The 144,179-nt window shown below is 40.8% G+C and overlaps 1 protein-coding gene across 3 annotated transcripts; it reads left to right on the plus strand.

Annotated features, from left to right (window-relative positions):
• The first annotated feature begins 24,607 nt into the window (after nt 1-24,607).
• Nucleotides 24,608-65,895, plus strand: tsc22d3 (TSC22 domain family, member 3). 3 transcript variants are annotated; one of them, XM_074648705.1, is made up of 3 exons: nt 24,608-25,356; nt 63,674-63,725; nt 64,228-65,895. In XM_074648705.1, exons 1-3 carry the CDS (start codon nt 25,028-25,030, stop codon nt 64,492-64,494), a joined length of 648 nt encoding a protein of 215 aa, XP_074504806.1. In that variant the 5' UTR covers nt 24,608-25,027; the 3' UTR covers nt 64,495-65,895. The 3 variants fall into 3 exon arrangements, with proteins under 3 accessions (XP_074504806.1, XP_074504807.1, XP_074504808.1); XM_074648706.1 differs by lacking the exon at nt 24,608-25,356 and adding an exon at nt 56,625-57,014; XM_074648707.1 differs by lacking the exon at nt 24,608-25,356 and adding an exon at nt 62,327-62,850.
• Nucleotides 65,896-144,179: the final 78,284 nt, after the last annotated feature.

Consider the following 144,179-nt stretch of genomic DNA (forward strand, 5'->3'; position numbering starts at 1 on the left):
GGTAACGAGCCTGCTAAGACAGAGAAGAAGATAGAGGGCAAGTAAACATGAACAATGCAGGATTTAATATATTCAAAGAATCAGCTTTGCTTTGTTTTTATGAGGGAGGAAATGCTTTTTGGTGAGAAACATTGAATGTAAACATTACTTTTGGCTGCCCATTGGTTTGTGGACTGCTGTTTTGAAGCCGTGAGTTTGACATTTCGGCCATCGCCATCTTGGTTTTTTGCAACCGGAAGTGACACAAGAGGGAGGAGCTAAGCACAACCGAATGCTGACTAAGACATTTTCAGGTGACCAAAATGTTAATATTAACTTTTATGAACTGAAAACACTTTGTGAAAAGGTTAAAATTGTAAGACCGGACACGGTCGCCGTGGTAGAGACCTGTCAATCACAAGGTAGCCACGCCCTAAAGCATACCCTGCTTTATGGTCTATTTGACTCTAAATGGGACCATCATTTACTAAATGAACATCATACTGTATTGAAGAAGACTTGAAACTAGCGATTGAGACCATAAACTCATGTTTACAATGTTTACTGAGGTAATAAATCAAGTGAGAAGTAGGCTCATTTTCTCATAGACTTCTATACAATTAGACTTCTTTTTGCAACCAGAGGAGTCGCCCCCTGCTGGCTGAAAGAATGCAAGTTTAAGGCACTTCGGCATTGGCTTCACTTTTCAGACCCGGAGGTTTCCCGCTGCTTTAGTGCCTTGCCCAAGGAAACTTGTAAGGTCTCTCAGGCTATCAATTCCAGTTTTTTTGTTTTGAGACGTCTTGACCTTATTCCAGAGGAGTTTTACAAGATGAATTGCAAAATGTTGACAAAGAGAAGTTCTCAGCAAGCAGAAATATTGATGTGTTTGTGAATCTGGATCTTCGTATCCTCATAGTTTCCTCACAGTGGAAAGAAAAACAGAAAGTCCTCCAATTAAAACAGGAACCCTCACCAACACTGAACCCTTGGAGGTCGATAAGGAGTATTTAAGAGTGTGTCCAGATAAGTGGCAAATTGCGTTATCTCTTACAAAGCTTCCTTAATCTACAGGGAGATTAGCCCAAAACATAGTGTTAATCATTACAGGGCTTATGAATAGTTAATTGGAGAGGGACAACGGAGGCTGGGGAAAAGTAATAATTAATGAGGCTGGTTGCAGATGGGACAGTATGGGATACTTAATTAAATTGTGGGATTTTTTTGAGTGAATGACCCATTTTTGAAGTTGTTTGGAGGATGGGTAAGTTTAAAGTAAATTCAAAGAAATCAAAGTTACACAGAATTCATAATAAAAATAATAAAGATGTCCATGATGTTATACATGCAGTATATTGTAAGCCTAATGACTAAAATCTATCAAAAATATTGTATCATTTGATCTTCAACACTGACAAAGTGTTTTTTTTCAATGTGTAAAATAAATTTGTCTCAATTGATCTTTTTATAAACTTTTAAAAAAAAAATTCTTCTAATCTTGAAAACATGTTTTTATTTAAAATGCGGATAGTTGTTAGCTTACAGTTTCAAAAAAAGTCCCGGCATTGAAACAAAGAGACAGAAAAATCTTCTAATCAGTGCTCGGCTGTATGCCTGCAGGCCAAAGCAACAACATCATACACAGAGAAGGCTTCCAAGGACTGCATTATACTATATATTATATATTATGTAAATATCTCAGTGGCTCAATCTATTCTCTCCAACTGTGCCTGTCAGCATTTGAAGTTTTAAAGACATCCCTTTGTTAAGCAGCTTTGAGGATTTTGCTGTGTTTGTTGTCTGTCTGGGGTTTCTGAGGATCAGTGTTGATGGAAGAAGCTGCCGGCTGCTGTCTTTCACTCTCACTGTCCAGTCGGTTCGCTCAGACACTGAGCCAGCCGCAAATATAACACTGCAAGCACACCGGCTCATAAATGCCTGAGCAGGTAGACGTCTGTTTGCACAGCAGAGACTGTTTTTATCAGTGAAACTCTGCAGGTAAGAGCTAAAGAAACAGAAAAAAGTTGAACAGGAGTCATCCATAACTTGCTGATGAAATCTGTGTGTAATCCATTAAATACACTGTTCGCAGCTTGACACAGTGTTCTTTTCACTTTACAAAGCTTTTTGAAATGTTATAGAAATATAAATGTCTGACACTGCACTCTGATCGGGTTTTCAAACCTTGCCTGTCCTTCAAAACAACACTTTCTTTGTTCACTATATAACAACATCAACAAAAGGTTTAGGTTCAGACAAGTACTATGCTTATACAATACACTTGGTAACTGTGCTTAGAAAAAGTGCTGTAAAGGCCCATGGCCATTGGAAAAAAAAAGACTTGTGATTGAAGTCCTTAAGAGTATTTTATGGTTAAAGATGGTCTAAGAGCTGCAGAGCTGAAGTTTGTATCTGCACTTGGCATCTGTACTGTTTTAATTAAAGAATTTAAAAAAAAAAAGGATTGTATAGTCTATGTTATATTTATTGTACATTTATTGTGAAAAGTCAGTCAGGTGGACATATTTTTGACCAGGCTCTACTCTTGCATACTATGCACTACTCTACATACTCAACATGTGTACTATCGTTCAACATTAGTAGTAGTATGTATCTTTTCGGACGCACTGAGCTGTAATTTACGTCATCACTTCCTGAGAGCCTTCTTGCCGTTTGGAGACGTGAAACCATGGTAATCCGTACCAACCTCATGTGACCAAAACAACAGTTCGTGAGAATCAAAGTCTGAATTCATTTAAAATATATATTACAAATAGCAAAGTGAAATCTTATACTTACAGTTAAATTGGAGCGTTTTTGATGTTTCAGAACTGTTCGTCAACATCCGTTATGAACGTTGTCATTACAACCGCATTGCATTGTGGGATATGTATGCCGCCGTCGTGTCCAGTGTTGTATACTGTAATATTTCACCGGAAATAGTATGCAGTTGGCTTACTATTGATTTCATACTAAGGTTTCGGACATACTAAAAAAATCTCACATACATTTTAATGAACTATATAGCATGTTAGTATGGAACTTCGGATGCAACCTTTGTTTAGAAGAGATTTTTCTTTTTCATTTTAGTGACTCCCTCATCTTAAAGGGGAAAACGGCCCAAATTAAGAATTCCAGTATGTTATTTCCATGGTCTAGAAAAGTTCAATCAATATGTGTGAACCTGAGCTACCCTCTCTCAAAGCCAGAAGCCAGAGAAGTATCAAACTGGTGATGTCACAGGGTATAGTCTATAGGTAAGTCTGGAGCTGCTTCATAGACAATGAATGGGAGGCTGATTTTAAGGACCCACAAAATGTTTGCTATCTTTTTTATACCCAAATGAGATTTATTTTATTGTAGTGTTCTCAGAAAATGAACCCATATACTAAGAACATTCCCCTGGGTGCTCTCAGTGTCATCTAGAACATCTCTCCCATTCATTGTCTATAGAGCAGTTCCACACTTTATACCCTATGACATCACAAGTTTGAGTTTTAGCACTCTGGTTTTTGGATTTAAGAGAGAGTTGTTCATGTTAACTAATATTGTTTTGAATTTAAAAAATGGTCGTAGTTCCCCTTTAAATGGTCTCCATGTGCCAGCGAGGTACAGACGTTGCGTTTAAAATCATTTTTGTAGTTGTTGCAGATTAGGGTGTCACTGCCTTATCGCCTGCGTTACCGGAGGGAATTCTCCATCACAAAGCTAGAAGAACAGCAAAGTTAGAGAAGTGGATTGTTTGGTAACAGACTGCGATCGGATGAGCCCGGGGGTTCGTCAACTGGCAGAAGGTTATCTTGCATTCTGTAGACGTCTACTACTATTCCGCTGCATACTGATACATAGCCGATAAGACACAGACAGGAATTTTGATGTGTCTGACAATTTAGAGAGATATGAAGCGAGGTAGATAAAGGTAGTGCTGTAAAACGGAGAACACCTTGGCATAGTTAGCATAGCTCAGGGAAAAAAACAAACATTTGCTAACTCAATATTGAAGGACGAAGATGGGAAAAAAAACAAGAATAAGAAGTGATGGAGTGCATGTGAGCGTGGGTGTGGATGGAACAAGCTGGTGAAAGAGATCAACCCACGATGAGCTTGTGCTTCTGGGAAGATTTATTTCTCTGAACTTGAAAGGAAACACAGAAAACTGTGAAATAATGAACTTAATTGATGTTCTTTTTATTCAATAGCAATGGACGGAAAGAGGGCATGAGCATGTGATAGCAGTTCAGCTTAATGGCAAGGCTTGAAGTCAAATCAGTCACAAGTTTGAAGCATTTGTCCTTGATTAATAGATTTGAAAGCTTTTCACAGTTTGAGTGCTTTAAAAAAAAAAAACAACGTTTTAGCCGCAGCAGTGGATTTTTCAATGTAACCTTGTGAAGATGATGAATGTATTTCAGGGCATATAAGGGTACATGTGCTGATTTATTGTAATTGCATTTTCTTCTTTTCATGTTACAATTAAAAGAGAAGGGTGTTTTTTGCACATTTTGGTTAGAATTGATGTAAGTATTTGATTAAGATTGTTAAGTCTCTGCAAGAGTACGTTCAAATGTCCTTCATGTAATGTCCTACCCTTACCAAATACAAGCTTATTCAAGTGTGCTATTAGTATACTTATTTTAAACTTAAAATAAGAGAGTATACTTTCAGTTTACTTTGTATGTACTTATCAGATATATAGTTAACTATACTTAGCTTATACGAACAAGTACACAAAGATTCTATGTATACTTGGCTTATACTGACAAGTATATATAAAAGTCTACTCTACTTAAAAGTATACCTTATAAACTAAAAAGTGGGCCAATTTAGTACCAAGAAGTATTGATGTAGTACACTTACAAGTATACTAATAATACATTGATATTAGTATAGTTATTACATAAAGTACTCTTGGGGGAAATATACTTGAACTTTCCTTAAAACAGCAGTGGGTAGAACGTGTCCCTCCAATGTCCTCCAATGTCCTGCGGTGCTCCTAATGGCATCTGCAAGATTTCGCAGACCGGATGAAAACAACCAATCAGAGCTGATCTGGAGTCTGCCGTTCAGCTGCCATCTATGAGAGCTGGCTATCAATCATTCGCAAACTCCGACCAAATGGTCAAACTAAGCAGCGCTGATCAAATATGAATCAATATTCTGTTACTGTAATGCCTATTTCTCTCCTCAAATGTTTTCAGAAACATCCTGTAGTGTGCAGTTTAGCTGTAACATGAGAAAGTTTGTGACCCGGCAGCCATGTTGAGATCTCTTGAAGAAATACCAAGCACCGCCCACCAGCCGAAGCACAGCCAATAGGAACGCTCTCTCTCTGAAATGACCTGTGATTGGTCAAAGTCTCCCGTCACTGGCTAGATTTTTTAAAGCCTGAAAACAGAGCCATGAGGAGGTGCAGAAGTCGAGTTATCTCTCAGAACACTTGCATTACAATATGCTGAAAGGTTATTATGGAATTTTTGCCCAATGATGCCAAAAATATACTACTGCCACTTTAAGAATACGTCATAAAATAAACTTGAAGTATACTACTTTTCGTAAGGGTATCCTATCTTCCGCTACACTGTAAACACTCACATGTTTTCCCTGCAGCAGTAAAGTTGTAGGTTATGGTTTTATTTCAGCATTGCAGGGAGACAAATCTCTCTGTTTTGAGCTCTAAAGTAAGCAGTGGGTGTTTTGTTTACATCAGCTGGATGTAGCAGTAGGTGTAGGCTATCGCGGTCCCGTTTAATTCTCAAGTTGATTAAATGTCCCAGTCCACCGGTGCCTGACGGCTGCCTCGTACTGGCAGGATAAAACTTTCCCCAGCTGCAGAGGCCTGAGGGGTGGTCTCGTGTCACAGCCGAGTTGAACAGAATATCCAAGCATCTGCTCCTGCCTGCCCAGGAAGCATCGCCAGATTAGGAAACCTTGAGGGGTCTGTGATTATCTCGAGGCCCTGTCTACGACAAGAGTCCTGGTTGGCAGCGGCCCACAAGGCAGTGTCGCCATTCCTGAAATTGAATTGGGAAGGATTTAATGGGTTTAAAGGCTTTGGCTCTCAGTGTGATGGAATCAGGTAGGGGTGAACACGCCAGGAAGTTGTGACAGGCGGAAGGCTCGGCGGTGGAGCACAAAATGAGAGAGACGGAGCGAATGAATTGAACACAGTTAAGACCTACTGATGGGAAGAAGGTGATATTCCTGATTAAATAGAAATCATGTTAGGTTTGTGTCTCCGCAGCTTTAATCCTGTAAACAATAATTATATTCGCAAACCAAATAAATTGATAATAAGACATCTGCCATGTTGACAGGGCATGCTGTTACACAGCAGAGAGAAGAGCCTGAATCTATTCCTGCTGTTTCCATTATTAACTGACTATGAGACTCCAAACACACTCTGTCAACGTGCGTACGGAATTCAACATTTAATGCTGAATTTCAACATGAAGGCCACTTAACATTAAAACAGATATTTTGTACAATAAAACTGCATAGTGTTTTCTCCTGTGAGAAATTTATTCAACATGAATAATTTCAACCACTGAAGAAAAAAATGTTTTGCTATTTTGCCACATTTCTGACTCAGTGATGAGTGATTGCTATTTTGTGAAATGATGATGGTGCATGTGTAAAAAACAACAACTCAAAGGTCCGTTATTAATAAATATTCTTTTGTTTTTTTATATCATTCTGAAGCTTCCCAGTGGTTCCTTATGTATTCCAATCCAAACATTCATATTTTGGTCAAAGTATGTATGTTTTAGCATTAAAATGCTATTTTTCCAAGCCCTCTTAAAATCTAGTTTCCTAGTGACCTGACATAGTCTTCCACATGATGACGCTGCTACATGTACAGTATGTATACATCCTTATGGTTAGTGTATTACCTACAGCATGCTCCTAGTTTGGAGCATGGAAGTTAAGCAATATAGTGCTGTGGACGCCACGTTAGTTCGGATCCGAAAGTTGCACAATAACATAAATAAACGAACCGATCGATGCAGCGGTAGACCAGCAACTCCCATGTTCTGCGAGGTAAAATTAACTGTTTTTGTGAATGGAGTCTGGTGGCTTTGAAGACGGCGATATAACCGCTTCAGCTTTCCCATCAGAAAGGGCTGTCTGATGTCGAGGTAAAGCGGTGAAAATATTCTAAATATAGCGTACACTTAAACTGATATAGATTTTGTTTTATTTTAGGTGGCTAACATAATTTTTTCTACTTCTCTCGTCCACAGCAGTTAAAGCAGTTTCCGAAGGGGAACTGAAGCCGTGATATCGCTGTCTTCAAAGCCACTAGATTATATTCACAGAAGCAGTAATTTTACCTCACAGAATGCGTATACATAAAACCCCTCTTCAAAAAATCCAAGCTAACCCTTTCACTTATTTCCAAATTTAGCAGAGCTAACTTTGACTCAGCTAGTGCTAGCTTTCACAATATTCATGACCTTATTGATTAGCTTACTTTGCTACTTACTTACTTTTGCTAATGGCTGAGTGGGCGTTTCCATTTCGAAAATATGGAAAAGAACGCAGATGGACTCGCCCTTTAAGGGAAAGTATTGCCTTCAAATTAAGGGGAAAAGGAATCTCAGCCTCAGAACTATAATGCATCAGTTGTGATGGAAAGATCAGCAGTAAAAAGCAAAGAAAAGTCATAGCTAGTCACTTCAAATTGTGTTCATTTTAGTTGGCCTTTTCTTACAACCTGATCTGAAAAGAAAAGCATGTGTGGCAGTATGTGCAGCATGATACATGACCAACCTTGACATCTGCTGTGTGTGTCTCTTTGATTTTGCTCAAACAAACCCAGTCTCCTCTCCGAAAAACACGATACATGTCTGAAAAAAAGCAAAAAATATAGTACAGCTTATGATTTAGTGCAAAAAAATGTCAGGGTCTCTGTGTGCATGGCAGCTCTGCGGGCGTTGTATATTAGTGTGGTCAATGTGTGTCATCTGTGCTTTTGTGCATCGTGCTATCAAGAGTGCGGGGAGCGGGGAGCTGAAATGGAAGCGACAAAATGTACTCAATTGGGCTACACACTTGTTTCCAGCAAGCTTATAGGATATCGATACATCCAGATAGTGCTGCTAGAGATAAGGGGCTTGTGAAAAGAAGCTACGTTGACTGAAACAGTCAGTGCTGCAGCAGGATGTCGAAGCTCGGTGCTGGAAAAAAGCCCTGTTTTCTAGTGGTTTTGTAGTGAGACGCCAGAGAAGCAGGTACAAAGTGACAGGACATTAACTTGAACTCCCTCACGTCTCACCTCCTCTGCTCTGGAATGTCCCACAACACCATTCCCACTTTGCGGACCCGTGGGCTCTTAATGAGGAGAGGAGACCGGCTCTCACTGCCCAAAACCTGAGGGTCACGACCACTCGTTGTCATGGTTCCCAAACAATCTCCCAAAGTGTCAGTCCTCCGGGAGGGACTGCCTGCTTTCAGCATGGCCGGGGACACGACTAGAAGACATGACTCAGAGAAAGAGAGGGAAGGGAGAGGAAAAAGAAGTAAATCTTCACGAGTAATAAGTATAAACTTCCTGTAACACATGAGCAAATAACAGAATCCACAATCCTGAAAGCAGATGTAAAGAAACTGTTTTAATGGCAGCATTTCATGGAAGAATGCCTTTATATTTTTTGAAAGATCGCCGGGCTTAAAAGGAACATTTCTGGAAAAGATGTTCAGCTTTTGTAGGTTTCTCATCGATTTAAATGAAGTGTGACTTCAATGAGAATTTCCTCCTGAGTGCCAGCGAGAAAATTCGTGGCGAGCTTCAGTTTGAATGTGTTGGGAAACGAGAGGGCTGCACACGAATGTTGTTTGCCACCACACCACCAGCAGCCCAACGGCGCACAGAAGAAGATCCCGCTGTGTTGTTGGACAGACATCAAAGGCGAAGGCCTCAAATAGTTTCTCTGTCACACTGGGTGACCCAGCAGCACTTCACTTCCTCCATATGCACACAAACAAGCCAATATCCATAAAACCCCACTCCAATACACGTAAACACCACACACTCTAATCGTGCACCACCTGAATTGACTAATATCATCCCGCTTTCTAAGAAGTGGCATTTCATTTGCTTCCGCAATCGACTAACCCAGCACCCAGGAACAGTTGGGAATTTCTCGCAGTTGTCTTGACTTCTGATCTCTAAGTCACCCTATCCCACCGGCACCATATGGCCCTTTCCAATGTGGCATCTGGGGAAATGCACACCAGCCTGTTTTGAGACTAAAGTTAGCGTGAAAGAAGTGGAGCCATACAGGGAGAAAGGTGAGAGGTGAGGATGTTTTCACTCCTTTAGAGTCTTGGCCTTTTGCGCTCTGCCTTTCAAAGGGTCTTTGGTTCCTCTAAGGTCACATTTTGACTCATAGCATATGGAAATCACAAAATATTCTAGATGACTTAAAGGTACAGTTTGTAACATTTTAGGGGATCGATAAATGTAATATAATATCTATAACTATGTTTTCATTAGTGAAACTAAGAATCGTTGGGTTTCCGTTAGCTTAGAATGAGTCCTTCATATCTACATAGGAAGCGGGTCCTCTTCACAGAGTCCGTCATGTTGCTCCCCCATGTTTCTACAGTAGCCCAGAATGGACAAACCAAACACTGGCTCTAGAGAGAGACTTTGCGCATTTTTACGTTACTTGAAGGCCACCGTAGTTCTCCGACACGCTTGTGAAACTGCAATAAGGTGAACCACAGAGTGCAAAACCGTGGTACCGCCAGCCGCTGTCTCACTTCCGTTGCTTCTAAAGTAGTGTTATTAAGGTAAGGATGGCCTCTGAGCAAGGCGAATGGAGTTAACATGGTTTTGCACTCGGTGGCTCACGTTACCGCAGTCTTGGAAAGGGAGGAGCGAGTGGAGGGGGACTCAGATGGTTGCAATCTGCAACCACACCACTAGATGCCGCCAAATCCTACACATTGTACCTTTAAAGGATAAAACACTAATAAGAAGGACGGGGTTGTTTTCAAACCGTCTGATGGGTGTTGGTCATTTTAGAAATAAAAATGTCAGTTGTCGACTCTTCTGAAAAACACACACACACACACACACACTACATAATGCATTCAGTGCATTTAAATTCAAACCCCATCCCAGAGAAGTGTATAATTTGTCTCTGACACCTATCAGGATGCATATCTTACTCCGATATGATGCATGACTGCGACTGAATCTTTAAGTCATCTCGCACTTGGACATTTTGATCACATGTTCTGATGAATAAAAGACATAAATCAAAGTGTGTTTGTTGCCCTTGAGACACTAAAACCAATAGCCACTACACAAACTAGATTACCCCAGAGAGCACGTTAAGACTGGTCTCTCCTATCACAATATGTCTTCTGCAAATTCACTTACTGAATTACAAATTGAAGTAAATTATCCGGGGCAGGATTTCATTAGAGAAGCCTCGAGGGAGACTGAAAAGAGACGGATACACACAGACTCATGTTCACTTGGTGTTTCATTACAAGAGTCTTCATTGAATTATTATAACTCTATCAAATATATATATAGCATAGACAGAGATGGATGACGCGTCTCCACTTCCTCCCACTGTATAGAAGTGAGGCCAAAATATCCCGGATACTGGAGCTGCCATCTTAAGAGTTTAACAGGATTTGGAGCCAGAGTCTGCGCAGTAGTGATCGGGCGGTGGAGCAGCGGTATCGAGGTCACCCGCCCGAACCAATCGCAAGCTAAGCATGCAAGCAGCTTGTCAGCGAGAGAGACTCACAGCTGTCAATCATGACGTATCACCCGCTTTTTATAGCATCAAATAAATAATTAAAACAAAACTTATCAGAAAAATGAACACTTGGACATACATCAGAGTGATAAGAAAATTATTTGACGTATACTTTGACTTTTTAGTTTGGCCCGTGTCCCATCCACTAACATGGAGGATTTATGACCTATACTGCAGCCAGCCACCAGGGGGCGATCCAGCTGTTTTGGCTTCACTTTTGCGGAGCCGTCATGTCGTCCATCTTTATATACAGTCAATGATATATACATATACAATATAAAAATTATATCTGTAATTACTCCTTTATCCTTTTTTGAATGTGAGATTGAACAAGATATTTTTACTCCAGGTGAACTGCCTGATGAGATCCCATTCAAACACACGCACAGGCACACGCACGCACACACACACACACACACACACACACACACACACACACACACACACACACACACACACACACACACACACACACACACACACACACACACACACACACACACACACAGAGTACTAAAGCTAATTACGATTGGTTTTGTTCTCCCGATACTGTTTAAAATGCAGGGAAATTACACAGAACATTGTCTCTATTAAAAACACCCGCAGGCAGGCTGCTTCTGTCTCGATGACCTGAGAATTCATTATAGAGACAACAAAGCACATGAGATAAATTTTAAAAATATGTATGAATAATAGTGTGACTGCGTAAGTGGATGGACTTCAGGCCACCTTCTGTTGCTTGGTCTAATGGTGTTTGTCCAAAAGACGATAAGGACCTCTGTGAGTGACAGAGCTAGGTAGCTGTAGAATTTTTGTTTTTTTTAAGTCCTGTCACGCAAGATACAACTCTGCTGCATAGTGCACAAGGTTTTGTTTTACATGTGGGCTTGTGGGATTTACTCAGGAGGCAAAATCTTTTTTGGAAACAACCTTACTTTAATTGCTCAAGTATTATTGTGTCAGAGAATGTGGCTGACAAGGCTGCTAACCCTGGATTAGTACTTCCACTGCGAGGGGGCTTAGTCATTGGCACCATGACTTAATTACTCTTAAATGTGGATGCGTCACCATCTTAATGACCTAAAAAGTAAAAGTGAACTTGGTTTCGACTGTGCTGCGGACACAGAATTGCTGGCGTGATTGCCCTCAACCTGCCACTGATGAGGACACACATCCTCTCTGACTGGCCAAACTAATGCTGAGTGCTACAACTGGCCTCAGGAGCAAACAGAAAGCATTCATCAGCAGCGCCAATCAGTCACTAAACCGCCAAGGCACGGCAGCTTTCAGGGGCCGGTTCACCCCGGACAGATTGTTTTTAAAATCTATTTTTACCCACATCTCACTCTTCACTCATGTACAGGAAACAAAAGACATTGCACAGTTGTAAATAAACATTGTTGAGGGCTAAGCTGTAATCAACCAAGATGAGGTGGACCCGTTGGAACGCTGACTATCCTGGCTAACATTATCGTCTTTAAGAGGTCGTAGCGGGTCAGTCTTAATGTTGATATCATATGAAATGAGAAAACCTAAAAAACCTAATCCATTGGTACTAAGGATGGCGTGCTAACTTGATTTTCAAACAGGTCCCTTGACCTCTGACCTCAAGATATCTGAATGAAAATGGGTTCTATGGGTACCCACGAGTCTCCCCTTTACAGATATGCCCACTTTATGATAATCACATGCAGTTTTGGGGGGGGGTGGGGGGGAACAGTGCAGTTTTTTGATTGCAGTATGAATATGTTATTGTTTTTGGCTTTCCTAAAAATGGTGTGTTTGATAATTTCTGCATACTTGGGTCCCTAAACAGTGTTGGAATTACATAAATTGGGTATCACTGTCAGGCTGAGACTCACGTGGATCCAATGAGCCTAATTGTATTCATGTGTGATGATGTTAGTCCCCATAGTAGCCATTTCATTGTAGTGAGACCGTTTTTCACTTCACTGTATACAATGACCTTTTGTGACCTCTAGGATAATCACAGCATCATGAATCTTTACAGCCACAAACTACAGACCTAGGGCATTCAGAGGATGGATGGCTTTCCTAGGTAGATTGACAATAAGGGGGTTTCTGAGCAGTTATTTTAGTCCTTGTACACTTTTACAATTTATTTTTTATTAATTAATTATTATGTATTTTTAATTTATGACTAGAACAACATGACACACAGTGCTGAGCAGCATCTCAAATTAATCTTCAGGTTCCAAGCTTTCAGATGATGTACACCACTTCTATATGTGGCATCAACTGTTGACCTGCTATCTCCCCCTAAAGACCTCCTATACCCCCATAAAAAAGACAAAAACTGGTTTATTGTGGGTCTCTTAGGTTAAAAGCCAAACAAGGCCAATCAATGCTAAATGCTGATCCACATGGAGGACAGTGGGCAGCAGAAGCCTCAATCAGGGAGAGTGCTCCAGTTTAAATGCACGCATATATAAACGGGTGGGAGTGGATTTTAATTCCCCAACTCATCATAGATATCGTCTTCTGTGAGTTTTTTGTGAACATACAAAACAGCACGTCTAATTTATGCTATTGTCACATGATCCAATTCATAGAGAAGAAACATAATATGAGTATATACATAATTTATGTCCACAACTGTGTTTCAGAGAATGCTTTGAATTTGAATGTTTTTTGTGCGTGTCTGTTTAAGGGCTGTATCTGGGGTGTGTGGATGCATCATGGGTAAGCAGCACACGCGAACAAACCTGACATGGTTTGGAGGTGAACTCTCTGAACTGTGCGAGATACTAGACACATTTCAAATGTGGCAGATCGTTTATTGCATGCTTTTAGCTGTGGCTGTTTAATTTATTTTGCTTCCATTATAGATAATCAATACTCTATTGATTGCTAATACCATTTTCGTGCTATGTTCCTGCACGCGGCAGCAGAGGCCCAGCTGGCCGATTATGTGCACACGTTGATATGACTGTGTTTAAACTGTTTTCGCATTAATCAACACCTCAGATTTTATTTTAAGAAACGCCTGAAGCCCTACGATCCTGCATGTTAATAAAACTTTTATAATTGGAATTACAGGCAGTTTCAAGGGACAGCTGTGCTTAAATCTAACTTTAAGAAGCTCCGCTGGCACTGAGTAATAAATTCAGTATCAGCAATACGATTTGTTAATTTCTTTCTTCCCACATATGTTGCAATGCTCAGAATATTTCCAAGCCCTTTTATGGTTTCCAAACAAAAATATTCATCTAAAGCTGAGACTGTTAGTGTTACAAAAACATCCTCTTTTTGTGTCAAGCACATAACCAATTACCATTACGTAGGCTGCAACCCAAATTCCTATTTAGTTGTAATGTTTCCCAGAAGATAACAAAACCGCAATGAAAAAATGCCTTCACTGAAAGATTGTTAGAAGCAATATCTAAATGCTGCTGCTTGAAATACATCGGCATGAATCTGTTTGAACTTCAAATAAGCTGGAGACAAACATAGAGGAGTGATCGAGCGTAGAAATCAAAGGAGCAGCACTTCAAACACTGGCTGCAGGGACAAGTGACTCATAAGTGGAAACACTTAAATATCTATGTTTTTTTTTGTTTCTTTTTCTGCCAGAATTGCGATCGGGTTCTGTATTCTTTTGGCTTCTCAAATATCATGTTTAAACATACTTTATTGAGGCTAGGGTCTGAATATCTAAAATACATTCCACATCTACATTATGGATTTGTGGAGATCATGGTTTATTCCGGTGGGCAACTATGGGGTCTGAAAAAGTGAAGCCAATGCGTAAGTGCCTTAAAGGTCCCATATTGTAAAAAGTGAGATTTGCACGTCTTTTACATTATAAAGCAGGTTTAAGTGCTTGATGAATACTGTTAAACTATCAAAACGCTCAATATTCAGAGAAATACACACAGCCCATATTCAGAAATTGTTCGTTTGAAACAAGCCGTTAGGATTTCTGTCCATTTGTGATGTCACAAATATACAATATTTAGATCATTACACGGTTTTAAACATAAACATTCTAAATGTGTCCCAGTCTATTTCCTGTTGCAGTGTATGTAAATAACAACAGCTGACAGGAGGTAAGCATGGACCCAAACTGTTGCCTAACAACGCAATTCCGTTGCAATTCCGTTGAAATGCACTAAAAACTGAGCATTTCAGACAGAGGGTAAATACAGATATATTCGGGCAGACAGTATGGGGAAAATAAAGTATTTTTTTTAACATTACAGCATGTAAACATGTGTTAGTAGAAACACAAAATACAAGTATGAACCTGAAGATGAGCATGATATAGGACCTTTAAACTTGCATTCTTTCTAATAGCCAGCAGGGGGCGACTCCTCTGGTTTCAAAAAGTCTGATTGTATAGAAGTCTATGAGAAAATGAGCCTACTTCTCACTTGATTTATTACCTCAGTAAACATTGTAAACATGAGTTTATGGTCTCAATCGCTAGTTTCAAGTCTTCTTCAATACAGCATGATGTTCATTTAGTAAATTATGGTCCCATTTAGAATCAAATAGACCATAATGTAGGGTATGCTTTAGGGCGTGGTTACCTTGTGATTGACAGGTCGCTACCGTGGCGTTGTCCGGTCTGGGAGTTGTCCTCGTTTTCGTCTGACAACTTTAACCCTTTCACAGTGTGTTCTCAGTTCTTGAAAGTTAATTGTAACATTTTGGTCGCCTAAAAATGTCTAAAAATGATTCAGCGTCCGGTTGTACTTAGCTTCACCTTCTCGTGTCACTACTGGTTGCAAAGAACCAAGATGGCGACGGCCAAAATGCCGAACTCAAGGCTTCAAAACGGCAGTCCACAAACCAATGGGTGACGTCACGGTGACTATACGTCCACTTCTTATGTACAGTCTATGGTTTTAGCATACTTTATTGATCCTGGGGTCTGAATATAACATACGTTCCACGTCTAAATTCTGAATTTATGGAGGTCATGGTTCATTCACAGCAATCAATCAGTTTCAATGACTCCCGCACATATTTAACCTGAGCTCAAATGTTCCTCCAGCATCTGTGACTGTCAGAAGAGCAGAAAGGCTTTTTCTAAATCTAAATGTGGAAAAGCGCCATCGAAGGATGTGTGCAGTTATATGGATGACGTTAATCCCTTTAGGTCTTAGTAGGGGGCAGAAGCAGATAAAGCTTAATAACGTCTTCTCAGGAAGTTCCTCTGAGTGACAGAATACTGTCCTAAATGTTTGGAGGTCTCACCGCTGAGAGCAAATGGGAGATATGTGATGAGTAAAGCCTGCGTTCTGATAGAAAGCAAGCTAAAACAAAGCCGAAGGCAAACAGTGGTAGGTACCGACACTGAGTCAATACAGGTTTTCTTAGCCAGGAAGACAGACTGAGACAGAATGGAGGATATGTTAAAGGAAAAAAAGGGAAAGGGTAGAATTAAGGTTGAATAACGAGAGATGGTACACGGGAGAGCCCTGGAGTGTGTGAGACCCGGCCTTGACAGTCAGAGGGAAGAGAGTTCAGACCTCGGTTTCCTGACAACGGTAATTACTTCCCTGGTTTAACTCGTGGCCTGAATCTCTTTCACAGCCAGCTAATGCTCACCACTCGGGCTCGCCGCTGTATGTTCCTGTGATGAGAGATTGCCTGTAAAGAGTTTGTGCTTTACTTTTCCACAATCCGAGCCTAACCAGCGGGGCACACTTCTTAAAGATGACTGGACAGCAAATTTAATCCTCAGAAGGGCAAGAGAAGTTTAGGATTATGCGCCATATCTCACCAGCCAATTGGAGGATTTGAGCCTGTCTGGCCCCGATGTCTTGGCCAATCACAGCCTGAGGCAGAGGATCAAATGCAGCAGCGAAGAAATGATGCACTGTGATACCCATGGTGTAAAGGAGGTTGCTCTATACTGATGAGCTTGAAGAATAAACTAATTTTGTATTTATGTTACTTGGGCGGCTTATTGTAAAGTACTTGTTTTATTGAAACACCCAGCAAACGATTTTGATGTCAATGTTTATACCACAGATTGTTCAACTGTAAACATTGTCAAAGCTGTTAATATGAATTTGAATCAAATATTTATACCATATTGAGGACATTTTGTGCTTGTTTGGATTCACTTCCTCAGCGTGACAGCGTCTGTCAAATCAATGCCGGGCACGAACGCATAATGGCTTTCATCTGTTAGGCTTGTTCTAACTTGTTAATGAAATTTAAATTAATTAAACAAATGACATATTTCAGAGTGCTATAGAAACCACAAAACATTTTCCTTTTCTTTCTTTTCTTTTTCTCATTTTGCAGTGCATCTATATCACCAACAATCCCGGTGCCTACAGTGCTGTAATTTGCATTGCCGTGCACCACAATAACCACAAGTTGTAAACAAAAATGCCAAGGTTGGTTGAGCATGATGGTAGCCACAAATTGTTTTTCTCCCATGACAATGGGACACGTAGTAGAAAAACTGGATACTTTCAAACTTATAGAAGCTGCAGCACCCCAAACAACCCCTATACACCAACACCCACAAACACAACAGCATGTATTATAACAATACATCACCCTAATGCTGTGTTCACACATGCAGATACAGATGACTCTGGCCTCTCATGAAGCTGTATCTGTGTATAGCGCATGTTATATTGAAGTATCTTCTGTTTGCTTACACTGCCTTCTAGTGGCAGCACATTGGTGTTACTCAAACAAAGCAAAAATCCACTGAACATGGATCATTGTCACATTATTATATCCTCCTGAATGCCATTACAGAAGCAGCTACAGAGGTTAAACTCTGCATATTTTCTTACAGTGTGCAATGTGCATGTACTGATATACCGTATAAGTACTGTCAGATATTGCATAGTCTTCTGTCTACTGTATGTTTTGTCCATTTATAGGCTAATGAATGATAGATAGATAGATAGATAGATAGATAGATAGATAGATAGATAGATAGATAGATAGATAGATAGTAACTTTATTGATCCCGAGGGAAATTTAAGTTTCCAGCATCACAGTAAAAAGGCAGTAAAAAAGTTAGCAGTGCAAAGTACAAAAAAATATACCAGATATAGAAATACAAGGAGATGAAGAAAACTGTTAAAACTGAATATAGTGCAGGGTAACAGCTGTGATACAGGACTATTAAAAACGTGAATATTGTGCAGAAGAGACTGTTAAAAATGAATAGAGTACAGGGTACCTCCAGTAGCTTAGTCTATGAAAGTGCACTGTGTGCATTATTAAGTCCCCGTTGGGCCTGTTGTTCGATTCAGGATTGAAGTCTAACAAACAAATCTTCATTAAAAAAAGCTTCATGCAGCTCCGTATCATCTCCAAACTCAGATCAATTCTCTGTACTTCTGACCTGGAGAAAGTCATCCTTCATATCCTCCCACCTTGATTTTTGCAACTCCTTATATTTTGGCATCGCCCAATCCTATTTATTTCAAAATGCAGCAACAAGAGTTTTGAGCACATTACTCCCATTCTTGCCTTCCTGCATAGCGGCCTGTTAGCTACAGAATTGATTTTAAAATCCTGATGTTTGTTTATATTAAATGGTTTCGCCCCCTCTTACATTACGGAACTCCTACCCCTATATCACACTGTCAGAGAACTGAGATTGTCTGACCAAAGACTTCTGTCTGTGCCAAGATCCAGGACTAAGTGTTGTGGGGACTGGGCCTACTCTATCACTGTTCACCATCTGATTCTCCCACACTATTGAGATCTTCAAGAGTCACTTAAAACACACTTCTACTCATTAGCTTTTAAAGGTGAAATATCTATTACCTCTACACGGCTCTCAACATGGCGACAGCTGAGAAGGCAGCTCGCAACTAACGGTGCTAACAGGGCTAACAGGGCAAACAAGTTTTACCTGAGGGGGATGTGACGGACATACAGTTTATGTATTTAAGTTTATGCACCAGGGTCAACAAAATAAACTTTTGCACATCTACTGCATTCCAAAATGTAATGTAATGTCTGAGCAACATGACCGACAGGACATGGACAGTGCTATCATTAATGTTGTTTCAATGGCTTGCCAAAGAGGGGCAGTATAAGATGTGAGATGTTAGAAACTTTGGCTGGAAGATTTGTGTACAATACAATCTTAATTACTCTACAGCTGAATTGATAAAAGAGATCCATCAGTTTATTTGTAATGACTGTGATAAGATAAGACTAATACAAACAAATCAAAGTTCATTTTTATTCATAGTTTGATGATACTCTGTTCTGTACACCTGTGACACAGGTGGACTTCTTCCTCACCTATTCTCCAGCAGAGTAAACTTATATGTATATATGTTGCAGTTGCAGAAAGTTCTTTCTTTAAAGTGCACATGTTTGTGAATATTGTCTGCATATCTGTATTGTGCATAGATAACTAACATATCTTAAATCCAACTAAAGAAGATATTTTCTTTGAATATTTGAACTTCTTATTTCTATTCTGCAGGACCGCCTTGGTTTGGCAGAGGAAAGTGAACGACCCAGTCCAGGATGTCGTCTGGGGCTCTTTAAGGTGAACTTTGTTGGAGAATTTAAGGCCGATGACCCAGTTAGCACTGGCATAAAGACATTCCCACCTGTTCCTATACTTACACAACACACAACTCCATCAACCTTTCTGTCAGTAACAGATAGATGTGATTGGTTCATACAGCCATGTTGAGGGATGGTATGACTAACAACAATGTGTGAGGATTACAATCCCCGTACTGCACATAGCAGTGTTATTATTCATGCTTTTATCTTTTCCCACCTGGATTACTGTAACTCCTTATTTTCTTCTTTAAGCAAGTCTGCAATTGCTCAACTTCATTGGTTCAGAACGTGGCAGCCGGGTTGACAAACACTAAACAAAGAGAGCATATTATCCCCATTTTGGCTTCATGTACGCTACAGAATTCAGTTTAAGATCCTACTGATCACTTTCAAAGCTCTCTGAGGCATGGCACTCTCTTATATCTCTGAATTTATAACCCAAGATTACTCAGATCTTCTGACCAATTGCTATATCCCACGGTCCAAGCTCTAAACAAAGGAGGACGGTGCTTTTACCATTTTAGTTCCAACACTATGGAATTGCCTCTCCCTCACTGTCAGGTCAACTGAGTCTATACCACCTTAAAAAAAAAAGCATACAAATAAAAATAAATTCAAACCCACTTATACTTATATAGGCTGGAGTTTTTATGAGTTTGCTGCTTGCATCTCCTTTTGGTTTTATTTGTCTTTTTCTTTTATTTCTTTTATTGTTGAGTATCTGTTTCTGTTTTATAAACTGTACATGTGTTTTCATACTGTGTACTATTATGTATTTTTATTATTGTTATATTTCATGTTATTTTTCTGCTTTTTTTGAAAAGTGCCATGTAAATAAAGTGTATTTACTTACTTATATTTGCTGATAGCATGCTGTTGACACCACCTTTGACCTGTCATATTATGTAAAGGAGTTGGATGAGTATGTCATAATAGGCCATACAAATTGCAGCTCTTTTTTATCTTGAAGTTGGCAGACTATACCGCTGTTTTCTTTGCAAATCTCAGTATTATCAGCCTTCATGACGTCCTAGGAGCTTACATTTGCATCACCTAAACTAGGACTATTTACGTGACCTGAAACATCCTTTCCCCTACACTGGTTAGAAATGAGAATATATTCTTGTCATCTGAAAGACAGCAGTTCTAATGCCTGGAAAGTGTTGCATAAAACAAAAGTCTGTACTAACGGCCATATTACTATTGCTTAAAGTGTTCTTACAGTTTTCACACATGTAGAAACACAAGCAGGAAAGCAAAGACTATAGAGAAATCCATCATATTCAGCTAACGTTATAGGGATGGACATCAGATTAGCGTTGACTCACTCACCCTGATATCAGACTTTATAACTAGCAGACTATAAAAACTCATTCCGATAAACAAGCCATCCTTAATTGCACTTCTCATAAGTTCCTGGGAAATGAACCAAATTTGTGTGAGTTCACCTGTGCTAACTCGGTGCCAAACAACACACTCAAGTTGTCCTTTTCAAACCACGCACTCTGGCAGAGCTGAATGAGCTTCCTGTAAGCACTTTAAGCGGAGGAAACAACATCCTAAAGTTTGGCAGGGTAGTGTAAAAGGTCACTACTAATACTTAAACTTACAGTAAATACATGAGCAGGTAATTTTCAGTTCAAATCCAGCTGACAGTGGGCTAAGGCGGGGTACACTAACTAACTCCAAAATGACTTACAGTATATGTGCTACATAAACCAAAAAGCCAAATATCCCTAATATGGATTATATGTTATGTTAAGATGGTTAAAGAAACCGACAATATTAATGTCAATAATAAATGTATAGGTGTATTTTTAAATATTTAAATACATTTTGACTGAAACAAAAGATTTAGAATTTTTCATTTATTTATTAATAGGATTCATTTTGGTGTTTAGAAATGTATCCCAAGGAGGCTGATAACAAACTCTCCCTATAGGCACTACTCCTGTCTTTATGTCCATGTTATTGGAAAAAAAATGCAATTATAGTGTTAAGAAATGAATATGACATTGTATACGCTGCAGCCATTCGTTATTATTATTATTTTTTTTGTTCAGAAATATCATTCAGTTGTATAAATAAATAAGTTTTATTACAGCATCAGCAACCCATGGCCCTTATCACTTGTTTGCCTGTAAACTGCACATGAGAGCAGAATGTACTCATGTGTCTCGTGGCCTCACTGAACTTATCAGTGTTATTTGGACAGATATTACGAATGTGCCACTGATAGCAGTGAGCTCCCACTATCCTAGTTTCACTGATCTAGTTTAGGCAGCTGTGGGAGTCTGTCTGTTAAAGGTAATGCTCCTCACATTAATAATTTATATAGACTGTCCACATCATTTAGCTCAGTGCAGTCTGTATTTCTGGAGACAAAAGAAAAAACACCTAAAACGAGAACCAAGATCAATATGTATTACAGCTGCCAGCAAGTTTGAATTTGAATCCATGGGATCTGCTCAAATCCATTTTTGTACATTTCACAATGAAAACGCATAAACACAGGGTGGAAATCATGCTCTATATGGATACATTTTGCACCTCTGGCCACATAGGTAGCTTTGGCCATCATTCCTATGTGTAATAATAAATCTCCACTCACAGATTTAATTGTAAAGAAAATGAAAAACGGCAACAATGCCATTATGAAAGCAACCCAGCAGTCAGTCGTGGTATATCAGGGAGAAAGTCTAATGTTAACATACTTATTTTGAAGAAAAAATAAAGGCAAACAATTCAATTATTTTCTGCATTGTCTCTTGTGGACACCTATTCAATTATTCAAATTCAACTTTGAGGTATACCACAGTTTTGCACTCACACAGTTTTTCTTGCTAGAGCTGAGCACTGACTGTTGGCTTCAATATCAAATAAGTGGTATAAATGTTTAAATTGGGAATTTATTTACAGCCTGTGTGATAAGTTGTCTCACTCTTGTGTTGCTTACTCCACTGGACTCTGTCCTATAATGTTGACGTGTCCTCAAATCTCAGCGTTTTATAATTTATAATATACAATATGCACATGCAATACAACCTGCAATACATACATACATACACATACACATACATTTTAGTAGAAAGTGTTTGCCTGATAATGCTCACAGACTGGGTTCCACCTGCCTTCTACATCAATGATTGTACCACCAGATTCCCAGTAGAGGGCAGCCTCTACCCGAACCAGCTCCATCCCTCCATCAACCAAACTGCAGCAGCCCCGCTGCCCGAGGACATCATTACACACTCAATAAAGCAATAGTCAGTCATTTTCTCTGCTTAATTGATCCCACCGCTACCCAACAATGCGTGGGGTGACATGGTTTTACTGCAGCAGAAACAGCAGCATGCCTCAGAGTAAGATGTGCTATTTGTAATTATCTTGTTGTTCTGTTCTTGCATGACCGGCCATCTGTAGACAGCATGCAGTACACTTGTTGGTCAGCGGCCGAGGTCAGCAGTGCTCAGCAGTGCATTCCTCCCGGAGCCGTCTGTAGGGCTGTAATGACATTGTCCTGGTATTTACCAGGGCTTGTGAAACACTCGTCTGGAGGACAAGAACACAGCACGCTCTTACCCAATCCAAAAACAGTTTGCGAACAGATATGGAAATTGACAGAATCATAAACAAACAGTGGAGGCCTGATAAGATAATGTTTATGTTTACTATGCAAGTTTAAAGCACACTGTCTCTTTCTCTCACGCTCACACACACGCACACACACACACACAAATGCACATGCACAATGACACAAATGACACTAATGTGTATTATATATTGCATATTTAATATGACAATAACTTTACTTATCTAAACTAGTGCTGTGAATATTTAATTGCGATTAATCACATGATTGTCCATAGTTAATCGTGATTAATCGCAAATTAATTGCACAATTTTTATCAGTTCAAAATGTGCCTTAAAGGGAGGTTTTCAAATATTTAATACTCTTATCAACATGGGAGTGGGAAAATATGCTGCTTTATGCAAATGTATGTATATATTTATTATTGTAAATAAATTAACAACACAAAACAATGACAAGTATTGTCCAGAAACCCTCACAGGTACTGCATTTAGCATAAAAAAACGCTTAAATCATAACATGGCAAACTCAAGCCCAACAGGCAACAACAGCTGTCAGTGTGTCAGTGTGCTGACTTGACTATGATTTGCCCCAAACTGCATGTGATTATCATAAAGTGGGCGTGTCTGTAAAGGGGAGACTCGTGGGTACCCATAGAACCCATTTTCATTCACATATCTTGAGGTCAAAGGTCAGGGGACCCCTTTGAAAACGGCCATGCCAGTTTTTCCTCGCCAATATTCTACGTAAGTTTGGAGCGTTATTTCGCCTCCTTCGCGTCAAACTAGTATTACATGGTTGGTACCAATGGATTTATTAGATTTTTGAGTTTCATATGATACCAGTATCTTCTTAATAGTGGCGTTACAACAAATTTGCCTTAACCTGTGCAAGGATGCAGGGGGCTGGAGCTCAACCTAGCTCACACTGGAAGAGAGGCGCGTACACCCAGGACAGGTCACCAGTCTCACACAGAGCTAACACAGACAAACATTCACATTCATATCAATTCCTACAATTTAGAGTTTCCAATTTAACTAACCAGAGCACCCGAAGGAAACCCAAGAACAGACTGGGAACATGCAAAGGCCCCATTTGCAGAAACAAACCTTGATGTAAGGTGGCAGTTCCAGCCAATGCAACCACCAAAAATCTCTTGTGACTCACAGTCGATTCCTGAGCAAAGGAATCTTGAACTATATTTAATAGCATAAATAAAAAGCCTTTGCTGAATCAGAATCCAGTTTATTCTGATTCTGATGCTACTATTGAATATAGATATATAGAGGCAGGCAAAATGGATAAAAGCACACAAGCTCACCACTAAATAATTTCCCTTAAAACGCCATTCTGGCAACTCCCATCACACATTTTCACAAATTAGCGAGACAGACATGTTATCGTGTCTTTGTGTGTGTTCCTGCAGCCTCCCTCGCTCAGCCACTCCTTGTGCTGTCAGCACGGCAGGGTGGAGCTATACAGAGGAACTGCACATGTTTCAAGCATGCTCTGAAGCTTCACTCCCTCTCTGTCTGTTTCCCTTCCCCTCAATGTGTGCACGGCTAAGCTGAGAAAGAAAAAGAGGAGGGCCCAGTGCATGCAACCGGCGATGCTTTTTACCAATCAAAGGGGTTTCCCCACCCTCTCTCTGTCTCCCTCCCTTTTCGCTCCCTCCCTCTGTCTCTAGGCACACCAACCCAAAAAAAAAAAAAAAAAAGTGCAGGGAAAAAAAAGTGATAAGCAGCTTCTGGGTTTTGCTTTCAAGCGCACTCCTGCTGAATCGGCGTGTGTGTGTGTGTGTGTGTGTGTGTGGGGCGTTCACTCGTTCTCCTGCCACAGTAGCAAGACATTGCAGCAGCGTCGGCCCCGAACAAAAGGCTAAACGCAGCAGAGCCACAAGAGGAGAAACTCAGGGATAGAAGCAGGCAGAGTGGCCCAGCGTGACTGCACTTCTCAGGGAGGAACTCAACCTGCCATTTAGAAACAGGACGGTAGGCTGCCTGCTGTCTGTCTCTCTCTGAGCTGAGGAAAACACCCCGTTCGTCTTTCATTCATACACCTCAGCCTCTGTCATCCTGCACCTGCCCTTCTTCACCTGGGCGTCTTTTTCCCTTTTCATCCACCTGTCACCTCCGAGATGTCAGACGATGACTGCCTCTCGCCCATCGGCCTGGACTGCTGCAGCTGCTGCTTGGACCTGGCCAACGGCTGCGATGACTCCATGGCCAACAGTCCGGCTACGGGCCTCGGCCTGCCGGGGAGCCCCACCAGCCCCAGCGTCAACCACTTCCGCCAGCTCCGCAGCCAGCTGATGTACCAGAACCTGAACACGGACAAGCTGAACAACATCATGAGGCAGGACTCCCTGGAGTCTGTGGTGAGGGACCCCTGCTTCCTGCTCAACGAGGGGATCTGCAACAGCAACATTGACCAGACCATGCTGTCGATACTGCTCTTCTTCCACAGGTATGTCTGCTGATTGCTTATCTGACAGGTACACGCTTATCTGAAAAAGGCTTATGTCATTAGGACAGTAAATTTTGAACTTGTTTATGTCTCTTTGGAACATTCAGTACAAAGTCCACCTTTTCACTTCTGGATCCTGCACGTATCAAATCACAATATGACTGCTGCTTAAGAATCATGTTTTGCTTTAAATGAACCAGATGGCCAGCGGTGGTTAATCAGTTTTCTCGGGTCAGCACTTCTTCCGAAAAAGGCTGACATAAGTGTTTACAGTCACGGATTAAGTATAGGCTCGGACGAGAGCGTTCATTTTGATTGTGTTCCAAAATGAGTTTCACATAAGCATTACTTACTTCACAAGAAAGTGTAGAGCAACATATTGAGATTTAAATGTAGATGTGGTCGTCTATGTCAAAAGCACTTTTTTTTTTTACTTTTTCTTAATAAAGCAAACGGGATGTGGATTCAAAACAAACAAGTCCAAACATTAATGCAGCTCACAGTGTCCATTTACATCTACACAATGCATGTCTTTCATGCAGCATACTTGATATGTTACACAACATGACGCTGGGAATGATATGTGCATGAGCTGTACAGTATTAACATTATAATGTTTTCCCTTAGTGAGGCTATTCAGTTCAAGGACAACCGTTACATAACTCTGAGAAAGACATGTTGTTCCTCCATTCATCACGCTAAAGAGAGCTTTACTTCAAAACAACAAAACCCCCAGAGAACAGAGGTAAACAAAATCCAATCTACGCCTCACAAAAACACGAGGCTATTCTAAAGCAACAAGTTTGTTGTCATATTGATTCAATTAAAATGATCTTTTATTGCTCGAGATCAATTAAAACTGGCTTGGCACCTTATCCGTTGCTGCCAAACACTGTTTATAAAACAGTGTTTGGCAGCTCACCTCGCGCTGTTTTGTGAGGAGGAGAATGTCCTGCTGCAGAGTTGCTGCCAGTTGGAGAGTTTGTTTGGCAGCTTCTGTTCAATGACTTCAGCCTCAAATTAACAGTTACCATCTTTCCAGTCGTCTACAGTTTCGTCACTGAACTCCTGAACCCGAGCCAGAAGTTACTGTACAGTGTTTACTTGGAGGAGCTGTAATTACGTACAGTACGGTCTGTCTGGTTATCAGAGCAGTAAAATTAGGAGATCTACGGGGAAATAGTAGCAAACACTACACAAACCTGTTATCATCGGAAGAGCAACCTTTGAATGTCATATACTCTGAGGTTGAAACAGAGTGTTAAAGGATCATGACATATATATGTCAAACGTACATATGTTCTATGATAACATTAATCTGATAAATTGGCAATAAAAGAGGGGATTTCTTTTTAGTTTATGGCGGTGTACTGAAAGAATCTTGATATCAGAATTGACCTTTGCCCCAATATGGGCTGTTTTCTTGAAGTCGCTGTATGTTCAAACCTACAGACTGACTTTTATACCCTACCGACTCCAAGTTGTTTTCCTCAAACCCAATTATGAAATACATAGACAACTAGGTTCTTAGGGCGATTATGCAATATGATAATTTATTGTCTTTCAATGGAATGAACATGATGAAGTCATACATAGAGATATCAGGATACACAATTATGACGCCTAAATTGATAATAACAAGCACATACTAACTCAAATCAAACCTGTTAAATCAAACTATTATCTCCTGATCTGATTATTCTGTATTTGCATGCATGCATGTAAACATAATCAGTGTATAACTGGAAATATATATATATATATATATATATATATATATATCTTTTTTCTCTATAATTTCACTTGAAACTTGGAAAAAGTTTTTAATTAAATGAGAAAATATTCCGTAGTTTTCATTTGTCAAGTATTTAATTCAAACGAGTATACACAAATAATACCATGTGGTTATTTCATATAGACTATTTATTTATAGAACTACTAGAAAACATTATATATATCATTATCAAGATATGAAATGATCTATATCGTGATAGAAGATTTTGGCCGTATTGCCCAGCCTTATAGTTCCATTTTCTGGTAAACATTTCATGGTTCCTATGCTTTTAGAACCATATATAAGAGGAAAAACTGACTAAAGTGAAGAAAGTCCATTGAATTGCATTAATTCTAATTGAAGTTTTTGTTTAAGAAGGCAACTTCTCAACATTGGTATGCAAAACAATACTTCTAAAAATAATTGTTCCATGTTCAGTACCTGTGATAATATTTATCCTGATAAGATGTGCCTGGAATGAACACGGCAATGGCATTTGTTATCATTGATTCAGTTATTTGCAGACGTTATCATATCAGCAATGTTCTGTGGAAGCATTATCAGTGCTTTATCAAATTTCTCCGGGAGCTGAACTGCCACAGAGTATCCAGATAAGTTACATTTTAACCTGGCTTAACTTTGCTATATGCGACAGCCTGTTCTTATCTCCTGTGGTGATGATTGATACTGCATGAATATATAGACTGTACAATGGAAGGAAAACCATTAAGGCCTTAACTAGATTTTGTAACTTTTTGAGTTAAATGCTTAACAGTGCAGACAGTTTGAATTGTTTTTACTACCTGACACACTACAGTATACAGCAACTCTGTCTGAATAAAACATCACATATATGCGACGTGGAGAACTTCCACATCACACTTACTTTATTTTTCCATCTGTTAAGGAACAGCTGTTTAACATCTCATTAATTTGACACATATTTTAGGGCGATATTGTTCTTGCTGTGGAGCTGCATTATTCAATGAAAGAACAGTTTGTTCTTGTTTTATTTATGATAGCGAGGGTGTGTCATTATGATACTGAGGATGAAGAGCAACGGGGTGAAGAAACTTCGGATTTGGACTGCAGCTCCAGCTCCAGCTGGTACTCCCTTTTGGCAACGAGAGCTATAACGAAATCAGTGAACAAATAGTGCTTTTCAAACATTTATGTCGGGACAATACTTTGAACATGCCCTTAGACTTGAAGTTGTACTTGGATATGCTCAGGTGAGTTATTATGCACTGCATGCAGTGTTTACAGTATCATACATTGAATAAAGCCTGAAGGCGTTGCTTTGTTAGACGTGTTACACAAGGGTTAGCTCTGCTATTCAGACTTAGTCATAATGACACAGCTATACTTTAATGGCTTCAGGCATTTCTTCACTATAACCAAAGAGTTACACTTTCATGGTTGTACAATTTATTAGAATATTCAGTGAAGCATCAATTACGTCATTGGGAAATGATTCAGCATTGAAATCTTTATCTATTCGTGTAAAAAATGTATCTACAGGGCCAACATCTCATAGGAGGAGAAAAAAAGTGCCAGTCTTTTTACATTTCTGGCCCAGAGGCACTGTATTCACTCACGCCATGCATCTGTCTGTGCCAGCTCAACTGTTTGCCTGACAAACAGAGTCTTTAGCCAGAACACTTTGTTCCTGAACCTGCCCTTCTAAAGAGGCAATCACAGACACGGATCACGTGGCTGTCGGTGGATATAGGCTTTCTCGCAGGATTAAAACATTGATTTCAAATGTGTACCATTAACGGTTCTTCAAGCAGAAACACAAACGCACTCATTCATTCACACTGAGTCTAATCCTGTCAGTTGAAACAAGAAAGCTGCCTTATTGCTATAAGCTGAGGTTTGCAGAAGTTCATGCATTTTTTTCTAAGTGCTCAATTCGAGAGGGCCCAGCTTCTGATGAAAGCCCGGCTGAGGTTTATACTGTGACCTCACCCTGGGTGGTCAATCTGCCGAGCGGCCATCAGTCTCGTTTGCCACTTGTTAGCAGACCGAAATGTTCAGCATCGCCTAAAGGAAGCGGGCCAGGACATATTTTGGACTTGTTGAACATCAGTTAGTGGCCTGCAAACTTGTTATGTAAATGATTTGAGGGTCACAGAAATGTGCTGAGAGGAGAAAGTCCTGTCTGGTGCTTTAGGGTCAGAGGCGGGGAGGGGGACAGGATCTGTGATTTCCACAGGATAAACCAGAGGAAATGTGTTGATTCACTTTGAAGCTTAGAGAGCTACACTTGGCTGGAATGAGAGAGCCACTCTTGCACACCTTCACCCCGGGCAGTCAGTCAGTACTTAGCAGCCACTAAACACCATCACATGCCAGGGTGAAGGGGTGACGAGCCTGCAGCGATGACACAAACGTTTATCACAGGACTTCGGGTCTATGACCGGTCGGTCAGTCAGTAAGCAGTCAAAACACAAAGGGGAAAAGAACAAAAGATGTCACAAAGTGTCAAAGGCCTCATAAAAAGAGCTTTTCTCAGCCACCAATGTGACCACATGACAGGGCTGAGGAGGAGTTTGCCCCGTTCAGCAGATCTCTGCCAGGTGTGTCTGCAACGACCATTGATGCAATGTTCCACTGAATGAATACAAACCACAATTGTCTAACCCCCCGTCTAGACCGTAAATGTGTCAGATGCGTTTTTTCACTCGCACATCTCACGCAACGGATACGCTCTCATTTGCAGCTATAAATAAAATCTAAATATATTTATCTACATTTTGCAACCTGCAGAGCAGAGTGTGCTGCTCTCTGGCTCTGTCAAGGAAATATTATTAAACCTATTCTCCTTATCAAACAGAAAAATACAACCGCTCACCTTCTGAATTCCAGTTTCTCTTTTATCAAACTAAAACTACCTTATTGTCTTGTTAACTCATTGTAAAAAAAACACACTCCATTCAAACTCAACAGAAACAAAATAAAACTCTCCGAAACTGTCTTCTACCGGCTGCTAACAGCTAACTAGCTCTCTTCCAACTGATATAAGAAGACCATTGTAGTCAGTGCTCAATCGGTTTGTAGATATACAGTACATACATACAGAAATACATACATACATGCAATTGTCTTCGTGCAAATCAAGGGAGGAAGAATTCCTAATCCATATGGAAACCAAACTGAAGCAGTTGTTGACCACTTGTGACCCTTACTGACCTGTTAAGAGTAGTGAAGAGTCAGCAGTCAATGAGGGTATAAAACAATCAATATGTTGTTAATAATACATGTTTTCAAAAAGTGAGAATCACTGCAACTACAAGAGGACCTTGAGCATACAGTCATAAATGAACACAAAGAAAATATGAGTTTGATGGGTCCAGTAGTATGTGAGTTTAGCCGTGGACAGACAGACAATCTCACACAAACATGGCCAAATACATAATCTCCTGGAAACCTTATAACATGTGAAGGCAAGAAGTGGCATGGCATGTGTAAGGATGAAATAACTTTCAGGATTGGAGGTGAGGTTCACTTTATTTTCACAGACTCCGAGTTTGTACTATGTATGGTAGATTGTAAAAAGAAATGTCAGTAAAAGAATTCTGACAGAGAAGTTACGACCTCTGACTAGGTTTGATTTTCTGCTCTGACATAAGCATTTACGCCTTACCGGCCTATAGGCCTCATTACAGTGGTAAAAGTTCCTCACTTTGGCCTGAGATGATCGCTGGCCTTTGGCTTCGGTCCAGTCGACTACTGAACATGACCTAGCCCTCCCACAATAGAGAGGAGACGGGATCCAGCTGTGTCAGAGACCCCACGGCTCTTTAAAGCTGCACTCTGTGATCAAAATATAAAACACCAAGTAGCTTTTGTTAAGTCCAAGGCCTACATCTAGTGATCCACTGTGGAGGTTATGGAAAGTGTATTTGCCATATCTAAGCCTTCCAGGAGTCCATACAAATACATCAATTCTAATAATTCCCAAAAGAGGTCACAGGTCTGTGAAACTATTGGAGAAGCTTCTGTAACCCAGGAAAAAGCATTCCCTCTCAGTCTGCATCATTGCACGATGAGTTGCTTTCATATTTTAGTTTTAGTATATGACAGTGGATCAAATAGGATAATAAGGTAATACCTTCTTCATCTGACTGTAGAGTGACCTGTTGTATTAATTTACCTGCAGGTCACGCCTGCAAAATTATCTCCTCTTAGTCAAACGCAAAGCTGAATGTGGGCAGCTTTCTTTTTGAGGGCAAATCATTTGCATAGAAGACTCGTTTCGAAAAGTGATACACGCTTTCGGAGGAGTCGCTGGGATCACCCAGTTTCATCCCTGCCTCTGGATGTTTGCACAAATGCTTTGCAGACTTTTCTGCTTTACTTTTTGAAAAGTGTGTGTAAACAATGTGCATTCAGGCTTGTTCTGCAGATAACACTGCGGTGGCCGTATTGAAACACGCAAATCGGTCAGGAATGGAAAGATGTAAGGATAAGGTAAACAAAACATTGCTTCCTGTGTATTCTCTGCTGCTGTGAAATTGGCAGACAAATGCTATATTATGAAAAACATCTCCAGAGCATAGGGCCCACTCGTAACAAACATACGGCACAATTACGGCACCATTGCCTATGAATTATCATATGTAAGATACTACAAGATGGGATCAGAGTGAAACTGCACCAAATTCAAATTGCACATCGCTTCTACTGCTACAAAGCAATCCCTAAGAGAGAGCAGCGTGATCATAGATACTGTATATAGGCAAAGTTTTAAGCTATTCTTCTCATTGCTGATGTCTCTCCCAGCACATAAAAGGCAAAACACATCCTTGCTGACGACATAATCTGCATCCAATTACATTGTTGTTTTTTTATCTTTGCAACAAAACTCAACAGTGCAAGAGTGTTAAAAGGAAAAACTACGTGTCCTACAGAAGTTTTGATGAGAGTTACAAATAGAGGTAGACAAATAGTCAGACAGGAGGCTGGTGCAAAGACAAAACATAGACAGCTAAAAATAGTGTGCTGTTGACAGAACTCTAATATATAGGTAGACTGCAGACGTCTGTGGTAAAAGTCACAGCCTATAGCTAAAGGAAGTCATTCTTTAGAGGCGATAGGAAGTAAGAAGCCATAACAAGTGTTTGCTTTACAGATGTTTTTATGGGTTTCCTCAATAATACCACCGCTATGTTGAAAAGAGACATTCGGGAAGCAAGAGATTGATTCCCATTATTAGATTTTCAAACACATGTTGGTATATTCAGTGTGTTTGCACAGCGAATTAGCTCTGCGCTTGATTTTATCACTGAGGGAGCAATTTAAAGAGGGATGTACAATAATGGCTTTTTAATGGACCTCTTGAGTTACTGCCTTGTTGTGTTGAGACTGTGTGAATAGGCTGCCCTTGGTGCCGTGCCAGTAGATGCCTGGAACCACTGTCCAACGGTTTGTGTGCAAGTGTATGTGTCTGTTTATCTATACTGGACACTGTCTTCACTCTATAAAGTGGGGTGATCAAGTCGTTGGTGAATGCACACAGTTTATTGTGCATACATTTACCTCCCAAACAAACACACTTCAACAGACAGACGAGTGTGTGTCAACGCGGAAATGCACCGGCACACCCTGTACTATAGGTTGATGCAACGTCCTGTGTACTGCTGTGGTTCCATGTTCAGCCGTCCCTAGCAACACCATGAACATAACATGCTAATCAGATCGCAGTTACTGTGTCTCTTTCCGTGCTTTATTTTCTGTGCACTTTGCTCTGATCGCTGCAAACGTTTCTCACCATAAATAAATAACCTTTTATATGTTGTTTGTATGACTGAAAAAATAAAGTGACAAAAGAGTTATGTTTGTTGTTATAATACAACAGATCCACCATACTTAGATAAATTAATACAAATTATAAATATTAAATAATAATATAATATAATAAAATAAAATAAATAAAGTGTTATTGATAGATAATTTAATAAATAAATATGTATGCACTTTTTAGGTACTGTATGCCTTTGAAATCTGCCTTTTTGAAAAAAAAATCTTCAATATTCAATATTCAACAAATCCCATGAAAAAAAACAAAAACTGATCCTACTAACAAGTATTATATTTGTCACTAAATCCTGATATAGCTAATCCTCTGTGCCATTAAAGGCTCCATTGTTGTCCGATAACTTGGGCTTTCAATTGATTAAAATATTTATTAATTGCAAATTAATCGCACATTTTTTATCTGTTCAAAATGTACCTTAAAGGGAGATTTGTCAAGTATTTAATACTCTTATCAACATAGGAGTGGATACATACAGTATGCTGCTTAATGCAAATGTGTATATATTTATTATTGGAAATCAATAATACTCGTGGGTACCCATAGAACCCATTTACATTCACATTTCCCAATGGATTCCTTAGGTTTTTCTAATTTCATATGATGCCAGTATATTCATTCTAGCTTTAAAAATGAGCACGCTACAACCTAAAAATCACAAGTTGCGTTAATGCGTTAAAGAAATTAGTGGCGTTAAAACAAACGCGATATTATCACGTTATCTTTAACAGCCCTATGTTAAACACAACAACCATTGCACTGGGTGACATGTTCTGTCATTACAATGAACATTGGCACAGTGGTTTATTTTGAAATGATCACATACACCATCCTGATGCTGTAAAGACTTGCTAGCATGATGCAAAATAGTCCCCAAAAATACACCATAGTTTGAAAAACGTTTTGCTAGAAACTACAGTGCCCACTTGTTTTAAGAAATGATTAAGCCTCTCTTAAAAAACAAACTGTATATTAATGAATTGTTTTTATAATTGTATGTTTTCAATATGAACAAACCGGCATGAGGCTGACAGCACAGACAGGTTGGGGAACATATTGAAAGACGGACTAATGGGTTGTTGGTTTTGGTCTTTTCATGGGAATTGTTAACAGTAACGAATGTAGCCATCCCTATTCTTTAAGACATTAGTTAGAAAGACTCTGCGACGACCTAGATGGCATATCTTTTCTTTATAAATAAGCCATATAATCTTTTAATCAAACAATCTTGTCCTCAATGACAGCTGCAAGGGTCAGGAATGATTCATCCGTCTGTCTGGAAGACATACTAAGACACACTCCTTGGCAACGCAAACACACACCCACACACACACACACACACACACACACAAATATGAACGCGCTTACAGTATACAGTACACAAAGGTGACCCACGGTATTATGCTGTTGTTGACACATCATCACAGCAGAATCTAAGATAAGCTCTTTTGTCCTGAGCGACAGCGAGTGGAGATATAGTGTGTACCAGAGGTGGATTAGAAATCTGTAAGTATCACATCAAGTCTGTCACCTGAGTCAAATCCTCAACGTGTGCTGGAAAACTCTTTAAGAAGGATTCACCTCGTCTGTCTTCTGAACGGATTTGTCTCAACATGATTATGGAAAATAATGAGTCAAAAAGTCACTTTGACAAATAGTCTTTAAACGAGACTATTAAAAGAGACAAAACTTGTTTTATAAAGGTGCTTCGAACAGCCAGAATACTTATTTTAAAGTTATCTGCTTTCATAAAATACAGTAAATATACACTAAGGGGCTGTTCACGTGCAGCATCTAAAAGAAGTGGAAAACGCCAGCCGTGCCACTTTCATCCTTTTATCCAAGGTGCTTGGGAGGTTGCGCTACTGTCGCGCCTGCCGTTACCAAGCAACCAAAACCTGCGCGCTGAGATGACGATGATGCAGATGCGGTAATTAAGTCAAAACAAAAATATATGGATTTCCAGCACCGAAAAAATCCCTTACAGTAGATTTACTACTCGATTTCTGTGTCAATTTGGCCGACCTTTCCACCGGATGTTGTGACCTTCTTGGACGGAAAGGGTGAAGCAAGTTAGATAGTCCACGGGACAGATAGTAAAGCTCTGGGTAGCCCTGCACTAAAAGGATTCACTTCTCCTCCATATTTACCGTAGACTGAAATTAACGGAAGAAAGAAAATATATCTGCCGGCTGTGATTGGTTATTCCTGGTCACATGACATGCGGTGCGCGATGAAGCGCTGCAAAAGTTTAACTATTTTATCTCAGAGTGCAGCCATCGCATCCTGAAAAATAGGCGCTTGGGAACGCGGCGTGGCGACCGCGTTTGAGCGCGTCAACATTGACAACAATGGATTTCAGCGTGCAAAAGCCGCGGCATGTGTACGGCCCCTTAATAGATCTTTAAAATGTAATTAATTTGGCAGTTGAGCACTAATTAAATTAAAGTGAAAATAAAAGGCTAATTTTCTGATTGCTTAATGCCTATTTTATTATTGTCATCATGCTGTGGTTCTAAATCATAAATTCAATCATAAATATCCAACATCCAAGTGTCAAGGAAATACTGGCTTCGTTGTGTTGTGGTCACGGAGGAGCAAACTTTGCCCAGAATAATGTTGTGGCTTCTGTTGAAAACTCTCTGCACTCTGTACCGAAGCCCATGAGGCTCAGTTTTGCCACATACACATGACTTTAAGAAAGAATTCCTGAAACAAGTCCATGAATAAGGTTAAATAAGAGCACAGCTGAGTGCAAATCCCCTTTGGGAAAGTGAAAATATTTCAGAACAACGAAGAAGGAAGCATTATTAAAAAAATTATTCCACAAATACTTCAAACGAGGCAGAGGCAGCACCACCCATCCATTAAAACCCTTTCATGCTTCATGTTTGTGCAACTCTCTTTGTCCTTCCCTCTTTCATTTGCCACATCTCTTCCCTCTCTCCTTATCCTTGTTTTTCCTCCCTCTCTCTTTCTTCTTTCTTTCTCCATCTCTCAGTTGTTAGTTGGCAGCCGTTGGACTTATATAAGTCCGAGTGAAAGAGGGTGGAGGGGGGGCGTTGGAGTGACCATGGCTTCTGCTAACGGCCTTATCTGTTTGGACCATGGCTATGGCGCCTGTTTAGATAATAAGGCGGCCTGTCAACACTTGCCATTACACACACTCCCACACACACACAGCCCTGTACTTGAGAGTGAGTAATAGTGTCAAACAGTCAATATGTTATAATTACTCCAGGCATTAGACAGTAACGCAGCTTGCATAACACTTGATATGAGGGGTTAGTGCACTGCGGTTTGCTCTTTCGCCAGCTCGCACACGAAAACCTGCACCTTTTAGTGAGGCAACGGGAAATATGTATGGTGTAGATACAGGGAAGCTGGGATGATGTAGTTATTAGACTCCGTATACCACCCAGGCTGGGCGGCACAAGCTGCTGGTCGGAGGGCGGTAAAATGTTCATTCCGTGCTATTTTCATTGGGAAGTTTCGGGATTCCCACTTTTTCTAACTCTGCATGAGAAGTGAGAATGTTGCTAACCCACCCTGCTGCTACAGAAGGGCCAAATTAAAGTTTGGCTGAGGTGAGAAACAGTAGATCTGGAGTGGAAACAAATGTTTTTCATTGTCCTTCTCCAGATCCGCGGGGAAGAAGTCATTCAGCAGCCAAATTTCACTCTTTTTTTTCCCTTAGAAGGACTGGCACATACCCAGACTTCATTCCAGATTCATTCCGATGCTTATTCCATCTCTTCCTCTCTGGACGCCTGTTTCATAATCCCAAGTGCTGTTGTCCCACACTGAGTTAGTTTTTATTCTTACCACAATAGTCTGCTACACAATGCAGCCAGACAAGGCTTTTGTGGAGCGGGAGCCTGAGCCAGACCTATCATTAGCCTATCTCATTCTCCCTGGGCAGCGTTCACACGCAGGTTGGGTACATGATGTACCTGGCTACACACACACACACACACACAGAAATAGTGACACACGTGCAAAAAGGTGAGAAACAGACTAAAATGTAGGAACATTTGTATGCACATCATCTTTTGTCAGCTCAGAGCACACACAAATGTGTACAGCCTTATAAAATATCCATGTGTACACACGCCTGCAGGGCACGGAGCTAGTATGAAAGTACTTTAGCAACGGTGTTGCCACAGCCCATTACTGAAAGTGCTCTGGGAAAGATAACACTGACTTCTGCAGGTCATGAAGACACACTTTCCAGAACACAGGAAAGGTTACAGCACTACTTTTTTAAGTTACTGGACGTCGGTAGTTTGGCAACATGCAGCGTCTTTTCTTCTCCGACTGTACTTCTGTGTCCTGTAAACAGTTTTGAGCTCTTGGGGTGGATGTGTGTAATTAAAGAGAGGGTTATTTAAGTTTCCCAAACGTGACTCGGGTGTCATGCAATGGGCAAAGTGGTAATGCGATTGATATTAAAGAACACTGGGAGCATAATGTCAAACACAGTTAAGTAGCATTATGTCGTTTTGGCCCGTTAAACAATTATGTAATGTGGGTGTTTAAATTAAATTGGATTTATACTGGTGTCTCTGACATCTGCTTCCCATTACACAATTGTATCCTTGATTTAATCTGCAGTACCTGAGAGGTGTTTAAACGCTTAGTTCAATTAAAGCTTTCTGAAGTGTTTACCTCATTTGAGAAAGACACCTCGACACCCCTGTGTGGAAACTCCTGCGCTGTACTGTCACCCTTAATTGCATCATTAAATCGCACAACATCGAGAGGATAAGAACAAATAAACAAGCGAGAAACTTCACACAGCTGTCTGAGTGGAGAACATCTTAGGCAACCTGCTCACGTCTTGATGCAATGAGTTTGTTTCATCAGATATATCCAAGTATGCAATAAACTTGCTTGCTAAATCGAGAAAACTTTTTTTTTTTCGCTGTGGGTAGAGGCAGAGCTTGGCAGAAGTTGAATGTAATATAACTGCCACTCTGAATTACAGTTTACAATATACATGAAATGGCAAATCCTTGTGAACCATAATCAAACTCTGACTTTAGTGTGATGAATATGGTTTCCTGTTTGTTACTGGTGAGTCCAATTTTCCAAACTCTCATTGGCTTCAAGTATTCCTGCACAACTGGAGAGTGGCTCTGTGGAAAAACAAGGAAAGAACGAGAGAAAAAAAAACTGGAAAAGGAGAAAAACAAGTCAAAACCCAGTATATGGCTGGACCGTTTTTAGTCAGTGTGTGAATTTGTGGCTAGATTGTTACACAAATAGTCAGTGGTCATGTCTATAATGTTAAATGCAGCGGCACATGTCCACCAGGTTCAGCGAGGACACTAGGGCAAAGAACGTATATTGCAAAGAAGTGAAAGTCAACTGTTTCATTGCAACATCAGCGCCCAGCAGCAGAGCTACGCTGCGCTGTGCAAAAGTAAAACTAAATGATTTCTTGTCTAGTCTCTAGTCTAGTCTCTTTGAAATGGCCTGTGTTAAACAATAAAATATTATAATGCGGCAGCAGCTGAGATTTGTCTCTTTGCTTCTATACTCTTTGACAAGGAGAAGCGCTGCTCCACTCAACCGTCCGTTCAAGTGATGTACCCGATCGTGGAATGCACGTGATTGGTCCCTGCTTTTCTGCTTGCTGTTTCAAACAGGAAACAACGTGGCGGCCTGCTCGTAAACTTTTTGTTATTTCGACTTAACAATCCACCAAAATGTAATTCAGAAACAAGGCTGTGCCACTGCTGAATCTCATCTTGTGTTGTGCTGGATGGGCTCATTTGCATAAAGGACTGTTCCTCGCTTTTCATTTTGAAAGAGCAACGGCCGATGAGGAAACGCCAACGCTCGGCAGACCAATCGTGTAACACCATCACTCGGTCACTCAGTGACATACTTTTGCGTTTGTAGGGCTGGCCCTCTGCGGTCCAGCCAAAAAGACACAAATGTGATGCAGCAGAAACCTCCAAATGTACCAAGTTTCTTCTGGGATGCAGTTATCACAGTGAGTCACAGACCATGACAAAATAAAGCTGTTAATAATAGCAGTTTATTACATACAACTCTTTAAAATCAAGTCCTCCCTATGACTTCAACAGAAGAAAGGACTACGGACCACTTTGGTCCCAGTGGCAGACTGGAAAGGTGGAGCTGTTTTGCCAAGCTCTTTCTCTTTCTCTCTGCGGATGCCTTTCTGGCAGACAAGAGCCGGCGAGAGAGAAAGGAGAAAAATAAACGCATGTGTCAAGTTTCACAGATTTTTTTTTCTGGCCTTTCCCCAGCAGAGAGAAAGAGTGAAAGAGAGAAAGAGAGAGAGAGGGACTAGCAGACTCAAACGAGCGAAAATAACAAGATGCATCCTGTCCAAGAGCTCCCTTCTGTCTTTGTGCCGCTGTGTTTTAAAAGAGGCGGTCGTACCACGGAGTGAAGCGGGCCGGTCTTATCTGACGGGGCATTATGTCTCAATCCCCTGCCATTTTACTGTGCCATTATGAGGAGCAATTATCACCAGTGACATTAAATGACCTCTTATTGCATTCCTTCCAGTATGGTGTCATGGAGAGGAATGAGTCACAGATCATCGTTATGTTTGCATGCTGTGGTGTTTACACAGGCTGGGTTTAGGCTAAACAAGGACCCTCTGAAAGCATGTAGATGCTTCTGCAGTAAAGTAATAGATGCCGGGCTTAGGGAAGCGGCGAGGGCCGGTGCCAAGAAAGTGTGGGACTCTTGGGAGGAATGTTGAAACTCAGTTTCCCTCCCTTTCTTCATGTGTTCCTCCTAACTCTCCCTCGCTCCCCCTCTTGTTGTTCGCACCACACGCACACACAGATTCCATCCAGGCTGCCATCCACGTCCCTGACACAAGTCTTACAGAGGGCTGCAAATGCACACAAAGGCCTATTTATTACTCGCCTGCATACAAGGTGTCATATAAGGGGAAGTGAATCCTGCACCGCTCTGGCAGAGGGAGCGAAAAGAGGGGGAGTTTGTGCAACACTTGAGGTCACTTTCAGTGCTTGTGAGCCGACTGTGTGGAAGTTAGCTGGGGTCATGAGGTTTTCTTGCATCGGTAGGAGCATCTTTTGCTGTAGAAGAGCTTGATCGGAACAGGAAGACCGACAGTTGACCCCTTCACCATCTAAAAAGTTACAGCTCCGTGCTCAGGTCACCGTAAACAAGTCAAGAGAATATAGAGTCAAGACTAAATGGATCCCACAGAAGAAAAATAAGCAACAAATGAGTTATACTAATCCTTTTCCATGCTGCTGAAGTAGTAGCTCACATCTGCAGGAATTCGACAGGAAAACAAAGTCATCTGAGGGGTGCAAGACTCTTTTCTCATCCTACACATTTCCATCTGTCCGTTCCACACACTTGCTCTGCCCGACCCTGATGTTTTAACTGATGTATTGTCCTCGGGATTGTTTAGCATAATTTAAGCGTTGCTTTGCTACAGGCTTCTTTCATATGCCGTGCCACGCTGCATGGGAGGGATGCAGTGCACATACAAAACAACACTGTTACATGACTTTGCTTTTGAATCCTTTGAATGTTGTTGTAAGGATCGCTGGGCCAGAATGTAAAGTTAAAACGACTCGTCGTAGGTTATTTACTCTAGCATATAGCGGCTTTGAGGTTCATTGTACGCATATGATATACAGTAAATGCTGAACTGCAAGCGAGAAAGTCAAGAATATCATGCAGGTGAAGCCAATTTACTGTAGTAGATTGCATTATATATGTAGGAAAGTGTTTTTTAAATTGAAAACTAAGCTCTGAAGACCAGCCCTAAGTTTGCTGTAACTTAGGGCTGGTCTTTAGGGCTTAGTTTTCAATTTAAAAGACACTCTCCTACATATATAAAGCAGACAGCGGCAACAGACCATGTTATATATGATGCATGGATCATGCCGTCTCACACGAACATGCCTGAGGGTAAATCCAGTTAACATATAGGTGATGAGGATCGTCTTTGGGTCAGTAGGCGAATGTTCTGGCAGTCCAACCATGAATAATCTGCAGATCTACTGTAAAGGCTGAGAACTCCCGTCCTGTTTTCACCAGAGGTTATTACATAACAAACAGACAGACACAACAGTGGGGAAATGTTGGCAAAACACCGGTTTTCTTTTTCCATGATTTCATCAGCAGAATCATCACTTTGAATCCTACTGGCGGTGTTGTAATCTGATACATTTAGTGGTTTGAATAGTGTATTTCTATAGGGCTCTATTTGTTCATGGGCCCACTTCCTAGCCCTCCAGAGGGAAAGGATGCTATTGTAGCTCATATCAGTGGGAAATTCAGAGAAACACCCTGATAAAAAAACAAAGTCCCAGGTTGCTGTTATTCTATGACAGCCAGCAAGGGGTGGATATAAAAGAATACAAGCTGAAAGACAAGCAGGATACTTCCTCCCATTGAGATTCAAATGCTTTCTCAAAGGAGATATCAGATCCAGACAAGGCAGTACTTGTCCCCGGGAGTGCAATAATATCTAGGCCACTGCATTGTAAAACAGCGTCACTAAGCGCCTCTCCTGGGGCCGGTCTTTTTAGGTGAGACTCTCATTTGCCCTCTCATGTTGGCTTCTTAACCGGCATTTGCATTTTATTGAAACTGGTGGAGACAAATGCAACGATTTAAACTTGGATGGGCACCACACAGCGGGGAATTTGCGTAGTATCTTTTGGGAATCCACATTTTCAGATTTGTGATGTGACAAGACAGAACTCCCAAATGCAATTGCAGATATCCTGTATTGATAATTGTAGTGTAAAGCGCTTTGAGTGGTCGGAAGACTAGAAAGGCGCTATATAAAAGTCTATAATTTTGTAACTGTCATGAATATTATATTTTTTTCTTTTAAAGTGAAGGTGGAACTCATCCTGAGCATCTTGGGTAAATCAAGTGTTCAAATGCACCTGATTCGACTGTTATAAGGCCATTAAATAGGCATTATCAGTCGCTCTAAGCACCATAGATGTGGGTCATTAGGGGCCTACTATGCCTACTACATTCTAAAACTGAAAATGAAACTTAAAAGTAACACGTTCTAACATGTTGTAAAACTGAATGAAACGTCACATTTTGAACACAAACAAAAAGGCTTCTTTAGGTTTAGGCAATATAACTACAAGTTCTTTAAGTGTAGGCAAAAAAAACCAACAATTTAAGTTTAGGGAAAAACACCATTATTTGAGTTAAAATAACTACGAACACAAAGAAAACTACACACAACCTCCGCCCCTTATGGAGTTTCACACTGTCTATACTACAGCGCCTGACAGCTTCTGCTCCTGTCATAATTACTACGGTCGGTAGAGGTTGCTGTCGTGTTCTTTTATACCTTATTTTGGTGATCTACCGTATGAATAGATGATAAAACCTACTAGTGGGTGTAGTAGGCCCCTATTGAACTACATCTATGGGGCTTAAAGCGACTGATAATGCCTATTCAATAGCCTGACAACAGTCTAATCAGCTGTCACATGGTAACTCTTCTTTGTTACAAATGTTACAAACGGGTTTCCACATTTCCCTGCAGTGATAGTCTAAACAGTCAATGGCACCTGCTGCTGTCCCCGACACAATGAGACGTGCAGTGGGACAGATTAAAGACTTACATTCAGATTATCATCTCAACCCCCGTGATAAGAGGCTAACACGTTTTGCAGATGTCTGCATTGTTACTCGTGCACAACATCCTACTGAAGACGTGTCATCTTATAAACACAGGTGGGAGTTTGATCTGACCTAACTATTACTCATCTTCTCTAGAGCAATGCTTAATGATAGTGTCCTTGGCATCCTGTGTCATGTTGCTATCAAATAAAATGTTGTACATCCAAAATGAGTGTTTTATCTCTGAGGTTTTCACCACATCGTGTGCAGCAGCACTTTCCAAACCCACCAGAGGAACCGGTCGCAAGCAGTGTTGGGTAATCTTTCGCTGACTGAGTAAACCCGAAGCTGATAGTGTGTCATTTTAGCATTTAGATTTCAAGTCTTTGCCTTATTAAGACTATCGTTCTTTCTCTTTTGCAAACACACCAGCGTGCCCCCCCTCATATCAAAAGGTAGCTATGTTTTTTGACGGTTTACCTAAAGAACTGGGAGTACAGCCAGAGCCTCCTATCAGAGGAAACACTGCCTAACAACAGCTGTGAAAGCCCTCTCCTCCCGCCCTCCCTCTCCTCCTCTCCATTTCTCTTCCTCATTTTTGCATTTTCCTGTTTTGGTGTTTGGTAGCTCTCCGCTCCGTCTTTGATACAAAGCGAGGGGCTGTCCTCAGGCTGCAGAGCGCAGACACACAGTATCTGGTGAAACCGAGGAAAGGCGATACCGTGGATTCTTGTTATTGCTCTAATTTGCGTGTCTGACTGTTATTTTCATACAGACATGCAGCTGAGAGACAATAGAAATCCAAATAACCAGAAACATTATTGGTAGCACTCTGTGGTCACACAATACACTGTCCTTTTAGCCAAATGGAGGAAATATTGCCTCACAATGTAGCTCGCTGTATCTTCATGTCGAGGCTGTTCTCATACACCATTAGTAGCTATACCTACGAAAAGTAATGCTCTGTAATTCTTATATATCCCATGAAATCAATTTGTATGTAATCCACGTAATTCTGAACCAGGAAGTTTAATGAATGACGTATGCCGCATAGAGAGGAGGGGGGGGTGGTAGATCAAAAAACACATGACTGTTGCCCAGGAGACTGGTGTTCGTGTCCCGTATGAAACCAGAAGTCAACGTAGATTTATTTGTCTAATAACTTCCGTACTAAAATTACGCCACTTCAGTGTTATTTTAACCCAATCCATGATCTTTTCCTAAACCTAACTAAGAAGTTTTGTTGTGTAAACCTAACCAAGTCCATCTTTTCCTAAACATAACCAAGTACATTTGTTGTTTTCTTTGAAGACGAAAATGTATTTTGAAAAAGTCTGGAGCGGAAATTAAGAAGAAAAACGCACGAAGAAATGAGGAATAACTTCCCTTAAGATATCATACAAACCGTTGAATGAGGATACGTTTCCATGTTAAGGGAAATATGCATATATTGCAGCCATGGGTTTGTCAAGAAGTGTTTAATCTGCCAGGTCTTGAGCATTTGTGTGATCAGCCAGGTACGAGCGGCCCCTCCCAATTTGGATTGTTCCTCGTTTTTGTTGAAATCTGATGTGCTCAGGTCATTTTCATCGTGAATGTGATGAACTGTGACGAGTGCCTTAAAGGTCTTTAGCATCACCACGTTCTCTTTATACCCCAAAAACTGTATTAGTGTTAAAATTACTGCCAAAAATGTTTCGTCAGTCTGTTCCTGTTGCAAAAAGAGGGGCGGCATAATTGTTTTTCGCCTAGAGTGTTAGAAGTGCATGCGCCGGACCTGTATGTGATGTATATTACATATAACATATGCTCACATACATATGTGTTTATGGATATGTGCTTATACACGGTCCAAGTCACACAAAATCCCATCTTCTGCAGCTTCTTCTAAGTAGTCTAAATAAGAAAACAGCTACAAGTTGCTGCATGGTGTCTGTCTAATTTGTACTGAAACAAATAGTTTTTTTTGTTCCTTTCAGTTTTGTTTCATGTTTTTTAATAACAGAATGGAAGGGCATGATCGGGCAGCATCACTGCGTGCCCACTCTTTATGCGTGAATACAGCTCAGACACGGTACACTTGTAGAGCAAACACAAGAATCTAAATTCACTGTGTGCAAGGCGTATGTTGTTTCACTGTGACCCCATCCAACCTCGAGTCCATATGCAGTCTTGCCCTCACTTGCCTCCGTCAGCTGAACACGCACAACAGCAGACACCTGTGCCAAAAATAGGTACACGTGTTATCAGACAGTAACAACAGCTAGGAATGACAAGACAGGTCTGAGACGGGATAATTACCTCGGTCGGGGTTAGGTTGTCCTGAAGCATACCAGTCAGATACTGTGTGAAAGGACAGGCATAACAATAACTGTAAGAGGAGGAGGCGCAGACAGAGGAGGAGGGAGTGAGAGAAGCCAAACAAAGGAGCCAGATGACACAGACGGCAGGACAAACGACTGTGCACAAGGTGGCAGACGAGATGCAAAAGTGACACGGCAAAGATTCATTTATATATTTGCCACTGCAATAATTAATATTTAAAAAAAAACAATGGACATACTGCTACTATTATGATTTGTTGAGGGGTGTCTAAAGGTTGGCAGCTACCTTGCAGGCGCCACACCGTGCTACTTCCTCTGCGGTCGGGCCGTAATTACAGTCTCTCCAAGAAAAAGCACACCTCAGTCTTTAAACTGGTGTGAGAAGACATAAAAACAAAGATAATGATGTGCTGTTTTTGACTGTGTGCATGTACTCGGTGTGTGTGTGTGGGTCAGGAGTCATCCTATAGTGGGTGTGGGAACCTGTGAAATACCCGATTTTGTTTCAGTTCTGCAAATCCTGAAGTAGTTCCTCAAAAATAGCTCGAATAGCTTAACCGACGTTTGTTTCATTTACGATTGACAGGTTAATTTATTGTAATAACAGAGATGATTTAAAAAAAATGCAGTTATCTTTATAGGAATCTATAGAGATGGCAATAAATCTGAACCAATGCATCGACAGGTCCAAGATCTGTGCCGCATTTATATGACGTGGATCACAAGAAATGTGGCAATTTAAATTCAATTGTCTCACAAACTTTGAATGTATTTTTTACAACACAGTTGTATGGACTAAATGATAGATAGATGGTTTGCTTGCAGGCAGATAATATATTAAAGGTCCAGTGTGTAGGATCTGGAGGTATCTAGCAGTGAGGTAAGGAGATTGCAACCAACTGAAGCCTCTCCTGAAGCGTGTTGGAGAGCTGCGGTGGTCGACGCAAAAACGCGAATGGCCCTCTCTATAGAGGCATTTGTTGTAAAAGTAGTCAAGGACATTTGGAGCAGAGCCAGTGTGTAAAGTGTGTGTGTATGAGGGAAGTGAGTGGTGAAGCAAGAGAGAGAGAGCGGCGGCGACGGGAGCGAGTAACGTTATCGACTCCGGCCCAAGCAGGAAAGGTTAACAGTGTTTGGTTTGTCCGTTCTGGGCTTAAAGAAAACATACTTATTAATATCATATTCCATTTCTGCCAATAGATTCCCCTACATGTTACACACTGGTCCTTTAAAATCTAAGATCTAGCTATCATTCCAATCCAAAATCTGTAGCATATCCAAATCATCATTTCGTAGGTCTTACGTGTATTTTGTGTCACACCCTTGTCTTGCCCTTGTTACGTCGGTGTAATTTATCACCTGTTTTTTTATCTTGTAACACTGACAAAACAAATTAAAAACACACGGGCACACCTGCGCTTGTGTGCAGTAATTCTGCAACAACAACGCTATATAAGCTTGGCATATTTCTCCCATTTCATGATGCGCCACAGCGTGCTCTGCGTGGTGTTATTGCAGGATTGGAGCCAAAGACAACCCTGGATCAGTACGCTGAGTGCATGACCTCCCTGACCTGTCTCAGTCTCTTCCTCTTCTTAATATCTCCTGTAGTTTTACTTGCTTACCAGGGAACATATTTTGAATGCTTTGTACTCCCTAACCTTGCTGGTGGGAACCTTCTGCCTCAACGCCTGAACTCTGAGATTTGGGCACGAAGATAAGGCGACATCTTACTAGCTCCCGAACACTGCTTGCGTGGGCAAATCTGCCCATCTCCAAAACATTAAAGAGCTCTTGCGCACTTCTCCTCGCCAACGAGCCAGATCTGATTAGAGATTTTACGTCAGCCAAAAAAGCATCATCTACTCCTTGTTCTTTTATCGTGCACTTTCCAAAAAAGGGCTGTTTTGATTGACTATGACATTTTACAGAATTGAGTTTGCCATTCTTTCCCAGCAGCGTTAATCCTTAAATCTCCAAGACCATTTCTTTTTAAAGTGTATTTAATCCGGCGTAAAAAAGAGATTAGTCCTACGAAAAGTGTCAAGCTGGCAAAGAATCTCTCTGTTTCAGTGTCTTAAGAATGTGAGTGGCCGGCTGCCAAAAGCTGGAAACGTACACGTCCAGACAGAGAAAAACAGAGTGTGTAATACTTGTGCATGCTTGCTTTTATGCATTTGTGTTTGTGTGCTTTGTCTCCATATGTCAATGACCTCAAATTAGTGTGCATATCGAATGCATTCTACGTATGCGTGTCTACGTGTCATGGTGCACGTACAGTATGTCCCTTTTTGCATGCATACATGGATGTGAATCTGCTGTTATGCTTGAATGCTTGAATGCACACCTGTGCTTGCATGGGAGTGTGACTGTGTACCTGCGTGCGTGCCAAACAGATACGAGAGTGGTTTTATAAGTGAACTTTGGACCTCTTGGGTACACACACACAGGAGGGAGGCCAATTTAGCCTGCGTTGTTTACCCGAGCCTTTAAACAATGACTGGGATGGCAGGTCGTGTTTACTTGCTCTTCAGCGCCGCTTCGAGACCAGGAAAATGACATCTCAAAAAAATGTGTCTTGTGCACTCTGACCGACTCCAAGTTCAAGAGTGGCTTTAAGTGGAAGTATTTCCTGTTTGTTTCTCGGAGGAGAGCTTGAACCTTAACTTTGCTGTCAGCAGATCATCCTCAAATTTAAAGAGAACATTTTATTTGTGGAAATCAAACTAAGGTGCTGGCTTTTATGCTTATTCTCATGGGTGATACCTTGCAGTTACACGTGTTTGTATTTCAAAGCGGCAAATAAAAATGTTCCCAATGAGACAACAGTTTTTGCAATTATTCAAAACCGCTTTGTTTTTCGCAAATTTGCAAAGTAGTGACACCATTAGTGTGATTATTCAGCTGCCACAGCATAACATGCCTGCTTAGTTCATACATTTGCATTCATTACAAAGCGGCGGGCTCAATGAGCTGTTGCTGAGAAGTGTTTATTTCAAGGAGAATCCCATTAGAACATGAAAATAGCTCTGCTCATTTGTTTTGTCACAGTAACTCTCAAAGTTGAGGTTTCTTCCATTTTTTTCCCTGTTAAAAGTTTCCTTATCTGATGAGAGAGTAGTATTGTAAAGGACGGAGGGTGTCGTATCCTGTACAGATTGTAAAGCCCCCTGAAGCAAATTTGAGATTTGTGATTTTGGGCTATACAAATAAAATTGACTTGACTTGAATTGAAGGTAGCCTGAAAGCCACACTGATGGAAGAGACGTCTCCAAACTCAGTGAATGCTTACTGCATGTTTATTTATTCACATGATTTAATTGTCTATGTAAGGTCAAAATGTCACCTCACAACGCATTTGACTTCAACAATGTCACCAAATATCCTGAAGTCAAGTTCCAATCTGTTCCCTTGTCCTCGACCCTGCTGCACGTCTACAAATGGAGCACGACCAAGAAAAAAATGACCAATCACAGAAGCTTATAAGACGTGCGTCTTTGTGTGAGGGGCAGGCTGTTTGGCTTTTTGAAGGCAGGATAGGCTGGGGTTCCTGTAAACTTCCCCAAACAGCCTCTCAGCTCATATCACCATGTTCCCCGGTTTATTTGGATCACGCAGCAGCTTTTGATGTTGATCCTTCCCCTGACGGAGTCACATCCTGAAATATACTGCTCTTGTGTTGCACATAGAAACCCTGCTGAAGTCACACGCATATACAAGAGTTGAACATTTGAGGTGTGTAGAATTCTAACTCCCTTCAAAAAGTAGGGAGAACTTAAACTTAAACGTAATCTGAAAAAAATCATGCGTCGCTGTGTCCTCCGGTGTCCTCTGAGCAGCTGTCAATCACTTGCAAACTCCGATCAAACGATCGGAACTGTTTAGCTGTAAAATGACAAAGTTTGGGGTCTGTCTCCGTTGAATGAACAGCCAATAGGAACGCTCTCTTTCTGAAATGACCTGTGATTGGCCAAAGTCTCCTTACATGGGCTATATTTGTTCTAAAGCCTGAAAACAGAGCCATGAAGAGGTGCAGAAGTCTAGTTTTCTCAGAGCACTTGAATTACAATATGCTGAAAGGTTATTTTTGGAGTTTTTGCCCACTGATGCCAAAATGATTCTGCCAACTGCAGTTTTAAGTATAATGAAACTGTCACTCATAGTATGGACACAGTGCCATTGACATGATGCACTCTACACAGTTCAACAGCGGAGAGGACACACGTGAATGATTCTTAGTTAATCAATAGCCATGCAGTTATCTCCACAGTTGAATCCCACTTACATAAACCGTCCACGCAGTGACACATATACTGTTACATACCACTCGTAGGGAGCCCTACAGTTTGTTGTATAACTGCATATCATCAATTACAGATGTTTTTGCAGCTCCAGGGCAGATGTGAGAATAAACCATAAAACAAAAAAAGTAAATGCACCATGGACAGCCATGCAGTGTAAAACATTGCTAAAGATAAAAAGATACAAACACGGATGTCAAAATTTATGGAGCATGTCAAAATGACAAGATTGAATCATTTTACTGAATATTATAAAAGAAATAAAAGTTAATCCTGGCAGCTGCATGTGGGGACAAAAAGAACAATATCTACTTTTATCACTTGGATTCAATCTTCATAAATTAAGAAACATAATGTAATAATACTTTTGAACATAAATTACTGTATATTTTATTGTAAACATAATTATTTTCACATCAAATATAATGTAATGTGATGTTATGTTACCATTTCATACTTTAAATTAGACAGATTAGGACTTTTTCAGGGGTTTAACAAAGCAGAGAAAGCATCCTCAAGGCTGCCATTACGTCTATTACTTTTTAAAGTGTATTGCAATTAACACTAATAAGTCCCCATTAACTTTACCGGATTGAGCAGTGAGAATGATGATGTAACACGTGTGTTTACGGCCCGAACGTGTTTGTTTTACAGATTTCACGCGGGTGGCCGACATCTGGATATACATTTCTCCTGAAGGAGCCTTAATTGCACTTTCTCATTAACGTTTCTTCTATTAAACTGCAACATATTTCCTTTTAAGACTCAGTAGAATGAAGCCCGCACACATCTGGCCGCGTCCTCGTCTGTCTCGGCCCCGTCCTCTGACGGTAGGGGATCCTCGCCACGGAGACAGGCTGAGGAAACATTGCGTACAGTGTGTACACCATGTTCTCTCAGTCTTCCGCCCCTCTGCTCTGTTTGCATGTCAGCCACACTGTACCTCTGTGGGACTGCACAGACCTATTGCCCCTACTGTGGTTTCTCACACTGAATGGTTTTAATTTGCAATGGGAGAATTATATGAGGTGCTGAATATACATGAGTTCCCCGTTGTAGCACTTCACAGCTGCACTTTGAGTTATATCAGGTTCCCCTTTGAGAGAAAGTAAAGAAGTGGCCTGTGAATGGTTTTAATACAACAGTACAGCTTGGCGAAATTTATGTGCATATTTACATATGAACGCAGCGTAGCTTGATGTCCTACTGCACAGATGCTACGTCTGTAGCAATCAATCCAAGTTTTCAATAGTGGTGCCCCGAGTTAAAACACAAACAGAGGGGGAGATCCCTGGGGTGAACGTTAGAGTACATTCAGTACCAAGGAGAAGTGATCCATGCACTATTTCTATTCATTTTACTATTCCTGCTTTGAACACATTGTTCACAAGTTCCTGTATGTGCACCTATAGATAGTGCACAGTCTACATTTAAATCAAGACATCACATAAATGTTCAGCCCGTTCTCATTCCCAGGGCGTCAAATACCGAGGCTTTGTGACGGCCATCGGCGTGGCGATACATAAGGCACCCTTTAGAGTTAGTATGAAACGCACCGGGCGATCCATTAACTACAATGTAAACCCGTCTGCGGCAACAGTAAACGCTAAGATAAAGTGCGGCGGGAGTGTGATGATATTGTTTAAAGAGCGAAAACAGATGTGGTGGATGGACCCAACAAACACAAGGCTTTCATTCAGGAGAACACCGTTTGTGTCCCTTGCGCTAAGTTTCACTTTAAAGTAACAGCTGTTTTACTGTAGTTTTAAGCCCATGTTGTTTTTTCCTAAACCTAACTATAGTGGTTTTGTTGCCTAAACCTTAAGTGACGCCAGGCGTGACAAAGCGGCGGTGGGATGAGAACGTGTTGCAATGTTACCCTTTAAAAGAATGGCTTCTTTTTGAGGGCGTCTTATGGTCTCGCCTCCCCGGTATCTGTACACTACAGCGTGGTTTTATAAATGAACGTTATACCACCAGTAGAGCAATTGTTATTCTATCATCGCCGTTTTGATTTACAGCTCTCTTGCTTGAGCTGGGGCACGCCGTGTGGAAATAGGAAAGCGGATTGAATTAAGATCTGAGTCATTCCTGTGGTCTTGTTGAGGGAGAATGATATTATTTATTTAGCTTGTACAGATCAGTGGAAGGCAGGCTGATGAAACTTCCTCAGGCTAATATGAGTAACTTAGTGGAAACGCTGCCCTGGTCACTGCTAGCTCGGACTTTGAGGCCAAAGACACACGTAGCTTTACTGAGGTTTTGCAAATGACTTAACAGTTAAGGAAAAGAGTGATATATTTAAAGTTTTCTTTTAGAAGTACTTCAAACAGATCATTGTTTGTAGTTGCATGATTCATCAGAAGACTTAGATATGAGATGTCAGGCACCACAGGGCAGAAAGGGATCGACAGATGGCACAAAATGAAAATGTGTAATACCAAAAGTTTTAGGAAATGTAAAAAAATAAAAATAAAAATAAAAACTTATTGCATGCATGAATTCAGTTGGTATATCGGTATGTTTGTTCTTTTAATGTCTTGTCACATGAAGGGATATTTAATGCTCCTCCATGTAGCCGTTTTAAGCCGTTTATGCACGTTCCTTCAGCAATGACCGCCAATGACTTGTGTCAAATCATCCGTGGGAAATTAGCTGTTGCTCCATCGTCATCTCGCAGGTGACAAAGGATTAGCTCTGATGCTCAGCGGAGGAACTCTGCTGGAGTCTGTGGGAACGACTCCGTGTTTGGATGACACCGACGGTGATAGTTAGCAGGGCGCCTATCATCCAGTTAAATCCAGATCGCGCTGACAAGGCCAGGCGTGCATGAGCGCGCACGTACGCAGGCGAGCGGGCGAACCGCACGCATCGACATACACACACGGGGCAAACAAAAAACACAAGCAGGCACACAAACACACATCGGGGGACGCGGCCCGTCGAGGGCCCGGTTCCCTCCAGTGTTGTCCCAGTTGCTGTTGACTTGGGTCACACAGCTGCGAGCTCAGCCAGACACACGGCTGCAAAAAGATGATGAGAGTGTGAGAGATTGAGAGGGACGAATGGATAGAAGGAAGGAAGGTGGTGACATTAGTATTAGGATACTTTAGAGAAGAAGAAAAGAAAGAGTGAATAAAGATGTTAAACATGGGCGAGGGGCAATTGAGAAAAGAGTTTCTCCCTGTTTCGTTCATGTGTTCAACTTGAACCAGAAACTGCATTATAAGGTGCTTTTATTCGTTGTTTCCAGGAAGAATTAATCAGTCAAATTACTGATTATTTGTCATGAAGATATTGGTGCTGCTTAGGGCTGTCCCGAATACCATTTTTTTGGGCTTCGAAGCTTTGGTGAGAAATATTCGAAGGTATTCAAAGCTTCACAGCGCGGAGCAGCAGGCTGACATGTTCTTCTGTCTGTCTGTCTGAGAATAACTAATAATAATTAATATTGAATATGAATAATGTTGTGTGATTATTCCATATTTCATGGGCTATTTGGGGATTTATACGTTATTATTACATCCTTATTTTACAAAAAAACAAAAAACGAAGCATTCAAATATTGATTTGGAGGTCGATTACCATGGCAACGGTCGAATACTTCGAAGCTTCGAACCATTTAGGTCAGCCCGAACTCTCACTCTGTTGTTTTTAAAAGTCAGTTTTTCATACGTCTTTGACATCATTTCACCTCTTGAAATACTCATGCAGACTGTTCATTGATTCCTGCTGTAAAGCAATTAGGGCTATAAAGATGCCCAGCCATCACATAGCAGACATATTTACATACAGCACAGATGCTGCCAACCTTCTTACTGACATCCTTTTTGCTTATGATGAACATACAGTGTCAAAACCACTTTTCTAATGACTTATTGGTGTAAAAAAAAATCCACAATGTAGCCCAACAGATGACACAGTTTGCAATAAAGATAAAACCTGCCAACTTAGAGCTGATAGCGCGGTATAACCCATCGCTTTGCCTCGGAGCGATTCCGTGAGTATCAATCAGCTTCACAGCACGTACAGTAGATTTCTTAGTCAGCGCCATGACAGAAAGCAACTCAGATTAGAAATGGATACACATCAACTATACGACAGCTGAGGTATACGGTACACTAAAGTAACATAAGCGGACGAATATAAACAGATGGCAGTAAACTCTGTAACCTTTTGTTCTGGGACACGATCCAGCCAACGGTGTATTTATCACACATTCCATGCAAAGTGGCACTCAGTGTGTTTGGGATCCAATTTTTTGAGTATCACTTTTCATGCTATACCTTGTTTTTTATTCCATAAATATACACTCACAGAATCCAACAGCGTTCTTATGTAAACGTTTATGGTAAACTAGGCGACCCGTACAGAGTCAAAGGGCGTTGACACAGCTAATGACAAAGTCCTCTGCTATTTAACACCACATGGCCAATTGCGTCCGCAACCTTTGACCTTTTGTAGAGCATCCAAAGAGCCATTAGTGGGATCACTTAACTGCATCCTGAGAGCCTAATTATCCCTTATCTTTCATAGTGTACATTGTGTAGTGTACACAGATGGGAATCCTATGGGTTATACCGTGCTCTTTTTGGAGGGATGAATGTGGCCTGACAGGGGTTCACCATACCTCCATATTCCCCTAACACACTCCTCTGGGTCTTGGCTCTACTTCAGTATTTTCGCAGTAAATTTAGCCAGGACATTCTCCCCATTATAGCACAAGGTAAATCTTTACATTATGGCCTGAAGCTGTCGGACTGCTGCTGAATCACAGCCTGGTGCCAGATGCTGCCAAGTCCCCAAGCTTGTTAACTGCAATATACTGCACACAGCGGCATTAGCTACAGCGCTGCTTGTCCTGCTTTAAACAGCTATTAGTTTCAATGAAGGTAAATGCACTTATTATCACTTTGTATGAACTCAAATTAAGTAGAAATTAAGCACTAAAGTGGTCCTTTGTATTGTCTGGAGGAATTGAATCAAAGTAAGTTCCTAACTTGTCTTCTTGGTGGCAATGAGCAAAGTTTAGCATCATCCAAAGTCACCCAAAGGAGATCCTCTATCAAGGGACTAATGAGGAACTGTTCCTCACAGATGCTGAAAAGCACAAATGTGAACACAAACACACACACACAAACCTGCTTGTGGTGTCCTCTGGTAACAGCTGCCTTTAAGGATATACAAGGGAAAAAATGCTTCCATGTTTCCTACCATGGAAATCATAATTAAGACCTTTCTGTAGCTAAGTACAGCCTATTAAAAAGTTGGTCCTTTGGCGCCTGTAACTAACAGTTAGCCAAACTGCTTAACACAGCAGCTCAGAGTCATAATAATGCTGAGTTCATGACATAAACATAAACATGAAATGGTATGACATTTGTTTTTTTCTTTTCTCCTCATCCATGTGCTCTCTTTCTTAAAAAATAAATTATCGTGACTAAACACCACATGATAACACCATGAATCGCCAAGTCAGCAACTCTTTCTGTTCTCCTGGATGTGTGTGTGTGCGTGTGTGTGCATTCCCATGTTTGTACAGACAGTATCGGTCATATTTGTGGGAGGATCATTTGTCTGGAATTACATGGCACCATTTGTCTGGCAGATAAAAAGGCAAACAAGAAGCTCCCTATGGTTTGTAATAAACTGTAAAGGAACATACAGTATCTATGATGTCACCCATTGGTTTCATCAGGGGGGAAGTTTCAGCTCACTGCCATCTTTCCCTGGTTGCAGGCAAAAAAAAAGTATACTTTTGGATAAAAACAAGTACTATATTTAGACGAATAAATGTCTTTTCATAGGAAACAGAAGAGGAAACAAATGAAACGAAAGAAGAAAAGGATTAAATGTTCTTGATTTGAAATGAATTGCTCCCCGACATGATGGGTGTAAACATGCCGAGAGCACGACATCCATTCCCCATTCAGAGGCAGTTGAACGGCTGTTCTGGGCAAATTACCCTGAATAACGATTGTGAGCAGTGATAGAAACTGAACTCAGTGAACCGGAAATTCCACCGCTACAAGGAAATATAAATAACATTTTGTTGACTTAGAGGGTGTGTGGGAACATTCACCCTGCCCAAATTATCTATAATGTTTAACTATACATTGCTATGAATCACATTTTTTCAGTTAAAATCCATCTAAAAGGTATATAGACTCCCTATAGTTATTACTTGACATTTATCTCATTATACTTTTGTCTCCTGAATTTATACTTTAACGGCACAAAAGATTGCATTAAATCCTATCTAGTGGTAAATGCCAATATGCAAATGTTACAACCCAATGGACACATCTTTGAAAAGACAACATGCAGAAACTGGTTTTACACCACTGTCTGTCATGTAACACCACACCACCACGACCCTTATGCAATATCCAGTGTCAAAGCCTTCCACTTGTTAAAAAGATGGATTAAATGCAGACAGCGATGTGAGACATTAACACAGAGCTGTCAAACTTGAAAGCAGTTTGCAATTAATCATGGAGAGAGCGGCTTACTTTTGCTGTTACACCTTCACCAACAGCAATAGCTCTCCAAACATCACCAGATTAATTACACCCCATCGTGACAAAGGAGGCTTACTGAAACTGACAAACACGCTTAATCAGAGTTTAAAAGTGTTTAGGGAGGTTGTGAACGCCACACACGCAATCTGAAATGTTGCAAAAGATACCGCTGAACTAATTCATCTGCCTGAGCTTGATTATACTTACAAATTAGCAGTGCTGAACAAGGAACAGTATGTAACATTTTGGGGGATCTATGAGCAGAAATGGAATATAATATTCATAGCTATGTTTTCATTAGTGTATAATCACCTGAAAAAAAGAATCGTTGTGTTTTTGTTAACTTAGAATGAGCCCCAAACACTGGCTCTAGAGAGAGCTTTTCGCATTTTTACGTCACCTGAAGGCCACCGTAGTTCTTCGGCACGCTTGTGAAACTGCGGTAACGTGAACCGCAGAGTGCAAAACCGTGGAAAAGGAGGAGTGAGCAGAGGGGTACTCAGTTGGTTTCAATCTGCAACCACACCACTAGATGCCACCAAATCCTGCACACTGTCCCTTTAAGAGCTTCATAACCATTCCATATAAGTGAGCAAACACTATGATATTTGCTCTCATTTGGTTGCCTTTAATGTCCTGGAAAATCTGGCTCCGGATAAGGTCATTATACGGAGAACAAGTTTGTTCCACATCATGGAACAACGGCTCAACTATGTGTTTTATTACACGTACTACCACTGATTAAATGAGGTATGCAGATAGCAGTTGTTCCTTTCAGGTACACTTAGAGAAAGATCTTTTCCCTTGTCTGCCTGAAACAGACACTCCAGCAGTGTAGAGATGAAACAATTGGCGCCTTTTCAGGAAACCGTCATTTTCATTGTGACTCTGGGGCATTGTGCTCCACTGGATTGGAGACGCATCATGCGAGTGCCAGTCACAGCATGGCCCTCACAGTTATGACTGCATATCCAGAGGTATCGGCCAGCGCTCAATTGTCTCTTTGTGCTACGAGAGCACAGTTGCTGAGAACAAAACAACAGCAGGGCAGTGAGCAAACGGTCAAACGGCTCCTGCCTCTTGAGCAGCTAAGATGGGACACTCTCAGACGCGTCCCGCTGAATTCGTGCCATGCGGGGCCATGCCGCACTCTCCCAGGACGCTGTGCGCCCTCCGCCTGACCGAACCGAGCCACAGGTTCTGCAGCCACTACCAGCACTTCAGCTATCCCGAGAGAGCTATGAGTTACTCGCCCCCTTACTCACCGAGTCTGTTCAAGAGGCCAGATCGGCGGTAAGTGGGGGGGGGGGGACAGCGTTTGCAAGTTTGTCTTGCAGTGTGAGAGGATATCTGGCATGACAGTGACGTGTGACAGTGACAGATGTGCACATTAAAGACAGTTCAGGAGGAGATGGATGGTAACGGCAGTGTGTCAGTGTCGAAATGATGTAGAGTTGTGGATGCAGTGTTTGTCTTGAAATGGCTTGGATTACAATTCACATCAGGGCTGGCTCTAGCCATTTTGGTTCCCTAGGCGAAATTCGGATCTGGGGACCCCCGCTGTAGGGTTATAGGGTTAGAGCTCAAATCCACAGAATCCTAACCCTAGCCCACTCATCAGATCGCAATGGTTTTAAGACAAAAATCAAGATTTTTATTTTCATAAATAACTGTATTTACTTTAATATAAATAAACAATTGGTCCCTGATATTGTTGGCTTAAAAGTGTTTAGTCAGTTTCACTACAATTTACACTTTTATTAACAAATAAGTGTTGCCAGGCAGATGAAAAAGTGTGAGAAAGACAGTTACAGGGGTGAAAAGTGTATTTATTTATTTGTTCAGTTGTTACCTCAATGCAGACGATGACGATTATTATTATAATAATTATAATTATTAATTATTAGGTGGCGCCCTAGGCGACCGCATATATGGCCTATGCCTTAAGCCGGCCCTGATTCCCATGTATGGAAGCACTGGAAACCGTTTTTCAAAATGTTCAATCTTGCCAAATGGAACAGGAAAATTCATCTCCTGTTTCTATCAGCTGTGTTTAACAAGATTGGATGCCACTATTGCACATCTTCATTTCTAAACCCTTGATGATCATGTTGTTGAACAGCCCTTGGATAACAATGTCAGCCCTGTCACCACCTTCTGCATGCACTGCGTGTTTGACACAAGCCACCACACGCAGTATTACACGCAATCCAAGGGCAGAAATTGACAGCCTGTTAAATTTATAGAAAACCCTCACGAGCGAGACACCAAGGCCATGTGCCTCGTTTCTATTCATGGCCCGGAAGACTTATATAGGTGATGTGATAATAATGAGTGCCTCTGGGTGTCCCAGTGTTTGTAGAGTGTTCAGTATTCATTGGTGGTAACCGCTCCTGTTGCCCACACTGACAGCTTCCTCTGAGACGGCCTCTGGCTGCAGCCTATGGCGGGGCTGTGTGTTCTCAGGCCACACTCTCATACACTCCGTGCATTCCTAATTAGTGCAGATGGGTCGCGGTCAAAACCACAGAGGAAACAAAATCTATCAGTTTGAGATCACTTCTCGGTCAAAAGGATGCCTTTCTTTTCTTTTTACAACCAGTGTTTCGTATTAGGCTGTACTGTGTTCATCTCAAATTTGGTGCGGATGTTCTGGGACGTTGGCGGCATGTGTTCAGCCTCATTCTTCTCGGTGCAAATGAATCACAGTATTATATAACGCGGTTGGCTCTTGCACAGGGGACATCAGATGGAAACCGTGGCCCATCGCCTAGCTGTAGTGACTCACTGGATTTGGCACGCGTCAAACATGGTCGCAGTAAGTTCCACAGAAATAACCAGAACCAAAGGAAGCATTAAACTCTTTAGAAGTGCCGATTAGGGCTGCCAACCGATTAAAAATAGTTAATCACGATTAATCCGATGATTGTGCATAGTTAATCGCGATTAATCGCACATTTTTTACCTTTTCAAAATGTACCTTGAAGGGAGAAATGTCAAGTATTTAATACTTTTATCAACATGGGAGTGGACACATATGCTTGCTTTATGCAAATGTATGTATATATTTATTATTAGAAATCAATTAACAACAAAACAATAACAAATATTGTCCAGAAACCCTCACAGGTACTGCATTTAGCATAAAAAAATATGTCCAAATCCTAACATGGCAAACTCAACAACAGGCAACAACAGCTGTCAGTGTGTCAGTGTGCTGACTTGACTATGACTTGCCCCAAACTGCATGTGATTATCATAAAGTGAGCATGTCTGTAAAGGGGAGACTCGTGGGTACCCATAGAACCCATTTACATTCACATATCTTGAGGTCAGAAGTCAAGGGACCCCTTTGAAAATGGCCATGTGAGTTTTTCCTCGACAAAGATGAGGGTAATTTTAGAGCATTATTTAACCTCCATCGCGACAAGCTAGTACGACACAGCTGGTACCAATGGATTCCTTAGTTTTTTCTAGTTTCATATGATGCCAGTATCTTTAAAACTGAGCCCGCTACAACCGGAAAATTTCAAGTTGCGTTAATGCTTTAAAGAAATTAGTGGTGTAAAAAACGTATTTGCGCTAACGTGTTATTATCGCCTTAACTTTGACAGCCCTAATGCAGGTACAATTCAAACCGTAATCGCTGTGTTGTGTTGAAATGCCTTTCACTTGTTCATGTTGTTATCAAACTGTGATTAAAGCAGGCAGAGCAGGAAGGTCATGAGCATCCTGGTTTGCACCGGCATCATCTTACTGCATGTGGCTCATTAGGTATATTTTACTTGAACCGTGCAGGAAGGCTCCCCGTTGTCTGTATAGTTTCTATCTCTGCATCTCAGCAGAGCCTGCGGGCAATCGGTGTGACTCCCCCCCTTCCTAAATGGGACTATCACAGCGGGGCAAGGTAATTCACCAGGCCCACATTGCCAGAACAGGGCCTGATATTAAACCTGGCAGCTGTACTGTCACAGCACGGAATCTGAGACGACAGCCACTACGGGCCCTAATACCCAGTCAATGCGCTTTCTGCTTAGCCCTGTTAGGCCTACCAGGAGTCAGCCTTTCCACTTTAATTATTCTGTTACATAACACAACTCTTGTTTTCCTCCAAAAAACGTGGCATTTGTTATCATTTTAAAGGCTTTTCCTGTGCAGCGAGACCTTTTAAAAAATGTGCATGGAAAAACAGTTTTATAGCGTTATATTTATACATGGATTTCACGGGATATGCATGAACCAAATTTATACACTGTTGGACACTCAGCAGAGAATTTCCATGAATGTTATTTTGACTAGCTGGTAAAGTCGTCGGTGCTTTGGCAGAAAATTTACTATGCAACAGAGGCTCTCTAATAGAAATTTAATTGGCTTATTATCGGTATTGGATCAGTTAATTGTAACAGCGAAAGGGAACGTAATGTGACAGCTGAGAGGCTCCGAGCAATTACATTAAAGCTATTAAAACCTGCTTGGACGCCTCACTGAAAACAAAGGTCTGTTGCTCAATACAGCTGCCGGTGCTCAGTGGAAAACAACTGTGAAAAGAAAGATAACAGGTGTGTTTGTCTCTGTGGTCGGTTTACCACAAATTGTTTATCACTGTTTTTCAGGATGTTCGGGACAGTTGCGTCACATGTTGTACGACGCGAGTTCAAAAGGCGATGTGGAGTGCAAGAGGTCATACATCAGAGACTTAGTCCTGTATGCCATCCCAATGAGTAGATATTGATACTAAATATACAACACATGCATTGCAATCTGTGTCACCCTAAAATATCCTTGACTGCTTTGTTGTTTAGTCCACACATTAGGGTGAACTACATAAAAACTAAACAAAAAAACAAGTATGGCATGTAATCAGTAGCCTATTAAAAACATAAATTATTGAATGAATGAATGAATGAATGAATGAATGGATGTAGATTGTGCTCGGAGACTTTTCCATGTGTTTTCCGAGCAGTAAAAACAACCTGGAATTGTTGATTTATGGAAGCAGGAAAAGGTGTATGGAAAATTTCCTGTGGTAAACACAGTGTCCAGGAACAGAGCCTTTGTTATTGATATTGTCCCCTATGGGCTGGTGTATTCTACATCTTCACCACTAGAGGTCGATATAGTTCGGATATAGACTTAGGGGAAATTTACCAGGAGAAAGGATGGAAAAGTACCTGTACACAATATAATATGCATATGTGCAGATGGTGCAGGACATTCCTTTATAGCATGAAGCCCGCTGGGACAAACAATACCTGATGAGAACAACATGTGATTGTTGTCATTACACTGCAAATAATCAAGGGCAGTTTGCAGACGTATTTTAAGTCGTAAAAGTTTACATATGCCAAGAACTAATAAATGAATAGGCCCACTATGTAAAAATACATATTTAAAGAAAACAAGTTCAAGTTCATTGATTCACTTGAGCATCAGATGCTACAAATCCTTGTGACACTGCGACCTTTCTGTGGCCAAATTGGGTTGTTATTAGCAACACCAGTGACTTATTCATGGTTATGCAGACCTACTGTGATTACATTAGCTGTTATGATGTTGTTTGTTGCAGTGAGTGCTGATTTGGGTCTGTGGGTTAACTGCAGCAGCAGAGGAAAAGTTCAGAAGCAGGGCTAATGTTATGCTGCATTCAAGTGCTCCTCGTTTTTCCGAATTTCGCCTTTGTTTACTAATAGTAACTTAATACAACCTAATATTCATTGTTATTAATGGCCTAAATTAACCGGTTGAGTTGGGTACTTTGCACATTGCCATTGCAGAATAAGGATGATACGTGTATTGTCTTAGTTGACCGATAACACTGAGTTGTTTTGTCTTTGTTGTTGTTTGTTGATGAGACCCATTCTTCTGGCTGTCATAACCATACACCAACAACCACAAATATATAAATAAAATATAATAAAAAAATATAATATCAAAAAAGCATTGGGAGACCAATTATTATTATTTATTTAAAATTTCAATTAAAGTGAAAGTATCATACAAATGTGAATATAAAGTAATAGTATCATTCGTTCTTTAAATTACAGTAGTGCCTCTGAAATTAATGCATTGATATATATACACACATTTTTTTCTCTTCTTCTTCTTCTTTTGTATTGTCCATACTATGATGAGTTAAAAATTTCGATTTTAAATCAAAATGTCTGTTCAAAATCCAGAATTGTTTTGGTGCTTGGATGATGACAAAATGGAATGGCTATTTCATTTTAATGCTTATAAGTTGTCTATTTGTTGCTCAAGCTTGGAAAAAAAACGTCAGGATGGGTTATTTGTTTAGTATCATATGTCATTTATATTGCTGCTCTGGTTTCTTGCCTTTGTCTTTTCTTTATTTTCTAAATAATGGTGTCTTGGGCTTGGCATATTATCAAATCAAATCAAATATATATATATATATATATATATAATTGAATGGCTCTTTATTCTGCACAATAGCATCAACACAGAGGAAAAAAACACATCCTCCTGACAAGTAGAGTAAAAGTCAAAAAGTCTCACAAAACAGCAACTAAAGCCAGCCTTGTGAATACCTTATTATTTTATTAGGACGTGACTAATCGTAGGCTACTTTATTATCTCCCCCTCGAGGTATATTATTGTGTAAAAAACACATGAGGTGTGGACGTGTATTTAATCTTGGTCCAGGTCCTATAAATATTGTTTTTCCTACGGCACCTGAACGCTCCACAAAATCTGACCCGCAAACTCATTTGCATAAATTATGCTCGCGTCATATGACGTCAGGAGGAAAGTCATTGAAATAGCAGCCGGCGGCAGAAATAGCATCAGATCAGACAGTCGCTCGTTTACACCAGCGAAGCTCACACAACACAACACACCGACACAGCACTGCACTGACTTAGTTAGTGCATCGCTACGAAACGATCAAAACACACGTAACCGGATAATTTTACAGTTACTTAGCTGAAACCAACCAAGTCGCAAACGTGGCGAGAAGCGTGATCCAAACGAGTCTGGTACTCAACATGAGCGCGGAGATGTTCGGTAAAAGCCCCATGGAGGTGGCCGTCTACCAGCTGCACAACTTCTCCATCTCCTTCTTCTCCTCCTTACTCGGAGGAGACGTCGTGTCGGTCAAACTTGACAACAGGTAAATATATCCCGCATACGGTCGCCATCCAGATGTTTTTAATGCGTTAATTAGTCAATTAGTTATAAAGTATCATTCTCCTGCAGGCCTTTAACGTTATACTGTGTTTTCAAGATTCAAGATTCAAGCCCTTTGTCATTGTTTAGTACAGCGAAATTAGGTTTACGGTGCTTAAAAAGATAATGCAATAAAAAAGAGTGCAATATAAAAGATAATACAATATAAAAATACAATATGTATGTATTTCATACAGCGGTTCAAAGACAAATGTGCAAAGTCTGATATAGTTTGTTATTACAAAATGCCTCCAAATGCTGTCAGCCCACAGCTGTCTTTCTTTCTCTGCTTTCTGCTGTTTACTTGGACTCTGAACTCATCATGTATTTACTGTCTCACTTCCTCATAACACATCTGTGCTCCTTTCAATATCACCTAAAACACTCTCAAAGCAGTTAATCTGCAGTTTTATGCTTTACAAAAACAAAATTAGGCAACAGTTTTCCTTTCTGTTTTGCAAAACTTTCTGTTTCACTATCACAAAAACGCAACAAAAGCAGCAACATGATGCTTGTTTTCTTAACCCTTTCATGCATGAATTATGATATCCTCAGTCAGGATTGTTTTACTAAGTGTTCTTATTCATCTTTAGGCATGAAAAAAAAATATTGACTTTCATTTTTCTTTCTAAACACACATTTTTTCAAGGAGTTTTTCCAGGAGATGTCCACTTTGAACCTCAGTTTTTGGAGGATGAGTTGACATGAAGTTGTGTGTCTTTGAACTGTACATTTATGGCCTTTTTTCCCCTCTCTCTGTTCTGCAGTGCCTCTGGTGCTAGCGTTGTGGCCATCGACAACAAGATCGAACAGGCGATGGTAAGCTGAGATAACAAAACACACACAGACATGAGAACAGGTTGCACTACAGTACATGCGTGTCTTTTGTTGTTATCCTCATTTGTGGTATCAGTACAGTATAGAACAGCCTATAAACCCACTGACCTCCTCAAAATGCAGTTTTACCTTCAATGCATTCTGCACAAACCCCCCAGCTCTCTAGGAATGCTCCAGGAAGTCTCCGTTATGTGAAGGCAGCCCAGGCTTACTGCATGCTTTTATTCATGCGACAAAGTAGAAAACAAGTAGCAGCAGGAAATCCAAAACAGAGAATTATTGAAAACACCCTCGAGTCAAAGTTGTAACATGTATGCTGTATCTTAGAAGAGCTCCATGTCAGTAAACAGCCAAAATGGTGCAGAAAGATATACTCTTGACAGCATTGTTTATTTGCTCATCTGTGCAGCCAAGAACAAAAACAAAAACAGTTTTTATATACATCTAAACTGATCCATCTCCTCTCCTCTCTTTATTATGACAGGATCTGGTCAAGAACCACTTGATGTACGCGGTGCGCGAGGAGGTGGAGATCCTCAAGGAGCAGATCAAAGAGCTGGCGGAGAAGAACAACCAGCTGGAGCGGGAGAACTACCTGCTGAAGAACCTGGCCAGCCCGGAGCAGATGGAGAAGTTCCAGTCTCGCATCCCGACGGACCTGCCGCTGGACAATCTGAGCTCTCAGGTGACCCCGGACCAGCACAACCGCCAGCAGCAACCCTGCGGCCTCAGCGCCGGCTCTGCTGTATAAGTGGCTCTGCCTTGGGGCGGGCAGAGCCACTGTCTCTTCACAGTAATGGACCTCCATTTTTGAACGCAAGCGTTTCAAAAAAACATCGCCGCCGCCGAGAACCCCCTTCGTTTAAAAACAACGAAGGTTGAAGCATCGGGGCTGTAAAATGATCGATGGGACACAAAAACGAACTGTTGAGCACAACACAGAAATTAAGACGCTCTGGCTGGTGCGGTGTCGGGCCTCGTCCTTTGATACCGTCCAACTCTTTGTCGTAGTCTCTCTGTGTAGACAAAAGCGCTGAGAATAGAGCGAGGGCTGACTAGGCACCGACGAGTGCTTGCTTCCAGACAGCAGGACAGCTTCCAACAAACACCCTTCGCTCTAGAGAGGTTGGGTGTGCGGAGGTGTTGATCGGGCTCGCCCTGCAGGTGCTAACTCGGAAAGTGTCGGGTGAGGTTGCTCCCTGCTCACCCCAGAGGAGAACCGTCTGTCCTCCCGTGTCCTCAACGAGAAGAGCCCCATCACGTGGATTTTGTCCGATCTCAAAAAGTTTCAAGGACTCCCAGCCGCACATTTCAGCAACACACAACAAGGACTTCTTCCTGTACCTACAATGTATTGTTCATGTACATTTTAAGCATAACAAGAATAATCAACAGGATAAGCTTAAGGAGGTGGAGGTTAAATGCAGTATAGCCTGTTCGACCGCTGCAGTAGACTGATCAGTATACTGTCATGATTCATAAAATGTAATCTTGTATTGCAGTCGGGGGGCTTGCTGCTTTATGGGGGGAAATTAATCCTGCTATATCTTTTAGATTTTTGTTTGTGATTCTGAACAAAAATCTTGTTTGTAAAATAGGAGCATTGTACAGTTTTGTAATCTTGAGGTGGGGCGACAGGCATAATCTGCCCACCTTAACTCTTCACAGTAAAAGGGTAACTACAATGTACATAAAACGTCCAGAAGGTAGTGGAGATGTCGAGCGAGCAGAAGCCAGAATTTTAGTCGCTGCAGATGCACTCCTGATTTTTTTTTTAGCAGCGTCATCCAGTATCTGGTCTGTGTCGCTCCGATGACAACTTGAAAACGATGGCATGACAACAGTGCCTGTCCTTTTTTAGTAAGAGAGGAACACATTTCCACACTGAGCTCTGTTGTTGTTGTTTTCTAGCTACCAAAGACTTTTTTTTTTTTTTTCCTCACAACAACAGAAGCCGAGTAAACCAGAACCATGTGTACAACTTCACAGGGAGAAGTCTTGTTTGTAGCTAGAGCTAAAGTTTCCATGTATTTTGTTGTTGTTGTAAAGATAACGGTATTGTTGCTGTAAAAGTATCCTCGAAAGAGTTGTTCACTATGGTGTTTGGATACGACTGCACATTTGCAATAAACCTTATGTTTACATAATACGATACAATGGCACGCTGTCTTTTGTTCATTAACTGCGCCCACATAAAAAATGAAAGGTTTATGATTTGATATGTGGCACCATCACAGACTCCTGGCAGGAAGGTTGACTTAATGATCTAACATTATGATTTTACAATATTATGAAAATACAGTATCTTTTATATCCTTAACTAAATAAATAGCCAACAGTTTTTGAAGTGTGTGTATAATGAATGCATGCAGTAATGACAACAGGGAAAACCACTGACACCAGGGCTGCGGTTGAAAAGTCTCTTTTCTTAGGAAGGTTCTTAACGGAGTGAAATGACCCGGAAGGATCTAAGTGGTAGCCATAATAATAGCTGTTTGAATTCCCACAATTCCTTGTGGCTGCAACTTCTTAAGCGACGCACCATTTTGCCCTTCATGAAAACAAACAATATCTTCTATCTTGCATAATATTTTATACAGTCATATTTGGGATTCATGTTGATTAATATGAGTGGACAGTAACAACCCTTTTGTTTCACTTCACAAATAACAAATAAGTAAAAGAATAACAGATAAAATGAACAGTAAACATATAGCAAACAAACAATCAACATAAAAAAATATTACGTCCGAAAAGGAGTACGAAGAAATATACATTGAATGACTCTACTCCTTCACTAGAACTAAAAAAATAACTTATTATATAAACTTCTGTGGTAGCCTATAGGTTATTCCTTTTTTTATTTCAGTTCCAACTTTGGTAATAAAGTGATATTTTTCACCGGTTGTCCACGCTAAGTCAGATAATCCTTTATTATATGTTGATGTAAAGTGTTGCAGCAGCAGAAGGACCTGCTGTATCTCTTTCACAAGGAGCCTGACACTGAAGGAGATATTTAAGACCGTACGGGGGGGAAGCGGCGCCTTTTGTGGTCCATCTTTGGAACATTGTAGTTTCACAACGGCACACCAACATCATGAACACCTGCCGCTGTCGCATCAGTATTACGGAGCCTAGTGTAAGTGCAGTCGGATTCTCACAACACCACGGTTGTCTTTTCCTAAGTCCTTCTGAATCCTCCTTCACATCTTTCCTTGACCTCATGACGTTTTCCACCGAGGTCAAGGAAAAGTGGTTAGGCGGAAGGCGGGGTACACCCTGGACGGGACGCCAGACTATCGGAGGGCTGATACTTGGAGACGGACAACCATTCACGCTCACGTTCACACCTACGGGCAATTTAGAGTCAACAATTAACCTAACCAGCATGTCTTTGGGCTGTGGGAGGAAACCTGAGAACCCGGAGAAAACCCACGCTAACACGGGGAAAACATGCAAACTTGCACCTACCACCCTCTTGCTGTGAGGCGACTGTGCCAACCACTGCACCACTGTGCCATCCAATTATCATGATATAATGTATACTTTTTTTTACAAAAGGCTTCATAGTCCAACAAATCATATTTACATTTTTAAATTTACAGTATAATAGTTACTTGATTACATTTTAATCTAACAGATTTATAACTCTTACAATCTGCAAATATGTGTAACATGTCTTATATCTTTCTAATACATTTCTCTTGTATTGTTCTTTCACATAACTAAGACGTGTAAAAAAACAACGGCTACAACATTTGATTTCCAGGATGATTTCATTTTCTGTTGCTAAAATAAGACAACCACCAAAGTGGGAGCCACTCCAGCACAACATCTTATATATGATGTTCATGCTGATTTCTGTTCAGCCTTGTGAGCCTTGTTTGCGTCTAAAGGTCAGTCTGACGAGCAGCATGCAATTTGTAAAATTCAACACAATGTTGCAGCGAACCTTCAGAAAAGTGTACTTTGAATTTAGCAGCAAAAACACACACAAAAAGAAAAACAACTTTTTCTTCTTCCCAAAGTCAAAAACAGTGCGACCACTAATGACATTGCAGTAATAATAACCGGTTGCCAGAGGATTGGAATCTGCCAGAGTGAAAAAACACTCTGTCCTAGTAGCGTTTCCCTTCAGACAGATTGGCAGCCAGTCAGTTCAGCCTGTGTGTAACTGGATATGTTGCGGCTTCCCTGGTGTGTGTAGACCGACCAGGCTCACATCCATCCATGAGTCCCAGAATCACCACCACATATCAAATAGCACCAGAGTAAACATGGTGTCTTCCCCATTGCTCACTTTTACCCATGAAACCACGGTCCCTCCCCGTTGTTTTGTGTCAAAACAGCTGATTCTATGTGATCGACAAGGCTGCTCTGAAATACTCTCTGCAGTGAATTAGTGGCGGGCCGCGTATTGACTCAGGAGGACATTTGTTTAATGTAGCAAAGAGGAGAGAGACGGGCGTTTATTGGCTCTTTTGCACAAGATAATTGGAGTCAGTTTTCTACCCGAACACCTTGTGCATGTCGATGAAAAGAGGCTGCGGGGTCGGCGACGGCAGGAAGTGGTGCTGAAGTTTAATCATACTTGTGCTAATGGCAAACACAGTGGAAAAAAGCAGCTGGCTGCACAGCCAGCCAGTACATGCCACAGGCTCACAGAAAGTCTGAACACAATTAGGGTTTGATTTACTATTTTGCTTCGACACTTGTTCTGTGGTTCTATTTTGGGAGTTGTTTGGGGACACTGTGTTCAAGAATCACTTGTGGCTTTTAACTGATTCCAATTTTTCAGTCATGGTCCAGAACTGTTGGAACTTGACCCACCAGTCACACGGAACCATCTGGGAAGACGTCATCGGAAGCTGTTTGGAAAAGGGCAGACGCTTCCGAAAAATGCTTTGCAAGTGATTGGATGAACCATCTGTCAATCAAACTCGTGCCGAAGCCAGTCGGGAGGACAGTCGAAAACATCTTTCCATCAAGAAAAGCCTTCAGTGCCGTTCTCTGCTCTTCTTTCAATGAAAAATATTCTCCTGTTCTGATAGAACTGATGCTATTGCAGCATCTACGCTAACCTCTTCACTCTCCACAGCCGTTGTTGTTTAGAACGAACAGTCGCCTCTCCTCCACATCGTCACGCACACCTAAGCCACTGTCGTAGCTGCCAGTAGCTCCTCACAGGATGCTGATTGGTTCGTGTACTGGCTTGTCGGACACAAATGCATTACTTGAAGCCTGACAAGATGGGTTTTCGTGTGATCTTGTGACACGCGAGAATCCAGCTGCCGTGCAAGGTAACAGAACTGCACCCCATTCAAGACAAAAGGACACATTTGTCTCTTTGCCAATTTTGTTCCCTCCAGTTAACTCTGAAAGTCAAGTTGTTTTTGATTTAGTTGAGCTATTCTTACCTCATTATAACACATCTGTGTGGATGTAAATTAAACAAAAAACAAAAAATATATGAAGACACTTCAAACCAAGATGTTATACAGTATATTACATGAGATAATTTAAAACATATTTTAAAGGAGCAGTGTGTACGATCTGGCGGTATGAAGCGGTGAGGTTGCAGATTTCAGCCAAATGAAGCCTCTCCCGTGTGCCAATCATGTTGGAGAGCTACGGTGGTCGATGCAAAAACACAAATGGCCCTCTCAAGAGCCAGTTGTTATAAGAGTCAGTAGGTCGTTTGGAGCAGAGGTGGGAAGTGAGTGGTGAAGCAAGAGAGAGAGCGGCGGCAGCGGCGGCGGCGTAACGTTATCGACTCCGGCCCAAGCAGGAAAAGTCAACAGTGTTTGGTTTGTCCGTTCTGGGCTACTGTTAAAACATGGTGCAACATGGTAGACTCCGTGTAGATATGAAGGGCTCATTTTAAGGAAACAAAAACACAATTCTTATTTTGAGGTGATTATACACTAAAGAAATTCTACTTATTAATATTATATTCCATTTCTGCCAATAGATCCCCCTACTTGTTACACACTGTTCCTTTAACCTCTTTGACTCATCAATCAAACATTCATCTCACCCCCCGGTTAAAAGCTCACTGTGTGTTCACATTCATTCATTCATTAACGACTAAAGACTTGCACTCATTTCTGGCTTCCGCCGGATTTTCTAAAAAAGGCAAAACCCCAGAAGATCAGAGTCGACGCATCAGTGATTCAACATCACTTCCCATGAATATTAAAAGTGTGGGAAGAGCCTTAGGTGTGGAATTCAACTCTACATTGGAGCTTGCTTGAAACCAGGCAGCCAAGAGAAGAGTTTGCGTTGGCTTTGCTCGTGTTATGCAATGAAAAAAACAAAAAAAAAGAACATCTGTTTCGGATGGAAATTCAGGGGTTGTGCTGGGATAAGCGAGCTCTGCCTCGGTGCGGTTTTGGGATCGCATGCAGGGGAATAATTTGGTGCGACTGCTTTTCATGGAGACGTACACAACTTGTGTGTCCAACTTGAATGTCAGCATATTCATTATGTCAACATCAAAGTCTGAGCCGAGTGAAACAAATGTCAGATTGGAGCTGTGTGCCGTACTGTAATGCAGTGTCGTGCACGGCACATTTCCTGTAATGTGAACAAGGAGCCGCTCTGCTTTTTCCAAATGAAGCAGTTCAAAAGAGTTGCAAATTGTTGATGACAGACGGTTATATAATATGACAAATGTGTTCATGTTGCTTTCTCACATAAGGAGCCTAATGACTAGCTTCAGGGACACAACACTTAAACACAACTTAAAAACATGACTTCCTTCACACCACTTATTTTACCTGCTGACAGGTTAATTGTGACCTCTTTAAAGTTGGTGTTAACATTGACCTCTGAAGGAGAGAGGGTCAAAGAACAGAAAAACAATGCACAAGTTCACGCAGAGGTTGGTTACAACCTGTCAGAGCCAGATTTATTTATTTATTGCTGCCTGGTCTTGACTGTGTGCCAATAACCGCTTCACCCATCATATGACGTTCAGTTCTTGCCTCTGTAACCAAATGTACAAAGTCCAGCCACACAGACAAAGCTGTTACACCACAGTCAGATGCTGGTTATGCCTTGAATCGTGCATAATCCAATGGATCCTCGGCTAAGCCTGTATATACATCTTAGTAAATGTGTGTCCCTCATACGCATTTCATTCTATTTTTGTCCACGTATGACACGACGGGCCAAGCAATAATCCTCAAAGTTGTCAACAGTAGAAATGAGGTCAGAGGGTTTGACATGTGTGGGCTTAAATACAGAAATAGAAAAGCCTAATTTTTACCAAAAGTCATGATTCTCTGTCTCTCTCTGGCAAAAGAGAGCTCCTCTTGAACACAACAGTCTCCCTGCCATAGTTTGTTATGCAAGACATTTGAACTTGCATGCTGAAATGTTGGGAAATGAACTGTTAAAATACATTTGTTTTGGATTTATAAGGTCACGACTGATGACTGTTTTGAGACATCCTGCCTGGATGTTAAATCAGTAGCATTGAGGATGAACCTGATGAACCAATGTGAACCTTAATACACACAAGGGAGTCTGTGGGGTCAAGTGTCTGGAGTTTGTCATGCTTCTAGAAATAAGATGAAAATGTTTATCACGCCAGAAGATGTTGGAGAGCCTGACCTTAATCCGAGCTGTTGGTTTGATTTATTATATTGACTAAATGTAGTTAGTCCCTGTCTGTCTGGTGATATACTAAAACATGAACGAGCCATTCCTTTTGTTCTGAACAGTTCATCTAGTGTAAAAATGCTGTATTTTAAAATCTTGGACTGAAACATTTGAACTCAAAATATGAATCAGAATCAGTTTAATTTGCCAAGTACATACATACAAGGAATTTGACTCTGGTGTTATGCATCTGCATATGCATGCACATATGCATCTGTGTATGCACACAGAAATAGAAATAACAGCTAGGGACAAGGACAACAAAGCTGGACAGATAAAGGTGAGAAATAGGCAGGACTATTATGTACACATGCAGTGAAAAAATAGGTGTATATATTGTATATTTTATATATTAGGGCTGTCAATTGATTAAAATATTTAATCGCGATTAATCGCATGATTGTCCATGATTAATCACAAATTAATCGCACATTTTTTATCTGTTCAAAATGTACCTTAAAGGGAGATTTGTCAAGTATTTAATACTCTTGGAAATCAATTAACGACACAAAACAATGACAAATATTGTCCAGAAACCCTCACAGCTATTGTATTAAGCATACAAAAATATGCTCAAATCATAACATGGCAAACTGCAGCCCAACAGGTAACAACAGCTGTCAGTGTGCTGACTTGACTATGACTTGCCCAAAAATGCATGTGATTATCATAAAGTGGGAATGTCGGTAAAGGGGAGACTCGTGGGTACCCATAGAACACATTTTCATAAACATATCTTGAGGTCAGAGGTCAAGGGACCCCTTTGAAAATGGCCATGACAGTTTTTCCTCGCCAAAATTTAGCACAAGTTTGGAGCGTTATTTATCCCCCGTTGCGACAAGCTAGTATACCAATGGATTCCTTAGGTTTAATAGTTTAAAATGATGCCACCACTCATCATCACTCTAACTTTAAAAATCAGCCCAGTATAATGTCTTAAAGAAATTAGTGGAGTTAAAACGATTGTGCAAAAATAAAATAATATATAAATAAAAAAAAATGTAAAATATTCAATCTGATTTGGTTGTTTTTCAGGAAAAACTGAACATAAAAGACAGCAACATTAAAACAATACAGCTAGAATTTGAGTTGCTATTGTGAGTGATCCTTTGATAACCTCTTGTTTTTCTTCTCAGCAGTGTCGGCAGTGTTTGTATCGCGACTGATCAAAGGCGCTCGAATGTGGCCAGCTCAGATCACGTCTTATTCATAAAGATGAAAGGTCAGGAGGGGCCACTGGTTTCGGATTTACGGTGATACCCCGGTTCATGGCACCACCGCACAGCAAGAGCTCGCACATAATTTAAAGCCCATCTGACCTCCACGCTAACATGTGACACATGCGGGGTTAAAGGGGAGACGGTTACATAACCTACGTAATACTGTAAATGTACAAGCTGTGTTCCTTCAGAACAGTGGTCCCCAATCACAAGACTGTCCTCATGATTGTGTAACATATTAAGAGACTACTGAAAGGAGAATTTCTGTATAATAATCATTGAATTAAAAACTAAAGACTAAGATTATCTGCTTCTGAAAAACATAGTTTTGTGTTTTTTTGACGTTGCTGAAAAGAAAATGTTTGAAAATAGACTTTAGATTGTATTCAAGACTTGTAATAGAAATCAAGTTCATTTAAAAGCACACAAAAAAGCTACATTGTTGTATTGCACAATACATTATTTAGTGCTGCGCAGCTGTAATTCAGCAGCCTCTTGATCTATATTTAACACATTTTATATGTGACACATGCAATAAGAATGCAAGTGCACATAGTAACAAGTGAAATATGTTTTTGTGGCAATATTTAAAGATGAGGGCGGTTGCTAAGACTTCAGTAAACCTCTACAAATGCACACAGACAGTGTGTAGTTTTACTGCAGCATGTTTATGGTCATACTACGTTCTACCACAACAGTTATTTGGTAGAGTTCTGGAGGGATTGTGGTCTATTTGTGTGGTAAACATCCGTCATCCTCTGTACTAGTTTAGGCCCATGTGAAAAGAGCTGTGAGAGGGCTGCAGGAAGTTTAGGAGGGCAGGAAATGAACTCAAGGCAACCTTGGGAATAGATTTGTGTTATGAAGTGCTGGTGGAGGGTTTCTCCTTCGGCCATTCAAACACACATGATAAAGATTTAATAACATGTGATACACCTTTGAATATTATCTGTTACATGTAAGATCATAAAACGTGATCCTAGATCCTGATCCCTCGGGTAGACAGACTTTAACATTATAACAGCATCTATTGAGACATTTGATACATTTTAAGGTGCGGGATTAAGGTGGATTGATTCCCCGCATGTAGTGTATGAGCCATCATACCTTCCTGACATCAACACACTGCTCCCTAATCCAGGTTTAGTCTCTTTCATTATGTGCTGCTGCTGGGTGGAGTTGGCTGGGTGGCCTCAGAGGCAAGTCATGGCAGGACGAGGCACGCATATCAAAATAGGAAAACAGATGATGATAATAACCATCATAGTGTGACTGCCCTATTTATAATTATCCTTTATTCCTTTGTTGTGACTTGCGTGGCAGGGAAAAAACACAAACAAGTGATATAAGCACAGACAATTGCATGCAAAAAAAGTAGCAGTTACTGCTCTAATGTACCCTTTTTAAACATCTTAACACTGAGTTCATTTGCCCAAACATACTTTCGAGATAAATTAATCAATGGAACATTTTGAGATACAAATGTATGTGTTAAAAGTAACGTGTTTCTCTATTACAAGCGTTAAAAATCACACGTCATCTTGGTCAACACAAGTCTAACACAGGCCTTTTTCAAGTGTGTCCATCATTGTTTTGAAATGCAAGAGGCCTTTTTCATGGAAGACACTTTGACTTGTCATAGTGGGAAGAGCACAGGTCTTACTGATAACATTAAAGGGATAGTTAGGGTGTTTTGAAGTGGGGTTGTGTGAGGTACTTCTTCCTACTCAGTGTATTTCCTACAGTAGATGACGGCCTGCGCTCCCCCAGTTTGGAGAAGCAGACTGGAATACCGACATGGAAGCAAAGCAATATACTGCTGTGGACGGGGTGGGCAGCAAAACGTATTTTTGCCACCTAAAAGAAAGACTCACCTAAAAAAAAAATCAATATCGGTTTTAAGCTATATTTTCGGATGGGAAACTGAACTGAATGATTTTATTTCTATTTGATAGGGACGATGCAATTTAACATAGTTCCAATACAGGGCATGAAACTGATGTGCTGCACAGAGAGTTTATAGCTATTGAAATTGTGCCTAGTTGGGCTTTTACAAAGTGAAACTGATCTATGCCCTCTTAAAAGCAAGCAGGCTCAGATGACAAAAACAGTTTCAGTTCAATTCCCCGTCAGAAAATATTCTAAATATAGTGACCGTCAGCAACTGTAGGTAACAAACTGACTATGGATAAGTACCTCATACAACCCCACTACAAAACACCCAAACTATCCCTTTAAAGGTAGGGCCAGCAATATTGAGAAACTAGGAAGACTACACTAGATATTAAAAATTATCCATCCGAAAACCCCACCCCAATGTTGCCAACTCTTTTCCAATGAAAGCAACACTAGCCCCAAAAGTCACTTAAATCTAGCGAGAAGGTCCGCCGTTCAGGCCCACCTCCAAAGCCGCTCGCCCAAAATGATCATAATGAACAGACGAGGGAACCGAAAGTGCAAAAGTGCTTACTCATTTGTTCAAAAGTGCTTACTCATTTCCAGGTTTTAGGACTCATTCCTGCAGTACTCTATTAAAATGTCCCAGTAAGTCATGACAGTGTGACAGCGAGCCAGCATGCACAATACCAGGACCCTGAAACTGAGACTGAAGCAGCTATATGGAATTCATAGATTTAAATGTTTACACCTGAGCTAATCCCACTGTGACAAGTCAAAGTGTCTTCTTTAAATGCATTTCACAACAATGGTAACACAAACCAACAGCTTTGAGACAGTTGCCCTTTTGACATTTTGACTAATCATAGCAGGAAAAGCACAGGTGTAACTGATACAACTAGGGATGGTGCCGGTCTGTTGAGTAATACAAGGGCTGTGGAACTGGCTCAACAAAATGTAATAGGTCCTTTTCGCAGCAGGTGGGTCGGGGCCCTGGTATTGTGCATTGCTGACTCACTGAAATGGCTGTGACACAATAAATAGAACGGGACCATAATTAATTCAATCAATTACGCCGGTGTTTGCCCTGCTATGACAGGTCGAAATGGCAGCTGTGAAAAGGGCTGTTAGAGATGTCATTAATTACACCTGCGCTTTTCCTGCTATGACATGTTTGCCATGAAAAAGGCGTATAGACCGTTTCAATGGTATTGCATTGCTAGGCAACAGCTTGGGTCCATGTTTGCTTCCTGTCAGCTGATGTCTTTCACGTACACTGCAACAGGAAGTAACACATTTGAAGTGTTTACAACTGTGAAAATAGTCTGTAGGTCGACAGAGGAGGATGTTTGCGATATCAAACCGTTCATTACAGCACCGTACAGTTATTGATAAGATTTCCACTCTGTCTTGTTGAGTGTTTACTTAATGTCTGGCTCTGTGTTTTTTAGAAAACACAATAAACCATTGTGTAATATAAGACAGGTTGGAGTAGGAGAGTATTATTGTCACAGTCACACATTGTCCCTGTTGGTTATAAAAACGTCTGTGGAATTCAGTTAAACACTGTATAAGGAAAAAACACGTTTTCTTCTGTTTGATAAGAAAACAGCTTTAAGATATGTGCTCAGTCACGTGGTCTGTAGATAGACGCCTTGGTTCTCATGGTTTAAGTGAGCTTGAAAGTGTCCACAGTCTTGTGAGCACTTAAGAGTTTTCTTGGAAATTCACAAGGGAACTGTTGTGGAGAGAAGACCATGCTGACGCAGCATAATTTCTCAGTGCTTTCCAATTTCTCAACTCATCTTGCGTAAATAAGTCTCAAAAACTATAATGAAAATTTGTGACCTGCCATTTGTTACATGAGCACACCAAGCTGAAGACAGACAGCTTGGAACAAAAACATCTCTCTTTCCACTTTCCAGTCTTTTCTCAGACATGTCTGACAGGTTGACATCCCAAAAGTGAATGCGAGGCAACTTGCATGTCAAACAGGTGACGCCAAAACCTTGCACAACATTGAGTCTGACACCTCGGCACAAACATTGGATAGAAAAAAGACTTAATGATCTAGTTTAATCTGGTCCCATGCGTGAACCAGACACAGCAAACACATCTGTTAAACAGAATTCAAGTTAATGTATAATTAGGATAATTATTACAAACGTTATTTTTATTATAATTATTCTTAGTAATTATTAAAATTATTAATATAGTTATTATAATTATTATTAGTATCGTTATTATTATTATTATTATTATCATTATTATTATTGTTAGTATTATTATAATTTTTATTATCGTTGTCGTCATCATTGTTGCTATTATTGTTGTTATTGTTATTTATTTATGATAATACTGTTGTTGTTACATTATTATAATTGTTATTATTATTACTATTATTATCATTATTATTATTGTTAGTATTATTATTGTTTTTTTATTATTGTTAAAGTTATTATTATTATTGTTAATGGTGTCATCATCATTGTTGTTGTTATTATTGTTGTTATTGTTATTTATTGATAATAACTTTGTTGTTACTATTATTATCATAAAATAAAAACAGTGGAATATCACTATATTATAAATAATATTTCTAGTTTTGTTTAATATTTGTACTTGTTATTTTTTCACGTTAAAAAAGAAATCTACACACATGTCTATACATATTTAATTTAATTTGTATTCCCAAAGTGATCTTATAGCTATAATACTGTATATATATATATATATATATATATATATATATTATATTCCAAAGGAAGAGTAATAATCATTATTTGTTTACACCCTGCTTCACAGTTCGGTTTGAATCATAAAATTGGGCCCATAATCAAACACACACACACACACACACACACACACACACACACACACACACACACACACACACACACACACACACACACACACACACACACACACACACACACACACACACACACACACACACACACACACACACACACACACACACACACACATAATTAAATGCTATAATTGCACAGTGCACGGTAACTGACAGATTCTGAGGCATCCTCAGAGTTCACACCTGTCCTGTCCTGCTCCTACATGAGGAGGCCGCCTCCTTCCAGCTCCTTTTGGATGGCAGAACAGCGTGTTCTCTGATGCTTTATTGCCTTCCTGTGGTTTTCCAGGGTTGTGAACTTTATGAGGGTTGCTTTACAGCCGTTTAACCTGTCCCCAGCTGTGTGGAGCTATTGTGGATCAGAAAAGATTGTTTGCTAGTGGGCCAAAATGTGTACGTTCCTGTATTGGCAGCTACATGATTATGTTTTTTTTAATTATAAATTACACGTTAGGCTACCGCTGTTTGTTTTTCAGCTCGCTTTATATTGCTGTTGCATTCCTACGGTTTCTCGCCACAGATGCTTTTATATAACGTTGTAACAACATTATCCAAATTAAAGGTTTTCTTGATTTTCAGGATTAGGTTTTGTCAGGATCCTACTCTTTATTTTGCACTAGGGATGCACCGGTCTGACTTTTTCAGTCCTGATGTGATACCTGGGCTTTGGGTATATCTACCGAGTACCGATCCGATACTAGTGTTTAATTAATAAGCTGTATGCCTCACTTTGTGGAAATGACTGGGATCTTTATTTTTTTGTGTAAGGCAACACCAGGCTAGATTTAAACATTTTTACTATTTTAGTTTCACATTTTACACTTTCTTAACTTTGAAAAAAACAAACAACTATCAAATAAATACATAGATATCAATTTAGTGAATTGTTATTCATTATTAAAATAATAAATTGTACACCAGCAACTCGGTAAAGAAATCTTCAAAATTAACAGGAATTACAATTGAAGTGTAAACCTTTTTAATGCAGCAACAAATTGGTCAAAACTTAAACATTAATTGAAAATTACAGTTTATAATGTACAGTATATAGTATACAAACATATAATTTGAATTGAATAGATCAGCCTCATTGTCACCGATCCGGCTATTTGAGTCAGTATCGGCCCGATATCCGCTAACGGTGTCGTTCGCACTTCTGCATTTACATCTGAGGAAAATAAATTACAATAAATGTATCTAATTCATATATAAATGCACATAAAATCTCAATTTAAATTGCATAAAAAAAGCAATTGCAGCTGCGAAATATACAGAATAGGCCTGCCCTTCTCCTTCAGTAGAAAAAAAAGTTCCACTTGCATAATGTCTTAATTAAGATGTTTCTATTCTTTTCTCGCCTTTGTATTCACACTTTCAATTATGGCTGATAATCAATCATGGAAGCAGAACATTTTGACAGCCGTCTCGCCTTAAACGTTTTGCCTTTGAGGTACTTTTGTCACCCCGAACAGAGAGACATGTACTTTTCAAAGCTGAATGCATTTTCCAGCATTCAGTCCCTTGAACACCGTTCCTTCCTCCGGGGAGAAAAGTGACAAAGACTGAACTGAACTTCTGTCAGTGACATAATGTGAGATGAATAAATGGTGGCCGTGTGTAGGCTATATGTTCACAGTTAAGTCTGCATATAAAAAGGAATTCATTATAGATAATGTGCATTTTGGGAAAATGTGTCAGTGGGATGTCCCTCCTGGATTACTTCACTTTATGATTTATGACTTTTTTATTCAGTATACATTGTGACACTGGCCCATATCCTGGAAACATGATGCAGATTTGAAAAAGTATTAGCACAGAATACAGGGAACTAAGTGGAATGGTGAAGTGAATGTGAAGTGAATGTGTTTCAGCAGAGCAGTTCACAGTTTGCGTTTATTACATAACATGTTTTATTACCAGCTACGCAAATTGACACATATTCTGAACCTCAGCCTCGGGTGTGAAAGAACATGTAAACACACATTACTTTGCACTCCTTGACTCTGTGTTCCACGTGATACTTCAGAGCAATGGTATTTTACAGACAAACGCCACAGCTCCTGAGTTCTTATACAGGCAAATTGAAAATGACATTATTACATCAGTTGATAAGGTGACAACCTCAGCATTTTGATTGTTGTGTAACAATATCAAAGGTACGCAGGTTTGCATTTTTTAATCAGGCTCATATACACGATGCAGCGCAAAAATTACAGTAATCAACAGACAAAAATGTTCATGAGGAATGTTAATAAAACCATGTTTATGTTTCTTAAAATAATGCAAAAATAATTTATACAGTTGCTTCGGAGCTTTAAAGCTTCAGTATGCAGAATGTTTTTGACATCATTGGGCAAACATTCCATAATAACTTTTCAGCATATTGTAATTCAAGTGTTATGAGAGAAAACTAGACTTCTGCACCTCCGCTTGGCTCTGTTTTCAGGCTTTGAAAAATCTAGCCCGTGACGGGAGACTTTGGCCAAACACAGGTCATTTCAGAGAGAGAGCGTTCTCATTGGCTGTACTCTGGCTGGAGGGCTGTCCTTGTTATTTCCTCAGCAGATCTCAACATGGCTGCCGGGGTCACAAAATATCATTTTACAGCTAAACAGTACACTACAAGATGTTTCTGAAAACATTTGAGGCGAGAAATAAGCATTACAGTAATAGAATATTGATTCATATTTGATCAACGCTGCCTAGTTTGACCGTTTGATCGGAGTTTGCGAGTGATTGACAGCTGCTCAGAGATGTCAAGACTCCAGCTCGGCTCTGATTGGTTGTTTTCCTCTGATCTGTAAAATCTTGCAGATGCCATTAGGAGCACCGGAGGACATCGGAGGACACAGAGGCACATGATTTTTTTCAGATTACCTGTCTCATACTGTCAGGATATAGTGACTGATTTATAAGAATAACTTTTTTTAATCACATTTGCTCCATTTCTAACCACTGCAGCTTTAATAGAAATGTGGATTATGCTAACACCAGTGTAATTTATCACTCATAAAACATGTGCATGTCCACAGCATCTTTGATCTGCAAATCATTTGTCCTCAAGTGGTGTCGGTGAGCTTTGAGGCTACGAGGTATCGATTTGCAGAGCAGGGCGCGTCGGCACGCAACATTGCCAGCTGCTCGGGTTCAGATGACTGACAGCACACAGAGAGACGGCCAGATAACAGATAACAAACTGCTACCGGAGAGGAGTGTATGATGGGTTTGATAGGTTTCTAGGGAGCAACCATTCATCCTCAAGCAAGAAAGCACATATTGTACATACTCCAAATATTAAAAATACACCTGTGCAACAACCTGCCTTGCAAAATGAAAAACCTGGCACTGGCTCAAAAATGAGTCAAACCTGAAGACCCCGAGAGGTTCAAATCTATTCACAATGAGCTGTCACTAAAAGCTGGAGCGTTATGCGTCATTGTGCAGGACAAACTGTTCCTTGTAGACAAAATACCACATGAAGAATGTGTGGTTTGTTGGAGGAATGCACAGAATCAGCAACAATGTTTCTGTTTCAGCAATACTATCAGCGTGTTTCACCTGATGACACTTTTAGTATCATTTCCTATTTAGGCGCTGTTGTGGTAACCCCTTACCCTCCCAAACTGCATTTGAAGAGGTGCTGAACATTGTGATCTAGCTCTTGGCACCAGCGGAGCCACAGTTGCAGACGATAAGGTTAAAAGTATAAACAGAACTTGGCCTGAATTCGAGGAGTGCCGTCCCGCTGTGTGTCCAAGGCGGCACAATTGCCACGGTATGGAAAAAGGGGGATACACTCACACACACATTAAAAATAAACTACAAGTGCTTTTCTACATGTGCACATACCACCAAGCAAACACAGCCAAATACGCAAACTATAACACAACTCTGCATGGTGCACATTCTCTTGTGCACTCACGCTGAGGCTTGTGCGATGGTTATTTATGCAGGAAGGTCAAAAACATGCAGCTAATTTTCTATAGTATCAAGAGTTGACCTTCACATCTGACCATTAGTGTTTGGATTGTGAGAAAGCAACTCATTCAACCACCAAACACATTCACCACTGGACTCAGGAGATCACAAGGTGCAACAGTGAGTAATTCGCTGGATAGTTCAAAAAAGAAAATGCGTCATTGATAGCCTCAACTGCACAGAAATCGTATTATTAGTCAGCCAAAATTTGCAAGATGCAGGATGCGATACCATTAATACTCTGCTTATGAAACTGGAACTAGAGTCTGCCAAAAAAAAAAAGGTGTCAAAACCACATGACCCGCACACACTGTCTGACACACACACACACGCCTACTGTATGGACGCTTTAGGCTTTATGGTTACATAATGTGTGTGCTTATCCCCGGCAGCAAATTCTTCACATTTAAATCACATGAAGATGTTCCATTCCTTGACAAGGTAGATCACACCTCAGTGTTGCCCACGGTACTGTATAGCAGAACAGCCTGTTTCAAGTGCCCTCGGGCGGCGTCTCAGGTAGCTGTTACACACAGTGAGCGCAGACTAACTGTAACAGTAAACTGTTTACGCCAACAGGCACTTCAAAACGACAGCCTATTGTCATTTAGCTTTCAAGTTGTGGTATGAAGTTTAGTTTGAAATAATGGGTTTCGTGTTTCTCTTAATCCTCGTTTTCCAAGTACCGCATCAAAGGATGGTTGCAGTGTAATTGCTTGTTTATTCATTTCAGCCCTAGTTTTAATGTAATTGTTAAACTCGAATGAATCTAATTATCTGTTTAAGTTTATGATTAGATTATAAATAATAATTAATGTAATAATAATTATATTTCATGCTGGGAGCTGATTTTAAATTCAACATAGTAAACATAGTTTATATCGCCCCAACAGCTACAAAAAGGTATGATTATCTCTAAATAATACAACACCCTCCAGACACAAAAAAACACAAAAGAGCCTAAAATATTTGCAAACGCACAAAACTCAAATCATGCTGGAATTTTCCTTCAAGAAGGCTTCATTTATTATAAATGATGCATTGTTTATTTACAATAATAATACTCATTTATTTATTATAAATCATACAATGATGCAGAGGCAAAATAATCTGTAAAAAGTAACTTTTACTTAAAAGATTTTAAAGTTGAATTTAAGTTCAATGTGTCAAATATTATAATCTCTGTGTTGTTTCTAAAAAAAAATTAAGAAATCAAAAAACTAGAACACAACATTTTTTTCTTATTCAAATAAGTTGAAGAGGACCTATTAAACTTTTGTGCTTTTCCCCTCTCCTTTAGTGTGATTTATAGTTTTTTGTGCATGTAAAAAAGGTCTGCAAAGTTACAAAGCCCAAAGTTCACGCCAAAAGGAGTTACCCTCCGCCACAGAAACACTGCTCCTGAATTGCCTGAAACACGTTGATTGGAGTCCCGCCTTTTCTTCTGTAATGTAATGATGTCACCAAGTAACACATTTGCATAACACCTGCCTAGCGGCTAGTTTGGCACGCCCTCAAACTAAGCTAGTTAGAGCGGAGCTGGAGCGGAGTCCGAAGAGTTTGGTTTGGTTGACCAATCACAACAGAGTGGGCCAGCTGACCAATCAGAGCAGACAGAGCGGCTTTTTGGGAGGGCGGGGCAGGAGCTCAAACAGACCGTTTTAGAGAGGGAAAAGAAGTGCTGCAGCACAGCCGGCATGAGAAAAGTATAGTGTTTTTTTTTTAACATTAAAGCATGTAAACATGTAGAAGACCAAAATACAAGTATGCACCTGGAAATTAGCATAATAGGTCATCTTTAATAGTGAATTATCATGAATCCTTGCAAATGCTGTTGCTGCAATTGTGACCATTTACCATTTGACTCATGGATGACCTTAATTCTTGCCATACATTAGCAGGTCAGACCTTGCTCTTTGTATTTAGGTCGTATATTCCCAAGGGAAAGAAAATGTCCGTTCATAACAAACAGTACTCCAGTCATGCACACACAGACTCGTGAGCCAACATGTACGCTGCACACAGGGTGAAGACATTCGAGTAAACAACACACAGGCACATGCACACACACTCCTGCCCTTTCTATAGGCTTGCTTTCGCTCTTCCTGGGACACTAATAACTCACTGCACACCTTATATAGTGTTTCATAACATGGTGTGAAGTGTTACGTATTTGTCTTGCCACCTCATAAATAATTAATTGCACTATTTTATCCAGGAGCATGAACGTGACAGCTGAATATGATATATGAGATATGATATATATACTGATATGATATATATACTGTACTACTGCCTGTTCTAGAACTCGCTGTACTGTACATACTGAACATTGGATATACAAAGACGCCTCCCTGTGTGCACAGTCAGACCATATGTTCATTTTTTTTCCCCCATAGCTGCTCAGCCTTTGAACCCACAGCTCTATATTTAACCTCTTTAGGTCTGCCAATGTGCCACTTCAGCAGGTTGAATGGCCCAGAAAAGATTTCCATTATCTAAAATGTAGAGCATGTAAACAATTGTCAAAATGAGAAACTCCAGGCCTCATTTCTGGTGAAAATTCATTGCTGACCAGCTCAAAAGGAAACAAAAAATCTGTACAAAAAAGTTAATTTTTCTTGCACAAGTGTCTTTCAAGAACTTATTTCAGTTGGGCTTCTTACTGTATAATTTCAAATTCAATTTAATTCAATCATGCAAATTCATAACATACTATTACCATTATAATAATGCCCATTCAAATAAAAATAAAAGACGACTGAGTAATTCAAATAAAGCATTATTAGGGCTGTCAAAGTTAACGTGATAACGCGTTAACACAAATTAGTTTTAACGCCACTAATTTCTTTAACGCATAAACACAATCGATCTTCTGGAGGATGCAGCGGGCTCAGTTTTAAAGCTAGAGTGAAGATACTGGTATCATATGAGACTAAAAAACCTAAGGAATCCATTGGTACAATGCCATCGTAGCTCGTCACGAAGAAGACTAAATAACACTCTAAACTTGCGCCAAATTTTGGCGAGGGAAAACTGGCATGGCCATTTTCAAAGGGGTCCCTTGACCTCTGATCTCAAGATTTGTGAATGAAAACGAGTTCTATGGGTACCCACGAGTCTCCCCTTTACAGACATGCCCACTTTATGATAATCACATGCAGTTAGGGGCAAGTTATAATCAACTCAGCACACTGACACACTGACAGCTGTTGTTGTCTGTTGGGCTGCAGTTTGCCATGTTATGATTTAAGCATTTTTTATTGTAAATGCAGTACCTTTGAGGGTTTCCGGACTATATTGGTCATTGTTTTGTGTTGTTAATTTATTTACAATAATAAATATATACATACATTTGCATAAAGCAGCATATTTGTCCACTCCCATGTTGATAAGAGTATTAAATACTTGACAAATCTCCCTTTAAGGTACATTTTGAACTGATAAAAAATGTGGGACTAATTTGCGATTAATCGCGATTAATCATGGACAATCATGTGATTAATCACAATTAAATATTTCATCGATTGACAGCCCTACTTAATATGCATCATATACAGTATCATATAATATGCAGCTAAAGAAACTTTAACAAAGAGAACTATATGATTAACTATTCATGACACATGATTCATGTCAGATTGTGATAAAACAGACTTCTCAAGTTGTCAGTGAAGAGGTCCAGGCAGACAAAACAAATAGAGCAGAATTCATTGCAATTGGCCCCATACGTCTTAATCGGAAATCAATATATGGTGCAATTTTTAAACATTTCTAAGAATGCAGCCTTGCTAGCACGGGCAGCCTGTGCAGGGGGCGATGCCAGGCAGGTCGCTGCACGGGCAGCATGTGCAGGGGGCGATGCCAGGCAGGTCGCTGCACGGGCAGCATGTGCAGGGGGCGATGCCAGGCAGGTCGCTGCACGGGCAGCCTGTGCAGGGGGCGATGCCAGGCAGGTCGCTGCCCTCAGAGATTATCAGCTGTATCTGGCACAAGTCGATTTGTTTTAGACGCTGACTCCCCTCTGGACCAAAGAGACACGGAAAGGAAGGAGGAGACGTGATATAGGTCACATCTGTTTTAGCTTCTTATAGGCCTGTCAGCAGAACTTTCTGTGTGGCAATATCACACAATGATAAAACATATCTGCAAGTGCACAGCGACGTGATCTGCTGACACAGATGCCGTTTGCTTATGCAGCACCTGTGGTTTTGATAATTGAGTAGGAAGAGAAAAAATTACCATTACATGATGCAGCAGCTGCCAAAGTATACAAGCAAAATATTTCCTCACACCTTTTTCTCAATGCACAACACATACTGTATGGGGTTAGAGAGTCCAGGTATTTTGGATTGAAGCCATAGTCGTTTTCCAGGAAGAGAAGGGTGGGTCTCCCCCGCCCTACCACATTTTACCATGCAAAAGCATTGACGATGAAATGTTACATCATATGAAAGACAGCAGTACTAGTAAATAACATTATGTGCCTCCCAGGATCCACTGCACGGAACGTGTTCGCTTAACTGCGGCCTTGTCAGGGGAAATGCAGCATGAAATAGCCAGTGTAGATCGTTTCATCTCTGGTGGTCCATGTTGTTTATACGCTGTAACCGGGATGAGATTATGTTTTTTTTGTTCATAACTGAGGACTTTCCTGAGGCTAAGGGCTTAGCTTTGGTCACTCTATATTTGGTCTTGGATGAAGGGGTCAAACAGAGAATATCTTTCCCAGGCATGCATAGCAGGCATAAGTGGAATTCAGTCTTACGTAAGACATATTTTTCATTTTTGACTTGTCACGCTTTAGAAGTGCACTACTGAAACCAGAACCCAGAGGATTTGTTGATTTCCTTCTTTCAGTTCACTCGGTTCACTTCTTCCCACAACAGTCAAGAAGTATTTCTTTGCTCGAGATCACCTTTGTGTCTATTTGCCAAAAAAAGAAGAAAAAGTTGGCTTTAGAAAGATGTTGTTTTCGGTGCTGTGTAAGTAATCCATTCAAAGCAGCCCTGACTCTCAGTCAGTTGAACTCCAGACAGAAGCCGTTGCGGGGGAAGGGTATTCAAATCAGTGAGTTCCATGAAGTCAATGAGAAGCTACAGCAGCGTGTGGTGTGGCCAAGCGTGTGTTGCATAAACTCTAAAGGCAGACAGAGCTCAGAGTCGAGACTGTCTAGCTCTGCAGACTCAACAAGCTTCTCACGCAACACTCCCCAAGTACAGGGTACATATACGACATGTGTGTTTGCTTATGTGTGTATGTTTAAGTCTCTCTGACTTTGTTTGCTTTGGTTCTCTGACTGAACTGCACCACAACGTATACCTGAGATAATGTCTTTTAAAATACCATTATCGCACATTTTTTATCTGTTCAAAATGTACCTTAAAGCTGAAGTAGGCGAGATTGAAGCAATTAGTGTATGAAACACGTAACCTGAAAAAAAATCATGTGCCCCTGTGTCCTCCAGTGCTCCTAACGGCATCTGCAAGATTTCACAGACCGGAGGAAAAAACAAGCAGTAATAGCTGATCTGAGCTATGCTATCTATCTGATGTCTAGGAGAGCCGGCTGTCAATCACTCGTGAACTCCGACCAAATGGTCAAACTAGGCAGCGCTGTTACTGTAATGCCTATTTCTCTCCTCAAATGTTTTCAGAAACATCCTGTAGTGTACTGTTTAGCTGTAAAATGAGAAAGTTTGTGACGGGGCCGCCATTGTAAAATCTGATGAAGGAACGCCAAGTTCCGGTCACATGACCAGAGCACAGCCACTAGGAACGCTCTTTCAATGAAATGACCTGTGATTGGTCAAAGTCTCCCGTCACGGGAGATCATTTGAGGAAATACCAAGCACCGCCCACCAGCCAGAGCAAACTTTCTCATTTTACAGCTAAACAGTGCACTACAAGATGTTTCTGAAAACATTTCAGGTGAGGAATAGGCATTACAGTTACAGAATATTGATTCATATCTGATCAGCGCTGCCTAGTTTGATCGTTTGGTCGGAGTTCACGAGTGATTGACAGCTGCCTCCATTGAATGAACAGCCAATAGGAACGCTCTCTCTCTGAAATGACCTGTGATTGTCCAAAGTCTCCTGTCATGGGCTAGATTTTTTAAAGCCTGACAACAGAGCCATGAGGAGGTGCAGAAGTCTAGTTATCTCTCAGAACACTTGAATTACAATATGCTGAAAGGTTATTATGGAATTTTTGCCCAATGATGCCAAAAATATACTGCCTACTGCCACTTTAAAGGGAGATATGTCAAGTATTTAATACTCTTATCAACATGGGAAAAGGCAAATATGCTTGCTTTATGGAAATGTATGTATATATATATGTATTATTGGAAATCAATTAACACAAAACAATGACAAATATTGTCCAGACACACTCACAGGTACTGCATTTAGCATAAAAAAATATGCTCAAATCATAATATGGCAAACTGCAGCCCAACAGGCAACAACAGCTGTCAGTGTGTCAGTGTGCTGACTTGACTATGACTTGCCCCAAACTGCATGTGATTATCATAAAGTGGGCATGTCTGTAAAGGGGAGACTCGTGGGTCCTATTTTCATTCACATATCTTGAGGTCAGAGGTCAAGGGACCCCTTTGAAAATGGCCATGGCAGTTTTTCCGCTAAATTTTAACGCAAGTTTGGAGCGTTATTTAGCCTCCTTTGCGATGAGCTAGGATGATATGGTTGTAGTTTCATATGGTGCCAATATCTTCACTCTAGCTTTAAAACTAAGCCCGGTACAACCTCTGGAAGATTAATCGTGTTAATGCGTTAAAGCAATTAGTGACGTTAAAACAAAATTTGAGTTAACGTGTTATTATCATGTTAACTTTTACAGCCCTAAAATGAGCTTAATACTACTTAGATAATTATGTTTTGTTAGGTAGCCCTTTATCTATCGTATGTGCAGGCATCCTGTTTGGCTACTATTTATTCATTCATAACCTTCTGAGTTTAATCAGCGTGCTCAGCAATTAAATAAAGTGATGTAAAATAAAGCTAAAGTGCTATATAAAATGCACAAAGTACATGACATTTATTCTAAATGGGGTGAGGTTCTATGTATAGACCCTGTGAACCATGCAGAATGTATGTCTGAAGGATTCTTTCAGCTAAATACATATGATACAGATCACAAGTGTAGCAACTAATGAGGTAATCAATCAGACGCACACAGGATGCGCTCCGCTTTTCTGCTTGGTCTGGTTATAGAGCCATTAGATTATGTCTATTCGTAATTCATTATATTTATTGAAACCCCTGATTATTCCGTACAGTGCATGCTCGGAGAGGATCCAGCTGCCTGTGACTAACAGGAATACGCAGATAAAGACATTGACCAAGTGAATATAAAGGACATTATGTAACACGGAGATATAAGATGTAATACTATATGGATGACATAAGAGGTGGAAACAAGTCATTGTTTTGCAAGTCACAAGAAAGTCTCAAGTCTTTGCACTCAAGTCCCAGGTCAAGGCCCAAGTCAAGGCGGGTAAGTCCCGACTCAAGTCCCAACGCAAGGCAGGCAAGTCCAAAGTCAAGGCTGACAAGTCCCAAGTCGAGTCCTAAGTCAAGACAGGGAAGTCCCAAGTCAAGTCCCCAGTCAAGGCTGACAAGTCCTAAGTCAAGTCCCAAGTCAAGGCTGACAAGTCCCAAGTCGAGTCCTAAGTCAAGACAGGCAAGTCCCAAGTCAAGTCCCCAGTCAAGGCTGACAAGTCCTAAGTCAAGTCTCAATTCAAGACAGGCAAATCCAGAGTCATGTCTCAAGTCAAGACAGGCAAATCCCGACTCAAGTCTCAAGTCAAGACAGGCAAGTCCCGACTCAGGTCTCGAGTCAAGATGGGCAAGTCTTGACTCAAGTCCAAAGTCAAGTCTCAAGTCAAGACAGGCAAGTCCCGACTCAAGTCTCGAGTCAAGACGGGCAAGTCTCGATTTAAGTCCCGAGTCGAGGCTGACAAGTCCCGAGTCAAGTCTCAAGTCAAGACAGGCAAGTCCCGACTCAAGTCTCGAGTCAAGACGGGCAAGTCTCGATTTAAGTCCCGAGTCGAGGCTGACAAGTCCCGAGTCAAGTCTCAAGTCAAGACAGGCACGTCCCGAGTCAAGGCTGACAAGTCCCGAGCCAAGTCCCAAGTCCTAAACTTTGAGTTTCGAGTTCTAAACAAGTCATAATGTGGTCAAAAGGCTCAAGTCCAAGTGAAGTCATGAGTCACTGGTGTTAAAGTCTAAGTGGAGTTGTAAGTCTTTTTTTGATTTTGTCCAGTTGAGTCTTAAGTCATAAAATTTGTGATTTTAGTCTGACTCGAGTCCAAGTCATGTGGCTCGAGTCCACACCTCTGGTTGACAATAGCCTGCTTGATTCTTGGGCCTCCCAACTAAAGAGCTAAGAGTGAGTCAAAGAGTCAAAGATCTTTTGCAAGTCACTGATCCAAGCAATACAGAACTTTACAGACACAAACACACTGTAACCAACCCTTTTTAATGTACTTTAATGTAAGTTATTATCATATCTCCAAACAATGTCTTGTATGCCGTTTCCATTTATTTTAAAACTCTATACACAGTGGATCAGTGCTTCAGCCTTATTCTAAAAAAGGTAAGGAAACAGACACTCACATTAATTCAGTGACCAGACACAACATGTCCATTGGATGAGTTAGTGTGTGGGATCCTATCTTTATCATTTACTGGAGGTGTCAGTCTAAATAAAAACACTGGACAGCCGCCAGCTGGAACCCAGACTCCAGTATGAAGCATCATATGGCAATACTCCAGGTCTTTCTACTCCCTGTGGGTATCAGCTGAGGGTTTCATACAGAAATAGAATGAAGGAAAGTCAAGTTCGTAACAGAGGAAATGATTGGCTGTGCAGTAAAAAACAACATATGGAAAAATACAATGGCTAGTAATATTCCCTGAGGAGTTGTTTTTTTCTGTTGCAGAGTCAAACAAGGTCATGGAAATGTTAATGGTTCCACCTCTTTGTCTTCGTGGCCCACACACATTTGGGGAAATATCTTTGCATGGACTGTTCGTAGTGGCAGATATGAACAGGAGCAACAATACATTTTTATGTGGATGTAATTGATTTTAGAGATGCGTGTGCTCAGTGACAATCCAACAGCCAACCCCTGTGCCCTAAATCAGCTGCAGTGGTCCTGTTGCGGAGTGAGGAAACTGTAGGTGTTGTGCTACAAATAGGCAAATTTTAGCAGCACACTTTGTATATATATGACTGAGACCTCAGTGCCAGATGATTATGTTTCAATTGCTCGATAATCCTGTTATCTGAGCTATTTATTAACAATAGGTTCTCACAGTGTCGCTGAGATGAAAATAAACTGAGGAAAGATTTGAAATCCTCCTCGGCTTTTCCTGGTGCTGCCTCAGCTGCGGTGTGGGACTCACAAAGCACTATTCAGGTCTGCGTTTTCAAGGAGTTTCCTGAGGGAAAGCTATTCTGGCTGACGGACAACACAAACACACTCTCTCTCTCTCTTTTCTGCAGCCACAGGGACTTGTTTAAGTCGGACAGGAAGGATCACCGGCCTACTTCAGAATCATTTCCTCTCAGCTGTCAAAGCACCGGTCGGCCACTGAAGAGTGGGTTAACTCCTTCATACTGCGGAGGCAGAGGTGTGCTAGCTTGGCAGCCGGCTGTTTCTTGCCCAAGGAGGGTGAAAAGAGGAGATGTCACGCGTCATCATCGTGTCATATTATCGGGGTAAAGCACAGTCTGCACTCGCCAAAATTGAGCCAATGGCGACAACTACCGCAGCTCCAGTTACACTGCACGTGTGATACCCCATAGCTCAAGACCCGAGTCCCATCAATAAGCCTTATATAGTCGGAGCCTCTGCCTCTGAGTGCGATACCATCTCTCCTCAGACGATACTGGGATTCCAGCCCCTTCCCATTCCCATGGCGTAATATACCGGCGCTTTGTCACGCCCATCGGCATGTCATACCAATGCAGAAGGCACCCTTAAGTGCCTGCAGGAAACGCGCCGGGCTTTCAATTAACTACAATGTAAACCCATCCGCAGTAATATCAGAGAAAGCACTCCGGGAGTTTGGTGGCGTAGTTTAAAGACCAAAAAGTCACATTAAGAGCGGGCAGGGTAGACGAGTCCAACAAACACAGGGCTTTCATCTAGGAAACCGTTGTTTGTGTCCCGTGCGCTAAGTGTCACTTTCACTTTACAATCAGCTGTTCGTTCGTGTCCTGTGTTCACTTTGTCAAGTCACATTTTCACTGTAAAAACGTAGTAGTTTAAAGCTTAACCATGTTGTTTTTTTCCTAAACCTAACTAAGTGGTTTTGTTGCCTAAACCTAAGAAAGTGTTTTTGCTTACTTCACAAGGTTAAGCACGTGTTTACTGCGACTGAAAAGTGATGCCAAGGGGCCGGACAACGCGTGAATATGTTACTTGCTGGAATGAGAACGTGTTGGGGATTCTTGGTGACGTAGTGCTAACATTCAAACAAACACCGATTTCGAATTTCCTTTCACATATGTAGGTGTGAACAAAGTAAGTCACTACTACAACAGACTACATAGTAATTTTGGTGAATGTCATCGACATATACTGTACATTTTTGGCCACATGTATATAACTATATTTTTTTCAGAATAAGTATTGTGAGGTTAATTCATTTGTTTTCATAATGTACCTGCAACTTAGGAAGGTGGATTTTGTGACTCATAGCATTTTATTTGCTGTCTCTTTTCCTGTCCCTACACTGGATATTACTTGAAATTCTTAAGTACCATTCAAAGCAATAGTTGGGCTTTTTTGGAAACACTCTTATCCGCTTACTAAAAAAGGTAAGGAAACAGATATTCATATTAATTTGGTGACCAGAGACAACATGTCTATTCGATGAGTTAGTGGTTGGGATCTTTTCTTTATCATTTACTGGAGGTGTCAGTCTAAGTAAAAACACTGGACAGCCGCCAGCTGGAACCCAGACTCCAGTATGAAGCATCATATGGCAATACTCCAGGTCTTTCTACTCCCTGTGGGTATCAGCTGAGGGTTTCATGCAGAAATAGAATGAAGGAAAGTCAAGTTCGTAACAGAGGAAGTGATTGGCTGTGCAGTAAAAACAACATATGGAAAAATACAATGGTGGGTAATATTCCCAGAGGAGTTGTTTTTTTCTGTTGCAGAGTCAAACAAGGTCATGGAAATGTTAATGGTTCCACCTCTTTGTCTTCGTGGCCCACACACATTTGGGGAAATATCTTTGCATGGACTGTTCGTAGTGGTAGATATAAACCTTAGCTTAGCTTAGCATAAAGTCTGAAAGCAGGGGTAAATAGCTAGCCTGGCCCTCCCTAAAGGTAACAGAATAAAGGCCTTTACACAACGGGGGCGTGACAAATAAACAACACGAAAATGCGAGTCTAGGTCTTTTATTGTGAAAGGAAAGAACTGAAGGAGTGGATCTGGTCTGCCCTGCCTTTGTCAAGGGTAAAAGGAGTAATACATATTGCCGTCCTGGTCAGACTACGGAGCCTCCGTCTTGTTGTTTCTTAGATATAGGCGCACCTCAACCCGTTTCGCACAACGTGATTGGTTGATGCCTTTATTCACGGTGTGAAAACTCGAAAAATTACGCTGAAATCGCTTGTCGACTTCATAGTATACACGTTATGTGTGAAAGTACTCATGACAAAAACAACAATTCAAAAAAATATATATATATATTTTGACGCAGATACCAGGATAAACTTTTACCCTTCCACTCAAAGTTGTGGCATGTAACGTGCTGTAGTTTTGGATGAACTGACCTACATTCATTCACATGTTAACCTCACACTAATCTCTGGCTCAAGTGGTTTGTTTGTAGGTCATGTGGATCACATATGAGAGAACATTCCTGCTGGCCATCGTTAGGTTAAATGTGTTTGAAGGGCGCCGATGTAGGGGGGACTTGGTGAATGTATTTCTTCCGTACAGCACAAATATAATGGACAGATTAAGGTCATGGTTTCATAACTTTGCTCTTTTTTGTTTTCCTCCAGTGTCCCTGCATTAGTTCCTCACCCCATTGCTCTGGTCAAACTTCTTCAGTAGTTGGATTTAGAATTGGTGCTTGCCCAGTATTGGCCCCCAGACTATAATAATCCATTTAACCGAGCAGAGGTCAGTTTCTCTTTTGTCCCGCCACACTTTCTGTGCGAAAGCAGAAGCATGTCTGAACAGTTTACTCATTTTTGACTCATATTGGATGACAGAGACCTTAACGTACCATGTCTACGTATCATCAAACTCACTGGGTATTCCATACTTTACACACTTTTACAACTTCTCTGCAGCCACCTTTTTTCTGTCAATAAAATACATACATATGGGTTATGGATACTTGCTGCTACAAATTATATACAAATTATGCTGTATGTTGACTTTCTTTGATCCAGATCAGACATTCTCAATTAATTTCATTTCAGTAAAGCAAACATTTTTACTATTTCATGGGACGTTTAACAGCTGATATGGATTTGAGCCTCGCTGCTGCTGGGGACCAGTAATTACATGCTGGCACATAGGAGTTAATTTCCAATATTCTGTGCTTCTGTGCATAATCTGATCCAAAACTTGAGAGCGGATCAGAGCAAAGTTGATCTCTTTCTAAGACTCTGTGTAAGGGGCTCAGATGTGCTTATCACTGCAAATAAGTTCATTTGTATATAACTGCGGCACTTTCCCATGGTGCTAAAGAGTCCTGTGCAGCACTTAATTTCCTCTGTAGTACAGACCAAACACCCTAACCTTCCAACTTATCCTCATACAACGGTTTGTATGATATCTTATGAAAAGTTATAACTCATTTTTTTCATGCGTTTTCCTACGAATATCCAGCAACACGTCTCGATTTCAGCTCGTTACATAGTTACACTCTTCAAAATAAACTTCCGTCTTCACAGGGAACAACTTGGTTAGGTTTAGGCAACAAAAATTCTTAGTTAGGTTTAGGAAAAGATCTTGGTTTGGGATAAAATAACTCCAAATATTTTTTTAAATAATACATCCACAGCGCCAAATGAAAGTATGGCTTTTACTGAAAACAATATTATGATTGTGAATTAATCATTTTAAACATTTTGGCGGGTCCAAAATGAATGTTTTGTTTATCTATGTGGAAAATATCTGACGTTTGGTTCCCACTTCAAGGCTTGTGAGCCAATAGTAAAACGACGTTTGTATCACGTGGTATCTCTGAGTCGTCAGTTATTGTGGAAAAAAACGGATAAATGGCTGAAATTGACGGTAAGTGCCTGGCAACGACTTGTTGTGGAGTAAATGCAATGGAACGGGGGAGGGAGAATGCAATGGCTGAATGTTATCAATGTTATCAGTGGCACCTTTAAGTACACAGGTTACGTGAAAAATGAATCAACGTTGACTTCTGATTTCACACGGGGTACGAACACAGATCTAGTGGAAGAAAGTCCGGTGTTTATGGACCCGCCCATCCACCCTAACCTACTCCCTACACAGCGTTTGTCGCTCTTTATACTTCCTGGTTCACGATTACATGGATTACATACAAATTGGTTCCGCGGGATATATACGAATTACACTGCATTATTTTTCATAGGTATCGCTACGAACGGTGTATGAGAACAGCCGGAACCTTCACAAGCATGTACACACACACACGTACATATGCAGCATAAATGCGACACAGATGAATACTGATGATTCGGTAGCTCTACACTCATCTGTATTCTGTTGGTTTTACTTGAAGATGGAGGATTAGTTTTAAAACAAACACCTGTTGTAAATATTTCACATTTAAAAGCATGTCCTGAAGACTTCTTCAGTTAATTGACTCTGTTTATGTGCTGAACGAATGTCACTATGAAAGGGGGGAAACATTCTGGTTTAATTTGGCATAGAATGCATGGGGAGTTTTATGCCTCCTTTTAAATTATTTTACTGGTTGTGAAGAGAAACACAACAGACGTTAAAAAGATGACGCCATGCCTTCTGGATTTAACTCAAACAACCTCAAAGTTTCAAAGCCCTAAACACACTGAAATGCATCCCATTTATATACCTATAAAGCTAGTCCATGAAAACAGCTGCTGAACTGGCAGAAAGTATTTTTAATGGATCTTGGATTCACGTGCACCGTAAAGGGTTTGTGTGTAAGTCTGAGCAGTGGTGAAAGTGCAATTTCTCATCAACTTTACAGCTCTTTTACTATCCACCGTATAACTAATTGCCAAATCTAAATTGAGATACAGAATCTAACTCTGCTGTGGTGAAAAAAAAAATAAAAAATCCTCATGAAAACTCCTCTCCTATGACCTACATCGAAGGTGCTGATGGGATCTGATACAAAGTTGTCACGCTACAGACCAAATGTGTTCATAGAGTTCCCAGACAGAGAATGTCATCCTTGTTAGAAATGGCCTCTACCCACGTAGGAGTGCCTTCACAATGCAACAGTGGAGGCTCTTGTTCATAGTTGCTACGACTGCATCATTGTAAGGCACTGAGAGTTGTCTCATAATGTCCCATTGCGTCAGCCGGGATGAGTCACTGGATGACTATGTGTGAAATGTAGCTTTGTCTTAAATAAACAAACAAAAAGGCAACAAATTGAACAAGTAGAGCATTTGCTTTGGACACTGTTGTACCCGAGGATGGTTGGTAGTGGGAGTGGGAGGAATGGACCAGCATGCAGGCGTTGATTTTACAGAAAAAATAAATTTATTAAGACTGGCCACAAAAAAGGAGAAACATAAACCATTATGTTAGGTTTATCACTTAGAGTTATCTGCAGACAATTAAAGGGGACATATCATGCTCATTTTCAGGTTCATGCTTGTATTTTGGGTTTCTACTAGAACATATTTACATACTTTAATGTTCAAAAAACACATAATTTTTCCTCATAATGTCTGTCTGAATATACCTGTAATCACCCTCTGTCTGAAACGCTCCGTTTTAAATGCCTGTCTCTTTAAGACCCCCTCAGTCAACAGAACTACTTAGTTAGGTTTAGGAAAAGATGGGTTAAAATAACTCCGGAAATGTCGTAAGTATGGAAGTTACATGACAAGTAAATCAACGTTGACTTCTGGTTTAACACAGGGTACATACACCGGTGAAGGTCTGGTGTTTTTTGACTCACCCATCCACCCTGACCTCCTCCCTACGTGGCTACAATTACATGGATTACATATAGATTGATTTTGTGGTATATATACAAATTACAGAGCATTACTTTTCGTGGGTATAGCTACGAACGGTGTATGATAACAGCCTGTCTTAAGCCGTAGGCGGTATATTATAATGAGCCTGAATGTGACATAAGAAACAAAAACTGACTGGGTTGTCTTATTTCACAGTATGTTGGTTGGTAGGCACTTTGGATACCCAAATTTATGTGCACAACTGATCTCTCGAATAGTGCCCTTTAACCCAGGTGGCATCAATCTCCCCTCATTTGGAGCCAATTGGTAGTCAAATGCACTTTGACAAAAGATATGAATAAAATGTACCCTCTCAAGAGCCATAAGCAAAACATAAATATTCCTAGAGAATTTCAGAAACAAGTAAACATTCCCTTCTTTGGAACTGACTTACATCACAGCAGGAAAAATGACCCACAGAGACATTTTAAAGGGGAAGCGCACTCCTTCCTCTTAAAGGGTCAGACAGGTCAGGGGATTAAAGTCCCCCCACTTAAAACCTGTTTGAGCAGAAAGACTGAACACAACATTTCTCAAAGTTCACGGCTCATGTGAATGTTGAACGGATGAGCAAGAGGAATGCGCACCTTCCTCTCAGCCTACATACCAACATTGACTCAAGGAAACTATGCATCTGCACTGCATCTGTAAAACATTGCTTTTTGATTCCTCTCCAGTTTTGACGTCGACTTTCTCTAAGATGCACTTCTTGGCTGTGGCTTTGGTGTAAGCTGCTGCAGACTCCTCCAAAGACTCTGACACGCTGTTCACCTTCTCTGGGGGGGCACACATTATCAACAAATAAGATTTGGTTGCGGGAATGCTTTGGGCATGCTAATACAGGTCAAAGAAAGGCCTGTTGCTGAAACAGCTGATGCTACATTGAATTATCAGGAGTAATGGTGGAACTGGTGGAACTTAATGCTATGGTGGTGATCATTAGATAAATTCAGCCATACAGCATTTTCAAATGTTGTTTCATGCTACTGATCAGTGGCATCCAGTAAAGTGTTCTGTACAAATTGCACGCTCTATTTCAACCCTGTCTCCTACAAAATGACGTTCCTATACAACTAAACTGCATTCTCAATTATGTAATCGAGGGATAATTATATTGTCGCGGATTACGGTCGCAGTTTTAAACCATTTTACACACGTGGTTAACCTTGTAAATGGAAACACAACATAACAAAAAACGCAACAAAACTATGTAGTTGAGTTTATGCAACAAAACTACTTGGTTAGGTTTAGTAAAAAAAAACATCATGGTCTGCTCAAAATGATTTTGTTTCACAAGGGACACGAACAGCCGTCTCCTGGGGGAAAGCCCGGTGTTTGTTTGACCCATTCATCACCACTCCAACCCGTAGTGGACATTCCCATGTGTTACTTGTTATTATCAGGGCTGTCAATCGCTTAAAATATTTAATCGCAATTAATCGCATGATTATCCATAGTCAATCGCGATTAATCACTAATTAATCACACATTCTTTCTCTGTTCATGTATATTATGCAAGCTGTTATTTAATCCAGTGCTGTGCACCATTGCACTACTGTATTATTGTTTACTATTTAAAGAAACAGCCTGACTTGTAGACCTTGTATGTTGTTTGCATCTTGTTGTTTTGTGTGGCTGTCAATCGATTAAAATATTTAATCACATGATTGTCCGTGATCAATCATGATTAATCGCAAATTAATCGCGCATTTTTTATCTTTTCAAAATTAACCTTAAAGGGAGATTGGTCAAGTATTTAATACTCTTATTAACATGGGAGTGGACAAATAGGTTTGCTTTATGCAAATGTATGTATATATTTATTATTGGAAATCAATTAACAACACAAAACAATGACAAATATTATCCAGAAACCCTCACAGGTACTGCATTTTGCATAAATAATATGCTCAATTCCCATAGATACTTTTCCTTCCAAGTATAATTGGGAATTTAGTTGTATGGGAACGTAATTTTTAGGAGACAGGGCTAATTAGTATTTTTTTTTAAATACCTAGTTAAATTGCATATCATGATCTTTTCATTAACCATTCAATGTAAACAAGTTCATTTGACTGCACAGAAGGTACTGAAGTCCAGAACAGTATACTCTGATATTGAGGAATTATTTTTAGTATAAGTATATGTAACTATTGTACATTTAAAATGTTCCTCCAAAGTGACATACTGGTAAGTCTTTTCCTATCTAGACAGTTTTGGCAGGTATACCTTATTTTGAAATGTGGTATAACCTTATTTGATTATATAATAGCTTATATTTCTACCCCTGAAGCTGCGAGGATTAGTCCAATGAACAAGTCTTTTGAATTGGTTCCCATACTGGTGCGGTGTTTGTCAGAGGCTGGTGGTGTTGGGGTTTTAGTGTTCACCCTTTGGTCTGCGGCTATTGAAGGAATGACTTGCATCACCACCAGCTGTGGATAAGTTTAACCTGCTTAACACAAAGATGACTGCCAGATCTGGATAGAACTGGATAAGCGTCGAGATTACGCTGTTATTATAATCACAAATGCATTCTATTTTGCTTTATTTGTCTCAAAATAAGATGTAATTAAACCACTTTGCTAAACACATTTCCAGGCTATAACCTCAGAATGTGGAGTTTTTAAATGACCTCAGGTAACACTTCAGCTTGAAGTTCCCGGTAGTACGGTAGGGTTGCAAAACTTCAGATACTCTTAAACTAATACGACTAAAACCCAAATAAACACAATATAAAATTCAGAGGTCTTGCTGTGCTCTCTCTTCAGAGCGGGGCGAATGAATCAACAACTGTACAGTAAAGAAAGAAAGAAGACACCGTGCCTTTGTGGTTCCGCTGATCTTGTCATACGTACGCAGCAGCAGGACAGCATGTTATTTTTGGATCATATTTTTCAAAACAAAATCTTTTGAAAACAACATATCCTGAGCTGTGTGCCATCGTTCTCCACCACAGAGACTTTAGTCGACACATGTCTATTCATTACATCTGGTGGCCTGCACGGCGCTGAGGGAAATCCCATAATTCTCTGCGGAGGAGAGCGCCCGACGCTTCCTCCAGGGATCTGGTGTGTTGATCTAGCGGGGATAAATGTTCTATTAAGAAAAGCAGCGATCTGTAATTTAGCAGATGCTATAGGTTCATTTTAAACCTCCCTGGTGGTTTGCATGTTGGTGGCCCAAAACAACGTGACAGGCTAATTGTTTGAAATGTAAGACCTTTAAAACCCCAAAATCATGTACTGTGACACCAGTACAGTAAATTGTACGCTGCACAGTCGTGTTTAACAACCTGCCAGTCTTTCATCTTTTTATGGAGTACACCACGGTGAGGCAACGCTGCACGATCCAGCTGAGCTCATTCCTCAAGTTTAAGGATCTCACATCTTGCAGGGAGTGAAGAGCCCATAACTGACAATAGAGGTAGCATCGATAAGACGTTTTACAAACTATCGTTATCAGCAGAAATGGGCTCCGATAGTGGCCGACGGCTGTGCGGTAACCACCCGTCATGCTGGGATGTAAATCACTGTTTTGCATGGAGGGTCCATACACAAAGTTAAGGTAAAGGGGGAGAAAAAAAAGCTCTCTCTCGATTATATAACTCAATGCTATCAGCTCTCTGTCCACGATACAAGACAGGCAGACAGGGAGGAAAAGGAATCATTCATTGTTACTTTTACTTACTTACCAATTTGGCGTTTTTGTCTTCCAAATAATCCATCCACGTAACATCGCACACCTTAAGATCCTCCATACCCCTGAAATATGTACGAACATTAATGGTTTGTAAGAGTGACATTTAGCAATGTACGAGATGCGCAACAGAAGTAATCCTGGCCAGTCATACTGTAAGCCACAGAACAGCGCATTGCAAATAAATAGAAGATATTCCAACGATGTAATCCACCAAATCACACTTCAGGATATTCTTTTACGAATTATTAAATCCAGAGTGACAAAAAACAGATATATTAAAAACGTCTTTAGCAAAAGTAACCGACCAGACTGCTGCAGAAGTACAGAAGATACATTTTATTTGCCTGTTAATCCGCTTTTTCCTGCTCAAAACTTATTATATCGGCCTTTTAAAATCCACTATCGGTCGACCGCTAACCGACAGCGGTTTTGTTTATACAAATATGGCAAATCAGCATCTTAATTACTGTTTTCTGTTGCAGGTTACAGTAATAAGTCTTAAAAAAGAAGTTTGTGTAAAACAAAAATGAAGCTCACTAATGCACCCATTGCATGTTTTTGTTTAATTTCAGTACCCGTAAGATGTGGTGGAATAGCAGCAGTGTAAATACCAAAAGAAGTCACGTTGTCTGTAAATTGTTATTTGTGGAATTTACGGTCACTTCCATGTAAGCTTCTACAATCAGAGAGGGTGCTACATTTATGTACTGTGTACAGTTCCACCTCTTTTTCCCATGCACACTGCAGCTTTGTAGATTCCCCTGCAGTGGCACGCAGAGGGAAATCGCCCTCAAGGCCTCACTGTCTATTTAGACAGCTGCACACATCAGCCCGTCTTAACTATACTCCAGGGTGATAGCAGATTAAATAAATCCACCGCATTTGCATAGCTTATTGCGTAACAGACACCTGATCACGGACTCGGTTTGAGCCAGGTTTTATTCATCATAGGTTCATTGCAGTAATGGAGATAATCCATGTGCTTGTTTCAATGAGCCTAAGTGGAATTACTCAGCGGCACAGGCCTTACGGACACACTTTGGACAATAGCCACCAGGCACTGAGTGTGTATCAACTTTGTCCAGCTTTTCTACTGAGAGAAGCTGTGCCAGGACTCCCGGTGACACACATCTGTGCTGAGTTTGGATTTCCACAGCTGACCAGGGCGTGACCCACTTCCCTCTTTTTTTATTTCTCTAAGGCCTGGGAAAAAGTGTTTGATTGAATCATGTCACTGTTAAATACAAGAGCTCAACACCTTCCCACTCTGTGCTTCAGGCTCAATCGCTTCTATTCTGGGACTCTGCTGGTTTGCTGTCGTGAGCAGTGGAGGAATTTCTTAGTCAGATTTTTGTGTGCTGATTATGGGTTTCCCTCTACCACCGTTACCACGGAGATAGAAGCAAGCTGAGACACACAAACACAGTCGGCGACAGAGAGATGTGTGAGGAATGAAAGGAAATGAGGACTCATCCCTAATGGAGTCATTTATTCTTAAAATAGCCCAACCCAGGAATGAGTTTCGCTGTCACACACTGAAACTAGGTGTGGATGAAGGAAAGGAACCCAAACACTGTGTTCATCTCAGGAGAGTTTCTCCTTTTCCCCGGGTGTGTTTCATCAACAACTGGGCTCTATTTTGCTTCACCCCCCTCTCCTTGTAAAGTGCAGACAGACACACAGAGTGGAGTAAACCAAAGATCCACTTCAAGTGCTCTCCTGGGACGATCTGCTCTACAGATAGGAGGACGGCTGCTTATTACCAAACAGGAAGAGAAATGAGCTCATTTCTAAATTTAAACCAAGAGCTTGTTTCACATGTAATGTTTGGTTAGTGGGTGCTTCTATGCACATACAGTGCTCAAAATATCACATATATTAATCCTTATACAGTACACTCATATTTCCTCCTGCAGGTCTTCACCCTGATGAACAGTTAATATCAGTTTAATGACACTATATATTTGATATTTTATTGTTTATGTAACATGTACATATCACTGCTAAATATAAATCTAAGCTTCTGTATATACTGAATATAGAAACTGACACATATACATGCATATAATGTACATATCCACCTACCTCATGTATATAAAGCAACCTGTTATTTATTCCAGCACTGTGCACCATTGCACTACTGTATTATTGTTAACTATTTAAAGAAACAGCCTGACTTGTAGACATTGTATGTTGTTGCACCTTGTTGTTTTGTGTGGCTGTCAATCGATTAAAATAATTTACCGCGTGATTGTCCGTGATTAATCGCAAATTAATCGCACATTTTTTATCTTTTCAAAATGTACCTTAAAGGGAGATTTGTCAAGTATTTAATACTCTTTTCAACATGGGAGTGGACAAATAGGCTTGCTTTATGCAAATATATGTATATGTTTATTATTGGAAATCAATTAACAACACAAACCAATGACAAATATTGTCCAGAAGCACTCACAGGTACTGCATTTAGCATAAAAAAAATATGCTTAAATCATAACATGGTAAATTCAAGCCCAACAGGCAACAACAGAAAATGGCCATTTCCTTGCCGAAATGTAGCACAAGTTTGGAGCATTATTTAACTTGCTGGTGGTCGGTACCAATGGATTCCTTATGTTTTTTAGTTTCATATGATGCCTATCTTCACTCTAGCTTTAAAGTTCATATAGACATGTGCTCTGAATGTAGTAGTCCGAAGTATTCTGACATGAATCTAATTGTCAAGCATGGACCCATTTTATGAACAACATTAAATCATGAAACTGTATTGACTTGGAAGATTCTCAGCATTCCAATATTAGCTGTGTAAACAAACATGAATACAATTACTACAAGACTAGATTAAGAGTCAAGCTTTTGCCCGAAGTCAGAGTTTAATGCAGCACCTGTGTCTGATGTGACTTACACACACACACACACAACTGATGCAGCAAGCATTCAGTGTAATGGCTTGCATCGATACACTAGATGAATTTACAAATCGTCACATGATTACTAATCATCACTATTCAGTTCACTCACTTATTCATGCTCTTGTCGCATAATCTACATGCAAAGTGGGGTTATCAGCACACAAAGCAGGGCTGTGATAAGGGAAATGATTCATTACTGTAATTTCAGTTATATATCTCCGGACATAGCTGCTGTTTGTTGATTTGCATAGTAACTGTCAGCACTTAAACAATTTATTGGGTTGACCCACATGTTAAAGCTATTGGTAACATGAAGCTTCAGATACCTCAGCAGACAGAATACAGTTGCTCCAAAGTTACTCAGACGCCCAGACATTCACAATAATGCCCACACTTCCAAGTAGGTGTTCAAACTGTGTGAATTCACCTGCAGTAAAAGGGCAAAGGGCAGTTGTTTTCTTGAAAAATACATTTTATATAACAGTTCCCTCCAAGACCAAAGGCTAAAGTAAGTATTAGGAATACTTAAGGACATATCTCTCCTTTTATCAGTTGACCTCCATGCTGGCAGGTACCAGTGTCTATGTGTGTGCTCCTGATAAGGATTAGTCAGCTATTATGCACACCAGTGTACTGTTTTCTTTCCTTATATAACTTGACACATTAGCACAATGTGAACAGACAACCTACATTAAATGATTTAGAACGGCATTTTTTCTAAACAAAATACACCTGCTCCGGTAAGATGAGCATGAATATGTGTGACTGCTGCTCGGCATACCATTAGTTATGCAACAGACACACTTGTCAAAGTGCACGGCCTTGAGCAGGTCTTTGCCTGTGTGTGGCGTGTCTGACTGCAAACAGATGGGAATGTAAACACACCAGGGTAATGTCTAGCACTAAACACACAACGGGATTACTGTGGCTGGCTTGAGAAAAATACAGGGTTGGTGAAGGAGGTTGCAGCTTCAGTGCCTTTAGTTTTGGAGGAACTGATGGGTATCAATGTAATGACAACCACACAAAAGAACTCCATTGCTTATTTTACTTACACTGACCTTTAGGTATTATAAAACATGCAGTTTCCTTAAGTACTTTTAATGGGGCAACAGCAGAGGGATGATGTAGGGATTGACACGTTTAATTAAGCGGTATATGATAGAAAAAAACATCATGCCGACAATGCCGAGCCAAAATCTAGTAGAAAGACCAAGATTTAAATGGGATATGACATGAAAATGCAACATACATGCAGCAATGTTGTGTTACTGTAAGACTAAGTAAATAGTGGAGGAAAATCACAGAAAATGTTTTCTTCTGCGGTCTGCAAGAAACATTTCTTGTCGTGGTTTACTAACTACACAATGTGAGTTATTTTTCACTAAACATCAGCTTATGTAAACCAGCACATTGCCCTACATTGTGGCCGACCTGAGCAGACCATAGCCTACAAACATTCCAATGAGCTTCCACACAGTGTGACAGATAACGTGGACACACTGTAATACACCGTGAGGCTTTGATTATTGCACCGGTGTCATAGGTGAGACTATGCAGCGTATGGTGTTCCTTTAACCTCTAGATGATGAGAGGTGGCACTGCAACTACTCCTCAGCAAACACAGTCAGTAGACACATCCTGGCAGAGCTAAGCAGCATGTGCTGAAGTCCTGTGGATGCAGTTTTACAGCAGTAGTAACACAGTGTGACAAGTTGACCTATGTGTTTAAGAGCCCGTTTCCTGGTCACGTCTAATTTTGTTTTAAGTGTTCTCAGTGCCGGTCGCTGCCCATGCCGGGAGCGTGTTGTCAGGGCCATCTGGAACTGTTTACACTGTTCATTGGTGGATGACATTTACAAGTGTGTTCTGTTTGTTGGTCTTTCATAAGCGTCTAATCCTGTGTGATTGTTAAAGAGGGTCCTATCATGCTTCTGTGCTTTTCCCTTTCCTTTAGTGTGATATAGTTTTTTTGTGCATGTAAAAGGTCTGCAAATTTACAACGCCCAAAGTCCACCCCTGAGGGAGTTACTCTCCCCCACAGAAACACTCCTACTGAACTGCCTGAAACGCCTTGATTGAAGTCCTGTCTTTTCTTCCATAACATGGTGATGTCACCAAGTACCACAATTGCATAAGACCTGCCTAGCGGCTAGTTCGGCACGCCCTCAAACAAAGCTAGTTAGAGTGGAGCTGGAGCGGAGTCCAAGGAGTCCAACAGAGTGGGCCAGCTGAGCTGCAGCATAGCCGGTATAAGAAAAGTGTTTTTTTCAACATGTCAACATGTCAACATGTTCTTGTAGAAACCCAAAAATACAAGTATGCATCTGAAAATGAGCATATTTTTATTTTTCATTTATATATACATTTTTTTTAATTCTCCAAATAAGGTTATTTTTCATAAATTACTTTGAATTATTACTAATCTGTTGGGTTGTTTGCTATTTGTCACTAATTTAGTCACTTGTAAGTTAGACGAAGTTACGCAGATTTAGGTAAGATTATTCATTGCATAATGAAATCCTAGGTAACACTTCATTTTACAGGTCCGCAAATATCATAGTAAAATTTAAAATAAGTTATTTGCTAATTATCATCTATTTATCAGCAAACATGGAATTAAATTTGTAACTTTGTATTCTTTTCCTGGAAATGTATTAAACAAATTACCAGCTATTGGGAAATAACGGAATATAATTATTAAATAATGTTTATAATAAAGTAATTTTTGATACATTGTGAGGTAAATATTGGGGTAATTTGGCAGTAATTCCAAAGAAATTTCAAATAGGTTATTTGCTAATTATCACCTAATTTCCATGACATTTGCAGACCTGTGAAATGAAGTGTTACCAAATCCTACAGTGAGTGATTAGGCGTTATACTTCAAAGAAACTGCAGAATTTCCATACAACTGCAAGATGTCATCACAGCTTGTCACCATGGTAACTTTAGCTACACATCATGTAGAAATGGTAATGTGGACACTCATACAGAGATCAGTGCATCATCTCTACTGTGAATCGACAGTCTGGAGGCAGGGAAGTTGCTCTCTGTATGAGTCACAGAACCTGTGTCATACTCTCCCCCTTTGCCTGGCTACAAATACCAACAACAACAGCGCTATGCTGCTCCATGGCAACGGCCCGGGTGGTGTGAGTTTACATTGCAAATGTAAGGAGGTGCCATTGTTTCTGAGAAAGAATAACAGACACAACCTCCAAGAAATCCGCTCTGTTAATGTGAAATGTGACTGGAGCGTCCTCTTATCATATCTGTTCTGCATCCTGACACTAAACTCTCATGGCTCTCACTCTTACACTTATCTCACTCCCACAACTCCACCCCTCTTCAACTCAACACCCCGCCCTCTCGTTTTTCCCCCCACTTGTCCTGTTTGCTTTTCTAGTCTGTTCTTGAATGCCAGGCATCCTACTGGAGGATGCCTCAAACTGAAGGTTACCTTCATCAGCTGTCTGAGATATTGTTGTCATTTCCCTCCATGTGAAAAAGTCACAATCCTCTGTGTGGCTTTTCTATTTATTACAACATATTAGGAGCTCCTTTCATCCTTTCCTTAGCACGCCATGCTACCGTGAGGGGACAGATGAAACATAATTAAAGGGAATAAAGGGATTTCCCATGGGGCTCTTGTGCTTAGATATCTGGGATGCCTGGCAATGTTCATCACACGATCGGCACGTGTGTCTAGTTCATCAGGGACAGGTTTGACCATGAGGACTTGACTGCGAAAACATCCTCGTTGTGCCTCTAACCTTGTTATTTTGTTGTTGTTTTTTTTTGTCATTTTCTCTGTTATTAGCTTATTTTAGCCTTCATAACATAATAATGTTTAGAAAGTTTGCTCCGGCTGGTTTCCTCAACTGATCTCAACATAGCTGCCGGTTCACAAACTTTCTCATTTTACAGCTAGAAGATGATTCTGAAAACATTTGAGGCGCAAAATAGGCATTACAGTAACAGAATATTGATTAATATTTGATCAGCGCTGTCTAGTTTGACCGTTTGGTCGGAGTTTGCGAGTGATTGACAGCTGCTTAGAGACGGCAGGCTCCAGCTCGGCTCTGATTGGTTGTTTTCCTCCGGTCTGTGAAATCTTGCAGATGCTATTAGGAGCACCGGAGGACACCGGAGGAGACAGAGGCACATGACTTTTTGGAGATTACCTGTCTCAAGTACCTCTGTCAGGATATAGTGAAAGTTTTATAAAAATATTTTTTTTAATCATATTTGCTCCAACTCTACCCACTGCAGCTTTTAGTAATAACTACAGTATAAACTCTCTATAAATTCCGCCCAAACATCCAGATTATTGCTCAGTAGGTCAAAGAGTCCCTGTAATAATAGAATAGGTACTTAGTAGTTAAACAATAGCTACAGTATAAGTTCAGTATAAGACCCCGAATTAATACCCCCCTTATTCCATAACATCTTGTTCCCCAGTACCTAAGCCTACGTATAGGTACGTACTGTACTGGTACAAAGGATTACACCGTAACTCCAGAGTAATTACTCTGTACGTTGTGGGCTGATAAAAGTCAATGGATCAGTCATTTTTATCCATTTTCTTTTTAAAACAATATGAAAATATGTATCAGTGAAACCACTCAAACTCGAAAGAGAAACGAGTTCATTTAGAGATTCTGTGATAAAATGTTTAACATCATCAGTATCTCTTTCCTTTTCAATGCTCAAGGTAAACTGAAAGTAAAAGAGATATAGCAGAAATAGAGACTGACAAAGTCCATGCACACAAGCCTGCAACATCTTCAATCCCTGGCGTTAATATTCTAGAAGAACATTCCACTGATTGTAATGTGAACAAGTAACAAACACTACACGAAAAGTTTTGATGCCTACAAAGAGAAAGAGAAACAAGGATAAGATTGTTCTGTATTGGCCCATTCTGCTGAGCGAGACAACTTTTTGTTTAACACGCCCCCTCCTTCCTGCGGCCTGCTGTAACAGACAAAACAACTCTTTAACTTTAGAAAAAGAGTTGGAAAGCAGATGATGATGATGTCAACTCCCGGGAGCTCAGCAGCTTTTTATCTGCTTCCTGTTTACTTTCTTCTGCGTCTGTCAGCGGGAGCGTTGGGAAACACCTAGCTCCCTGGGAAAGGCAGGGCACGGCGGCGAATGTCCACAGCGGGACGTATTGTCACCAGACCCCTTACCAGGCCTTATAAGGACAGGATAGACCCCTGTTGGCTCTGAGCGAAAGCAGAGGGGATAAACACAGCAGAGGGTTGTAGGGGAAAAAATAGAAACAGAAAGGCTAGTGATGACGTGGTTAAAGAATGACAGGATAAAACTAACATTAACATAAAGGGGGAAAAAACAACAACATGGGGAAACCCCCTCCACCCCTTGGTCTGAGTCATGGTCAGGAAGAGAGCCAGACCCAGACAGCCTTTCCACCTCAAATCCCCCTCCCCTCCACTCTTAAAACTGTGAGGTCTGTCTGGTCTATAAAACGTCAAGTGGAAACTGCTCCTTTTTTTTTTTTTTAAGAGACACAAACAGCTGAGCAATACTTTGCATATCAATTGCAGATTTGATAGGAGTTGTTTCACTTTCTGTGTGAACAGAAACAGAGATTTGGGATATTTCTCCCCTATTGCATCATTATGTGTGTTGTTGGCCTTGGCGTTGTTGTCACATGGTTTCTATGGTGATAGTTAATGATGATGTGAAAAGAGGAAGCAAAGTGAAACAGTACTTTAGGAACATGGTGTGACTTTCTTGTAACCACAATCAACTGATTTGACTTGGCAGGAAATGGAGTCAGTTACTAAGGCGACAAAGTTCCTCCTTTAACCCTTGACTGTGTTGGTGAAAACTGCTGAGTAGAACAGTAGCACAGTGATATCATCGCTTACACAGCGGCCCTCCCCATCCTGTCACTCATTGGCCATATTGGGTAGGGAAAAAAAAGGAACTGAAAGAAAATGATTGGCTGTGAGCGATGTCATACCACCCTGCCGAGCTCACACATCAGCTTCTAAAGTGAGCACATTACGTACCGCTTCTATATTTGGTGTTAACATAAACACTACTGGTTGTCAATTACGCTCTTGATGCAACAAGAGTTCCATTCATCTACTCACGCTACTACTCCCTCATGACCAAAATGTCCCATTCATCGTCACCGGCGGTGCATGGGGTTCAAAGCGAGTCAGTAGGCCTAAACACGCTGATGTTAGTTAATAAACCGGTGCTTCAACTTTGCTGCCCTCAGAGGAATTCACCTCTATGTTTGGGTTTAGACTCTAAACTAAATAGTGTTCCCAGCTATAGCAGTAAAACCCACAAAATGTTATTTTACTGTATGCGTTTGTTTACTCTTAAATGGTAATGTGACATGTTATGTCACACAAGGCTCTTTTAGAAAAAATACATTTGTATTGTGTTATCATGTGAAACTATAAAACCTAACAAATCCAGTGGTACCAACCATGTCATACAGTACTAGCTCGTCGAGAAGAAGGCAAATAACGCTCCAAACTTGTGCTAAATTTTGGCGAGGAAAAACTGTCATAGCCATTTTCAAAGGGGTTCCTTGACCTCTGACCTCAAGATATGTGAATGAAAATGGGTTGTATGGGTACCCACGAGTCTCCCCTTTACAGACATGCCCACTTTATGATAATCACATGCAGTTTTGGGGGAAGTCATAGTCAAGTCAGCACACTGACACACTGACAGCTGTTGTTGCCTGTTGGGCTGCAGTTTGCCATGTTATGATTTAAGTTTTTTTTTTATGCTAAATGCAGTACCTTTGAGGGTTTCTGGACAATATTTGTTATTGTTTTGTGTTGTTAATTGATTTCCAATAATAAAAATATACATATATTTGCATAAAACAAGCATATTTGCCCACTCCCATGTTGATAAGAGTATTATATACTTGACAAATCTCCCTTTACGGTAAACCATGGACAATCATGCGATTAATCTCAATTAAATATGTTAATCAATTGACAGCCCTAATATTAATAATAACAAAACTTTTTAAACCTTGAGGTAAGGTTGACCACTGCAATTGTAAGCCAACGTCATATAGGTACAAGAAGTATTTTCTATTTCTCACTGCAATGATTCTCATCTACAGCCCCGTTAATGTTTGTTTTCCTTCAGGGAGGGGAAGAGGCAGCTATTATTAGTACCAAGAGGGTCGGGGGGCCCATAATTTCGTTTTCCAGCGATGACCTCACTTCGACAATATGGCCCTTTCCTGGCCTCAACCTCAACTTTTCCCCACTATCTGAGTCAGCCAGTTCTCACATTCATGTGCTCCTATTTTAGGGATCTAATTTCCATCATCACACCGGTAGGCAGACATCTATAATTGTGCTTTTTTTTAATATGGAAAAGGAAAATAACTGAGCGCAAAGCACGATGCTTTTGGTGCTCTAGTTGGACAAAAACAGCCTAAAAAAGGTCTGATGCTATGGCACCACTGGATTAACTAAGATCGGACTCAAGTCGCCTACTGTAGCTGCCAGGGTGTTTAAGAGACACGCCGTGACTGAAAATGTGGGTCAAACCTGACACCCTGTAAATCCAGGTGGAATGAAAGGATTCATTAAAGCCACCGTGAGCACACATATAGCAGCACAGACCCACAGTTTGCCACTAGTTTAGAATATAATTATAAGAGTTATTGTATCTGCGTATGCAACATCAGTCAGTGATTAACACTTGTGTGTTACTGACATTTCAAAAAAGAAAGATAAAACTGCAGTTTATCCCCTCTCCCCCTTGTGGCTGGCTGACTTATTGATTCCTGTCCAGTCAGGCGGTGACACATGACCAAGTGATTTATTTTCCAAAAGCGTCCATTTCTCCCTTTTGGCTTCATTTAACAAGATGACCAGCGTCTCTCTTTATGAAGCCAGTTCCAGAGTTCCAGAGTTCCTGCTCGACATGACAACCTGGCAGGTGAAATGTCCGGCCCGTGACAGATGGTCGCTAGCAGCCAAAACAAGAGCTGGACCAGTCCCAATCCCATTAACAGAGTCATGAATGGATGCTTCACTATATAAGTAGCGCTGTGTGTTTTTTTTCTTCTTTTCCCTGCACAGGTGGGGACGTTTCAAATCACGAACACACACATTAACTCACATCCTTTGCTAGGGGTGACTCCCTTATTTTAGAGGAGGGGGATGAATACAGCCTGAAAGCAATAGCTTGTGGAAAATTACAGAGTTATACATCACATCAGCGCCGGGGAGCAAAAACAGAGCGACGAGTGCTAAAATTGGCTCACGCAGAAAGAACACTATGTATACCAGCCATATGGTTTAATTTAAATTTAACTCTCACCAACTGTGTATTCAAGTTAGCCTCATAAGTCTGTGTTGTTTTAATTTTGTTCACATATACAGTAGGCCAGATTTCACTTCAAAGCATTTCTTTTTTTCTTTTTTTAAACTAGACTCAAAGCAAATGTCAGTTAGGTAAGACCACAACAAAAAAGACTGAGGTGAATTAGCCGAATGTCCAGCGATGTGCACAATCAATCAGCTGATCAAGTGGTAAATTAAATTTATTTTATCTACATCGAAGCCTTACTTATGCACTACATTACTTACATAAAGAAGCAGGCACAGTGCCGTTCCTCTTTGCTTTGAATCAGCTGTCAAATTTGATTCCATGCCGCAGAGAGCACTTAATGGATTCCCTGGGGTCAATGCCAGTCACTGGTGTCTAACAACCAGACAGTGAAATGTACAGTATGTAACATGCATATAATTATCTATTAACCTGCATACTGGATGCGCAGGCATATGTAGAAAGTAAATGTTTTACAGCTAATAAATACCAGCACAAAAAGGCGTATGAATGGCACTATAATGTTCAAGGCATTTAGCTTTCTTGCTTTTTTTCAACAAACGCAGGGCTTTCATCTAGGAGACCGCTGTTTGTGTCCCGTGTGATACGTTTCACTTTTACTTTACAATCAGGTGTTCGTTCGTGTCCTGGGTTCACAATGCTCAGTCACATTTTCACTATAGTAATTTTAAGCCTAACCATGTTGTTTTTAACCAAATCTAAGTGAGAGGTTTTGTTGCCTAATTGTAGGCAAGTGATTTTGTTTAATTCACAAGTGATGCCGAGGGGTCTGACAAAGTGTCAGTATGTGACTAGTTGGGATGTGAATGTGTTGGTACTGACTGCAAATTAAATGCATGGCGGGCGGGAGGAGAAGTGGATGGGTCCAACAAACACAAGTCTTTCAACCAGGAGACCGCTGTTTTGTTTTGTAAGTTTCGTCAGTGAGATTAGTCACGTGTTTTTTTAGCGACGTTTGTGACGTGTTTTCCGTACTTATGTTATGTTGTTTCCGTACATACTTTAAGCCCAACCATAACCTAAACCTCACTAAGTGGCTTTGTTGCCTAAACCTTAAAAAAAACTGCAGCTGTTACCGTAGTTTTGTTTTGTGGCGTACAAATGACTTGCAAAACGGCTAAAATGTGTCCTCACGGCATGTGGAATGTCTGTGTAATGTCATGCTATTTATACCCCTTCCCGTGAGACCGGGTAGAAAATACACACACACACGCACACACACACACACACGCACACACACACACACACAATCCATCTGAAAAAACATTTCACAAAGACAGGAATGAATTGCAAACTGATGATAATGACCTAATTGAATTTTTTTGAGTACTACATTGTGACCCAAGATTATCGGGGACACCAATTTGTACCATTAATTATTCACAATATGGAAAGCCTTGTGCTAAGCTATAGGTCTTTAGCATGAATAGTAGATTCTGAAAAAAAGGAAAATGGGTTATGAAACACTACCTTTTGCCCCAAAACACAAAACAGCAAAGTTCAGAATATTTATCAAAACCAGATTTTCACACAGCTGACATTTTAAATCTGGCTTGACATACAGTATGTGCATAAAGTCTGGAGCATGTTTGAGTAACAAGGTTAAAGATGATTGGAGACACTACCATGATGCTGTGGCCCTTTTAGCTTTAAGAATCCTTATAGACAGTTTCATCAGTTTGTGTCCTCTGTATATTCCTATATTAGTGGTAATATTATATATATATAAGCCTAAAATAACTTCCAAAAACACACTTTTAGCAGTTTGTGTGTTGTGTTTTCTGTCTCTGGGAGAAAGGGTTTTTGAAACTGATTTTACAGACGTTTTCAAGAGAAGAATTAACAATTGGCCGGCTCCCTGAAAGTGAGCCTTAAAGATTCATAACAGAGAAAGGGGAAAAAACTGGGAATATCAAAGCAATCCACCACTTCCATCCTTTATCACTTGGATCAAAAGGGCTTTGATCCAGCAGCGGGACCTCTATTCTTTCAGCATAGCCTGTCTATAATTAGTCCAACAGAAAGCCGAGAACATCTCAGATTAACATTCATTGGTAAAGAATGCACATTCTGCGTCTCCTTAAATGAATGGTAAATACAGCTGTAGACTATATAACAGCAACCCCTCCCTGTGTCTGACTCAGCGGGATTTAAAGCACAAAAAAGGCAGTGGGCAAGATGTGAGGGAGGGAGGAAAGAGGAAATCTGTAGCGCATTAGTGACCATTTTATTTACAGGTAGAAGCTATTATTAGAACAAAACTCCACGGGAGCAATGTTTTAAAGGTGGTATAAATGGTATAAAGATGACATAACGCCTTCTATAACAGTTTGAATGCTTCCGCTCTATTGTTAGCAAATAGTTTTATTGTTCCTGTTTGTACTCTAAAGGTTTCTGTTTATAACCCCCGAAAAAAACAACAACAGTTGAGGCACACAAGTTCAATAAAGCAGCAATGAATGAGAAAGTAAGGGTAAAATAAGGAGGAGGCTGGGGGAAGAAGGAGAAAAAGAGATGGCACAGAGAATATTCAAACATTTCCAACATCAACAGAGGCCACCCTGTCAGCTGAAAAGAACATCTCTTTGGAAATATGCTGAGTGTCTGGGGAACCAGTGAGTAATTCCTTGCAAAGAAAAACCACAACATGGCTGTTTTAGGGAGAAGTTCAAAGGAAATCTTGAAACGTATAGACAAGTTTTTTCTTATTATCGTCTTGGACGGACATGGGTTTAATGTTTCCGAAATTAGGTCAAGTGAAAATGTGGTGGCATCACAGGTCTGTGGATCTGAATACGCAAAGGAGGAAGGCGTTGTCTTCTTTTCTGTTTTTAGTAGAGCGAGCTCAGTGACGTGGTAAGAGGAAGAGAGGAAGGCAGGGAGGGGGGTGAGGGGTGTGAGACAGAAACAAACAGAGAGAGAGAGAGAGAGAGAGAGAGAGAGAGAGAGAGAGAGAGGCTGAGGCTGAGGCTGGTCTTTGCTTCCCTGCTCCAGCTAGCCTTCTATCTTTGGCTGTGCTCACGCCCCAGCTGCTGCTGGTTCAAAGTACGGTCACTGGCAGGGAACCAGCCACAGGGCTGCGAAAAACACCCACACAGCCACTTCACATACAGAGGGAAGCAAAAAGAAACAGAATGTCTTTGGAACAAACGGAAGACTCAGACTCAAGCCCAGTGTCGCAGAACTTTTGTCGCAGAACTTTTGCCGCAGAACGGCCAGAATGACCAACTAGTGTTGGATGAGAAAAGTCTTTTATACAACTAAAATGGAAGGAGTCTCTGTCTGTCTGTCTGTTTGCATGTGTGTATGTACATATGCAGATATGCATGTATGTATGTTTGTGTTTTTTTATGTATGTATATTTGCAGGTATGCATGTATGTATGTTTGCATGTTTGTATGCATGCATGCAGGTATGCATGTACTGTATGTTTGTATGTATGTATATACTGTATGAATGCATGTACCTGCATGTTTGTATGTATGAACCGGTCTGTATGTATATATGTATGTATGCATATACGTATGTATGTACGTATGTATACAGTAAATATATGTATATATGTATGTATGTCTGCATGCATGTTTGTATGTATGTATGTACTGTATACAGTATATATATATGTATATAAGTATGTATGTTTGCATGTATGTATGTATGTATGTATGTATGTATGTATGTATGTATGTATGTTTGCATGTATGTATGTATGTATGTATGTATGTATGTATGTATGTATGTATGTATGTATGTATGTACGTATGTATGTACGTACGTACGTACGTACGTATGTATGTATGTATGTATGTATGTATGTACGTACGTACGTATGTATGTAAGTACGTTTGTCCTTTGATTTTCCAAGTAATCGGCCCGTTCCGAACAAGCACGTTTTGAACGGGTACTGCGTTAGTTCAATAATGTTCAATGGAAGGATTGCCAAAGTTAATGTTTAGTCAGCCAGTTCAATAGCACATGTGTGAATGCCAGGGTCACTGGATAAAATAGATTATACTAAATGTCCAGTTCTGCAGTAATAGGTATTGGTTTGGAGAAACTTTCCTTCATCATAAGTTTCAAATTTGCAACAAATGCAATAAATGCAATGCAACAAAAGTTGAGCTGCATGGTGTCCTATATGTACAATGTAATATATTGCATATAAGATTAAGGTACACACACACACACACACACACGCACGCACGCACACACACACACACACACACACACTGTGAGAGTGGGCTTAAATGAGGTTAATCAGAGAGGGAAGCCTTGAGTTATGCAGCCCTCAGCGGTCATGTTTAAGTAAATGTACTTTAGTTAATTCAGTTAGGCGATGGTGAGCTGCAGCATGGAGGGCACTCGGCATGGTTTATATGAGCTACCATATCCCCAAAGCAAGATAAAATAATATATTTTAAAAAATCCTGCTTTGAATTAAAAATAAAATGTCCATGCATACTTTTTATGAACCATTTTTGTAGTTTGGCCAGATCCCAAGGTCATAAACATGAAATAACCTAAAGTTAATATTACCCACTGCTGAGTACACTGACTATAAATTGGTCGTTGGATCCTCTCCTGCACCTTTGGTCCCGTGCCAAACTATCTGGGCCAAGGTCTGGGGTGTCAACATTAAGTAAAGGTGCTGGGGAACCGGATGTTTGCAGATGAGTGTGTGGATGGGAGTGTGCATTTCCCTAGAACCATCCCGTGTGAGTGTATACTGTATTCATGTTGTTGCTTGTGGATACGGTGCATGTGCCAACATCCTTGGGCTCTCCATTGTGTGTGGGTGTGTTTGTGTTCTCCCATGCACGTGTTCCTACACAGCCACTGCAGCTGAGCAGACAGTCGTATTCAGCAACCTTCCAGAACATTATACTGACGGGTCAGACAGTGAGAAACACACCCGCACACACACACACACACACACACACACACACACACACACACACACACACACACACACACACACACACACACACACACAGAGAGTTGGGAGATTTCCTTGTAAGGAGTGACTTGTTCTTGAAGTATGAACGTGACTGTGCCAGTGTTGCTACAGTTATTGTTTGAACTCGCCTGACTTGTCTAGGTCATTGCTGATACACTGTTCTGTTTTGTTCTTCTTTGGCAGTATGACTGGTCGAGGTGCGTAACCTGAGACGCGAGGAGTTGGTCGGTGCCAGTTTTGGGGGTAAATGCAGCCAAAAAGAGAGATGACATGGGATCCCTACCATGCAGCGGGGTGAGGCCTGTTTCCTGTGGCAACCATTTCTATTGTTAATCGTTGACTTCACGGGGAAATAAGGCTGCGTTTGTTGATTATATTCAACTAAAATAGGGTTGTGGATGAGCTGTTTTTCCTTCTGTGTTCCTTTTTTTAGCCTTTGTTCGAGGCGAGATACCTCCTTGCACAATTTTCAAAAAGTAATTTACTTTTTCATTCAATCAGTCTTTCATTCACTGCTGTTGCTGCGGATGAACAACTTGTTGCCATCAATAATGATAATGCCATTCTCTGCAGTATGCAGTAAGGATAGCGATCCATGTTTTTGTGTCTTTTCTCATTTTACAGCTAAACAGTGCACTACAAGATGTTTCTGAAAACATTTTATGCGAGAAATAGACATTACAGTAACAGAATATTGATTCATATTTGATCAGCTCTGCCTAGTTTGACTGTTTGATCTGAGTTTGTGAGTGATTGACAGCTGCTCAGAGACGGCAAGGCTCCAGATCAGCTCTGATTGGTTGTTTTCCTCCGGTCTGTGAAATCTTGCAGATGCCATTAGGAGCACCGGAGGACACAGAGGCACATGATATTTTTCAGATTACCTGTCTCATGAACTAGTTTTATAAAAATATTTTGTTTTAATTATATTTGCTCCAATTCTACGCACTGCAGCTTTAATACTTACCATGAATAAATGAATATAATTACAATTAATCAAATTTTCCTCTGTGATTAAAGACTTGTGTGCTCCAAACCACAAATTATAAATCAGAAGATGAGCTGATATTTGCCCTTTCCAACTCAACGTCATTCAATCTGATCATGTTGTTACCTGAGCTATCTGGCGTGATACCAGTGCGTTGGTTGATTTTCCCACAAAGCACTACCACCTGCTTTGAACTTCAGGTACATCCTGAACATAATACACTAGCGAACTGAATGAGCAGATAGTGTAGAGTTACCGAGGAGCAGTTTAAAGGCATTATGCGATGTGACGTGTAATGATCGTGAAAACCTCAGTTATTACTGTCAGTCGGAGTTGCTTAATTTTCGGAGAAATCTACATCCCGAGGGCAACAACACCCTCTGAGAGAATGCCAAGTCTTCCCTTTAATCAGGGATGAGATCATCAGCTAAGAAGGCAACACTGATTTATGATTATGGTTGCGAAACCGATTCACTTTGGACAAATCTCTCTGTCTCTCTCTGTGAATTTACTGCACAGTATATCTCAAAATCTGCTGATCCAACACAAAACTCTGACTCCAAACATTTGGATGTTATAGAAAAAGAGTAAAAATGTTTTGCCAACACAAGAAACTAGGTGTTGTTAACAGTAATAATATTCTAATGCGACTGAGATCTGAACAGTTGAAATGTTCTTTGTGACAGGAAATAATAAGTGAGCCCTACCCTCTCACTTCCTGGAACAGGCCAGACTTCTATATAATACCAGGCAGCTACTGTAGACACACTAGATTACTGAGGAGCATGACGGGCACAAAAACAGTGCAAAATACAATACATGCACAGTATGACTAGGCAATCTTTCTCATTCCAAACTAGAATAATAGCAACCATAGAAAAGGCTTAAGACCATGCATCAGCAACGCTCAAACCAAATGATAAGGTGTGAAAGATATGAGGCAACAACATAGTTTTTCCTGTCTGCGTCCTCACATTCATCCATCACCAACAACACAAAGCTGAAAAATCTAAATATTTTCTGGTGTAAAGCAAAAAAAAGATAAAAGCTATTTTCTTTTATTTGAAATGTTTGCACTTTCTACAGTCGCCCACCATCACAGATCAGCACAAATCCCAAGAATGTAAAAGTGAAGAAATTAAAATGATGTGCGGAAACTACATGAAACCAAACTGTTCCAGAAATGTCATTTTATATCAGACCAAAATGTTATAAAAAGAAAAAAGAAATTTAATTAAAAAAATCCAAAATTTTGAACTGGTATATAAATATTCCACAAGGTAACACAAAATTTGTTTTGCGCTGTATAGTCACTGTTAAAAGCCAAGCAGCCTTCACTGGAGGAAAATGCAATGGTTTTGTAACTGTGTGTGATGCATTGCGTTTCCCGGCAGCCCCCGGGGAGCTGAGCAGGTACATTGAGCAATATTCCTGCTGATTGGATTAGTAGCACCATGCTGCTGAATGCATGTAGGTGTGTGTGTGTGTGGGTGTGTGGACAGTATACGTTTGTATTTGATTGTGCCCGTGCTTGCATGACTATGCCTATGACACAGGATGGAGTTGTTTCCAATGAAATGCCCGAGCCAGATATGACACCTTTCTTCCTGTCCTCAGGGATGGGTGATTGGATGCCTGTGGGCAGGATGGTTGCACCCACCACAGGTTTACTGGCAGTCAGGAAACCCTCGCCCACCGGTTCCCACCACTCTGTGAGGTGCTCACACAGGATGGATTCATGACACGGGTTGGGACTGCAATATACTGTAAAAGTGAGGATGCATGATGAGGTGACCGAATAGGAAAACGTAATGGAAGAGGTGGACGAGAAGAAACTTTTCCAACAACACTGAGCTATTATCTATATCAGGAAACCATTTATATTTTAACTATTTACTAAGGGTGGGGAAAAAACGCAACGTCCTATCTGTTCTGTATCCGTCACCCAAAACAAACCGCAGCCGGCCCAGCGAGCTGCAACGAGAAAGTAGGAAACAGCGGAGAGTCTGCACCCTCACATTTTAAATCCAAAGTGGTAAACACTACACATACAGTAAAGTATGGAAACACTTTGGGTTTCACACATTGTCAGGAAAAGCAGAGCTAGACATCATGGTTAAAGCTGCATGTTAACTCTGTCATGGACAGGAAACGTTATCGTATTGCGGTAACGTGCCGTCAAGCCAGCTGTCGCTCTCATCTCCGTGGTCAAATGGGTCGACGTTACAACTGTAGAGCACCCATATACTGACATTTATGTTAAATACATTCAAACTGCCCTGATGGAGCTGACCATGGATGTATAAAGAGAACGGAGCTGATGGAAGAGCTCAGAACTAGTGACGGACTTGGCAAAGTTAGAAGACATATACACGTGTGGCTAAGTCTGGTTTTCAAAATAAGGTGTTAACAAAAGGAACTGTATATACAAAACACATATATGGAAATAAGATTGACAATTACTGTTATATTTGACTTCAGGACATCTCTGACTACATACATGCTGAAAATCAAACATTTTTACTGTATTAATTTAGATATTTTCCAAAGTAAAAGTCCCTAGAAGTGTATGATTCAACTTTTCCCCATGGTCTAGTGTTAAAACAGTTAACAAAAAATCACAGTAAATAAGTAAACTTGTTGTGAGTGTAAGTGATATCATAGCATAAAGTATTGTTGCATTGCAATAAGAAGAAAGGACTGAAATAAAGGCACTTTATCAATCCCCTAGAGGAAATTCAATTCAATGAGTTTTCTCTGGGGTATTCTCTGGGGTCGTTCACGTTTCAGTACCCGGCACATGTGCGTACCAACACGTGTTTGACTGCCCAAGGACATTCCTGAATGCCACATCAACCCTACCAGGACATCCGAGCTCTGCCTAAACAGACAGCCTCCCGCCTCTAAACCCTTATTAACTCCTACCAGCGTACGGATTAAGTCCTGGGATCCAGACAGCTAACAACCCTGTATGTGTCTGGTACAAGCTGCTCACCCATTCACAATGCTTTATGACTGGCTACAACTCACAGCCTCCTTCCACCGCCTCCCGCAGAGGGACATTTGCAAAACAAGTGCTTAGTTGAAGGGGACAGAAGTGGAGAGAGAGAGAGAGAGGGTAGTGTAGGGGTGCATTTCAGAGATTAGTGGGAGATGGGGGAGGGATAACAAGGACATTTTGACTGATGTGGGCTTTTGAAAGTGTACACAGAATGATTAACTTATTTTAAAGGTTAGCATGGCTCTTAAGGACAGTTTGGCTGCCCAGATCTATTCAATAGGGGAGAAAATGTCGCTACATTTCAAATAAGGTTATGTTTACAAAAAATAAACACGCTGTCACGGCTGGTAATGAGTAACAACCTCACTGGCTGATGTTAGAAATGGCTGCTGAATATATTAGCAAACTGATATATTGGTCTAACTCAGATGCAGTTCCTTCAGATCAGAAGGGCACTGAGGCATACTGTGCTGTGTTTTTCACGTGCACAGAGGCATGGGCCGGTCCACGTGGAGCAAGCACTCCTGCAGAGTCAGTGGTCTAACTTTTTGGGTGTGTAAGGACGGGAGATTTCACAAAAAAACACACACAATCAGAAATATTGCCTAAGATTTCACTATGCTTGGAATGTGACCTTTTGGTGCAGACAATAGAGATAAATATTAGCGGGAATAAAATAAAGATATGAGTTGAATACATAGACATACCGAGAACTTTAAGATGATGTATAAACATACTGTTGGTCACATTTTGTGCCTGCTTAGTCAATGTGAGAGGCATGACCTAAGTTGCATTGTCACTTTCAAGTTGGCAACTATTTTGCAATAGATTTCAGGGTGTGGGAAAATACTTCAGGGACTATGTTGCACAACTGTGTGCAGACATTCCTGTCAACAGTTGCATAACTATTGCCTTTTGGTAAGTCCTATCTCTTCAACCTGAACTGGGTGCGAATAAATAAATAGAAAGTCTCAGGTAAGTTTGCACCTATAGAGGTCAAATGAGTATACTGGTGCAGTTCTTTAGCAAGTAGGTCAGATTCCTTGTGGAAGGCAGACATGACCTATTACAGAGATTTCACATATAAATGGGAAGCGCAGCACAGTGCATTAGGCAAACACAGTGAACTAAATGTCTGACAGAAATTCTCTCAGTGTATGCCAACTGGACCACATACCCTGAACCAAAGCTCCTTATGAAACCAATAATGAGTCCAATGCATAGAAACACAGATATATACTGTAGCCTACTGTACGCCTGGTCTAGCCTGTAGTCTCATGTGATCCAGGGAAGTGGTTGTAAACAAAGAGTAAGCTGACCTTCTTCACCTGCCAGCCTGCTGCCCTGAGAACTGGTGTACTCGTTAATCTGATCAATTGTGGGAGTAACCATTTATGGCGTGCAGTGTTATCAGTGGGCTACCTCCGAGTCTGAAAAGTGAAGCCAATGTGGAAGTGCCTTAAACTTGCATTCTTTCTAATGTCCAGCAGGGGGCGACTCCTCTGGTTGCAAAAAGAAGTCTGATTGTATAGAAGTCTAAGAGAAAATGAGCCGACTTCTCACTTGATTTAATACCTCAGTAAACATTGTAAACATGAGTTTATGGTCTCAATCGCTAGATTCAAGTCTTTATTCAAAACAGCATGATGTTCATTTAGTAAATGATGGTCCAATTTAGAGTCAAATAGACCATAAAGCAGGTTATGCTTTAGGGCGTGGCTACCTTGTGATTGATTGGTTGCTGCCACGGCGTTGTCCGGTCTGGTAGTTGTCTGTGTTTTCTTCTTACAACTTTAACACTTTCACACTGTGTTTTCAGTTCATGAAAGTTAATTGTAATATTTTGGTCACATTAAAATGTCTTATTCAGCATTAGGTTTTGATTAGCTCCCCCCTGTTCTGTCACTTCTGGTTGCAAAGAACCAAGATGGCGACGGCCAAAATGACGAACTTGAGGCTTCAAAACACCAGTCCACAAACCAATGGATGACGTCACGGTGACTACGTCCACTTCTTATATACACTCTATGAGTGTTATACAAACAACTTTTTGAGTATTTTGAAAAGAAGCTTTGAGGCAAGTGCAGGATATTCACATTGTTTGCATTTAATACTGACTTTGTGTACATTACATCTCAAATGTTTATCTGACGAGTAATGCACCCAGGATATGAATGCATGTGCACATCTACTGTATACCAACACATACACACACACTCATATGGTTTCATGACGTTGTAATGTTAGCTCTTCAACACATAACTACACCTTTACAAATTAACCACAAACACTTCAAAGAAACCTGTTTCATAACGTCTTGCTAACAGCAGGTACATTAAGGACCAATGTTTGCCCCCGCGTGAGATGTTGTGACCTTGTTGCCAGTTTGCCGGAGTTACATAACGTCCCTAGACAGGTGAAAAAACAAATGACCAATTAATAGTGTCTCCCTGGAGAGCGTCAACACAGCCGCTGCGATGACGGTTCCAGCCAGTCAAGACCAGTGCAGCTGCAGGTGAGGACGCGGTTTGTTTGTCTGTGAAGTGTTGCTTTTTCAGTTTCGGGTGTGTACACACTCAACTTAACACATAGTGAAGCATACAAATATGCACAACCTGTTAGAGCTTACAAGACACCACAAATGCAATACAGATCCAGAATGCAGTGCATACATCTTTAAATGACACAACATAAAGTTACAAAATAATGAATACCAAGTAAGATTATTTACACATTCATATTTTCAGACGGTCAACAGCAAACTTAAAAAATCAAATCAATTACAATAAGCTATCGTACCTTACAGAGAAATCCAAGTAAAGCTAATAATATAGTCCATATTGCTTTCTTTTCCAAGCTTTTGGGGCAAAGTCAGTTAACTTAAAGGAACAGTGTGTAACATTTCGGGGAATCTATTGGTAGAAATATAATATAATATTAATAACTATGTTTGTATTAGTGGATAATTGTTGTGTTTTTGTTAGCTTAGAATGAGCCCTTCATACTACATAGGGGACAGGTCCTCTTCACGGAGTCCGTCATCTTGCTCCGCCATGTTTCTACAGTAGCCCAGAACGGACAAACCAAACACTGGCTCTACAGAGAGACTTTCATGTTTTTTCGTTACCTGAAGGCCACCGTAGTTCTCCGACACGCTTGTGAAACTGTGGTAACGTGAGCCGCAGAGTGCAAAACCATGGTACCGCCAGCCGCCGTCTGACTTTGCTTCTAAAGTAGTGTTATTATGGTAAGGATGGACTCCGAGAGGCGAACGGCGTTACCACAGTTTTGTACTTGGCGTCTAACGTTACTTCAGTCTTGGAAAGGGAGGAGGTTGTGGAGGGGTAATCAGGTGGTTGCAATCTGCAACCACACCTCTAGATGCCACCAAATCCCTCACACTTTAATATCATCAAAATTGAACATCTATTAATGTTTGATCACTTATATTTCAGGCTTTTGTGAAGCCATTAAAGGGGACCTAGTATGCTTATTATTGTGCTGTTTCCCTTTCCTTTAGTGTGGTATATAGTTTTTCGCTTGTGTAAAAGGTCTGCAAAGTTACACAGCAGGAGCTCAAACAGATAGTTTAAGACAGAGGGTGAAAAGTGGTGCTGAAACACAGCCGGTAAGAGAAAAGTAAAGCGTTTTTTTAACTTTAAAGAATTTAAACATGTTCTGATAGAAACCCAAAACACAAGTATGTACCTGAAGATAAGCATAATATGTCTTCTTTAATAAAATTAGGCTCAAATCACCGTGGTAAATGCTTAAATAATGGAACTCATTTTTTTTTATCTCCCAAAATGGCACCAGTCTCACATCCTATTCTGAATATTATAGCTCTGCATACCTCAATCGCTAGAGGAGGACTGACAGTTTTAAATATACTTATATGTGTGCTTGTGTCTGTATATAGCCGACTGCATGTACATACTGTATGTGACCCTGCGTGACTGCCTGTTCGTGTACTCTACACCTCATCTGCCATCCAAGATGAGATCACGGCAGAGCGAGCCGACGCCTAGTGGCAACCCTGAGGTGATGACATTTCATTTCAGGTATGGCAACAGGGCACCGTATGTATGTGCAGGTTTGAGCTGAGACGAGGTTATATAATATTACATATAGAGCACATGCAGTTGGCTTCCTATCTGTGAGCAACACGGCCCGTTTGCAAATGTTTTACTGTCTGTGAGTGTGTGTAGAACACTGTGTTTTAAAACACTAACTCTGCTGTAGCATAATGCCCCTGCAGCGTACTGTTACAAAACAATTCAGCGAGCGGTTATCTGCCCTTTGTGCATAGTATGCATGCATGCTTCAGAGAATTGCGGTCACCTTTAGCACAAACTAAAGAGAAAATAAATGGTGTCTTGTGTCGCCTGGTAAGTTAATTTCAGGTACGTTATGAAACAGTCGGAATATATTTCCATATACTCTTATTACTCTTTATATAATAATAATAATAATAATCTAACCTTTTCTTGTTGGGTCTTTGCTGTTTTATAGTACAGAACATGAAGTGTGTTTTTTGAACTGGATGCCAACTGCCTCGCAAATTATACCCTTTCCACTTTCCTAATGGTTGCTGTGGCACAAAGCCGGGGGTTAAATAAAGGATATAGCCTACAACAGCACACAACTAAGGTTTCTCTATGCTGAAGTCTAAATTGGGCTCTTGGGGGTTCAGTGCTGCGAGGTAATAGTAAATGAGAGAGGTATCATACTCCCTGGAATCTGCAGGGAAAAGACAAATCAAAGGAGGAAAGTTTTGATCTGAGGTGTTTGCTTTAGGGCTCGTGTGTTTGGTCGGAGTCAAGAGGTTAATGCCGGTGTTTACCCACAACTTTGAAGGCATCATGCAGTGCTGTGTAGCTATTTTAGTGGCACACAGGCAGCACGTATAGTTTATACAAGCACAGAGGCACAGAAATATACATTGTCATAATAATAGTTATAGAAGTAGGCATTCACACCCACACATATTCACACCCACACATATCCACACCCATGCAAACATATGCACAGTAACGTATGATTTCCATCTCATGCAGCACGCCTCCTCTTAGAAAATAACACTACATACTACTGCGAAGCGAAGGTAGTTATCTCCGGGAGACAAACAGGACAAAACTGTACGCCTTGACATTTGACCTTTCATTCTCAATATAAAAACTACATGATAAAAAACTGTGAAAAACAATGAATATGTCAAGTGTTTTTACATTTACTTCCAACAGCAGTCATTTTTAGCTCTATTATAACACCTTGTTTGTGAATGTCAAAGCAGAAATATAGAAAAAAATCCTTCTAGATTTGTTAAAACTACAACACTGTAAAAAAAAAATGCTTATCTTGCAAGATGCTACAGGCAATACCACACGTACTCAACCTGTTGTTCAGTTGCAGCAGAGGCGTGCTGTGAGCACAAGAATAACTCCTCTGGCTTTTATACCTCCGCGATAAGCGGAAGTGGACCACGTGACCGTGAGGCGACATCTCGACGACATTTTCCCATCACGCCCTACGATGTACAGCGCTGAGACACTGAGGTAACTTTTCTGTGTGACCACAAACTTCCTCTATCTGTGACAGCAATCGAGAACAGTGGCGAAAACGACCCCGGCCTAAGGGCCCAACCTTAGGGTGGCTCTGCTTCCTGATGTGGTGAAAATACCTCCGGTGGAAGTTCACACATCTATCATTGGCACCGTTTTGGGCGGAGTGATGAAATACATTGAAAAAGATCACGCGGAAGCAACATTGAGCAACCTATGCATGGTAGAAAATAAACTTTGCAAATGTATTGTGGGACTAACTTAAAACACAGTATTTCATTTGATAATACAAAATGTATTTGATATCCTGTATTTTGTTTTAGCCACTGAATCATGTCTCAGTGTTGTTCAAAGACAAATGCCTATCCCAGCGTGCACTTGGTAGAGGGCAGTGACACAGCATGGAGAGTCCACCAGACTCACACAGTTAGACATTGCTGTAATGTACAACACACTAACCACTGACTTTGTTGTTGTCTGTGTACTCACAAAAGGGAAAGCTGTGTGCTGAGGGTTACACCCTGAAGAAGGCTGTTTGTGCCGTTACGCGTGGCGTTGTTACCCAATCTTACATATACCAGCATTGTTTTTAGCATTTCATCATGAAATAGCCAATTGAATAAAGGCTTTTTATATTTTTTGCCAGAAGAGTGCCTTGGACTCCCCCCTTTTTTGACACTAACCACTGAGCTGGAATTTGCAATGAATAGATAATAAGAGAAGATAGTAAAGCAGTTGTGACGTCATATGTCAACGTATCCTCATACAATGGTTCGTAGGGCTGAGCGATATGGCCAAAATCTATCATGATATAGGTAATTTCATATCTCGATAACATCACGATATAGCACATTTTCTGGTACCTCAATAAATTAGAAGTCTATATGCAATAACCACTTGGTAAAGCCTATTTTTGTATCCTCCTGTGCGAATTAAATCCTTGACAAATAAAGTATTGAGTATTTTCTCATTTTAAGAACTTGAGTGCAAAATGAACGTAAGAGCTTAAGTGAAATTATAGAGAGAAAAATAACTAAAGATACGCTTAGCCTATGTTGCGATAGAAACGATACAGAAAAAATATATACAATAGATATTTTTATATAGTTTTGACGATATATATCATCATATTGCCCAGTCCTACGAATGTCCAGCAACACGTGACTCACGTGTCAATTTCCGCTCCAGTCTTTTCAAAGTTGTTCAAAAACAACTTTGTTAGGTTTAGGCAACTTAGTGAGGTTTAGTTAAAGATCGCGGTTTGGATTGAGATAACACCGTAAGTGCCGTAACTTAAGTACGAAAGTTACGTGACAAATAAATCTATGTTGACGTCTGGTTTCACACAGGCTACGAACACCAGTCTCCTGGGCGAAAGTGCGATGCTTTTTGACCCCGACTTCCTCCCTACGTGGCGTTTGTCACTCTTTATACTTCCTGGTTCACAATTACGTCGATTACATACAAATTTTGTGGGATATATATGAATTACAGTGCATTACTTTTCGTAGGTATAGCTACGAATGGTGTATGAGAACAGCCTGCGTATGTACAGTATATATGTGTGTGTTTTTGGGCTATATTTGTTGTAAGATAAGTGCATTTGCTACATGCCCTTACTTACATGAAAAAACATCTCTGTAAACAGATTTGTTGTCTACAAGCCAACCACTCCTCATCCCTCAAAATAAGCCTAAATCCCACTGACTAACAGTAACTGGAAGTGTGTGTGATGTAAGCCAATGTGGTATTAGTCACATGCCACCACAAGCAAAGTGAAAGTGAATCCATGGGGTTTTCCAGTTGCAATTTACCGCACACACCTCTGAGGTGTACCCTCTCAGTGTTTCAGGGAAAAGGTTTAGCTACATAGTACTCTGTTCAGCTTTAACTAAAAATTGTTTCCTTCAAGCAGTTTGGCACCGTCAAGATCCGAGCAGGGGCTCATTTTTCTGCCAAGGAGAGGAGTCTCTTATGGGAACACTAAAAGCCAAACAAATTAAAAGAGATTGGGCGAGATTACCATCCCCACGAAAAAAAAGCAGCTTTATATGGGAGCTGTAAAATCACGGCCAGGCAGTATTTGTTTGTGTGCAAGTTAAAGAGCTCCTGGCAGCTGGCGGTAAGTTGTTGTGAAGATACCGGCCAAGTGGCTACATGAGCTGTAACATTATTGATCAATCTGGAAACAGGGAGAGTGTAACAACACACACACACACAGACATACACACTGACGAAATGCAAGCACACATGCTCATCTTCAAGCATGGACATACATCTCTCTGTTGTTGTCTCCTTGGACTCCATGCTGCTGTCCTCCATAGGACAGGACAACAAATGTTTAAAGGTCAGATTGACCCCGACAGGACTGTCAGAGACATACCGCAGATGCAGTCTGGATGTCAGGATGTGGGAAGGAGTTGCTGTGCTGATTGCATGCTGGCACAAGTCAGTTTGGCCGCTCCACTGAGGACACAAGTTACAGCTTTACAGTTAAATGTCACAGCTTCCTAACACCACATTCATGTCATCAAAAAACCCTTACAGTTGCTTTCCCCAACCTTTGTATATCCAGGAAAAGTCAATTCAGGATGCATGTGTTTGCCAGCGACACTTTGCTTCGCATTCATTCGGTTCCACACATTCACACCTGGGACATTTATGACCAGTGTTCTGCTGTTTGGCCACAGATGTGAAACATTATTTGTCACACTGGCAAGTTTATTTGGTCGGTTCTCAAGACATCCAGCTCACCTACAGATATTAGTACAGTATTTGGCTTCAATATACTGTGTGAAAACATTACCACATAGGCCAGGAATTGAATGTTAGCCTCCCGCATTATAGGCAAGAAGTCCACCTCTAACCCACTGATGCAACACCACTGCGAAGACACAGGTAGCGCAGGTAGTATTAGTGGGCCCTCTAGAGGCCTGAGGCTCTTGTGCACAGCAGCCAACAGTTCCACCTTTTAGCTGAGCACCACCATGCAGCAGAACAGTTACGGAGTTTGTTAATGGCCCCATTTCTCTAACCTTTATCCTCCAATCCTAAAACCAAATGCACTGCTGGTTTCCTCTAACAGCTGCAATAGTTGATCAAGCATTCATATGATCAAGCAAACCACCTTGAACCTTCACAACCTCACCTGAGATCTTTGATTTTGCTCAAATCACAGTGCAAGATTATTACAACAGGGTGCATTTTGCTAAACAATGCCCCATGGCTGTCTAAATATGTGCTAATCTACTAGTTAGACATATTAAATAATCATTAACAGTCACTTTATTGATGCTCAGTGTTCCTCCCCTGCAGAGCAATGAGCGAGGAATCTTGTACCAGTGAGCCCCCTAGAGGTGGATATTTTAAATGCACCCTGGCTCGTGCCCAGAGGGTGCTTCTGTCATCTGAGGAGACAACCGACATGTCAAATGTGACACCTAGAACAAAAGCCCAGACACACTAAATGCATTCCTCTGAGAATGAGCGCCCAAGTGAATAAGCGTGCGAATATATGCCAGGTCTAAGTGCATCAGTTGCCTAGTCATTATATTATCCTGCAACACCTTTTTGTTGTCCTCAGATTTGCATTTTACTATTAGAAATGGAGCTTCTTTCTTGCATGTGCTCCTGGCTAAGATAATTGGCTAGTCCCTGCAGCAATTAGTGCATTAATTATTTGGCTTAAAATTCTATTCAGGGAACAAACTGCTAAAACTAGTAGATTAACGTAACAGAGCGCCGCAACGCACACACTTTTAATGCTTCTTCCCTTTTCTGTACTTCAGTACAAAGCCACAGCTGCACAGGACTTAAACTCCTGACTCCATGCCCTGAGACATTACTCTACTTCTTCGTATTGTTTCCATTTTTTCACAAATCACATGCACCTTTTTTTTTTCTTCTCCTTTTTACCCGTGCCTATTAAACCTGCTGAGTGGGAAAACAGCATGACCTCGCCTGTCCCTAGCACACTGTGTCTCCCTTTTCGCGGATTGGCACAACGCCCAGACGGCTGCTGCTTGCGTGCCACCACTGTTTGGGTAGATTTGCAATCTGGGCTCTAGAGAAAACTGGGATGATTCACCAGTCATTTTGTGTGTGTGTGTGCGTGTGTGTGTGTGTGTGTGTGTGTGTGTGTGTTCTTAGCTGAGTGTGCTGTCTGCTCTCTCTACCTCATTCTCACTTCTCAGTGGAACTATTTCTGTATCATTCTCCCAGGAGCAGTAAACAAATAAAATAGGGGGGAAAGGATTACTACCAAGCACTGATTATAGCAACTTAAGCACAATGTGTCTGTGTGTGTGTGTGTGTGTGTGTGTGTGTGTGTGTGTGTGTGTTATGACCTTACAGTACGACACGGTAACAGTACAGTAAAAAGGGGAGTAAACAGGAAGGCTGTATGGTGACAATAGGGTAGACATCCGGAATACAAAAGCAAACAAGACTCAGTCAAAACCGAGTATATGTCTGGATCATGTACGGTCAGTCTGTGAATTTGTAGCTAAATTGTTATAGAAATAATCAGTGGTCATATCTATAATGTTAAATCCAGTGGCACATGTCCACCAGGTCCGTCGAGGACACCACAGGACGCGCTGCTCCACTCAACTGGCCGTTCAAGCGGTGACGTATCCTATCGTTGAATGCACCTGATCGGTCCCTGGTTCTCCACTTGCTCTTTCAAACAGGAAACGACATGTCGGCTTGTTCGTAAACTTTCTGTTATTCCGTTTTAACAATCCACCAAAATCTACTTCTGGAAGGATTTTAAGAGAGAAATAGGCTATGCCGCTGCTGAATCTCATTTAATTTTAGATCTAGATCGCCTAGTTTGACAGCTAGGTCCAAGTTTTGTGAGCCGGACCCGTCGCGCTGGACGGGCTCATTTGCATAAAGGTCTGTTCATCGTCTGTCTTTTCATTTTGAAAGAGCAACGGCCAATGAGGAAACTCCAACACTCGGCCGGCCAATCGTGTAACTTCATCACTCAGTCACTCAGTGACAGATTTTTGCATTTGTAGGACTGGCCTCTGCGGTCCAGCCAAAAATAAGACCTAAACACTTTGGGCAACACAAGCTGCCAATTTTGCCACACACTTGGAACGTGCAGCTTTTCATGACAAATTCAAATACTTATATAATGTGAGAGCACACCAAGGACTACGCCCCCGAGCACCTGCAAAAACTCTCCCATTCATCATCAGGTCGAAAACATGTCAAGGCCTTTCATGTAAAGTGCAGTATATACAGTGCCAGTGGATGAATGAAGAAGTTGGCAGTATAGGATGTGTTATTGTCCCAAAAGGAGGTTTTAGTCATTGCTAGCCCGTTTTAGTTAGCTCATTTTTAGTGTCACAGAACATACAACTTATAGGATATTTCCCTATGTTCTTTTGAAACCGAATGTGCAACAATGCAACTACTGTTAAGTGCAAAAAGTGCAGACAAGTAATTCAGTGCCATGTTATTGCAATGACCTTAAACCCCCCCTGGCAAAAAGTGTTTAAAACATTTTGAGGAATGATGGATGTTCTATTTGAAAAAGTAGTTCTAACAATTGGACAGATACTGTAGAATGACTACACACCAGTTAAGGCTTTTTGTATTATAGATATTTAATTTGGCCAGACTTAATTTCTTCATTTTATTTCCTGATAATACGCCAGAGCATCAGAGGCAGTGAGAGAACTGTGTTGAGGACACGACCTCCATTATTTGCATTTTTTTTGGGTACAGCACGCAATTATTTGATATACTAAAGTCAGGCTATTCTCTGCTATCTCCCTCTTTCCCTGTATGAACTTGTCTTTTTTTTCTTCTATTTCTAGGCCAACACAGATTTGCTCTAAGGACAGTAAAACATGACATCAGAGCCAGGCCATCCTGGGGAAACTCTGTTAACTCTAAAACCATCAATCTAACTGTAATGTCCTCAATAGATTGAACTGTTTCTCTACAGAGCAACGGAGGACACCGACTACACATGAGAGAAGATGCTGTGGTGTTTGTTTTGGTGGTCAGCTGGTTGGCAGATGTGTTAAAAACACGCCTCCTGAAAAGTGAAAAGTGTCAAAGTGTCAGTCCTCAAAACATAACAGTTTCTCTGTTAAAAATATATATAGTAGTATCACTAGTAAATCATTTGTTTTTTCATTGTAATTAGTTACTTAAAGGTACAGTGTGTATTATTTGGCGGCATCTAGTGGCGTGGTTGCAGATTGCAACCAACCGAGTACCTCTCCGTTCATTCCTCCCTTTCCAAGACTGCGTTAACGTGAGCCACCAAGTGCAAAACCATGGTAACGCCGTTCGCCTCACGCAAAGGCCATCGTTACCGTAATAACACTACTTTAGGAGCAACGGAAGTCAAATGTTGGCTGGCGGTACCACGGTTTTGCACTCTGCGGCTCACGTTACCGCAGTTTCACAAGTGTGTTGGAGAACTACGGTGGCCTTCAGGTAACGAAAAAACATGAAAGTCTCTCTCTAGACTCAGTGTTTGGTTTGTTTGTTCTGGGCCACTGTAGAAACACGGCGGACTCCGTGAAGAGGACATGCTCCCTATGTAGATATGAAGGGCTCATACTAAGCTAACAAAAACACAACAGTTCTTAGTTTCAGGTGACTATACAATAAAGAAAACATAGTTATGGATATTATATAGCATTTCTGCTCATAGATCCCCCAAAATGCTACACACAGTTTTAAATAATAGCATTCAAGTTGACAATACAAAGTGGCACCCTAAGGTAGCCAGGTTTGTTTGATTTCATTCCAGGGGGCTGTAGGCTGAAATACACCCTGGTAACTCAAAACTGGATATTTTCCACATTGTCCTTAAGCTTTTCAAAGAGCTGCGGTTGTGTGATGGTGATGCAGTTGGCACACCGCTCTTTCCTTCCATCGGGGCTGGGTGATTTGAGGTCAAGTTGGCAACGCTGCAGCCCCAGTGTGAGAAAACACAATACCAACAACCTTGAGACTGTACTGAATCACAGGATGGCAAACTTAACACGTGCACACAGAGTACTCACAAACAAATTCATACACATGTAGAATACTATATGTTCTGGGGCATGCCCTCTCACCTTACTTGATGTTTTTTTAATGCAGTCTTTGCATTGAGGTCATAAGTTATACATTCAGTGTGAAATTCCCTGCTTCTTTACACTGTGGATTTAGTACACTTTTCAAATGTGGTTTGACTCTACTTCCCTTTTAAAATTTACCAATTTGACACTCACAAGGCAGTCACATTTATCTACTTCATATTTGGGATTTTACATCATTGCACAGTTCAAACTCCAGGTTTGTTTCACAGTTGAGTTTTACATAATGATAAAGTATGTGGAATAGACCGATTGTATTTACGTATCCTTGAACCACCTTTCTGAATGGAGAATCGTTGCAGCATTTCTTTGTACTGGCTAATCAATTCGAATATAAAGTTTTACTTTTGCTTCTTTTCAAAGAAAACTTGTGAACTATTTCCAGTAGTTGTTTGTCAGAGGAACTTTAGAAAACATTTTCTATAAAAAAATAGTTTCAGCTCAGATTCCTTTAATTGTCAGCAGATACATCCTATTGTTAATAGTGTCTTTCTGTACATGAAGGCTGGCGTGTGTAGGTGGTTTTCAGCCACTTCCTTTTGTAAAAACCAACCAAGGACAGCATGTTCTGAGAAAGACTGCTTTCACTTTGCAGAGCAGCCACAGAAAGGTCGATGACGAACGTTCAAGCAACATGTTTTCAGTGAGTGAAACGGAGGCACGCACCTCCAATAATGAGCCTCAAGGTGATCCAAGACGACTGCACAGTGCCCTCCGTTTATCGTGGCTGCTGTTTTTACGTAATTGTATTGGTTTGCGGTCCTGCGAGATGTGTGCAGAACAAAAACATCAGCACAGAAACACGTGTACGCACATAACCACGGGGGTATTGACACAAAAACACATTGACTCTGCTGTCTAAATGTGGTTTTGTCAGCTGGCTTTGTTAATGTAGACTAGTTAATTTCACAACACTTCATCCCGCAGCTCATTTCCCTGTACGTCTCTAATCTGCATTGTCACCACAAGGGTGGTAAGCACAATGTGCTTTACCCTAACGGTTTGTGGAAGATTAGCGATACAGTGAACAAAGGCTGCTGTTTTGGCTGACTGGCAAGGCCTTTCATGGGTTTAGCGGTTGCTGCTCTGTACTTTTTGTTCAGCTGTGGGATATGTCTATACCGACAGCTTTGGCTGCCTTATTGCTAGGTATCATAGAGACACTCTTAGTGGCACACAGACATACTGCCGGAGATTTGCTGAGCCTAAATATCTTCCCTGGAGAGGAATTTTGCCAAATGACCATCTGCTGAAAGCTCCGTCTCCATCGCCATTTACTGTTAATGAATTAAACATGACCTGCAATTGCTTGTTATTGGAAAAAAAAAAAAATTCCTGGACAATGCCGGCCATTATTACTCCTCGTTATCAGCTACATCAAAGACTCGAGAACTCTTTGATGAAAAATTGGTTAGTTTCAGTAGTGGCTGCAACCCGGTCTCATGGATAGCACGACATTACAAGGACATTCTGCATTATAGGCTTTTTGCGTGTCATTTGTACGCCACGAAAAACTACGGTTAGTAAGGTTGAGGCAACAAAGCCACTCACTTAGGTTTAGGAAAAACGTGGGCTTAAAATAAGTACGCAAACTAAGTAAAATACGTACTGAAACAATGCGATATAAGTACAGAAAACACGTCACAAACGTGTGTTTGTTTACACTGCAGTCAGTATACAGACTACATGGCGCACAAATGAAACGCCAAAAGCAAGAATGCCGTTCGCATTGCACGCTAAATGCCTCGCACAACGGGCTGAGTAGTCACCTGAAATGTTGGTTTTCTAAACCACATTGTCACGGTGAGGCTCACATGTCAACTCCACAGGAGGAACAGAAAGACTAGAACATGAGCAAAGGTACAATTTGTTGAATATGATGCCCAATAAAAGTGCTTATTTTCCTCAGAGCCCTCAGATTAAATCTCCTCCAGTTACATAGATCCCTTTGTGAACAGACACACAGAAGTAAAACCCGCACGCACAGCCACAAATATTTTGATATGCAGCACCAGATGATACGTCACTTCAGACTGAGCTTTGTGATGCTTCACTTGCGTGCAGAGGGCACATCTAAATCTCTCGCTGCCGTGTGACGTTTTTTTCAAAAATCACGTCCGCATCACACCAGCTCCTCTTCACGTAGACGCCCACATGATCCCACTTCTGCGTTATCGCTGTTTGATCAGCAGCGCTGATAAAGATACCTGCACACGCACGCACAACAAAACGCTTTTACATAACATAATCCTCTTAGTGCTGAACTTTTCACAAACTTTCACTCCGTTTGCTTTCACTGCACTGCAGCGACAATACAATGCAAGTGTCTCTGCTTCCTATCCTGTGGCGAGACATACATGTGCTTCCTTGACAAATGCGTGCACAACAAATAGTGCTGTGTGTGTCTGCATGCAACAGTGTTTTCTTTCTCTCTGAGAACATCACGTAGTCGTCCTGTTGCAGAGATAAGTGTTGTCATGAGTCTGTTTCTCTCTCTCACACACACCACATACACCCACACCCATTAATCATCACATATATACAGTAGATGCAGGCTATTTTTTGCTTGTTTAGCATGGGGAAATTAAAGGGCTCCAAATCCTTTAAGTATAGAAAATTATATGGAATCCTGATTAAATGCATTCAAAAAGTTAATGGAGACAACATTTGAGCAACTGAACTCATGGCTTTGTTTGCTGGACATGAGCTGGATTTTCTTTTTTCTCTTCACTTGAACAATAGTTGAACTTTTAGTGGACACAGAACCACTGTTTACATGGAAGAGGACATTCCTTTCACAAGCTGGGCATCATGCATGTGAAGTATGTTCTTTTATTCGCTTTGGTCTCCGTCGCCTGAGTTATCGGTCCTTAAGCTACTTAAAACGGTCGACCTCATGTGAGAGAATGGGGGAACGATGGATGAGACTAGAACAAAATGTCCTAGACGCTCAGAGCTGAAACTAGGTCAGGAAGTTTGGAGGGAAAGCATGTGCCTCCTCCTACTGGTCGTTATATGTAGTGTAAGGTGGCCGTTAGGGGTTGGAAATGGTACCACAACTTGGTTCACCATGCACCATTTTCACTGTCTATCTAAAAGGGATTTATCTGTTGTGAGGCAGTTTGTTTTACCACTGCTAAAAGTGGTAAAGTCAACTCTTCTCAGTATTAAATACACCCTGAGACTGTTGGAATTATTTGACATAGTAAGATACATTTATTTTGTTAAGCTGCAAAACAATGATTGTGGTTTGGAGCAAAGAGAAATAAAAGGAACTTAAAGCAGCAGTGGGGAGAAATGGAGCAAATATGATTAAAAAAGTTAGTTTTATAAAATGGTCACTATATCCTGACAGTAGTGCATGAGACAGGTAATCTGAAAAAAAATCATGTTCCTCTCCGTCCTCCGGTGCTCCTAACGGCATCTGCAAGATTTCACAGACCAGGAAAACAACCAATCAGAGCCGAGCTGGAGTCTGCCGTCTCTGAGCAGCTGTCAAACGCTCGCGAACACCGACCAAACGGTCAAACTAGGCAGCGCTGATCAAATATGAATCAATATTATGCTACTGTAATGCCTATTTCTCGCATAAAATGTTTTCAGAAACATCTTGTAGTGTACTGTTTAGCTGTAAAATGAGAAAGTTTGTGACCCGGCAGCCATGTTGAGATCAGTTGAGGAAATACCAAGCACCACCCACCAGCTGGAGCAAACTTTCTAATTTTACAGCTTAACAGTACACTACAAGATGTTTCTGAAAACATTTCAGGAGAGCAATAGACATTACAGTAACAGAATATTGATTAATATTTAATTAGCGCTGTCTAGTTTGACCGTTTGATCGGAGTTCTCGAGTGATTGACAGCTGCCTCCGTTGAACAATAGGAATGCTTTCTCTCTGAAATGACCTGTGATTGGCCAAAGTCTCCTGTGACAGGCTAGATTTTTTAAAGCCTGAAAACAGAGCAATGAGGAGGTGCAGAAGTCTAGTTATCTCTCAGAACTCTTGAATTACAATATGCTGAAATGTTATTATGACAAGTTTGCCCAATGATGCCAAAAACATTCTGCCTACTGCCACTTTAAATAGTTCCAAATGCCTATACAGTTTTTAAATCTTAAGAATCTTATACTGTCACTGAAATATACGTATTTGTTAAAGCTATTCTTCACCTTTTCAGAACTGTCTGGATTCTTTAATAAAATTTAAGATTCAGTCTCAGCAGCGTATTTCAGCAGTGTCTCCAAGATACCATGACCAGTACCCTTTCACCTGGTGTGCAACTGCTGCTTTAGCCCATCCTCCACTTCTGGGTTTGACAAGTTGCCTGTCTGCACATCACTGTTGTACCGAGGCTTGCAGAAATCTCGCTGTTTTGCTATTGACATGACTCATCAGTGAAGGTTTCTGGATGGTACTGTATGGATGTGTATTGCTTTAATTGCTAAACCCCAAATCCCAGGAGAGCAGTTATATGTCTGACATGTCTGCTACCAACCATTATACCATATTTGAGCTTTCTTAGATCACATAGCTTGACCATTTTAAAGTCAAGTGGAACAGCCAGTGACCCTCCGGACCCTCTACATTGGTATGTACATACTGTATGGGTCTGACACTCTGTGTGACATCTGTGAGACATGATGGCCGGCAATTCTTGGCTGCACATCATTGTTTATCTGGCACTTGTCGTTACATGGTTATTCATTGCATAATGTGTCCGTCAAAACAGCTCTACCTCAACACGCATCCTCCTTAACAACACTGCTATTTCCTATTTAGTTTCAGGTCAATGTCGCTGTTTTCTAAAAAAGATACATGGGTGGATTTCCATATGTCATCAGAAGAAGCAGCATGTATGTTTACTGTCAGGTGAATGAGGAAAACGTTTACCCAAAAACACCACTGTGAAATCTCACATGATGCAGACGTGACATACAGACTGCAACAAGGATTTTTATTATATTTACTGTAATACGCCCTCTGATTTGAGTCTCCTCCACAGCAGTATAAACACTGCAGAACATCTTATCTCCCTTCCACTAGATGTGTTTTGAGTGTCCTTCAACGTGGGAAGGCCAGTGTGTGTGTGTGTGTGTGTGTCTGTACACTTTATCTTATTGATAACAACACTCTTATCTCTGATCATATCCTCCTAGAGAAAAAGCCTCGGACATAGTGTACTTTTGTTCCAGAAAAAAAAGAAAGAAAAGACTTTCCACTTGGATTTCAACATGAGATACAAACTGAATGCAACACGGCGAGGTTATGAACCGAGTCAATTTTTCATCCCGATGACACTGAGAAGCAACACATGGGTTGCCGAGTCAGCCTCGTGCAGTGGGAGCATATTTTGAGCGTGCGTTATTTAAGGACAGACAACAAAACAGATACGCCAAATGAAACACATTTAACCCCAGATCCTTCTGCTGCTTTACATTCACCTGCTTTACATTTTTGTTTCATTTCCAGCTATATCAGAAGGCAAAAATTATAGTCTTAGAGTTCAACACATTAACTTTACAAAATGTGTGCTGCACTATATCTACAATATTTGAAAGCCCAAAATACCTTGGCTGCACACGGGAGAACGGGAACCTTTGATGGCAACCGTTATTCAAATAACCTGCACTCCTTCTCCCGTGATCATTATCTTCAAGGGCTGTGTGTGGCTCTGCAGGAAAGTTTTCCTCTGGTGGGGAAAGAGACAGCAGGAGGAGGAGAAACTGACAGTGGGAAGAATCTATCGCAGAGGCAGAGATACACATGGGGAAGTGGGCTTAAACTGTCCCCGGCCTCTTCATCCAGACACTTTGTAGTGCTGACCTGCAAGCGAACCAGACACAGAGTTGCTGAGAGGGGTTAACAAGGGGAGTAATTAAGGAATAAAACTATCTGCCAGCACTTTCTTTCTCTCTTTCTCCCTCTGACTTTTCCCTTCCACTATACCGCTCCTCCATCAACTCTACTTCCCCTCTCCCAGAGCCCTTTGTTGGCTCTCTGCTCCGCTCTAATCTGGCATGCCGTTCCCCTCCTAATTCGGGGGACTCATTACGAGAGTGATTATCTCCCTGCGCTCTGTGCGGGTTTAGAAGGAAGGCGGTGATGGCGTAGGTTGTCGAGCCATCTGTGTCGCAGCTTATAGCTTGCATATATTTATATTCCTGTGATTCCCTGCTTACTACAGTACAGAGGTTATCTGCAAATGAGTCAGATGTGGCAACACGAGTGACTGAGCCTCGCAGAAGTCACTTTCTTCGGCCAGCTTTGGCGATCATCCACCACGCCGGTTCAGTGTGACTTAAAGGATTTGCTACATAAACAATAAGAAAAGGAGCATGACTTAACTCATGATTCCACATGAGTGGTTTATGAAGCTTGTATAGATTATTCTCTTGCACGACGTAGGATAAAAGGCCATTATTCAATTTCATTCACACTTTTGAGGCAGTCTGGATTACAATGAGTTATATAGCTAATAAGGAAATAACATTGAAAAAGTCAAAATGATGGATACCTGCGGAAATATTATGCTATTGATTAGATTCAAATTGATTCTTGATTAGATCAAATTACATTAAAGTGGCGGTAGGCAGAATGTTTTTGGCAAAAATTCCATAATAACCTTTCAGAAAATTGTAATTCAAGTGCTCTGAGAGATACCTAGACTTCTGCACCTCCTCATGGCTCTGTTTTCAGGCTTTAAAAAATCTAGCGTTCCTATTGGCTGTGCTCCAACTGGTGGGCGGTGCTTGGTATTTCCTCAACTGATCTCAACATGGCTGCCGGGTCACAAACTTTCTATTTTATCAGCTAAACAGCACACTACAATCTTGTCAATATTGAAAACATTTGAGGCGAGAAATAGGCATTACAGTAACAGAATATTGATTCATATTTGATCAGCGCTGACCGTTTGATCGGAGTTTGCGAGTGATTGACAGCTGCTCAGAGACGGCAGACTCCAGCTCGGCTCTGATTGGTTGTTTTCCTCCGGGTCTGTGAAATCTTGCAGATGCCATTAGGAGCACCGGTGGACAGCGGAGAACACAGAATCACATGCTTATTTTCAGATCACTTTTCTCATGCACCGCTGTCAGGATATAGTGACCGTTTTATAAAAATAACTTTTTTTTAATCATATTTGCTCCAATTCTTCCCACTGCTGCTTTAAATATTTAAATACATCCTTCTCTTTTGATTAAATAAAAAATGAATCCATAATAAAGTGATGAGTTGCATGTCCTTCCATATATACTGGTTTGAACCCCATTTGGCTTTATAGCATCCATCAGTATGAATGTGACTGTTCACCCTGTTATAGACTGGACCTGTATAGTCTCACATTGTGCCCAAACTGATGCAGGACTTGGCTCCAAGCCCCCATGATCCTCACAGAGATTTAGCAGAGAATAAAAATGAATGAATTACAGTCAAGACTGTTTTCAATCATGTCCTCTGTGAAGCGAGAGGTTGTATTTCATATTACCACATGGTGGCAGTAGAGAGCAGTGTTTATGCTTGTGTTGTGTCTGATTCCATCCCTCCACAGCCGTCAGGGCCATGTTCACCTCCAAGAAACCAAACTGAACTCTGCTCAATAGAGCTGGTTACAGATCCACTGTCATTGTGCTGTGTGAATAGGCTCTAATACAACCAGAATGGAGGAAAAATTACTGTAAAAGCACTCATTTTGGAATAATTGCTGCTGTTACACACATTCAGTATTGAATTATTATAATGAATTTTAATTTCATGTTCACAAAAATTAGAATTTGGGACTGAATTTCAAAGAAGAAAGTAGCTTATTTGAACTTAATGTGTGAGGATAAAAGCAACAAATAACTAATTTCATGTAGTTTAGTGACCGCGGATTTCAATAGCTCGGAGTGACTAAATGGGATGGCAGACATAAAGAGAGAACATTGAGCTGACCTTGATGATGTACTCTTACATCACCGGCGAACAAGACGTACAGATGAAAGCTCTCGACATGTTATGTGATGTACAGACGTATAGGTTCAACGTTAATCCATAGATGTGACCACTGTATGGCTGTCTGAGCAGCATGACAACGAGGCTAAATGTCCTATTGTTGTTAAGGTAGTTCATTATCCTGCGTCTGATAGCTCATGAAAGAGACGAGCGTGGGAGGATAAGGTGTCAGAGCCTTGTAAGAAGCAGTCCACCGGTTTACTGACAAGTTTAACTCATTAAACCATTGTTGCATTAAAAGCATGTTGCTGCTCCCGATGTGACCTGAATTAAAATGCGCTCGTGCCCCAAAGGCTTTTTTAAGGAAACACTAGTTCTTTTAATAACCAAACATCCATTTGTGATAAAGGACGTTTTCCTGCACACTCAGGAATACCATCCTTTGGTGCTTCGCTGTCTGCGAGTTCGACATGAGGCGGCAATCAATTGCTAATTCACACACAAGTGGACAGGAGTCTTCAGTCGGGGGCCGGCAACTCAAAGGCACTAATTCAACAGCCGCTCAGCCTGTTTGTATCCCAACGGGCTGTTCGTAAAGATCCACAGCGGCCACACGGATCCTGGGCAGCGTGATTAATGTCCCCCCTTACGCGGGACTGGAGTTGTGGATAAAGAGACGTGGATCTCTGGCAACTTTATTGATCCGCCCCCGCCAAATAAAGATGACATTTGCTTGCTTTAATAGATCTTTTAATTTGTCATTCTAAAAAGCCAAAATGTGATTCATTCTCAGCACTGGTACACCTTCAAAAAAGGTCACGTAAGGGGCATGTAAAGAGAGACAACTAGAAAGGAGACATTTTGCTGAATAAAATGTTGCCTGGCGTGTTTGTATTCTGAGTCCGCCCATCGTTTTACCTCTATCTCTCTCTCAAACACACATACACACACTCTTTATTCTGTATTTAGAAGAAAAGCCTTGGTGTTTGAACAGCTTTGGTATCAAGTTTGAGCCGAATAAAAGCGCAGACCTCCCTTCGAGGCAGTGCATGTCATACAGGGAACATTGAGCCATCAAGCCAGGCGGCCAGAAGCATTGTTGAGAAATTACACATGGGGGCTTGTGATTTGGCCTTCGTTTAACAAGGGAGAGGAGGGAGGATAGAGCATTTGGATTTTTCAAAGCTCTAAAAAACAAAAGATTCACACATCCGGGGGAGGCCTCTCTCTCTCTCTCTCCATCTGCAAACAATTTGTAGTTCATACTGGAGATAATGCCCACTTCCCCCCCATTTCCTCTCTGTCGTCCCACAACATTTCATCCCTCTTTCTCCGCCGCCATCCAGCCCTCCTCCTCCTATCTCTGGCCTTAGCTCTCGCCCTCCCTTCCGCCATCAAACGCTTTTGTGATCGGGGCGCAGTGCGGGAGCCTCCCCGACGCCAGCATGCTGTGATTTGAGCAGCTCGCCGCCAAGGACGTGCTCGTCAGAGGCCGGATCAATAGGCGCGGATTCCTCGCGCAAAGCTGAGGTGACAGGCAGAGACTGTGAGAAAAGGGGAGCATGACCTTTGGAGAACACAATTTAAAACATCTCTCCGACTCCGGCTAAGTTAACTCTGGCACCACGCTGTGCCTGCGCTTGCAGATCGTTTATTTTCCTGGACAGTATCAATTGAGGGAGTGGAGGGTGGAAGAAGGGGTTCGGGATTGGGATGGAGGTGAGAATAGCGGTATAGGTGGTGGTGGCGGGAGGGGGATGTAGAGACGAGCGCCAATTTCAGCGTGTTGTGTCGGCAAATTTACTTGTTTTTTCTTCCCTTTTTTACTCCTCGGCTCTCTTACCTCGTCGTGTTTTATCAGCCGTCCTGTAAAGGTTGTTTAAGGAGGCAGCCTGAACACACATTCTGCACACACGGTTTCCTCATTTACATCCTATACACCAAAGAGATGGTCTGAGTCTGTACAATTACAATGAAGCGCGGACAGAAAATCTATATTTGTCTGTCTTAATGATTTGCTTCTTTCTGTCTTTTTCTCTCTCACACACATCTGTGCACTTGCTTTCTCTTTTCTCCATTTGCGCCATCATGGGCAATGTAACTATAGTCTTGTGCTGAGGCCAATGCGCTCAGGCCAGTTAGGAAGACATGAATGTCATTTTTTAAAGCATCAATCTACAAAACTGCTCATGACTAACAATTTACATTTTTGTCAGATGCTTTGATGGATTTAACAGTTTGACACGCGGCGTGCTTAGAGGGGCTGTATTTTTCATGTCGAACGACATGGCATTTTAAGAGCATGTAATGTATGTATTCATGAAGCATTTCATGAATAAGTTGGTGTTTGGATGAAGCGAAAGAGGCAGCTGCAACCTCTTCTTTTAACTCTCCGAGCTGTCCTTCCCGTTTCCTAACAACAGGGGGCAGTGTTATACGAGGTATCTCTTTCTCTGGTGACTTTTTGTCCTCTCAGACTGATGGGGCTGCTGCAGTCTTGTCTCGAGGAAGAAGAGGAGGGAGATGGAGAATAAGAGTGGGGGGGCTGCTGCATTGCACAACACAACAGCGTATAAAGGGGGTGGGGGGGGATTGGGACGGAGAGGATTTACGTGTCTCCCCTTGTTTTACATCTCAATTGTGTTTGGACAAGCCCCACTCTACATGTGTAATTACCACTGACACTGTTATTTTTTCCAGACACAGGTTCAGGCCTCGCCTGGGTGATTAGTATGCTTTGTGTCTCCGGGGCACTCGTAAATACAAAAACCGAGGGCCCTCAGTGTGTTAGCCATATATTTGTTTTGTTTCTCTTTTTCCTCTCTGTCCCCATTAATGTGAACTTGCTCTTATTAATAGCTCTCAAGGACAAAGGGGGATTCATATGCAAGTCTTATTTTCTCTCTCTTGAAATTGCCAGTGGTGGGCACATCATTAGATTTATGAATAATTCTGTGGGATTTGCTCTCTACATTTCCTGGTTCCGGCAGTTTTTGGATTGAAAATAACACCCTATCA

The sequence above is a fragment of the Sebastes fasciatus genome, chromosome 10, assembly GCF_043250625.1.
Source record: "Sebastes fasciatus isolate fSebFas1 chromosome 10, fSebFas1.pri, whole genome shotgun sequence".
NCBI classification, from domain to species: Eukaryota; Metazoa; Chordata; class Actinopteri; order Perciformes; family Sebastidae; genus Sebastes; species Sebastes fasciatus.

Bases quoted from the DNA above. Each gene is read 5' to 3' on its own strand.
- tsc22d3 (XM_074648705.1), top strand. From the start codon at position 25,028: ATGTCAGACGATGACTGCCTCTCGCCCATCGGCCTGGACTGCTGCAGC. The intron at 25,357-63,673 runs GTATGTCTGCTG...TCTGTTCTGCAG, and splicing joins ATACTGCTCTTCTTCCACAG to TGCCTCTGGTGCTAGCGTTG. The intron at 63,726-64,227 runs GTAAGCTGAGAT...TTATTATGACAG, and splicing joins ACAAGATCGAACAGGCGATG to GATCTGGTCAAGAACCACTT.